Source organism: Lissotriton helveticus, chromosome 5_1, assembly GCF_964261635.1.
Source record: "Lissotriton helveticus chromosome 5_1, aLisHel1.1, whole genome shotgun sequence".
Taxonomy (NCBI): domain Eukaryota; kingdom Metazoa; phylum Chordata; class Amphibia; order Caudata; family Salamandridae; genus Lissotriton; species Lissotriton helveticus.
This window is the reverse complement of record NC_136065.1, coordinates 494372695-494516873: the sequence shown is the minus strand read 5'-3', so window position 1 is coordinate 494516873 and position 144179 is coordinate 494372695. Positions and strand designations below refer to the sequence as shown.

The 144179-nt window shown below is 45.4% G+C and overlaps 1 protein-coding gene across 2 annotated transcripts; it reads right to left on the bottom strand.

Annotated features, from left to right (window-relative positions):
- Positions 1-32556: 32556 nt before the first annotated feature.
- On the bottom strand, positions 32557-143761 carry DHRS3 (dehydrogenase/reductase 3). Of its 2 annotated transcripts, none has more exons than XM_078642816.1 (6): positions 142817-143761; positions 87174-87317; positions 76497-76616; positions 58306-58544; positions 56987-57112; positions 32557-34868 (listed from the first exon to the last, which is right to left on the bottom strand). In XM_078642816.1, the coding sequence occupies exons 1-6, from the start codon at positions 143009-143011 to the stop codon at positions 34784-34786; spliced, it is 909 nt and encodes a 302-aa protein (XP_078498942.1). In that variant the 5' UTR covers positions 143012-143761; the 3' UTR covers positions 32557-34783. The 2 variants fall into 2 exon arrangements, with proteins under 2 accessions (XP_078498942.1, XP_078498943.1); XM_078642817.1 differs by lacking the exon at positions 142817-143761 and adding an exon at positions 137457-137598.
- Positions 143762-144179: the final 418 nt, after the last annotated feature.

The window sequence follows — 144179 nt, the reverse complement described above, 5'->3', positions numbered from 1 at the left end:
GGGGGTCTTTTGGCAAACCACCAAAGGTGTCAGGGTCACCATATAGTCCACTGGGGTCCGGAATATAAACTGAGACCAACGCTGGAGCCAGAGAGAAAGGATATTTATTACAATCTCATGAGATGGAGAGGCCTCGACAACAGACACCCATAGCTGTCTGAGGAGGCAGTCTGTTAGAATGGTCTTACTTCACATGTTATATACTCTTTATCCTGCCCCAGGCATGTAAGGGAGTTGTATTACTCATTTTTATTACATTCCTAAACACATAGAAAATCTGGAGAATCAGCAGGTGAGTAGCCTTTGGGAGTTTTAGCAGAATATGGGTAAAACATTATAATTACATAGTACACAGAGGTCATTCTGATTTAAATGGTACTGCAGGGCATAGCATGATTACATGTCAAAGGTTAATCTGATAAGCACAGGTAACAGTGAGGACCCCGCAGGGTGTAGGCGAAAGGCATGTTTATTACAATTGAGTCCATAAATATTTGTTGTTTTGGACTACTGTAGGGCAAAAGGTGAGAGGTATGATTACACAGCAAAACAGAGATAAGTCTGATTAGGACTGTTGAAGGACGCCTGCAGGGCGTAGTGTGCAGGGTGAGGACGATAAACATCGGAGAAACTTCATGTCCGACTGGTTGACCCTAACATCTTCATGACTGTGCAGTTGTGTACCATTTATGCCAATGTTTCCCAAACTGTGAGTCGCGTCCCACTGGTGGGTCGCAAGCTGGTTTCTGTTGGTTAACAAAAGTCCAAGCAAAAAGTGAAGAAGTATTTAAATTTGGTGCCCGCCCACCTCCAAATTTGTCTCTAGTTGCGCCTCTGACTCAGAGTGTCCCACAAAAGGGTATAAAGTGAACGAGAACTAGCCAATGCAAATAAGAGCCACTAATTATTTGGGAGATTCTGCAGGAATTGGTCTTGGAAGAAGAGTCAGCGTTTAAGTTAGTGTTTCACTATCCTGGATATTTATTGCCATCACATAAGCAAAGTAAAAAAAAAGCATTTGTGATGCAATAGGTCTCGCATTTACACGAGTTTCAGCTATTGGTATTATAAATGACTTTGTTTTATTTATGTTTTTTTATTAAAAACATTAAAAAAAGGCATTGTCATTTACAATGCGAGAGTTTAAGCTATTGGCATTGTAAATGACAATGCCATTTATTTATCTGTACACATAGATACAAGGTTTGTCATTTACAATGCCAATAGCTCAGACTTTTGCAAATGCGAGACCTATTGCATTGCAAATGCTTGTTAATGATGCATCTCTCTTTGTGTGGTAGACTTCTCTGACCTCCATTTTCTCTAATAATGTCAAGTCAACCGTCGTTCCATGAATTAGGCAGCTGACAAATTGCGTAAAAGTCAGTTGCTAGTGACACAATCCTTTACACTACTGTGAATTATGTAGTTATGGAAGCCATCTCACATGACAGTTGCTGGTGGTAAAGGTCTTCCTGGATTATGGTCAGAATTGATTCTGCCAGGCAAGTCTCCTCTCTAAGCATGCGCACAATTCAGGGGTTTAGAACAACCAAAGAGGGGAACTTTGAGTGTGGAGGTGTGTAAACGGTCACATCAAATTTCTCCAACAGGGTGATCAAAGTGAGTCTTCTTCCTGCTTGATGGTGTGGGGGAGGATAGGATCATCCTGCAAGAATAATGTAACAAAATGGAAGAAATAGTGTATTTCTCAACACAATTTCCACATGCATTTTCTAAAAAAACAAAAGAGAGACTTGTGAAATTGTACAGTACTTTCATTGTGTGGCCAAGAAAACTGTCCTTCCACATGAATATAGGGAATTCATCCTCCCTAAGATCATGTTGAGAAAATGGTTGAAAAGTAGTGCGGCTTCCAGCACAAATGCCTTACAAATACATTAAAAGGCATATGTGATGAAGGCACTTTAGAAAATGCTATTTCACATAACCTGTTGCCGTAAGCTGAAATTAATGTAAGCACTCATTCCTTCCATCCCTTTGTTTTTTGTTGCAATAGATGTCTTAATGTGACTGGAATGCCCAGACGTGGGCCTTGTGTTCACTTTGTTATAGGACAAGCTGCCCCTCACCAGGGTCTGACAGGGACAGAAAATAGGCCAGGTCACAAAAATAATAGTGGCCCCTTAGGCGAATCAGTTAGATAAAAAAAAAGTGGCCCACATATGCAAATTGGTGCAGTTTTGAACTTGTAAAGAAACACTGTACAGATGTATTGAAAGGCATGGGGCACTACATGCCTTTTTACTTGCAGCTCGCAATGCTTGCGGTAATAATAGGGAACTCAGTAGTAAAAACTGGCCAACATGACCATAAGACAGGCCCACAAACAGCCAAAACAAGACCAATATACTGTCCTGTCAAATCAGCCCTGCTGGCACTGCCAGATTACATTACGGGTCAGCCTGGCCCTGACTAATGAAGCCCAGGTAGGCTGAGATTGGTCTGGGGCTGCTTACGCTCCCATTTATTGAGAACGTGGCACAGCAGTGCAGACTGGATTGTTCCTGTAAGAGTGGGCTCATGAATAATTTGTATATAGCTATTCTCTCTCTAGAGAGGCATAGTAGGTGAACAGCAATGGACTGGAATGCCAGGCCTCAGATTATCCCAAGCATTCCTTCCAACACTATGTTGCATTAGACGCAAAAATGTGCAACAAGTATGCTTAGACATCAGTCCTGTGATCACAGCCATAGAACCCGAGTTATACCTCTCTGGCGAGGTATACGTAGGCCAAACCAATCTGCGGCTACTCGTGTTCCCATTTGGAGGGGACCTGGCCTGATCGTTTGGGCTGGACTGTTAGTATTGGAACAGGGGCAAAGCAGATTTACTTATACCAACTTGCAAACTTATAGTTTTTCTCTCTTTCAAGTGGAATAGTAGCCTTCAGTGATTACCAGTGCTGAGAGGAATTCAAGAATTTCTTCCAACACTTTTCGGTTTGTTGCAATCTTTTTCATTGCATCCAGCTTCACTTCCATATTTGACTTACTTTCAATGTTTCATCCCCATTCATTCACACAGATACTCATTATATATATATATATAAATATATATATATATTTTTTTTTCACTGAAAAAAACCATAGGTTTCAGACATGTTATAGTTAGGAATTAGCATTTCAAAAACCTTAGAAATTCACTGAGAAAACCATAGGTTTCAGGGGTGTTATAGTTAGCTGGACATTTCACTCATACAAAACCATTGAAATTCCTCCGTTATAGTTAGTTGTACTAACTATAACTCCCGCACCCGCATTCCACTGCTGATGATGTCACATATTACATCATTCATGACATGGTCAGCGACATCACTGATGACATCTCAAATGACATCAAACCAGACAATGCATTCCTATGGAAGGAAATACAAGTTACTGGTAAGTACGGTTAGAACTATTTTTCAGGATCAGTACTGGGCTCAAAGATGCAGCACTGAGGTCTCTCCTGATAACAGGTGAGTAAATCGGAATTCGTAGTTCGGCTGATTTTAGAGGAATATTTGTAAGTTCAAAACTCCTCACTAAGAAGAATTTCCAAGTGAAACCAGTCAATGTTAGCCTATGGAAGGACATTCAAGTTACTGGTAAGTACGGTTAGAATTACTTTTTAGGATGAGTGCTGGGCTCAAAGATGCAGCACTTTGCAGAGCAGAGCTGCATTGCAGAGAGGTGTAAAAAGGGGCGTAGCTTATGAACACCTGTCTGCAATGCAGCTCCCTGGTGCATACTGGAGATACCTGTTGGATTATTTGGCCCTCAGAGACTCTCAGCCACGGGGCGCGTTTGCACAGTGGTGAAGGAAGGGGGGTGGCCTGAGGTGACATGTCTGCAAACACGCCCTGTGGCGTGTTTTAAGTTAGAGAATTAATTCCTCCTCAATCCTGTGGGTCCCTGGGGGCCAGCAAGCCCACCAGGTACCTCCAGTATGCACCAGGGAGCTGTGTTGCAGAGAAGTATTCAGAGGCCACGCCCCTTTTTACAACACTCTGCAATGCAGCTCTGTGGCGCTTACTGGAGGTACCTGGTGGGCTAGTTGACCCCCAGGGACCCTCAGGATTGACAAGGAATTAATTCCCATACTTAAACTGCACCACTTTTTCTATTTTTTGGCCCTGGGGACTCCATCCCCCAGGGCCTGCCCCTAATTTAATTTTTTTTCAATGTAAAAAAATATGTGGAAGGGGGCCACGTGGCCCCCCTCCCAAGGCCTTAATTGGCCCCGGGACCCCATCCCCCAGGGCATTGCTTTATCCTTTTTTATTAAAATTTTCTTTTTAACTGTTTGGGAGGGGGGCCGCGGGACCCCCCTCCTGGGCCACTTATGGCCCCAGGGACCCCATCCCCCGGGGCCGTCCTATTTTTTTTTTTTCACTTTTGGGGAGCTGGGCCGCCTGGCCCCCCTCCCGGGCCACTTGTAGCCCCGGGGACCCCATCCCCCAGGGTTGGCCCTCTCCTTTGGGTACCGTGGGGGGTCCCCAATCCCCCCATGGTCCCAGCCGGCTCCCCGCGTCCTGCGGGAGCCGGCATTGCTCTTCCACATGGGGAGCAGCTAACATGCTGCTCCCCATGTGGAAAAGCAATCAGCTTTGCTTCATTGAAGCGAGAGCAGGTTTACCTGCTCTCGCTTCAATGAAGCATACAGTTTGCAATGACAGGGTGGGAGCTGTGAGGCTCCCTCCCTGTCATTGCAAACAGCAGTGTCCAGGGGGTGGGCACCCTGCAACACTGCAGGAGCCGGTCCTGGGGGGTAGCGGTCCAAAGGGCCATTGAGGGATCCAGGAGAGGGCCCGCGCGGCCCCCCTTCCACCTTTTTTTAAGCCCCGGGGGTGGTAGTCCCCCCAATTTGCATCTTTAGTGCCCCAGGGAGGTGGCGGTCCCTGGAGCGTGTGGGGGCTTGAGCCTCCCCACACAGGGTATTTATTTATTAAAAATAAGCCCCGGGGGTGGTGGTTCCCGGGGCTGCGGGGAGAGGCTGTCTGCCCCCCGCAACGTCAATCAAGTTGAGCCCCGGGGGACTGCGTGCCCCCCGCAATTATTGATACTTTGCCCTGGGGGTGGCGGTCCTTAGGGCAGTGTTTGGCCCCCCGACACTTTATTTTCCAAATGCCCGCGGGACTTAGGCCCCCCTCGGGGGCTAATTAGGATCGAAGCGCAGGAGACCGCGCTTAGTTTTTTTTTTTTTGGCGTGGCAGGATCCGCGCACCCTGCGCGGATTTTGCCGAATTCAAAAAAAAAATTGTTTTTGGGGGCCATGGGATTCCTTGTGGGACCCCCTGAGCAGGCCTAGGGGGAAAGGGTGTTTCTGCCCTGCCCCTTTTTTGCGTGTTGCGCACTTTTTTGAAGGGTTTCCTGTGCCTCGGTTCTACCGAGGCACAAGATGGCTGCCAACACATCCTGATTTGGAGTGCTGACAGCCAATTAGCATGCAGCTCATGCTCGGCAGGGTGCGCGGATCCTGCGCGGCCATAGATATATATGTGATTTTAATTGTCATTTTCTCAGGAACTACTGAACGGATTTACACCATTTTAGCAAAAGGCACGACTCTGAACCAAGGTCTACCTCTTTGCCAAATTTGGTTCAATTCCGATCAGCTGTTCGGGCTGTAGCCGCGATGAACGGTTCCTATGGAAAATTGCATGGGGAAAACACGTTTTGGGACCCCCCTTTTTTCTCAGCCCCCACTTGATGGAACACCCCGAGACTTTCAGGATAAGAGCGGACCGGAGCGCCCCACCAGTTTTGAAAATTTCGCAACGATTCGTCAACCGGTGCCAAAGTTATTCCAAATAGAATGTTACGGATTTCCTATGGATAATAGGTCCTAACTATAACTACCTACTGGCGACCGCCAGTAGGTAATATATATATATATATTACTGATAGTCTCATCAGAATGGGGAAGGTTGGAAAAGTAAAATAACATCTACCAATGCCCCATTTCTGACAGTATAGAACACAGAACGAAAGATATTACAGTTCCATACAGAAAAGGTTAAAGAGACTTGTAAACGCTATGGACTAATATCTATCTATGTATATTTTTGGGGAAATGCTATTATTTTGTCACCAAGCATTAGATTGTCAGTTTATGGAAATATTAAAACTTTTCACTCAAATATAAGTATTTAATTTGGGGAAAATGTAAAGCTTCATAGAAATAGTTGAATGCCCTCTTGAGATTGCCCAAGTGCAAAATACAGCAGGGCCGCACAAGCATATGCTACCCCTTCTGTAATACTTAGGACGCACTGTTGAAGCTCACATTTAAAGAGATGCACCGGGCACAAACATGGACAGTGCACTAAACTCATGGCTGCTCTCAGTTTAGCACATTAGTAAAAGGCCAAGTGGGTTTGTGTTTCACAGTGCAGGTGGCACACAGCCTACAGTTTAATGTGAGGGACAGAGATCCCCCCTGCAGGTGGTTGCAGTGAAACACTGCACTGCCTGCAAGCAGATGTTTCTGGGTGGTTCATGGAACTCTCCCTCATTTCAGATGGCACCCTCGAGGGAGACGCAATGGCTATTCACCACTAATAGGTGAGGTGTACTGTCAGTTTGCCTCCAGAGGGATTCTTTGCCTCTGCGCTCAGTTCCATAAAATGACAAGGAAAGTGTTTCCCATCATTTGCATGGGCCTACACCTCTGTGCAAAAAAAGGGAAACACACCCTTGGGATATTGCAGGCGCCATCTGCACAACCGGACCGGGAACAGGAACCAGCCCTGGCAATCTGGTTGACTGCCCCCCCCCCCCCCACCCCCGTAGCTGGGGAGGGGGAAAGGAGGGGGCTGCTGCTAGTGAGCAGCTCTGCTCCTGCTGTAGGGCTCCCGCTTTTATTACAGGGGGTGCTGGATATTGCAGCACTGCTGCAAAATCAGCCCCCAGTAACAAAACCGGCCCCCACGGGTCCAAAACCGTTCCCCACCCTTCTGGACCACCGTGGAAAACACCCGGTGCCCACTACAGCCAGTCCGGCCCTTGCTATCTGTATCACAGAAATGGATGCACAAAAGTCTGTGGCCACTTATGTAATTCTACAGTGCAACAGGGGAGCAAACACAGGCGCAAATGCCCTATGCACTCCCGGGGGCACTGTATGTAATACAGCTCCTGAAGTACGTCTGTAATAAGGTCATAAGAGGCGCAAAAGAGTTTGTGAATCAGGCCGTAAATTTAAATTTCGGATCTGAAAGAAAGAAAAAAAACTGTCAAGCCTTTGCACAAGTTATATATAGTCTATTCCGTGGAAGGAGCTGCTCGATTTGTAAGCCAGTAAGATGTTTACTTGATCGCCTTCTCGTGCTGCTTGGAGTGAGCCAATGCTTCGCTCATTATTCTCGGTTTGCTGCATAACTCTCCCCCACAGTGACTGCTGTTTGACCTGCTGTCCGCTCAGAGACCCAGGGAGGGGGGCGGGAGGCCGAGCTTCAGGCTGGCATGCAGCTCATTTGTATTCATTGGAAAAACATGGCCGGTCCTGGCTGTGCTGTGCAGGGCTGTCAGGGCCCCGCTCCCGCAGAGCCGGGGCAACACATCACCCCTGGCTACAAACAGAGCCATCCAGAACAGCAGGCCTCGACGTGGCCTGGAATTAATCTTTTAGCACTTCTTGCAATGACTTAAGAGTCGGGGGAAACACTGGATGATTCAGAAACGAGAATTTCGCAATACTAATTTCTCCATCTCGCCTCTATTAAACAGATAGTTACTTAATGTATAGCGCGAAGTTCTGATGTTTGCACTAGTGAATGACCTTCTAAACTCACACCCACTAACATAATATTGAAACAAGCATTGGAAATGCAATAGGTCTCGCGTTTTTTAAAGACAGAGCTATTGTTGTAAATCGCAATGTATTTTACCTACCAAGGGAGGAGGGAGGGAGCAGACTGCCAAACTGCTCTCTTGAAAAGTGATTGGCCAAAAGTTAACCAAACACAGAGAAACTTTACGAATTAGGTATGCCTAGGGTGACCAGATCTTGAGAACCAAAAACCGGGACATTTTGCAAAAATAGAAGGACTACAATTTTACTTCCACAGTGCTGCGAAGAATGACAACTCTTATCAGCATAGGCACACAGAAGGAGCACTAAGAAAATAAATAAAAGCCAATTTCTAAAATCAAATTGCTTACTTATAACAGCTGCTAACTAGACTGTTCCTGATGAGGTAGGGGCAAAGCTCAATTGACACAGGTTGGTATCTCTTTGGAGTGGCACAGGGAGTACAAAACTCCTGGCTGAGATGGATTCAATCATTCCAACCACTACTTTTATATTTTTCACAACTTGAGAGAAGCACAACACAGGCACTTGTAGGGAAAGAGGTAAAAGTACTGAACTGTAATTGGTTATGTACATTTAACTGAACATGCACAGCAAACAACAGGGGAAACTTTCAATCACTTCCACATGCCTTAAAACTGCTTTGGTGCATGTATGGGCGTATTAGCTGCAATGGGCTACCCATAGGTGCTTGTAATGCATTTAATTTGTGGATCCACATTGTTCGGTGGATCTAATTTCCCCATTCTAGTAGAGCCCTGACAGAACCTATGTGACTAAGGTGGATTGAGTCCTCAAGAGTAATGTGTCCTGGTGGAATACAGTGAATAGTTCTGAAACGTGAAGGGGTGGCAGCTCACTTAAGTAACATGCTCCTATTCTGGCCATGAAGAGGAATGGCTTCCAGCAGAGAAGATTCATGTCACTGGCAAAGCCATTTGGTTTGGCATGGACAATCAAACGTTGAACCTTTTTTGGCTCTTAATTGTGGTGTGGAGTTGTTCCACAGGAACTGATGTCCAGAAACGTTGCTTCAAATCTTATATTGTGAACGAAGCGGTTTGGAAGCAGAGTAGCATGTTGGATTGATATTTCCTGTAGTATAGAGAAAGAATTACAGGAAACAGATACGATTTGGGAGCAGCTGCTGTTTAAAAGCGTCTGCATCAATTATGGCTTTTTTCGATTTTAAGATAATGGACTGACACCACTGAGTTGTCCCACACGTCACATACATTTGAAGCTTCGATCACAATATAAGATTTGAAGCTACGTTTCTGGACATCAATTCCTGTGGAACAACTCCACACCACAATTAAGAGCCAAAATACCAAGTCCAAGTCCTGAAGAGAATCCCGGATTTGTTAGGGATTCGAAACTCGTTGGCTTTGAGTATGGGGGTCTGTTGATGGGGTGTGTCATAAGGAATGTTAAATAATATTTCCCTCAGCAGCTTCTGACAACACCCACAAGTAGTTAGGTATCCCCATCCTCTCACAGGCAGGACAGGAAACATGTGTTTCGATAATGGCCAACTGTCTGTCTGGTGTTAATATGAAAGTAGGACTGGTTTCATTTCAGGCTGGCACATGAGTTATTGATGTTTATCTTGTGATTATTGATTTGTTGTTATTATTTGTTTACAAAAACCTTCCATATATTATTATTTTTTCTCACAAATTTTTTATGCACTATGTAAATGTTGTATATAGTTCTATTTCAAACGTTTTTGAATTGTGCAATTTACTAATGTGGTGTTCCTTAGAAAATACATGCGCTATTGCTTTATGAATGTCTTTGTTGAAATATCAAAAATAAGTGAAATGAAGCTTGAAAACTTTGGAATTAACGGTCTAAGGTTTATCGCAACTCTAATCAAAATAACCCCCGCAGACATCCTGTTTGCTTATTTCAATATTGAGGTGGTTCAGTCTGGGGAGTTACGGACCTAAGCCTTGCTTGATCACACTAACACCAGCAAAAGGCAGGTGTTAGTTCCCTGCTGCTACCGCGGCTTATCGCCTGTTTTTGGTTCGCATTGCAGATCTAGCAGTTCGTTGTGAAAGTGGTGTTGTAGTTTTTTCATGTGTTTTTGCACGGGAACACCTACTCTGAATCTCATTAGGGTTAGTTGGTGGTGTCCACCGTGGAGATAACATTTGGGGCAGTAATTGAGAGAATACTGGCGATGTCTGCAGTCTGCACCAGCTTGTGAATGGGGTGTTAAATCTATCTCCACTTTTTATGCGTTAAGGTGGAGATAAATCGGAGATAAGTCCTTGTGAATATCCCCCTTAGTTTGTTCTTGGCCTCGTTATTGTTGAGAGATCATCATGCACAACATATTGCCTGCCCATATTCCTAGAGTGCCCAGATCACCACTTTGCCCGCTCCTGTTCCAAGAGTGTGCCGATCACACTACTATATTATCATCCTGAACCATTATTACATCCCTACTCCATTTTACAGCTTCAGCAAAGGAGTAAACATTGCTATTTATTTACGGCCATATTAAATGTCACTGGACCCACTATATACCCTGAAATACTTTACTATTCACTGCATAATATGCTGAAGATGACCAATCACTGATCATCTATGAAAGCTCCCCTCAACCAACCCATTTATGTAATTGTACAAAAAATCTCATTCTGATGTAAACTGAAAAGTAACCCTATGTGGTTCACTTTCGGAAGTGACTTTGAAAACTGAAAGCATTTAGTATTTTCTTTCTAGTGCCGCGCCGAGAAACAGAAGCAGGTTAATTCAGCAAGATCTATCATGCCTAATTCCACTCCAGTCTCTACAATGCGCCACCACAAAATGGAGGAATGTCGTGATAGGGTATTTACTTTCCAGCGCAAAACTTTCTTTGAAAATGAGCCTTGATTTTTAATGCAATCAGTACTTTGCATTAAGAGTGTGTTTCACAGATGGTAGGTTGGTGTTCCAGCACAATCGTCCATGGGTTCTGACGCAAAGCTCTATATACTAAAATGTTTAGGCTGGTATTTATGCCAGTAAATAACACCTACTTGAGGCATATGCAAAGTTGGGGAAATCTTTTTATTTCTTCTACCATTTCAAACATTACAAGTGTGATGCACTGTACAGCACATATCCAATGTGTGAAACGTTTAAACGTTTGTCTAGGCATAGCATTTTCACTGGAAGGGTAATCTTCCAGTACAAAACTTGTGTTACACATCACACAAACAGCTTTGCGCTATAGTGTGCGAGTGGGGTTAGGCAGTCTTAAAAGCTATCAATGCAAGGGAAGAGAGCAGCAGCAAGCCATATTTTGTAAATATGGTTCTAAGCTGCTCTCACCACCAACAAGCGCTAACAGCCTTGGTGGCTGAACTGCGTTGCTGTATGTGTTGTAAATCTGCCCCTTAGTGCTGGAAAACGAAAACCACTACACCAAATCAGTTTTGTCTATATTTGTTGGAGGGTGTGCCTTCAAGACTCATACAAGTATTTAGATTGCTTGGAGAATTTTAAAATTTTATAGAAGTGTGAGAAAATATGATTGTAATTTAGGGGAGCCCCTATGATATAATTATTTATATGGGAGCAGCATTTAAAAGTTTTAAGACTATAGAGTTTCATGATTCCAGCAGCAATATGCTTTAAACTCTTCTTCACCTTGGTTTGAACTCAGTGCAACTGCCTCTGTTGCGAAATAGAATTTCCATCTGTTGAACATAATACGACTATAAAGGCGGTCTGTGGTTTAAATGCAGAAAAAGCCAAATAGTTTAAAAATATCCTTGTTTTTATCAGATTTTATGGGCCAAATCTCGACTTTGTGAAATAACCTACAGTTCCCCTCGCAAGACAGCACTCCTACAGTCAGCCATCAAGGGGTTTGCGGTGTTGAAGACAACCCCCGTACAATTTTAACAATTAGTGGTAAAGCCAATAGGTCTGGCGTGGGCTGCCAGCCTTTTTGCTTTGTCAATGATTGTTCAATGCATGTTTTTTGCGTAACTTTATTTTTGATCAGCTGCTGAGATGTCGGCTCGCCAATAAAAAAATTAACATTGACTAAAGGCAAAAATACTTTTTGGCCTTCCAAAGCAAAAAAATATTACATTACTTACCCTGTAAGCATCTGTTCTTGGCATGTAGTGCTGTAGATTCACAAGCTTCGCATAAGTCGGCCATCTATTGTTGGGCTTAAATGATTGAAAGTTGCTTTTGTTCAAAGAAGTTTTTTCGAGTCAGGAGGGTCCGTGACTTCTTTTGGTGATACTGCGCCTGGGCTTCGACTCCATTGCTAGATTGTTTTGTCGCAAGCAGATGGGACTGGAGTTAGAGTAAGTATCTGTAATGTGATGCCCATGCAAGTAATGTGAATTAAGGAAAAATAAAGGGACATATTATCAAGAAACTGCGTTAAAATTATCGTCGCTTTACCGGCACAAAAAAACTGCAGCTAAAGCGTCGATAATGGGCTTGATAAAACGCCCTTGTGAATTCCCATAGAAGCCAATGTTCTGGTGTGAATATGGGCTTCTATGGGAATTCTCTACGCTGTATTATCAAGCCCATTTGCTGCCGCTAAATCGGCGATAATGTTAACGCCGTGCTTGATATTATGCCCCAAAGTGACCTACACAGGCATCCGGGGTGGAGCATAGGCCCATGTGAATCTACAGCGCTACCTGCCTAGAACAGATGTTTACAGGGTAAGAAATATAATCAGTTCGAGGCATGTGTGGTTGTGGATGCACATGCTTTGCAGACTGCAAAGCAGTCCTTCTCCCAAAGAGGTGGCTAGCCTGTGGGGAATGCAGTTAGAAAGAGAGTACATAGTACTGCTTGTCCACCACAGGATTGTTGACGTGCTAGTACAATCACACCACAACAATGTTTTGTTAAGGTGTGTGGCATGGACCATGTTACTGATTTACAAATGTCAGCATTGGAAATGTTTCCTAAGAACGCCATAGAGGCTCCTATTTTACAAGTCGAGTGAGCCCAAGGCGGAACAGGGTAAAGTCTTCTAGCTTTAGCGTAGCAAATTTGAATGCATTTGACTTTCCGTATCGAAATTCCACTTTTTGAAATTGCATTTCCAATGTGAGTAGGTGAGAAAGCAAAGAATAATTGCTTAGTTTTCTGAAAGTTTTGGTTCTGTTGATATAATACATTAAAGCTCTTTTAACACCCAAAGTATGAAGAGCTCTTTCAGCAACATAATCAGGTTGCATGAAGAAGACAGGTAATTCTATTGATTGGTAATATGGAAAGGTGAGACAATTTTAGGAAGGAACTTTAGGTTTCTAAGGTTAGTGCCTGGAGCTCACGGACACGTCTGAGTAAAGCAATAGCTATTAAAAACGTACTTTCCAAGATGAGTATTGGAGTTGGCAAGAATGTAGTGGCTCGAATGAAGAGGCCCCATTGAAACTTGTTAGTAAAATGTTTACCTTCCATGCTTGTGCTGCTGGAAGTTTAGGAAGAATTACTCTTTTAAGTTCCTCCATAAAAGCTTTAGTGACATGTATTTTGAAAAAAGATACATGTTGTCTGTTTTGCAGATAGGCTTCAATCGCAGCAAGGTGTAAACGTATTTAAGTGTAGGCTAGAACTCAGGTTTGAACATGCAACAAAGAATTGTTTGTATCTGTGCATCTAAAGGGTTTACTTTTGGATTCAGACAATAGGGAACAAATGGTTTCCATTTGGCAGCGTTTCTAGTTGTAGGCCTATGAGCTTCATTAAGAATATCTATGCAATGTTGTGGTAGGTTAAGGTACACAAATTCTAAGACTTCAGGAGCCATATGGAGTAGTTTCTTACCTGTAACCCCAGTTCTGTAGTAGGGGATCTCTGTGTTTAGTCATAATCATGTGAATAGTCCCGCTCATGTACGTGGACCCCGGAGCACTTCAATAGAAATAGTCTCTTAAGTTGTCATCTTCTGGAATCCTGCATAGACACTTAAGAGACAATAAAAGACAAATAATGCAGCCTGAAACCAACAAGGCTACACTGGCCAGTACGTCATCCTGAAGTGAAAGAGATAGCCAGATAACAAGTACATTTGATCATTTTGCTAAGTTTCATACATAGAGAAACTCCCCTTCACAAAGACCTTTTTTTCATGATAGAGATGAAGGGTAGGACAGACAAGCCCCAAAGGCTGCCATTATGTATCTGTAAATGGATACCGCGCCTTGAAGGAACCTTCCAGAGACCCTCGGTATCCCATGATGCACAGCCAAAGGCCAGTTACTTTCAGTTATTTTTTCCGACTCCTGCTAGCAGGACCCTTGAGCATTGAGCTCTACCTTTTGTGGTATATCTTCAAATTATTGAGCTTTATTATTAGTTTAGTGTTTCACTCAACGTCTTTGGCCTTTACCTTCCTTTTGCTGTCTTTTTGGGGCAGTTAGCCCACATTTTTCTTGTCAAAATGCCATCTTTGTTTGACAAGCGCCCAGAATGTGGCAGGGAGAAGGCCAAGTCGGACTCTCACAGAGTTTGTATACTCTGTCTTGCTACATATCATGTTCCCGACTCCTGCACCATCTGTAAATTCTTTTCCAGGAGGACCCTGCATGACAGGGAGAAGATTCGCCTTTAAGGCCTGGAGCAGAGAAGACAACAGGCTGCAGGTGGGACATCTAGGCATGGAGAGAGCCTTTCCTCTTCCACAACCCATGCGTCGGCCTCTGGGGGGCTCCCCAGTCGTAAAAAGGCTCAGAAACTACGCTGGTCCCGGTCGAAGTCGAAACCAGGTATGATGACGATATGCTCCCCGTCGACCCAGGGCTCTGGTTCTAAATGACGTCAAAGATCAGCGTCGAGGGGAAGGACGTCGAGAGCTCGTACGAGGTCGGCGTAGAGGACATCCCAGACGACGTCGACACATCATCGCCGTCGGTCTGGGTCCAGGAGATATCGGCGCTCGCCGTCGAGGGGACACCGCCATTCGCCATCGACGCGCAGGTCGCCGTCGACAAGAAGATCGACGTCGCGCAGAAAGTCGATGTCGAGAAGACAGTTGACGTCGAGGAGAAGTTCGACATCACGTAGAAATTCGACGTTACGTAGAAAGTCGACGCCGAGGAGGTACAATCGGAGCTCGACGTTGAGAGACCTGTCACCCTCTGTGGTCAGCCTCTCCAATTCTGAGATTTCAAGATCGTGACAGCATCGACGTTCGCCATCAAGGGGCACCACTTACAGAGCTTCCTCTTCGAGGCCTGCCCGCAAGCGGAGGAGGGTAATTTCTACCTTGGACTATTCCAGGACCTATTCTCCAACCAGGTCACCGGAACCAGCTCAGCCTGTGGCTCCTCGTCAGTCGCTGCTGCAGCCTAGGACGCCTACTCCTCCTCCGCCTCCTCTACCTCTACCTCCGCCACCACCGCCTCCTCCACCTCAGCCTCTTCCTCGGCCACCGGTGGCTCCACCTGTGCCAGTGGTCCTGGCGGAACCAAGAAGGCCAAGATCTTGATCCCGGCCAAGACATCGCTCTCGCAGCCGGCACCGGTCTTCTACCAGATCGCGCCGTTGTCGTCACGAGAGGTCACGTTCCAGATATACTAGAGACACGGATTCCTCTCGTGGAGGAAGATACTCGCCTACTCTGTCGGATTCTCCACCTCCGAGAGTGTCCACGTTTCAGAAGGTTCTTGTAAGGGGAGTGACAAAACTGGGCATTGCACTGTCCGTGCCTGCTCCTACTACATCGGTGATCTTTGAGACACTGCAGCGGAAGCAAGCTTCTCGTCCTCTGCTACCTTTGGTACCCGGAGTGGAGGAACCGGCGATGGAATTGTTCCTGACGCCTGCCTCAGTGAAATCGGCACCCTCGAGGCTTCAGATGAAATACCTCCCCCTCGGACTCGGACCCTGCATTTCTTCGGGCGGAACCCCGGATTCAGTCATAGTGGTGGCGTCGAGGAGAAGTTCGACATCACGTAGAAATTCGACGTTACGTAGAAAGTCGACGCCGAGGAGGTACAATCGGAGCTCGACGTTGAGAGACCTGTCACCCTCTGTGGTCAGCCTCTCCACTTCTGAGATTTCAAGATCGCGACAGCATCGACGTTCGCCATCAAGGGGCACCACTTACAGAGCTTCCTCTTCAAGGCCTGCCCGCAAGCGGAGGAGGGTAATTTCTACCTCGGACTATTCCAGGACCTATTCTCCAACCAGGTCACCGGAACCAGCTCAGCCTGTGGCTCCTCGTCAGTCGCTGCTGCAGCCTAGGACGCCTACTCCTCCTCCGCCTCCTCTACCTCTACCTCCGCCACCACCGCCTCCTCCACCTCAGCCTCTTCCTCGGCCACCGGTGGCTCCACCTGTGCCAGTGGTCCTGGCGGAACCAAGAAGGCCAAGATCTTGATCCCGGCCAAGACATCGCTCTCGCAGCCGGCACCGGTCTTCTACCAGATCGCGCCGTTGTCGTCACGAGAGGTCACGTTCCAGATATACTAGAGACACGGATTCCTCTTGTGGAGGAAGATACTCGCCTACTCTGTCGGATTCTCCACCTCCGAGAGTGTCCACGTTTCAGGAGGTTCTTGTAAGGGGAGTGACAAAACTGGGCATTGCACTGTCCGTGCCTGCTCCTACTACATCGGTGATCTTTGAGACACTACAGCGGAAGCAAGCTTCTCGTCCTCTGCTTCCTTTGGTACCCGGAGTGGAGGAACCGGCGATGGAATTGTTCCTGACGCCTGCCTCGGTGAAATCGGCACCCTCGAGGCTTCAGATGAAATACCTCCCCCTCGGACTCGGACCCTGCATTTCTTCGGGCGGAACCCCGGATTCAGTCATAGTGGTGGTGTCGAAGAAGCAGCATGCTACGGCCCCTTTGACCACAGTTCCAACGTACAAGGAACGCCGTAGGCTTGATTTTGCGGGGAGGAAAGTCTGCAACACTGCAGCCACTTCGATGAATTTATTTATTATTTATTTTTTAAACTTATATGGCGCAAACAGCTACCCAAGAAGGGTTTCCCGGCGCCTAAGAACACAGCATCATAAATGGAAAGGAAAAAATAGCAGGGGTCGTTCAAGGTTACTGATCGAACAACCAGGTCTTTATCTCTTTACGGAACTTGGGGAGACTTCCCTCCATTCGTATGTGAAGTGGTAATAAGTTCCATATAGTGGGACCGAGGTGGGAAAAAGATCTTCCTCCCATCCTGGAGAGCTCGAATCTAGGTATACAGAACTTTTCAGCTGATTTGGACCTTAGGTTTCTTGTAGGGATATAGGGGTGTGCTAGTGTCTGAAGATATTTAGGAGCAGTACCTGATTTGATTTTAAACATGTAGTTTAAGGCCTTAATTTAGATGAAGGCAGTGAGCACTACTGCCCTCTTGGACCGGTACGAATGGGGAGTCTCTTCAACAGTTCATGGAACTCCTGCCTGAAGAAAAACATGAGGATTTCCAGAAGGTTCTCAATGAGGGTCTGATGGTCTCTAATCAGATTATCAGTGCGGCTGCGGACACCTCTCTCCTTGCAGCCCATGGATATTGTCATGGTGTGACTCTGCGACGCCATTCATGGTTGCGTATCACCTCCTTGAAACCAGAGACCCAGCAGCGCATCGCTAACCTCCCGTTCTCGGGTTCCACCCTCTTTGGTTCCCATGCGGATGAGGAGATGGCTCGGATGAAAGCTGAAGTTGAGACCATCAAGGCTGTTGGCTTGGAAAAGCCTAAGGAGCAGCATAGGAGTTTCTGTCCCCATCAACGGCGTTATTCTTCTCAACGGTTCCAACGTGGACAGGGCCGTTAGGCTGGACAGCAGCAGCAGTTTCAGCGGCAACTTTCAGAGACGTCAAAGAGGCTGGGGTAACTAGCAGTCAACATCGGGGAAAAAGGCCACCGCTGGTTCTAAGCCCTGAGAGGTTACTTCCCCCTCTTCTGTTACCCACTCCGGTGGGGGAAAGCATTCAAAATTATCTGGAAGAGTGGCGAAAGATAACTCAGGCCAATTGGGTGCTGAATATAGTTCGCAATGGATACTGTGTATGTTTCACCAGCCCTCCTCCATCGATTCCACCAATTCGTTCACAATACCTGTTGCTTGAACTTCAAGTGGAGGCCGATACCCTGTTAAGAAAAAGGGCAATAGAACTGGTTCCTCCTGCTCAAAGGGTAAAAGGTCTGTACTCGTATGCAAAAACGAATTCAGACCCATTCTCAATTTACGACAAGCGAACAAATGGATATGCAGAGAAAAGTTTTGCATGCTGTCCCTGTACCATATTTATCCTCAGCTGCATCAGGGGGACTGGCTATGTGCCATAGATCTGCCAGACGCGTACTTCCATATGCCCATTGCAAGGAAGCATTGGAAGTTCCTGCGGTTCCTAGTTGGCACCAATCATTACCAATATACAGTGCTTCCATTCGGCCTGAAGTCTGCGCCCAGGACTTTTTCAAAGTGCATGGCGGTGGTTGCAGCGCACCTGAGGAAGAACAAGCTGTTTGTTTATCCGTACCTGGATGACTGGCTAAACAAAGCCGCCACATTTCTGGAAGCACAGCTACATTTCAACAGGACGGCCCTTCTGTTGAATCTTTTGGGTCTTCACATCAGTCTGTCAAAGTCTGTCCCGAATCCTGTTCAGTGTCTGCAGAACCTGGGAGCCTCCATCGATACACTCAAGGCAAGTGTGTGTCCTTCAGAGGAGCGACGCTTATCAATCTTCGGAAGGCTCAGGCGCTCATGTCCGTTCCCTCGCCGACAGTGAGAACTGTGTCCTCTCTCCTGGGTTCCATGGCCTCTTGTGTCTTTCTCACTCCTCATGCACGCCTCCACATGCGGACTCTGGAGGATCAGTAGGACCAGAAACAAGGGAGTTGGGAGGACAGGATTCAACTGTCGCAACACGCCGTCCAGTCCCTGAAGTGGTGGTGTTCGCCTCACAATCTTCTCAGAGATTCCGTTCCACAAAGAGATACCGACTCAGACCATTGTGACAGATGCTTCTTCCCATGGCTGGGGAGCGCATTCGGACTACCTCCAGATACAAGGCAAGTGGTCTCAGACGGAGACCACATATCGCATCAACTTTCTGGAACTCCGAGCGGTTCATTTAGCGCTGAAAGCCTTCCAGACATCTTTCCGAACCAGTTCCCTGCTTGTACAGACCAACAACACAACAACAGTGTATTACCTCAACAAGCAAGGGGTTCAAGATCGCACAGACTGTCTCTGGAAGCGCAGACGATCTGGAACTGGCTGCTGGCCAGGGACCTGATGATAACGGTGACTCATCTGCCAGGTGTGAAGAATGCTCAGGCAGACACGCTCAGCAGACTCGTTCAAGAAAATCACGAACGGATCTTAAACGACGAGGTGTTAAGAGAAATCTTCACAAGATGGGGCACTTCAGAAATCGATCTGTTTACCACCGCAGAAAACAGCAAATGCCGAGACTTCGCCTCCAGGTTTTACCAACCGGGGACCCTGGGGAATGCACTGTGGATCAACTGGTCGAACAGCTTTCTCTACACTTTTCCACCCATCAAGCTGTCCCAGTCCCGGGCCATGATGATCCTCATTGCTCCGGAATGGCCTCAGCAGTGGTGGTTCACCGACCTCCTACACCGGTCTCTCCTGCTGCATCATCGACTTCCGTGTCGGCCGGACCTTCTCACGAAGTTCGGAGGGCAGATGGTGCATCCTAATCTCTTGTTGAATTTGGCAGCATGGCTCCTGAGCTAGTGCAGTATGGACATTTAAATCTCCCTCAGAACTGCATGGAGTTGTTAAAAGAAGCGAAAAGATTGTCTACAAGGACTTCCTACCCTTACAAATGGAAGAGATTTTGCATTTGGTGCACATCTAAGGATGCAGACCCTACATCCTGCAAGGAGGATGTAATTCTCCTATACTACATTTGGCTCAATCTTGTCTTAATTTTCATTCCATTAAGGTTCACCTAGCAGCTTTAACTGCGTATAGGAAATGCCCTTCACAAACTTCCTTTTTCCAAATCCCAGTCATCAAAGGTTTTCTGGAAGGTTTGAAGAAGGTGTTTCCTCCCATTAGGCGTCCTTCGCCTCTGTGGGAGCTTAATGTGGTGCTGCCTAGACTAATGAGGGAGCCTTTTGAGCCCATTCATAAGGCTTCTCTCCAGCATCTGTCCTGGAAGGCAGCTTTCCTTGTAGTTATAACTTCGGCTCGCAGGGTGAGTGAGAACCAGGCTCTCTGTTGTCAAGAGCCCTATACTGGACTTCATGCATCTAAGGTTGTCATGAGAACTCACCCAAAGTTTCTTCCTAAGGTGGTGTCAGAGTTCCATGTGAATCAAACGATTACTTTGCCCACTTTTTTTCAGCATCCTTCCTCTCCGGCGGAGAGGTCCCTTCATTCCCTCGATGTGAGAAGGGTGTTGAAATTCTACTTAGATAAGACTAAGGAGATTTGTAGATAGGATCAATTATTTGTTAATTATGGATCTGACAGGACTGGTCTTGCTACCTCCAAGCAGTCCATCTCTAGGTGGATTGTGTCCTGTATTCAACTGTGTTATCAGAAAGCTAACAAGACTCTAGTTAGTAAGCATAAGGCTCACTCTACCAGAGGTAAAGCTGCTACAGCAGCTTTAGTCCGCAACATCCGTATTGCAGAAATCTGTAAGACTGCCACTTGGAAGTCAGTCCATACCTTTGCTTAACACTACTGCCTGGACTCTGATGCCACGGCAGATGCTCAGGTTGGGCAGGCTTCTCTGAGGAATCTATTTGCACAGTAGTGGGTTTGTCTGTTTCTTCCACCGCTGGGGTTTGGTTTTTTGTAAGCATGGGCGTAAAATCCGTTACGCTCGCGGATTTTTCGTATTTTCGGGGAATCCGCAATCCGCGAACTCTCGCGGATGCGGCGAGAATACGCAAAATCCGCGCGAAGCGGATTTTTTGTTTGTGTTCGCACTGCTCGCGCTGCTCGCGGTCCGCGGCGCGGGCAGGAACAATCTCGCACTAGCGAAAGTACAAAAATTACTTAGTAAAGGAAGTGGCCCAGTCTCCAACTTCCTGTTCCTGTCCAGCAAGCTCCTCCCATAGGGGTGGGGTGAAGGAAGTGCCCCAGTCTCCAACTTCCTGTTCCTGTCCAGCAAGCTCCTCCATTTCCTGGCCACTTTTCGATCATTCTTGACTGGGAAGGATTACTTTTTGTGGTTGCTGCTGGATATTTGGATTTGAGGCTTTTTGGATTAATTTTGGATTCGAATTTTGATTTCACAAAGAAGTAAGTTGATGTTGTTTGTTTGTGGTGATTTTTGTGTGTGTTTTTTTTTTCGACTTTTTGGGGGGAAAATCTGCAAGTTCGCGAGCTGAGGATGTTTTTGCTTGTGTTCGCACTGCTCGTGTCCCGCGCAGCAACAATCTCGCACTCGCGAAATTGTAAAAATTACAATTCTGCTGCACATGAATTGAAAACCACCAGGCTTATTTATGGGTGCATGGATGATACAACTGTTTTGTTGAAATTATTTTTGTTAACATGATTCTGTGCTCTGATGTCATCCATTATGCCCAGGGGGGCCCAGAATCGGTCTGTTCGCGGATTTTGTGGGTTTTTGCCACGTTCGCGCCGTGAAGCAACAATCTCGCACTCGCGAAATTGTAAAAAATGCAATTTTGCACCGGAAAACCACCAGCAGGCAGCATAAGCCTTCTGAAAATGGATGGATGGCATTGGATTGTGGTGATTTGATTTGTGTTGTGTGTTTTCACTTTTTGGAGTAGGGGTTGGGTGCTGGCTATGTTGGTGGTGGCCATTTTGAGGCATGGTCCTGGCCATGTGGATGGGGGGGTCAAGCGGCCATTTTGAAGGCAGGCAGTGAGCTATGAGACATAGGCCTACACCCATTGTGCCTTGCTTTCACCCATGGTGCCCAGGCGGAGTCAGGGGTACATGAAAGCACAACCCTCTGTGTGTGTGCTCTCTTGGATCATTGTTAAATTCCTGTTTCCCAAAAATTTAGCAATTCCTAATTATGAAAATTCCATATTGTGTGGTGTGCACGTGTGTATTCATAAATGCCTACTTGCTAACTGTTTATTCAAGCGCTAGATATGCAACATTTATATTTACTGATGTTCCTCTGTCTTCATTTGCGTTTAGGTGCACAAAACTACGCATCATCATTGAGCATCAGTGCCAGGAAGAAGTGCTGCTGCGGCCTGTTGTTAAGACATCTGAAGAAGATGGCTCCAAAAAGAGGTGCCCGTAGGTCCTCTTCCAAGAAAGATGTCTCTACTAAGGAGAAGAAGAAGCAAGTGGCACCACTTACCAAGGCGACTGGTTGCTCAACCAAGACATTTTTTGGGCAACAACAACCAAAAAAACAAAGGCCCACCATGAGTGCTGCACAGGTAGCCTGTTTAGTTGTTGAATCACCAACGACCAGTGATGTTGGATCATCGCAAGAAAGTAGCAGCACGCCATCAACACAGGTTTTAACTCATCTCACAAGTACTATTCAACAACCAAAGCCGCAACAACAACTGCATGGGCTACTAGTACAAGCAGAAGTACATGCGCAAGGAGCTGTCCGAGAAGGAGCTGTCCGAGAAGGAGAAGGCCGAGAAGGAGAAGGCCGAGAAGGAGAAGGCCGAGAAGGAGAAGGCCGAGAAGGAGAAGGCCGAGAAGGAGAAGGCCGAGAAGGAGAAGGCCGAGAAGGAGAAGGCCGAGAAGGAGAAGGCCGAGAAGGAGAAGGCCGAGAAGGAGAAGGCCGAGAAGGAGAGGTCCATGGAGACTTGCAAGTAGAGGTCAGTGAAGATGGCCATGGAGCGGTGCAAGTTCCCACAATGGTTGTTCTTCCAGAAGTAGGGGCACAGGAGGAAATTGACTTTGGAGCCGGGGTATCATGTCAGGAAGACGAAGCCACTCCTCCTGATGATTCATTTTCTCCCAGCTCCCCAGCAAGGAAAAGATCAAGGAGGATGTGTAGAAGTTCCTCTTCAAGCCCCGCTCCATCAGACGATGATCTGGATCTGGATTGGCAACCATCTCCGATGTCTGAGAGGGAGGCACACCATGAGCTGCGAAAGGTATCAAATGTTAAAAGGAAGGGCCCCGGAAAGCTTATACTTATGGATCCGAACGTCGGACTTGATGAAGTGGTGCATTCTGATGTTGTTGAAGAGGATGACAGCAATGACCTAGTCATCACACATGTCAGTCCAGCCACACCGGCCATGCAGCAGACAGACATTTACACCCTATCCCGACGTCATGCTGAGCGTGACCCTGGCGACGTGCCACTGGTAGCACCACCAACGCAGTCAAGTAGTACCACAAGTTCAACAAAACCTACAGCTCCCATATTTTCTCCCCGGAGGGGGACTCCATCCCGCTCGACTCCCTCAAGTAAGGTTGCTGCAATAATTGCACAACCCAGTAGATGTCTGCAAGGCTCATCCACCACTGCTTCATCTGGCATTGGCAGCAGTATCACCTCGTGCGGCAAAACCAGAAGTTTCCAGTCCCCAGTTTGGAACTTTTTTAGTGTCCATGAAAAATATGATAACATAGCCGTTTGTTGCATTTGTAAGACTAGAGTTAGCCGTGGTAAGACTGGTACCAACTATGGAACCGGAGGCCAGATAGGTCATCTTGAAAGAAAGCACGCTGTCGAATGGTTTCCGCACCTAGCAAAAGTCAAGGGAAAGCGATCCCAAAGGGCAAGTGGCCAAAATATACCCATAGTAGGTGTTTCATCTGAAGATGATGGGGAGGTAGAAGAAGCGTCAGACATGTGTCCGGTTGCACCCAGTACCCCTTGCAGCATCACACCCTCCGTAACACATAGCAGGCACACTGAGAGTCTGGGAGACACACCAATGCGGAAAATGTCAACACTGATCAGAAGTGGGTCGAAGAAGGCATCCGCATCATCCCGTAAATTTGTCCAGCGCACCATTTCAGGCATGTTCTCCTCAGATGCGCAATTTCAACGCAACCACCCAACTGTACGCCTCTATAACACTAAGCTGGCAAAAATGCTAGCGGTGGACCTTCTCCCTTTTTCGTTTGTCGAATGTGTGGGTTTCCTTGAACTCGTGGCAACATTGGCCCCTAAATGGAAGGTTCCTAGCCGGTACTATTTTGCCAGGGTTGCTGTTCCAGCACTACACAAAGAGGTGCTTGAGTTGGTGGGGGCAGCTTTGCAGAAGAGTGCTGTTCACACTATACACCTGACAACAGACATGTGGACCAGTTGCCAAGCCCTTGATTACATGTGCATCACTGCACACTGGGTCTCTTTTTCAGGGGTTATTAAACAGATAAATGCAGGTGGTGATTTGGTCGAGATTTTTAAGGGTGCTCGTAAACATGCAACATTAGCCATGTTTGGCATGGAGAAAAGTCATACTGCAGTCAACATTTTGGCTGACTTTAACAAAAAGGTCTTGAAATGGCTGCGCCCAAGAAATTGCAAGGTTGGTTATGTTTCTACAGATAATGGCAGGAATGTAGTTAAGGCCATGGAGGACGGTTTCTATATCAGAGTGCCGTGTTTGGCGCACTGTATCAACCTTGTTGTGCAAAATTTTTGGAAAAAAGAACTTGCAGTCGACAAAACACTGACCATCTGCAGAAGAATATGCACACATTTCAACCATTCTTTTAAGGCCCGGAAGGAGCTGAGGCGCAAGCAAAATGAACGTAGAATGCCAGTGAAAGCACTTATCCAGGAGGTAGCAACACGTTGGAACTCAACCTTCTACATGCTTGAGCGTCTGCATGAGCTGTTTCCAGTAGTCAATGAGTATTTCTACAACCTGGGTGGTGATACGACAGGAATGATGCTAGCGGTGGAGCAATGGCAGCTAGTTAAAAGCCTGACAGACATGCTTCGGCCTTTTGAGGTCTTCACGCGTGACGTGAGCAGGGAGGACTGTTCTTTGAGCAAAGCTATCCCACTGTTGCTGAAGCTCGAGCACCAAGTCAAGGTGGTGTCTTCACAATTAAAGGACGTTGGAAAGAACGAAGCACATGAGTTGGCGCAGAGATTATTACAACGCCTAGTTAGCAATGAACGGCTTGTAAATATCAAGAAACAACAGCACTACATTTGTGCTACTATTCTGGATCCACGTTACAAAAAGCCATTGTTTGGCAAAGTAATAATTCCTTTTGAAACATCGGATGTTACAGAGTACAAAGGTTGGCTAGCTCAGTCAGCCATTCGTTTTGAAATAGAACGGAAGGAAACTGTAGGAGAAGACACTACTACTAGTCAATCAGCAGGCGATCAGGCGTCCCAAAAAAGCACTTCACCATCTGTGCCTGTGGCAGAAGTGAGTGACTTTCCCTCTGAGCCGTTAACCACACCAGCAACCGTATCATCTGCACCAGGCACATGCGATATGTCTGAAGCGAGTTGGCTAACTCAGCTAGGGTTTCCTGGTCCTAGAAAGGACACAGAAGTGCAAAGTACAGGAATCCGGGAGGACATTCTTTCAATGGTGCAGGCCTATCTGGATGACTCAACAGAGGTCAATATTACTGAGGACCCATTGGCGTATTGGCATGGGAAAAGAAAAATATGGCGAGAGCTCACCAACCTGGCTATCAATTACTTGTCTTGCCCACTCGCAAGCGTGTCTTCAGAACGTGTTTTTAGTTCTGCTGGTGGCATTGTGACTTCCAAAAGGTCCCGCCTCTTGCCCGCAAATGTGGAGCGGCTCACCTTGATAAAGATGAACCAGCACTTCATACCACCAGATTACAGAGTACGAGAATGCACGCAGGAAGAAGAGGACACCGCCCTACCCGAGGAAAGTTCTCCTCAGTTACCAGAAGTAACCCCGACTGATGATTTAGCAGAGTATGAGGACGAGTTCTGCTTCCCTGACAGCGAGTTCTGAAAATGACTCAATCAATCATTCATTAATTGTAAATAGTCCTCCTTATTCACTTTTATTCCTGTATGTCTGTCTTTCTTTAGCAAGTGCTTCATCACATTCCCAACAAAACTGTAATCACCCAATCAAACAACAAGCACATCAGCAGAACTGTCTTGATTTTGATGCAGCAGCATTCCACCGGTTCACAACAGTTAGTTGACAAGAACTCAGTCCTGGTCGTCTATCCTGAGTCCTCCTCCTCCAGACTCACCCTATCCATTACCCATAATGCTGATGCCTGGATTCTGCACAATGAAGAAATGAAGAAATGAAGGAGCCAGCCCTCAAACACAAATTACAGGTAAGATAAGCTTTTGGATGGGAGGTAGTATAAAGGAGTATTCGGAGAGGCGAGAGAGTGACAGTGGTACTAGCAGCAAAGTCCTAGGGCTCTTGAATTAACAAAGTCTGTGACAGGCATTTACTTAGGAAAAAATGTGGCCTATTGCACGTGAACGTGTAGGCGTTCTATTGCTCGCTTGCCTGTCTCAGGGGTGCTGTCTCTGGGGTTTCTAGGTTTTAGGGTTGTGTCAGCACCGCTACCACATTTCTAATGTTGATTGCTTTTGATTTGCAGAAAATCCACGCCGGGAAACTCCAGTTGTGGCCCTGCTGCAGAACGCGTTAGGACTCTGTGAATTCCAGGTGGAGCCAGCCCTCAAACACAAATTACAGGTAAGATAAGCTTTTGGATGGGAGGTAGTATAATGGAGTATTCGGAGAGGCGAGAGAGTGACAGTGGTACTAGCAGCAAAGTCCTAGGGCTCTTGAATTGACAAAGTCTGTGACAGGCATTTACTTAGGAAAACATTTGGCCTATTGCACGTGAACCAACACGATGACAGTGTTCTGTTAAATGAAATTACTGCAAAACCACCACCCACCCAGCTCAAAAGTAGTAAAAAAACAGGTATGCTCAGATAAAGTTTGAAAAAGTATATTTATATCCCTAACAAAATAATCTCCCGCAAGACCCTCCCTAACCCCAACAAATAGTCCTCAAAAGTCCCCAAAAAACCCAACTCCCAATTCCCACCCCCCAACAGTCTCAAAAAAAGGGGCAAGGGACACTCTATGGATGCAAGCTGGTAAGTTTGGCCTCCAGGGCATCATGCTTTAGGGCCAGGGCATCATATTTTTCCTGGAGGATGGCTTGCTCTAGGCGGAGGCCCTCCACCACATTTTGAAATTTGTGCCATTTCTGGACCTCCGCCTCTAGGTCTGACACTCTGCGGAGTGCACGGCGCAAGCGACCTTTAACAGTGCTGCGAGGTGCAGCTTTTGCTGCTCGGCGGTGGCGTCTTCCGGCACGGCTCCGGTTCGCTGGAGCACTGTGCTTACCGGCAGAACGTGGGGTAACAGAGGAGGATGTAGACGATGTTAAGTTGGATGCACTGGAGTGCGTGTCATCCCCCTCGAGTTCCACCAGTCGCCGATATTCCGCAACAGTTGCTTCCAGCCTCCGTTGCCGGGCCAGTACAGCCAGCATACTCCTCGTTGGTTTGGAGGTTTTAGTATTGCCAACTATATGAAGAAAGAAAGACATAATCTGTAAGCAATGCTCTTTAGGAATATGATTAACACAAAATGATTCAGCAGGAAGTTGTGTCACAGTACAACTAGCAACTAGCCAGGGCAGTACAAAACTATTCAGGCCAGTATCATGGGCGTCCGCAGGGAGGGGCGCTTGAATCACCATTTCCCTTCCCACAACTCTCTTGTATCCTTGGTTTGGTGCTCTTTCATATGAAAGAGATCTGGCAGAAGTGAGTGATTTTTCCTCTGAGCCGTTAACCACACCAGCAACCGTATCATCTGCACCAGGCCCAGGCGATATGTCTGTTTCCCTCCCTCTCTCTCTCTCTCTCTCTCTCTCTGTCTCACTCTTTCTGTCTCCCTTTGTCTCCCTCTACCTCGCTGTCTCTCTCTCTCTGTCTCCCTCCCTCACCCTCCCTCTGGCTCCCTCCCTCTCTATCTCTCCTTCTGTCTTCCTCTCTCTCTGTCTCTGCCTCTATCTGTCTTTCGGTCCCAGCCTGCTGTAATTACCATATTGTAATTTGTCACTGGGCCACCACTGGATACACATCATATCCTATCTAAGAGTCAGATAGTACCATGATCCAGCTTACCTGTACTCGCCACCGCCACTGTCTCCTGCCTCACAGTCTGTACTTGTTCTTGGTCCGACTCCTCCCCAGATTGACCCTCGGACTCCGAGTCAATGATGACCACATCCGAGCTGGCCCCGCCACCAGATGTTCCACCTACAAAATAGATTTAAGAATGTTAGATTACACCACTCCACTAGTATTTGGACTATGAATGAAAAAATGTGAAAACAACTGAAAAAGTAATTGACTGTCTACTGTAGTCTAAAGTAAATGTCCCTCCTTCCAGGGAAAGCTGTTGTCTTGCTTAATTTTTTTGTCACAATTGTTGAATGCTTGCTTAATTTTTTAACACACATTATTTTTCTCTGAACAGACAGAAACTGGACTTCTAATGACAAGAGAGGAACATCAACTTGAAACCAGGTGAAAGCTCGGCTCGACCACAAGAAATGTGTACCATTCCAGAACTCATCAAATCAGCACCAAGCACTTTTCCATTTCCAACTAACTTTATTTTAATATATGTGTTTACTTAAACTTTTAATAAAGCTTTTAAACTTGAATTGACTCTGTAGTTTTTCCTCTAGAGAGTCCGGACTAGAGTGACTGAGCGAAAAGTTTTGCAATTTTTGGAAGGAGGAATCTGTGCTGCTGACACTACCAGGTTTATTTATACAGTGTGCCAAACACGCCCCTCTGAAATATTATTACTCTGGTCTTTGGTGTCCATAGTTCGGTTTGTGGAGAATTGTCCCTGCAACAGTAGGATTATTGATTTTGCTCCTATCTAAACACTATTTCAAAACAATTAAATTAGGAATGCTTGGACAACAATAGGTCCTCTATATTTAAAAGAAAACTTACTGGGGCCAGCAAAGGAGCACTCGCCGCCCTGGCCTGCATCCTCCTCCTTTGGAGCCACTGCTGCAGCAGATTTGCCCCTGGGCGGACCTAACGTACAACATGAAAGAAATAACAGAAAACATTGATGATTGCTGCTTGCCGATGTCCTTGTCAACCAAATCAAACATTTAGAAAGAACAAGAACCTACTATTTCATCCAAAAAGAGGGCTACAAAGGAAGGACTGCACCTGAGCCTCTACTCTAGGGGCAGATTTACAAGCCCCTTGCAGCTCTTCTGCTCCATTCTTGCGTCAATTTTGTGACGCAGCGCCACAAGAGAGGCGCCATGGTGTGGCGTATATTAACACCCACCCCCCACTCCCCCCCTGCGTGGGAACGCACCCATTGAGGCGCAGGCCCAGGCATTCACGTGGCGCATCTCCTTAGATGCATCACGTTGTGCATGACTCGCAGGGATGCGCCACGTTTACGTCGCTGTGCATCAGGTAAGGCAGTGTAAACGTGGAACAAGGGGCTTGTAAATCTGCCCCTTTGTGTCTAGCATTACGCAGTTCTGTAACATACACTCATACTCAGCCCAATTAAATGAACACAAAATAGATAACAAATAAGCAGTGGCACCGGCACAGAGAAGGAGAACAGTGCACATGAAATGCACAGAAGATTTTGAAATATTAATGAAAAAATTGCTACTACTACTCACCAAGACCGGGGACCTCCACTCCCAGCACGTCTAGCAGGTCACGCTCTCGGTCAAGGATGTCGGTCCAGCGGTGGGTGACCTGATTGTAGGTGCGCTGGACCCCCGTGATCTTAAAAAGGGCCCGGCACACCTGCGCCCACCGCTTCCGTCGCTCCTGGCTGTTGGTGTAACCAGCAGCAATCCTGCCGCCTGCCGCGATGGTCCTGGGGAGACGGCGCTGCACGTAAAAAACAAGTGCGCCCACCTCCTCAGGGCTGAAAATCTCCCGAGGCACCACCATTTCCGCCCTCAATCGACCACACGGGAGCCGGGCACGGGCTGCGGTGCCCGTCTTGGGCAGCTTCACAGCTGTCTTGACCATGTTCTTGTTCTGGGCAGGTGTGAGCAGTAAAGAAGAGACAAAATGAAAAAAAATAAGAGTAGGGAAGAAGGAAAGTAAAAGTTTAAAAAAGTAGTTCAAAAGTAAACAAAAATAGCCTAAAACACAAAAATATAGATCTAGAAAAATACAGGGATAGAAAATAAGTTAAATAGATCAAAAAAATAGTAAAACAAGCAAAGGATGGCAGAGATATAGAGAGGATAGAAACACCATACCCAGACACATAGGAATGAATGAAAAACAAGATGGCGGCCCGATCACGCGCGAGTAAGTAAGTTCGCACGCGATTTCTCTCGCGAACTCGTGCGAACTTGTATTCGCAAGGCGCGAGTCGGGCGAGATTACACTTAGCGGGCGGAAACGGAAATACGTCACGCAAACAAAATGGCGGCGCCCATACTCAACCTTGAGGTAACTCGCACGAGTTCGCGGCTTCCACGGGCGAGTTCGCACTACGACGCGCCCCGCGAATAGGGCGAAATTACCGAAAAACGAGTTTTGCAAAAGCAAAACGAACGAGCAGGTGCAAAAGTTCGAGCTATTCATTTGTAACCATTTACCTGTAGTGCTTCCTGAAGGGGCCCTCCAGAATCCGGTTGCCTACTTGCAACTATTGTGTGACCCTGCTCTATCAGTCACAGAATAGTTACAAGTATGCCATTGCATCCTGTTAAAAAAAATTATTTACTTTGCATTTGCAACAAAAAGGAAAGGGAGCAGACAAGCAGGTGCCAGCCTTCATTAATGTCAGTTGGGGCAGGGCAGGTGTTGTTGTTTGCAAAACTTAAGGCACTTAGCAGGTGTTTGTTCACTCAGTGGTCAATCAGAGGGTGTTGTGATGACACTGAGGGTGGCATGGGTGTGCCAGCCAGAGGGTGGCATGGGTGAACCAGAGTGCCAGTGTTGACAGAGGATGGCAGTGCTTTGCTTTGCCCCAATAATGTACACTGGTGAACTAGAGGGTGATGTGATGACACAGAGGGTGACATGGGTGAGCCAGAGGGTGGCATGGGTGACCAAAGAGAGTGCCAGTGGTGACAGAGAGTGGCAGTGATGAAGAAAGCTTAGCAAACAGACTGGGCACGTACAAACAACAAGTTCGCTAAACTGGCGACCCGACAAGTAAGTTCGCAATTTGCGAAATAGTACAAAACCCTCGCGAACTTGCAGAAACCCGTGCGAACACACACACCCCCAAAAAATCCGCTAATCCGCGAGAATTCGCGGATTTCGCGTATTTTCGCAATCCGCGAATACGCAAATCCGCAAATTCGCGGATCGCGAATCCGCAAAATCCGCCCATGGGATGGGCTTGACATTATATTCACATGATTATGACTATACACAGAGATCCCCTATTACAGAAGGAGTAGTTTCTTACCTGTAACTCCAGTTCTGTAGTAGGGGTAACTCTGTGATGGTCATAAGCAACTCGCCCTCTTCCCCGGTGGATGACACAGTACTATCCTGAATGCAGCAGGCCTGGCTTTATACACCTTCAAAAAGAACTGAAAGTAACTGGCTTTGACTGTGCATCGTGGGATACAGGTGGTCTCTGGAAGGTTCCTTAAAGGCACGGTATCCATTTACAGACACATAATGGCAGCCTATGGGGCTTGTCTGTCCAACCCTTCATCTCTATCATGAAAAAAGGGTCTTTGTGAAGGGGAGTTTCTCTATGTGTGAAACTTCGCAAAATGAATAAATGTAATTGTTATCTGGCTATCTTTTTCACTTCAGGATGAAGTACTGGCCAGTGTATCCTTGTTGGTTTCAGGCTGCATTATTTGTCTTTTATTTTCTCTTAAGTGTCTATGCAGGATTGCAGAAGAGGACAACTTAAGAGACTATTTCCATTGAAGTGCTCTGGGGTCCACGCACATGGGCGGGACTATTCACATGATTATGACTATCACAGAGATACCCCCTACTACAGAACTGGAGTTACAGGTAAGAAACTACTCCTTCCACACTTTGTCTCCGTTACATTATGGTTACATTATGGATTATCATTGCCCATTCAGGGCTTGATTGTGGAACAGAGTGGGACAATTTGAACATTTTGTATCTATACGAATTGATGTAATTCATGGGAGGGAAACATTTATTACATTTGATCAATCATGATGTGATTCCTTTTTTGTCCCCATGTGTTATTATTCCCACCCTTTACGGTTTATCTATTGATTTCAATATTGTTTTTTAACACACATCACAACTACATGTTTGGTTCTTTTGAATGTTATAAGATGGCTGCCGTTATAACTAGTGAATGATAAACACTTGTAGGCCTTCTTTTCTTTTGATAAATTTATGTTTTGGATTATAAAATGGTTGAAAAAAAGATGCAAACTGACATTGAGAAAGGCGTTGTGCCGCAACGAGTCTGTCAGTGCTTTTAAGGCCCGCACATTAAAGGACTTTGCAACCTATTACTCGTGAGTGCACTCGTTCTTGGCCGGACACTTATTGGTTTGACGGAGTGAATGAATTTGTAGTGGCTCACCACTGCTGGAGTTTTGTACCCGGGATGCGAGGTGCGGCAAAGGGTGACGTATGTGCCTTGGAGATATAAATATATATAAATATATATATACGCACACACACACATATATCTTCGAGGTATGGAGATGTTGAGTTGAGAATAATACATTTATATTTCTCTATATACACTTACATTTTGGAAATTTTTCTCCTTGATATTCTGATCCCACTGTATTTTCGTTGTCGATGTTTACACATACAATCAAAGCAAACAAGTAGCAAAATATGCACACAAAACAAAAACCTGTTTATTTTTATTTTTGATGTATTGGTTAGCGATGTCCGTCACCCTGTGATCTCTTTAGATTGCCAACCAAGTCCTAATTGTGGCCAACCATAATCAAGAGCTCACACTTTTTAAAAATGTTACGTTCATGAAAAAAACTCAGATAATTTGCATAGACTTGCTTAGCACAACTGATATGCAATTAACAAGCTTTCATTGAATTTCTCAGCAAAGAATGAGCACCAAGCCCAGATCAGAGTTTTGAGAAGCCTAGATTGTAAATGTTTTCATTGTGGAAGTTTGGTTGAAGTGGAAGAAGGTGCTTTACGCATCTCCTACTGCAATGTGCAGCACCTTGTAGCCTGGAGGTTCTCTATGCACACCTGCACCATGAGTGTGCGTTTCTGTTTCTGCAAAGGTATTTACTGCCCACAGTAGTTTTCGTTTGGTTCTGAAGTTAACTCCTGACCTGTAACCATTTTAACTGCTCCTGCTGGTGCAGATGATGCATAGATCATGGCACCTTGCAATGTACTCCTGAATTTTGTTCCTAAGAGCTGCCCAGTCTGTGATCAGAGAAGCTGTCCCACTTAATGGTGCAAATCAAACATTGTATCCACTGCTTCATGCTCAAAATCCAATGTGAAATAACGTAATGCACGAGAAATGTATAAGAGTTGGAAATGTTTATTTCCATTTTTATGCTACAAACTTAAAATCAATGCTCCTTTATTTTAGTCATATGGTACATCATTCTCCATCCAGAGAAATAACTACCCATCATGCTGCAGTCCATTTATTAGTCTTGGGCTGTTTATGGCATGTTTTTTATTGTCGCAGGCCAGCAGGTCCTTGGCTAAAGGCGAACTAAGAAATTATGTTTCTTGGTACAATAGCCCTTCTTGTGGCATAATTTTAGGTCTCGTGACCTGATACACTAGCAAAAGGCCCTTCGCTTGTGGATAACAAGCCGCTCCTTGCTTGGTACAATAATAGCATACCCATGACTTGTGGCACACTTGCCGGTTCTGGTCATAAGATACCCTAGCAGTTCTTGAGCTGTGGTACATAACAGGCCCTTTGCTTGTGGAACACAAGCGGGCCATCTTTTCATGGAACAATAGCAGGACCCAGTCCTGTGTATCTTGTCATGTGTTAGACTATCAGCAGTTCCTTGGCATGTACTACACTTGTAGGGTCTTATATCTTCTTATATTAACAGGACCTCAACTTGCAGTATACTGCAAGGCTCTGGTCACGTGGTATACTAGCAAATTTACATGTGTGTGGTACACAATTGCCCACCTCATAGAACGTTAGCCAAGTGTATTCTTGGGGTACATCACCAGGTTCTTACCACATACTACGTTAGTGGGTCCTTGGATCTTGGTACACTAACAAATTCATGACTATGTTACACTAGCAGGTCCTTGTCTCGTCTAGGAGGTCCTCGTTCTACAGTTCACTAGGAATTTCTCACCTCATGGAATATTAGCCGAGTGTAGTCTTTTGGTCCATTGTCAGGGCCTCTTTCTATAGTTCACTACAAGGTACTCATCTTATAGTACATTAGTTGCTCCTCGAGGAAACCTAGCAGATGCAGGTCTTGTGGCACACTAGCAGCGCCTCATTTTGTGCTAATCTAGTAGCTGATGCTAGTGTTGGTGATCTCATGCCCAGGTAATCATAGAGAGATGGTCATTGTCTAGTGAATATTAGTAAACTGTACTTCTCTGAAACTGGATCCAGCAGAGCGTTGTCAATACATGGGCTTCTTACAGCCTTATAACCTGGCCAGCAAGTTTTAAAAGTCACTCTTTAATTTCTTTCATTCTTCTACGAACTGGTACGTGTTCAAGTTTACGTCAAACTTTGTGCTACAGTGCAAGTGTTAAAATGAAACAGAACATAAAAGCTCTTGCCAATAGTCTATAGATGTTTTGGAAACATTCTTGCTAAGAGCAGATTCAACAATAAAACCCTAAAAGAATAAAAGAAAAACTGTACAAAGCGGCCCCTTGTCTTCCTTCCAAGCATTGACAGCCACAGCTGTTGGGGCTGCACGAAAAGGTCTTGGCTCCACAGACATGACCTTGGAGAACCTTCTGCCTCTGAACAGCACTAGTCCTGTGACGGCAATACGACGCAGGCCAGGAGAGCTGTCCATCAGCCTCCCCAAAAGTTCTCCTCTTGTAACTGCACAAATCAGTCGCTCATCTCGGGGTCTATGTCCGTCCTTTGAAAGTGTTCATACAGGTGTAGGATCCTGAGAATCTGTGGATTTCTTCAAGGGCTGCTGTAGGCAGGATGCTGCAGAGGGAAGGAGGGAAACCAACACAATGAGAAGGCATGCCAACCCCAGGGTGTCCTTGCAACGGATGTATGACGTTACAACTCACACTTTTACAACGCATACCTTTACAACGCATTTTTTGCAACGCAACATCCATTACAGCGCATTCCATTACAACGCATGCCATTACAACAAATTTTTAAAAACTACATTTACAACGCATTCCATTACAACGCATAATACCTTTACAACGCATACCATTACAACGCACAGCATTACATTGCATTTTTGGTAAGTATTGGATAGTGTAGGGGTAAAAATTACTATTCTAACTCCAGGAGGTGCAACAGTAGGGTAAGTGTTGGATAGTGAAGGGGGTAAAAATTACTATTCTAACTCCAGGGGGTGCAACAGTAGGGTAAGTGTTGGATAGTGTAGGGGTAAAAATTACTATTCTAATTCCAGGGGGTGCAACAGTAGGGTAAGTGTTGGATGGTAATGTTATGCGTTGTAATGGTATGCGTTGTAATGACTGCGTTGTAATGACATGCGTTGTAGTGGTATGCGTTGTAGTGTCATGCGTTGTAATCGTTGTGTTGTAATGGCATGCGTTGTAATGGATGTTGCGTTGTAAAAGTTTTGTTGTAATGGTAGTACGTTGTAAAAGTTGCGTTGTAAAGGTTGTTTCCCTCTTGCAACACTAGACAAGGTTATCAATTTGGCCACAGACACCCTTTTTAACCATCAGTGACAATCTCATGCCTCCCACTTCTGATATTTATTTATTTTTATTTATTCAAAGTTTTATATAGCGCGAACAAGATCTTTACAGATATCAGAGCGCTTCACAGAGACAGGGGTAGGGGCAACAGGACTAAACAGAACTAGTGGGAACAGTATAATAGTCAATAACATAATAGGATAGCAGTAATGTACAGAAAACATAACATTATTCAATCAGGTAGCCAGTGATGTAAGACGGCGCAAAGTCATTGATCCCGCTACAATAGAGTTCAGGAGAACTTTGGGTGTAGGGATGGCTTATATCATTATCTTAGGAAAGGGAGAACAAGGGGTGGGGGCATCAAGAGGGTGGTTAACAAACTAAAGTGTACCCTATAGTGGTCGGTAGTAGGCGAATAGCATAATAGTGTCGCAATCAAGTAAGAATATAATGCCAAGTGACAATCAGGTAATCAAAAATACAAAGCAATGCAAGGTCTCTGATCCAACACCCATAAAGTTCAGGTGAACTTGGCCATAAGGATGGTTTTCACCTCTTTCTTGAAGAATGCAGTGGAGGAGATAAGCCTGGTTTCAGGAGGGAGTGCATTCCAGATCCTGGGAGCCATTCCTGAGAAGGAGCGTCTGTATGTTTTTTCCTTCCGGAATCTACGAGGCTTCAGGAGTAGACTTTTTGTGCTTCTGTTGGCTCTCGAGCCTCCTGATAAAGACAACTTTTGAGCGAGGTAGTTGGGTGCCTTGTGGTGCACGGCCGAGTGTGTCATAACGGCAATTTTTAGCTGTATTCTGGCTTCAAAAGGCAGCCATTTCAGGGATTTTAAGTCTGGGGATATATGCGAGTGTTTTCTTGAGCCAGTAATGAGTCTCGCAGCAGCGTTCAGGGAGGCTTTTAGGGGTGCTGTTGTGGATAGCGGGAGTCCGCTGAGGGCCACAATTCCATAGTCTATGCGCGGGATGACTAAAGCTTGTACAGCAGTTTGGAAGTCCTTGGCTGGGAGGAAGGGTTTAAGTTTCCTCAGTGTGTTGATTTGGAAATTAGCTCCTTTTGTTGCTTTGCTAACGTGCTGTTGCATGTTGAGCTTGGCGTCGAGTGTGATGCCTAGGGATTTCGCAGAATCCACGATGGTAGGTTGGACACTGAGTGCTGTTAGGTTATTAAGCCAGATTTGGGTGGTGGTAATTTTCGCAGGAGGTGAGATGAGTAGGAACTCAGTTTTCAGAGCATTTAGTTTGAGGTGATTATCGGCCAACCAAGATTGAGTGTTACTAAGTGTGGAATTCAGAATTTTGATATCTTCCGGGGATCGTAGCTTTAAGTAAAGTTGTGTGTCATCAGCGTACATATGGAATTGTACATTGGATGCATGGAGCAAGGTGGCGAGAGGTTCCATGACGAGGTTGAACAGTGTGGGGGAGAGGGAAGATCCTTGTGGGACACCTAGATCTACTGGCACAGGTGTGGACAGCACATTGTCAATCTTGAACTTCTGAGACCGGTTATGAAGGAAGGAAGTAAACCAATTGAGAACAGTTCCCGATAGACCCATTCTAGTACTTAGCAGCTCCAGTAGTTTCTCGTGTTTGACCGTGTCAAATGCTGAGGAGAGGTCAAGAAGGATGAGGAGGCAGGAATCATTGCGATCAAGGATTTGGAGGGCGTCATCAATTATGTGCGTCATAGCCGTTTCCGTGCTATGTTTCGCTCGGAAGCCTGATTGATGAGGGTTGAGGAGGTCAAACTGGTCAATGTGTTTTGTTAGTTGGAGTTGTACACATTTTTCCAGCAGTTTGGCCAGTGTGGGGATATTGGTGATAGGGCGGTAATTGTTCAGGTCAGACGGGTCAGCTGTAGGTTTCTTGAGTATAGGCGTGACTTGCCCCACCTTGAGGGAGTCTGGGATGAGACCTTGTTGAAGGGAGCTGTTGATGATTTTGGTCCAAAGCGGGAGAAGCAGGGGGATGAAGTCTTTTACAGCATTAGCAGGTAGGGGGTATATGAGGTGATTAGAGGGCTTCAAGGTGCCGAGCAATTTGTGTATTGCTTCTTCAGAGTAGGTGTCGAAGGACAACCATGATGCATTATTTTTAGGTTGAGTGTTAGACATTCTGGTGTGGCTGGGGTATCGCCTTACATCCATGATGAGGTCACTTCTTATGTTGTCGGTCTTTAGCTTAAAGAAGGCAGAAAAGTCTTCACAGTGTGGGGTATCGCTTGTTGTGCTGTTTGATTGTGAGGGTTGTGTCTTTGTTTGAGTTTTGATTAGTTCGAATAGTTTTTTTGGCCTGTTTTTTGCTTGGTCCAGCTGGCGGCTAAAGAAGTGAGACTTTGCGTGCTTTATTTTCCTAAAGTAGGCATTTCTCTTGTTCTTAAGCGTTTTGAGATGCAGTGATGAGCGGTCAGATCTCCAGGTGCGCTCTGCCATTCGCATAGCACGCCTTTCATCATTGAGTCTGCCGTCATACCAAGGCTTAGAGATCTTGGTGGAGACTCTCTTCAATTGCAATGGGGCGGCTTCGTTGACTATTGAGTTCATAGAGTCAAGGTAGTGATCGGTCAGTGATTGAACATCCGAGGCGCCCGAGGGGGGAAGGAGGAGACTGCGGATGTGGGGAGGCAGGGAATTGGGGTTAAGATTCTTCATGTCCCTTTTCCAGATCTTGGATTTGGTAGGTTGAGCCGGGTTAAGTTTAACTTTTTCGTTGATAAAGAAGGTGATAATGTGGTCCAGTCACAGGGTTGGATCGCCTGCAGTTGGGTGGAATCCTCTTTGGCGATGATGAGATCGAGTATCGAACATTTGTCGTGTGTTGGTCTATCGCATATTTGGGTGAGGTCAAGCGCATTGAGGAAAGTTTTGAGACTATTCACCACTGCGTCTTTCTGATCGTTCCAGTGGAGATTAAAGTCACCCAGGTAGACTTGAGTGGTCTGCCGACCGGCATTGGATGTGATCATGTCCATGAGTTGTTGAGTGAAAGTGAGGTTGTCACCAGGCGGGTGATAGATGAGATGTAAAGCACAGACTTGTTTGCCCTTGCTGGTGATATCGAGGCAGAGGAGTTCACAGGAAGTAAGGGAGGGGGAGGTGGCTTTAGTAACGGAGAGGTTGCTCCTAAAGATGCATGCAATTCCCCCGCCCGTCTTGCCGGGCCTGTCAAGTCTAATGATGTGATAATTGGGGGGGACTAGTATGTCCATTATCGGTGTAGAAGCTTCAGTTAGCCACGTTTCAGTCAGAATGGCTAGGTCCAGATCCATTGTTGCGACGAGATCCGCGATGTCGGAGGAGTGTCGCTGGGCCGATCTGCAGTTGAGTAGGATGCATTTGAGTCTGGGAGTGAGAAGGGAGGTCGAGCCTTCTAGAGAGAGGGGGATTTTTCTGAGGTTGTTAGGGACGGAACCTCTGTTGCTTAGGGTTGGGGGCCTAAGGGTATTTGTGAGAATTGTGGGTATGGGGAGGTGTGTGATGGATATGCGTTTTACAGGACCTGGGCCAAAAGAGCGAAGGAGGGAGCATAAGTCGCGGTCCGACAGGGTGTTGAGGGCACAACGGGGGCGGTGGGAGTTATTGCGCGCGGGGATAGTCGGCCAGCGCGGGGAGCGTTGGAAGCGAGGGTATGAAGGGAGGGTGGGACGTTTGTAGGGTAGCGGAATGGTGGGACTGGGCTGTGAGAAGAGAAGATCTTTGAAGGCGTGGAGATCTTCTTTGACTTGTAGGAGATCCTCCTTGACTTGTTGGAGGGTGGATAAGATCAGGTCCAGAGGTGGATTGGGGATGGTGTTGGTGATGGGATCCGTTGGCGAGTGGTTGAGTAGTGGGCTGGAAAGCGAGCAGAGTACCGAGGGGGGGGATATGCTGGCGTTATTGGAGGGTTCTGCGGTAATATTGAGTGGGGTGGCATTCGATGCGAGGGAGAATTTGTGGGCGAGGGGTGTTAGTGAGGTAGGGGGAGGGTGGGCGGCATAGGTAGAGACGTCGGTGGGAGGCGGTGCCGGAGAATTGAAGAGTGAGTGAAGGCTGAAGACAATGGGGGTGGCCGGATGGAAGTGGGGGCTGAGAATGGGAGGGGAGAGAGGGGGGGATGCTAAGGTAAGGGAGGTGGTATGTTCTGTGGATCTAGTTGGGAGGGTGGGGAGGTGGGGAGTGAGAGTGGGGGGGGCGGCTTGGGAGGGAGATGGATCTGCCGCGGGGAGGGGGGAGGGAGATAAGCTCCGGACAGTGGTGCGTTCGGAGGTATTCGTGGGGGGTGTAAGGTGGGGGGAAGGGAGGGTGGGGGTATGGTGGGGGTATGGAGGATGGATGAGGGGGAGTGTTCTCCGACAGTAGATGTGGGGTGAGGAGGTGTTAGGACAGGTGTGCGATTGACTATAGCGCTGGGGGGATGGGAGAGGTGGGTGTCAATCCGCTGTTGAGATGGGTAAGGCAAGTTAGCTAGAGTATTGGCGTTGGAGGGTGTTGTGTAGCTTGAAGTGTTCGGAGTGGAGGTCCGCCGTTTGGCGATGTGATCTAAGAAGGTAGGGAACAGGTTGTCGAGACGATCGAGGTTCCTATCAGTGGCTTGTAATAGTATGGTCCCGTTGTTGTAGATGGTGATGGTGGCTTTGCCTGGTAAAACTTGTGATGACGTAATAGACAGCGTTAGGCCATGAGCGGATTTACTGGTGGAGGAGCTAGTGAGAATGGAGAGGAGCGCTTTCCTCCACTGTGCTCTATGCAGTGTGTAGAAGATGATATCGGTGCTTGTGGCTCCATTGGTCAGTGAGAAGTAGGTGTCCACAAACGGTGTTTCAGGGTGTGCTTTCAGGAAGTTGTGTTTGTAGCGTTTGGCGTTTTTCTTGGACAGTTCGGGTGGGTAATTTATTTTGTATGTGTGTTCACCCATGCGTTCCATAGTGGAAGAAGCGTAGGTAGGAGAGGGGGGTGCACGTGGGTGAGTGTGTGAGATTGCAGAGCTGTAGACCCACTTAGACTTACGTATGGGCAGTTGGTAGGGATGACTAGTCTAAGATGGCCACCCCAATGAGGGACTAGTCAAAGATGGCCGCCAGAATAGCATAGGTGGAAACAAGAGTAATAGTCCTTTCTCTGTTGTTGGTGTGCCTTAGAGAGACAGTTTCCCTTTCTGCTTAGGGGCAGGTCGCGTTAGTCCATCTTCTGTGTTGTTAGGTGGGAGGAGAGAGATTAGCTTCCCAGTTGCTTGGAGGCGAGGAGAGAGTCTTATCTCTGTTTTGTTGACCTGTGACCACGTTGGTATGTAGCCTCATGGTCATCTGGTGGGCAGTGGAGGCGATTTATGGCTCCGGTATATGGCCCCAGCCATTTTAGGAATGGAGAGTGAAAGGAATGAGAAATCCGCCCTGTCGCGAGGAAAGTTTGCAGGCAGATAGACTTTATAGGATTCAGGATTCAGGGCAGGGGAAAGTTTGCAGGCAGATAGACTTTATAGGATTCAGGATTCAGGGCAGGGGATGCAAAGCCGGCATGATCCTGCTGAAAATAGCAGAATGTGTGCAAATACCTTCAGGACATCACCATAGTTAGGCTGCACTGAAACTGTTCAAATCTGATGCAGAGAGTAGACTTGTGCAGTTAAGTGTTGAAGGTGCTGGCCGGTGTTCGCAATGTCAGTATTCTTTCCATATGTTCAGTGTATTTCCTGGGCATTTCCCTGGGGGGGCGGGGCTATTAGGCGCCTTCTCTCCGTGTGTGCGGGGCCTGTTTTGGAACCGCCGACCCACCGGCCCACTCTCCCGCCAGCACCGCAGTCCAAACGCCGCTGAGCGGCCACCCCTCTGCACCCCACCTCCACAGTTCCTACCGTTCAGCCGGCGAGAGGGGAGAGAGGCCAGGCGCCCCCGCCACGAACCGCGCAGACCGGAGCCCGAAGCTCCGGCTCAGGGACCAGTCCTCCAGCGCCTCCGCAGCGCCCTCCGTCGTCCTCGCCTTCTCTCCGCCCTGCTGCTGCGTCCCCCAAACAGACCACGGACCGCACGGCAGTGAGCTGCAGCCTCAGCGCCTCGACCACAGCTCCTTCCCAGTGCCCTTCAATGATTGCCGCTCCAGCCTTTCTGCTTAAAACAGGGCTCTATTTAAACTGCTAACACTAGTGATCGAGACATAGTTGGGGGCTGCTTCCATTTACTTGCCCCATATGCTCTCTTGCAATACTCTAACGTGAAACTCCCAATTGATGACCAAATTACAACCTGCTAAGCATCCCTTGATGATCCTGCACAACATGCAGTTTATAGTTGTGTAGCCTCAAGCGTCCCTGCACTGGCCGTCGCTCAAAGCTGAGCTACAACCAGTCAACACTCGCCCGAAAACAGACCACCTTCTAATGGAGAACCATCCACATTTTGTGCAGACCCACCTCCATCTACGTGACACACAACTAGTAAAAATGTGCATCCATCCCCATCCACGTGAGTCCTCCTTTTAAGGGTGAAGCACAACTAAATATGTGCAGCCTGACCTTCCGCAAAACCACTAAGTTCCGACCACGTGAACCGTAACTGAATATGGCCATCAACTCCATGTGCAGACCCACCTCTGTCCAAAGGTATTGAACCTGCTCTATATTATGTACTTTTCTACTGTCATTTTTGTAACTTTCTATATGTACGTCCGTAATTTACCCCTAAGTCAACCTTAATTGTAATCTTGTACTTACTCTCTGATAGAAATGCTTGTGCTTGTTTCAATAATCTTCACAGATTTGCAGGGTGACTTAAGACACCGATTGGGGGACTGCTAGCCTGCTGAGGCAGCAGAGACCATGGACTCTGCACCACTGGTGGAAGGCAGCTCCAACATTATGAGATCAGTACCAGCTAAGTGGGGATCTCCCTGCCTTCAGCGCAAAATATGGGGCGGCATTTGCATAAAGAAGGAACAATATTCCCACTGGGCGCCCTAATTCATTTGGTCCCGCTCAGCATACTATTTTGTATTTCTGAAACAAACTTTAAAAGTGGGAGTTTGTTTTAGGAAATAAATCACTGACCCTGGCATGCATGGAGCTTTGCCTATCTATGTCAAGGCATGTGTGTTTTTCCTGCCCTGGAGTATAATGCCACGTGTGGCATTTCCTAGTAGGGTGATCTAGTAATTGTTGCACCTAACTTAATAGCGTATGCCAGCTCCACCGTGACTGTAGACTGGCCTTCAAGACAAGGGCTTCCAGTGGCGAAGCCAGCTGATGCTCTGCCAGTGGAAATCTGACAATTCCCCATCTCTAAATAGGGTGGGGAAATCACGAGGTTGAGTGGCTGGGCGTCGCGGCCTGCACCCACCAACTTTAAATGACCTTAATGTCATCAAACCCACAACTTTTACAGTCACTCGCTTTTCAGTTACTAAACATGGGCCTCGTCTACTGAAAAATGACTCAGAACGGCGCTGCAAGCCATTTAGCTGCGTCGTGCTGCATCATTTGCAAATCACAGGGATGCGTTGTATTAACAACAATATGACATATCCGTGTGCTTTGCCCTGCGCTGGTGCACAATTGGCTGCCATGCGCCAGAGCAGGTATCCTTGCGTCATTTTACATGGGTGCCTGCACTGAGGGGGACCCTCCTGCACAAAATCAATCATTGATGGCATTTTCCTCTTTCTATGCATGCTGCAAAATGCAGTAATCACAGAAAGATGAAAACGCGAGGAGAAATAAAAGTATTTCTGCTTACGCCTCCCCTGGTGAGGCGTAGAATTCTGACGCATTCCCAGTTTTACTAAATGTAAATCTGGGAATGTGTCAAGTTCCATGGCTGTTGTGTGGGAACACCCACAGCAACACCCACGCAGAGTAATGCATGAAAGGGGCTCATATTTACAAGGCCATGAAAAGTCATGCAGGGTGACTTTACGTGGCCGTGTAAATATGGGCCAGCACACAGCACCACCGGTGAGTCTCAAAAAGTGGCACACTGGCAGCGCAATGGACTCGTAAAAAAGCCCATATCTCTTTGGGTCTTTTGAGTCAATTGCCTTGAATGATGTGAACCAAGACCACAACTTCCAGCATGCACTGAGTTGTTGATTAAGCCCCACACTTCGGACCACAAAGGACCACACTTCCCCTAGTGACAAAGATTATTTTGGTGACCTCAAGCAAACACGCGAGAAACTTGAAGGGCTGAATGAAGCAAGGAAAGGAACTTGTGGAACAATTTTGTGCTCACAAGTGCAAAGCGAGGAAGTGGTACCAGCATCCTGCAAATGCGAATGTGTTTTGATCCAGTTAATCACTAAGAGGAACGACAGCCTCACTTCCTCTACTTGTAACTACTTGTTTTTCTATAGTTTCGCAACTTGTCTTTCAAACTAGGCGGTTTGGTTGGTTCATTTATGTGGTTTATGAAGTTAAACCCTCAATTTACTGCATTGAACTATTAACCATGAACACCAAGCCCAAGAACTTGACACAAATCTGAGTGCTTCGTGGCCTCTTCAAGAGGGGGAAGTGCTATAACACAGCACACTACAATATTTCCCGTCTTTCTTCACTCTGAAGCTGTACTGTATTTTCGATTTGCTATGAACGATCTATTTGAACTGCCAAACAAATCAACCAAAAAGTGATCTCCCCTTTGTTTACATTTTGTCTAGGGTCACTTTGTGTGATTTCTATCATACCTTCAAGTTCTGAAGCATATCTTGGTGCACCTGAGTAGGCCGGGCTTCATACCCAGCATTGCTGACATATCCTGAGCAGCACAGTTCAAGGCTACTTCTGACAAGAGGAATCATTTAAATAGGAACTTTGGCAGAACAAAATCAGTACAGCCCGAGGCAGACAAACAGGCTGCATCATGTGAAGCAGTTTGAGTCACTGCGTGGAAACGTAAATAGGAAGCATGGAGCTGAACACAGGATATGAATCAGGAACCAGGCCGGGGGCAGGACTCGAGGCTGAGCCAGATATTATTGCTGGGTAGAAGCTTCTAATTCCATCCCGGCGAGCCCTGTGATCTGACAAGTGCCTTGAACCACATGTGACCATTTCGACCGATCTACAATTGTGGAAATTATTTGTTTTATGGATCTCTAGACATACACGGGGCTGTAGGTTTATGCTAGGAAAGCAGAAAGACAATTAAAAATTTTGTAGTCTGGAATATCGAGTACGGTATGTCGGTATACCATAATATTGTAGCCTAAATAACAAAGATAAAAATATCGAGAGGGTTTCATTATTCTTAACTTCACATTTACGTACCTTGGAAAAATAAAAAAAAATAAAAAAAAAAAAATATATATATATATATATATAGAGAGAGAGAGAGAGATAAATAATCAAGGTACATATACTTTCTTTTGACTTTGACCTGAGAGGAGGAGCAGTTGACCGGACTCACCGCCTGCTTTGTCTACAGCTCGCCGGACCCGCTTCGCGGGTCCCGCATCGCAGTCCCAGGCCAGGAACAGACTCTGCATTCGGTGTAGCGCTTGAGGCGCTGTGGCCGGGGAGAGGTGAGGGCTAATCTGCAGCAGGGCTGCGAGCGCTGTCGCAGGGACTCCGTCTCCCAGGAGCCTCTGCACGACCAATACACACCACCTGATCCGCTCTCCCTGCCTGCCCCGCCCCCTGACCACGAAGTACAAGATCAGCAGTGTTTGGCATTATCGTGGGATACTTTCTTTTGACTTTGCCCTGAGAGGAGGAGCAGTTGACCGGACTCACCGCCTGCTTTGTCTACAGCTCGCCGGACCCGCTTCGCGGGTCCCGCTTCGCGTTCCCAGGCCAGGAACAGACTCTGCATTCGGTGTAGCGCTTGAGGCGCTGTGGCCGGGGAGAGGTGAGGGCTAATCTGCAGCAGGGCAGCGAGCGCTGTCGCAGGGACTCCGTCTCCCATGAGCCCCTGCACGACCAATACACACCACCTGGTCCGCTCTCCCTGCCTGCCCCGCCCCCTGACCACTTTTCCACCCCTTATAGCAGGCATAGCATACCGCTGCGCGGGAGCGTCCCGGGAGAAGCCCGGGACAAGGGCGGGCCGTCTGTGCCGTGAGGGGCTGCAGGAGGCTGGGCTGGGCCTATCCTCTTTCATCTGGCTCAGAACTACTGGACACTGTCATGTCTTTGTTATAGTGAGTGGTTACCCTTTTGAGAACTGCAACTGTTAGTACTAAAAGTAAATTATATTGATGTAACTCCCTGCGCTGTGGTATATTGCGATTACGACTGACTCCACCATAGCTAGCTGGCTTGATCATGTCCACGTGTTCACCAAATCCCTTACCCCCCACGGTAGGGGTTTCAATATTAGGTCCACTAGACAAATATTTTCTCAGGGCTACCCGTGAGATAGACAGAGAAATTGCCCTAGCTGAGAGACGTGCTGAGCGCCGGCTATCCGTTGAACTTCTCAAACATCCCTTAGAGAAGCGGCCGCCCCTGGGTTTCCCGGCGCCGGCTCTCTCTCTAGCACGGGCAGTTGATCCTGTACTGAATGTCTGTCCACCCCTGGATAAGCCATTAGCAGCTGCCTTGACGCTTAGCTTTGATAGGTTGGAGCGTACAATAGACGTAGTTCCACCTAGTGAAGAAGAAGCTTTGGCCTTGAGCCCTAGCAAGGTACTAGCCCCCATCCCTGCCTCCAACACCCTTTCGAGTCATGGGGAACTCCCTCCTTCGCCTGTGTTGTTACCGCGGCCAGTAACCAGACCTGTCCACATTAAAAGAAAAAGAATTGCTAGTCCGCGTAAAGGTTGTCACCCCAAACCCTATAGGAAAATAAGGAAACTTGGCACTAGGGTGGGAGTGATCCAAAAGACCACAGGGGTGGGTGTAGGTCGTCCTCAGGGGGACACGGGGGGGGGAGGTTTCCCTCGGCAAGTTACCAGCAAAAGCAAAACCATGCGCTGTTCTGACTACGGACTCTGCCGAGCCCACACCCCTCGAGATCCCCCTGATTGCTCAGATAGAGAAAATGATGAAATCTCTATTGACTCCGGTCCTAGAGAGAGTCAAAAGGCTGGCGGAGCGGCTGGACATCTTCGAGCAAGCAACATTGGATAACTTCTTCTCCACCAAATCTCTCATCAAACTACACTCCAGGTCTAGGGATGATGATTCAGGGGGGGATTTTGCTGGCAGGGCGACCCTTGCTACCCCACATGTTATATCTAATGTAAACGGAATGGGCAAAGGGGTGCCAGCGGTAGAGGCTCAAGCCGTATTTACTGTCACCCCCAATGGGGGCGACCGGAACCCTGGGCAGGCCTCAAAGAATACTACTAAACACCCAAATCCCCAAGGGCTCCCAATACCCATGTTAAGAAGTCCGTGCGTCCCGAGGCTACTGGCAAAAATGGCTCTGCTCATTCAAGAAACTCCGGCACTGGTAAAGGTCCTGAGCTAGTCCAATCTAGAAGAACTAGCTCCATTCCTCCTCTTATTATCCAGCCCGATGTACTTCCCCCCAAAGAGGCCCCTAGAATACCACCTATGAATTTGCCCCCGGACTGTCACCCTTATGTTGCTATTCTCACTAATGTACCACCCCTGATGGCTGGGCAGCTAGAATCCTACCAGATGCTTAAAAACAAAACCATACACTGGTTAAGGATAAAGAGACCCCTGCCCAGGGAATTAGATGGCTTGATCCTGGGTGTAAGAAGGGTAGGGTGGGTGGGTCATGGGCATAAGCATCTTGAGGGTGACTGTGTGGTGGTTAACTTTAAGGATGTTAGGGTTCCCCAGATAATTTGCAACCAGAATTTGGGGAATGGAGGTGCTGGCATTGGAGTAGTAGATTTGACCTACTTCTACCCGAGATCTGCTGGTAATCATTGTGGTATTAATTGGGATGGAAGAGGGAGGCGCAATTTTACCCTCCCCGGGAATGACTTCTTCCCTATGCCCTACCAGCCAGCTGTATGGCGGGGGTCATATGGGAGGATGCCAGGATATTGAAACAATACTTTCCCCGGGGTGGTTCCCTCGTCCCCGTGTTTGGGACTTTGGCAGGAGACTTATGTCCTTGAGACTATTAATACCAGTCCGACACCCTCTCTAGTTGTATTTAGTCCCCCAGCACAGGTTCCTAATCTGGGTGTTGGGACCAAGCAAGGAGTAAGTGCACCTCGGATACCCCCTGAGAGGGAGCGGGTCCCAAACCTTGTACCTTGCTGCGAGCCTGCTGTGGCGGATCCAGATGTAAGGATTCTCAGCTGGAACGTTGCGGGTATTTTGAGGAAGCTGGCTGTACCGGAATGGAACGCCCTTGTGGAAGGCTACTCTATTTGCATTTTCCAAGAAACCTGGAGTAGGGAGCCTTGCCACAAGGTAGGTTACTCATCCTTTTTCTTGCCAGCAGTGCCACCCCTTTTTGGGAAGGGCCGCCCCTCAGGAGGCCTTCTCATATGGGTCGCCATCTCACTTGGTTGCCAAGTTACCCAGCAAGTGTCAAATTCACTTGATCTTCTGAGTATATCACTTAAGGGACCCAGGAGAGGGCTGTCCCTAGACATTTTTAATATCTATGCCAGGGGTATGAAGGGAGGTTCGCACTCACCCATAGTAGCAGAGTTGGAATCTCTGCTTAGGCAGGGCACTAATAGTTCGCATGTCCTGGTTGCAGGGGACTTCAACTGCACGTTTGAGCCCCTTGGAATGGAGGACATATTGGGGACAGCGGATGAAGATACTAGGAGAGGAATACCAGCTTTAACTATACCTCCAATTAGAAGGTGGTCTCAAGTGGCGGTCCAAATTTACTCCCTAAATATGGAATTTGGCCTTAGGGCTGTGAATGGAAAGACGACCTCGGATCCATCTGGACCCCACACTTATAACAGGGTGGACCATACGTCCAGGATAGATTATATCCTCCTCGACGTAAAACTCTAGGGATTCCTGCAGGACATGGAGGTACTCCTCTCAGTCGAGAGTGACCATAATCCCCTTTCTCTTGCCCTTCGTCCTCTGTGGACCGGGAACTCGGGGGCGCTTACGTCCCATTTGGCGCCTGCCCATCAGGAAGTATATCCTTCCAACTGTGGTAGACGTCTAAAATGGAGTAAACTAATTTTGGACTAAAAGAGAGTGTTAGCTATCGCGGCATTCTTAGATACTGTTCAGTCCAAACTGGATTTGATGATTCCCCAGTCCGAGGAAGTCTCAGCACTTTTCTGTGATACCACCAAGGCTCTGAGTGAACTCTTCCTTCTCCCATGTAAGGCCTCTCTAATCGACAAGAGTAAGAACTTGTCGAATTCAGATGGATGGTACACTAAGAAATGTAGGGAGAAGAAAAATTCTCTGATTGGCGCGGTTATAAGTAAATCCTTGGCTGCCATAAAACTGGCAAGGAAAGAGTACTCCCAGACTACGTCTGCAGCTAAAAGAGAATGGGAGGACAGGTTCTGGGTAGATCTCATGAAAGCAAGCACGGATAGGGATGCTAGAAGCTTCTGGAACCTCATAAGATTTAGGGAGAGGCCAGTTAGCACCATGATGACGTGTAACATCCCTGCCCAGAGCTGGTTCAACCATTTCTCGTCCCTCTATACCTCTACTGAGTCGATCACCTACACCACTCTCTCTCTGTCTGTTTGTCCAGGGGGATTTGAGTATGTTCCCTTTACTGCTAGAGAGGTGGAGGAAGTAATTAAAACTTTGGTGCCTTTGAAAGCAGCAGGGCCTGATGGGATACCGGGCGACCTACTACGGGCAAAGCCCAAGGAGTGGGGAAAACTAGTTTCATCACTGTTAAATGCCATTAGTGAAGGTGCGCCCGTACCCGAATCTTGGAAGGGGGCAGAGGTTGTCCCGATATTTAAAAAGGGGTGTCGGGACAACCCTGCCAACTACAGGCCAATAAGTCTTATTGACTCTTCCCAAAAAGTGGCAGGGAAGACGAATCTGGGAAGGGTGCTCCAGTGGGTGGACGACAAAAACATCCTGTTGAACCTCCAAGCCGGATTCCGCTCTGGCACTGGGACCATTGAACAGGCCTTCAGACTGGCCCTCTTATATTGGAAGGTGGTGGTGCTGGGCAAAGGCAGTCTGTATTTGGCCTTTATAGACCTTAAGACAGCCTTTGACCTGGTGCCTATGGAGGAGCTGTGGAAGGTTCTGTTAGATCTGGGGTTGCCTGCGTATATTCTTTCTCTCTTGATAAAACTACATGCTGGCAATTTTGCGCAGGTCCGTTGGGGTACGAAGGGAGAAAAAAACGAGAGGATCCCCTTGGGGAGAGGTGTCCGCCAGGGATGCGTGTTAGCCCCCACCCTGTTTTCTCTTTATGTAAACGGTGTGGTTGAGCATCTGCTAAGAATCACCTCGGACGCTCCATCCCTGGCGGGCAAACGGATCCCAACACTGCTTTTTGCAGACGATACTCTTCTTATTTCAAAGTTTCCTATGGGTCTGCAGAGCCTTCTGAATGGTTTCCAGGAGTTCTGTTTGTTGAGGGGGTTGGTAATCAACACCGACAAAACCAAGTTTTTGGTTATGAATCCCCCCAAGAAACTTGGGCGACCACCGGCTTTGAATTCCGTTCCACTGGAGAGGGTTTCTGAGTTTGACTACCTGGGTACCCGCCATAATGATTCTCTTTCCTGGAAGCCGCACATCCAAAAAATTCTCCTCGGTCACAAAAGGGTGGGAGGCACTTTACTCAAGGAACAACGCTCCTCCACACGTAAACCCATAGCACCAGTCGTGGAAATATACAAAGCCAGAGGGGTTAGCGCCGCCCTATATGGGGCTGAGCTGTGGGGCACCTGCAACCTGGACACACTAGCCAAATCGGAGAGCAAATTTTTGAAAGACCTGATGGCTCTCCCGTGGAGTACACCAACTGTACCAGTGCTGTTGGATCTAGGTTGCAGATCTATTAAGGATCAAGCACAACTTCGCCCCCTACTTCTTTGGGCCTGGCTGTGGTGGGTGCCCGAACTAGCCCCTTATGCGGAAGCACTAGCAGAGGTTATGGCCATGGTAGGCTGGTCCAGGATTAAATGGCTGAGGGATGTCAATTGGCTATTAGCGGAGATAGGGTTAGCAGACGCATGGGCATTGAGAACCGCCCCACCCAAAGCTATGATTAAAAAGATGTACTGGAATTGGGTCTCCTCCAAACTACATTCAGATTCACGACATTGTAACTCCACTGTAGCTTTTGTGAGGATTAAAGATGTGGTGGCTTATGAACCTTATCTAGACATCATTTCCACCCCTTCTGACCGTACCCTGTACTTTAAGTTTAGAGTGGGGATCCTCCCATTAGGTGAGGTCGTTGCCCGCTGGAAACCGCCTTACCAATCGTCCCCGTTCTGCGCGCACTGTCCCACCCGAGTAGAGTCGGTATCCAAAATTCTTTTTGAATGTCCGGATTACCGTGCACCCAGGAGCTGCTGGTTAAAACCCCTATGTAGACTCTTAGGCACCCGCCAGCACAAAGTGGCGCTGCGTATTTTTTATCGTCTGATACATCCACTGTGATTGTTTGTGCTGTATCAAAAATTTTTAAATGGGCTTGGTTGATTCGTGCAAGAAGGCTTTCAGTGTCAATTTAATTCGGTCTTAACTGTTTTAAATATTTTTCCTTTGTTTTAATCTTTTGTGTAAACTGAATGCGATTGTTATTTATGTTGTATGTTGTATTTGTTGTACAAGCTTTTAAGGTATTTTTATATCGAAATAAAGCCTATCAATCAATATATGTACATTGAATAAAATATTAAAGGGAAATAATAAATGTGATGTTTTTGCACATGAAAAAAAGTGGAGCATTAAGCTTCAGTATAGTGCAGACATGTCTAACTGAGTCACAGATAAACGTATGCATGTATAGGTCAGAAACGTGTCGCTTTTTCTCCTACAATGTTTGCAACAGAAGAAAACAGAAATTGGTAAAGATCGGTCGGTAAATCAATCTGCAAGAGATCTATGCAGATAACCTGTGCCATGCGTCTACTGAATAGAGAAAAGGTCTCAAATGCACACGCAATTGTGGTTACTGAACAATGCACTCAAGAGTGGAAAAGATGAACATGTTGAATGGATTAATGGATGATGGTTTATTTCCTTGTTTAATCTTATCTTGTGGCAAATACTCTGTGGTGTGTCGGAGATGGCTCAGTTGCCGTTAGAATGTCTCGGTGATAGTAAAATAAGTGCTAATAAATTGAATAATTGGGACCTCTGTTATTTACAAGGCTTAAAAATGGCAGCTGTTCAGTATGAAGTGCTATGCAAAACAGATTATTATAATTATGGGCTCATTTTTAGGTTAAAGACTACAAGACACTGCAGATGTCTGATTTGCCAACGACATCTTGGGGACATTGGAAAGCTTCCTTGGGAATGAATTCCACTCATTGCTTACGTTTGGTCTTGTGGTTTGTACTTCACATTTGCTTGCTTTCTGTTTGCTGGCTGTTTGTTTTAAGCTGTCCAGCTTGAGTTTGTCCCTTCCCTTGCCCAAACCTTATTTAATGAATTTTTCCACCAGAACTCGATTTCTGTAAACAGGCTTTTAAATCTTTCTCTTGTCACATTTGCTGGGCATTCAAAGACAGACATTGCATGTCAGGTTCTGTCTTTCAGGGAGTTTGGTGTTTACTTTTCTTCCTCTGACTTCAAAGTGGGAGGATTTATGGGACATTCATGCTGGCTACTGGGGTAGTGCTTGAGGAAGGCTATACAATGTTATTTTTTTCCAGCACACAACAAAATTTAACTGCCTGTAAACAAATTGTGCAGATATTCCAGAATACCTCAGAAATAGAAAAGCACAAATGGAGCACATTTTATGGTAACTCTGAAGTGTGGTGGAAACAAATATTTTAATATGATCAAAGCAAATCAATACTCTAGGTGATGACATTCCCACACACTATCGTTTATGACCTGTATACTTTTATCAGTAAAACTATGTATATCTGTGCAAAATGCAATGGTCATTTCCATTGAAAATGTGTTGCCTGTAATGGTAGTGGTATCAAACCATGCATATTCCATTCTATGCCCTTCCACTGCACTCTGCACCACTCCAAACTACGCCACTCCACTTCACAAGGCGTCTTTGCACCCCACTCTATGCCACTTCACTCTACGCCGCTCTACTCTACCGTATACCACTCTACTCTGCTCTTGACCCTTGTCCTTTCTCAGTCCTTCTACCAGTGATGGACTCTATCATTCCAGTTATTACACAAGTTTGTAATTCCATACTGAGCTCTGGTGTATATCCTAACCCTCTAAAAAACACGTTGCTGAAACCTTTATTAAAAAAACCAAGCCTGGACAAAAATGAATTAAAAAACTACAGGCCTATAGCAAGTCTCCCTTTTATAGCCAAAGTGGCCGAAGAGGCCATGAACTTACAATTATCGGAGTACATTGAGAAATACGGACTGCTGGACGATACCCAATTCGGTTTCCGAAAGTATCATGGGACCGAAACTGCCCTGATCAAAGCTGCAGATGACGTCAGAGCAATTCGGGACCATGGTTGGACAGCAGTTTTGGTACTGCTTGATTTATCAGCAGCCTTCGACACGGTCGACCATAAGATCTTGGTCGACCGTGTCGGAAAGATGGGTATTTGTCACACTGCCAGAGATCTGCTCGCATCTTTTCTGGCTGATAGAACACAGGCTGTCACCTTAGGACCTTACCAATCTGCAAAGCTCTCGCTGCCGTGTGGGGTTCCTTAAGGCTCATCCCTCAGTCCGACCCTATTTAATATCTACGTGTCGGACCTTGCTAATGTTATCAAAGCACATGGGATGAGCCTAACCTCCTACGCGGACGACACGCAATTGGTATTGGCCATTAAAGGTGACGGAGGCGAGGTGGCACAACGCTTCCAAAATGGAATGCTGGAAATCAGAGAGTGGATGGCAATAAACTGCCTCAAGCTCAATTCTGAAAAATCTGAGGTAGTTATTTTTGGTCCCCTCTCACCAGCTTGGTCATCATCCTGGTGGCCACCAGCCTTTGGAGTACCCCCGAGTCCGACGGATAAGGTCAGGAACTTGGGTGTCATTTTTGATGAGGGTCTCAATTTCATGGATCACGCAAACAAAGTAGCAACTATAGCACACTACAAACTAAGAATGATTAGGAAAATCAGCCCGTTCTTGCCAGAGGCAGCCACTAAAATATTGGTTAGCTCCCTGGTCTTATCGTCCCTTGACTATTGTAACGGCCTATTCCTAAACGCTCAGGTTAGGGTCACGACGAAGCTACAGGCAATACAGAATGCCGCAGCACGTCTGCTTTCAGGAACACCTAAATTTGCGGCCATATCAGAAACCATTAAAAAATACCACTGGCTGACGATCCGGAATAGGATTAAGTTTAAATCACTGTGTATAGTGTACAAGGCATTCAACGATCAAGGACCGCATTTTCTCAAGGACCAGCTGACTCCCTATATACCTTGTAGACAGCTTCGCTCCACCACCCTTAACCAGCTAGTGATCTCACGTTCCAAAACAGTGTCCTGGGGCGACCGCCGCTTTTTAGTTGCGGCACCCAAATTATGGAACTCCTTGCCTCAAAACATCAGTTCCAAAACAGTGTCCTGGGGCGACCGCCGCTTTTTAGTTGCGGCACCCAAATTATGGAACTCCTTGCCTCAAAACATCAGACTAAGCCCCTCACTTCTCCATTTCCGTAAGAGTTTAAAAACATGGCTTTTTAATCAATAACATCCACCACATTCCTTTGAAGTAGTTAATATCAAGCTGAAGTTACGTGAATTGTTTAGCGCCGAGACGCCTGCGGGTATTCGTTCGCGCTTTATAAATGGCAAAAATAAAATAAATAATACTCTGTGCCAATGCACTCTAACCCACACTACTCTACTATGCACCACTGCATTCCACACCACTTCACTCTACTCTGCACTCTATGCCAATTTATCCTACTCTGTACAACTCCACTCTACACTGGTGTATTCTATACCAATCCACTCTAAAACACTGTAATCTACTCTGCACCCAAAGCCATTGTACTCTGCTATGCACCACTCCACTCTAAACAATCTTCTCTACGCCATTGCACTCAGCGCCACTCCACTGTGCGTCACTGCACTTTACACTACTTTACTCAAAACCAGTGCATTCTACGCAATGCACTCTAGGCCAATCTACTCTGCACCACTGCACTTAGGCCACTATACTCTGCAACACTTTACACCACTGCACTCCACACCATTTTACTATAAGTCACTGCACTCTATTCTACTCTGCACTACTGTACTCTATACCACTGCATTCCACGCCAATTTACTCTGCCCCACTCTACTATACACCACTGCACTCTGATAGTCTACTTTGCAACACTGCACTTTTTGCCACTGAACTCTAACAAACTGCACTCTTCACTGCGCCACTCTACTCTAAACAACTGTACTCTATGCCAATGCTCGAAACACCAATTTACTCAAAGCCAATGCACTCTTCCCCTCTGCACTCGTATGTCAACTAATCTGCACCACTGCAATCTATGCCAATATACTCTACAACACTCTTCGCCTCTGCACACTACACCACTGCACGCTAAGCCACTCTATCCTACTCTGCACCACTATACTTTGTGCCACTCTACTCTACACCACTCTACTCTTTGCCATAGTGCTCTCCGCCACTGCACTTTACTCTGCACCACTCAACTCTATGCCACACTCCTGCACTGTACGCTACTACATTCTGCATCACTCCATGCCACTCTAATCTGTTCTGTACCACTGCACGCCTGTCTACAACACTACTCCACTCTTTCACGCTCTATGCAACTCCGTCTATACCACTTTACTCCACTCTCTGACACACTACTCCACGTCATTCCGCTCCATTCTATGCCAGTCCAATCTATAACACTTTATGCCACTCCACCCTAAGCCAATCAGCTCTACAACACTCTATGCCATTCCAAACTCCTACACTACTCCACTGTACACCACTCTATGACATTCTACTCCGTTCCATGCCTCTCTACTCTACAACACACAACTCTACTTTACAATAGCCTTTATGCCACTCCACTCTTCTCTACACCACTCCACTGTCCGCCACTCAACTCTACTCCATGCTACACTCTTCGACTCTGCGCCACTCTAATCCCTCCAAGCCTCCCCACAACACTCCATGCTACTCCATGACACCCCACTTCACTCCATTCCACGCCACTTAACTCTACCCCCTTCCACGCCACTCCACTCAGCTCCACTTTACGGCTCTTCTCAAATCACTCTTTTTTACCCCACTAACATTTAGCCATGCTGAACAGCAACCACTCAACTCTGCTCAACTTTATTGCACATCTGTCCACGTCACTCTCTTTACCCCACTAACATTTAGCCATGCTGAACAGCAGCCACGCTGGTGTACAAAAAAAGGCTAAAGCATATTGGCAAAACCATTAGCTCTTGCATAGGAGAGACCTTTTAAACTGTGTTATTATCTGTATGGGCTGGCAAAGAAATATGTTTTCTACAGTTGCAAAACGTTATCCTGCAACTAGGATTCCTTTAAAATGTGCTACTCCAAGATTCCATAAGGATTTTTTAAGTCTAGGTTAGCTGGTTCTTAGCAAAGCATATTTATTGTGGGTGGTAGGTTTCAGCTGTAAGCATTAAGAATGATTGCTACTGTAATGTTGTGGTTGTAATTTTAAGGGCCAGCAAGTTATGAGTGGCTCCCTTTCCCGTTTTTGTGGTAGTGATAGATGAAAACGACTGGCACGTTGATTTTATGACATATCTACCAAGTTTTGCACACAGCATCTAATGTAATAGTAAAAGAATTTTAAAGTCCAATAGACGGCTTTGATGACAGTCGCTTACATTTTATAATAGTGCAGATCCCTAACATCCCAGACGTGTGAGATTCTCATGGCATCCTCATAATGCTTTTGTGAAACCTGTGGGAATTTTCTTTGAATGTAAGAATGTACTGATTTGCTCTCCTACACTTTTTATGTCAATGCACTATTTGACGTCCGTTATAACTATAATATGCTCAAGTCGTGCCATAAGGTGCTCCTAAGCCGAACTAAATAAATGTGGTATAGTACTGTTTATTCTGAGAGTACGAGGCAACAGTAACAACCACCACTAGATGCTTTTTTACTTCTTCTGAAAATGTGGTGCTGATGAAGCCTGGGCATACTTTGCACTATATAAAATCATCGAGGAGAAACAGGTAAAAATTGCTATTTGTCACTTTACTAACCCAAAGGGAGCCTCCCATAAATACCATAATTATTGTGCAAAATCCTGCCTGTTTAACGTTCCTGCTGTTGCAAAGAGGGTGGGCTCTTAGAAGCTGATTTGCCATGCTGTTTGAAAAGCCTTCGGAAGACAGGAGACTGGATCATTGCCATTTATCCTTTGTGTATTATATTTGGGGAGGATATTTACCTTTTCAAGATAACGAGTAGATGCATGGTCCAAGGAAGGAGTAGAATGGCTTGGTTCAATTTAACTGCTTCCACAGTCTTCCGGGCCACGGTCTCTGGTTTCAGGGATGGAAAAAGGTTGGGAAACCTAAAGAAAAAAGTCACACATTGTTTTAGAAACTCCAGTTGTGAGCAATATTGATTTAACTGTCTATCAATTTTTGGGATTCTTATAACTGATATAAGGAATTTCAAACACAGACATGAACTAGGGACCATTTTATTCTGCATCAGTTTTTACAAGTCATGTTTTTGTGAACTGTCACAGCAAGTCAAGTCCTTTCACACAAGTCAGTTGAACTCATGATTAGAGACTCTTTGTTCACATCCAAATACCATATCTGCAGCCTACTGTACTCCGGTGGCAGAAGGGAAAAAAACTTGAGACACACATTTACCAAGTCAAATCTTTTTCATCACTCCACGTCTCCATCACTCTCTCTCCTCACCAAGCCTAATACTACTCTGTACCGAGTGGAGGTGATCAGGCCGTGACTACACTATTGGGACAAAAAAGAACTATGCCTTTCTGCACCTTTGTCACACGAATTTCCTGCCTGCCAGGGCTTGGTTATCTTATCGCATTCAAAATTGCCCAGAAGCAGGGAAAATGTTCTAAGCGGGGTTTTTTCAAAGCATTCAGCGTATTACATAAATGCATTAATTTAAACATCCCCCAACTACAAAAACTGCGTGCTTTTGTAAAGGCCACACTAGCACACGCTCAAACTGGCAGAAATCATACATTTTTTATATAATACATATATTAAAGCCATGCTTGTGGTTCTTTTTAAGCACGGGACCAGTCGGTGTTATAAACTCACAGCTCTGTTGGATACGCCTCCTTCCTGGAAGAAGGATCTTGGAAGGTGCAATGATTTTAGGTGCCCTAGATCAGTTTCTATTTTATCACTCCTCTGTCTCTAATAAAAGGGCTATTGTTTTTACTTCAGTTGGCAATTTGGGCCACCGATGCTGGCGGCAGAGTAAGCCCGGGCTAGGTTTGCCTTATCATAGCATTAATCCTGGCAAGAAGTGGAAAAACTCTGGCATTTTTTAATAGAAAAGTTTTTATTCCCTTTCAATACGCTGGTGTTTCTAGACACGTATGACTGAAGTTCCAGATAATCAGGCTTGAGAAAAAGTAGGTGAGAAAAATAAATAGTGATTTCTGGAAGTCCAGGTTGAGCGGATTACTTCACAACAGAGTAAGAGAATCAGAGGTGGGATGAATTATGTTGCTTACTGGATGTTGGACCACTGGGCATAGCTCGCACTTACCTCACTTTCATGCCTTGAAACATCTCTGTGCTGGTGTGGAATGGTAAGACTGTGGTGGCATGGACCCCGGGGCAGTCCAACAGCCCTAAAGTCAAGCTCTCCATAAACGCAAAGGAGGAGGCCTTTGAGGTGCAGTAATCGATGGCACCAGGAATGGAAGATAGGGACAGGATGGAGTTCAAACACACGATGTGGCCATTTTGTAGCTCCATCATTCGTGGGAGGAAAGCTTTTGTGGTCTAAAAAAAGCAGAAAAATATTGAATGAGCTGCAAGAATAACAATTGTGTCACAACAAGTTAAACAAAGCCTGGATCTCTGGGAGTTCCAGTGACATCTGATGTCATCATCTGCTCTGTAAACTGAGTTACGATAACAAAAATGTCCTTTCATTGTACTTTAGTTCAAGTCCGCTTTACCCTCAATGTGCCCTTAGAGGTGGATCTTAATAGTTGATCTGAACTGAAACCTGCGCTCTCTTCCCAATGCTTAATGTCTTAAAAAAAGCAAAAGTTGTCTAAGTGACCAGCTATCTGTTCTTCTCACATAATGGGGTACCCAGGCAATTTCTGCCTGTCATGGATTCTTCTTCTTTAAATCAATCCCCTTATTGCTCTGGGCTCTCTGGCCTTGTGCTTGGGATGTGGACGTACAACACGGAATGACTGGAGACAATGAAGGGATAAAGTGAACTGGCACAGAAAGAGCCTGAAAAGTTGATATACCTTTATTCTTTTGGTCTGCTCTTTCGAGCTATAATGGTACATATTTTATCTTTTACTGAATGCTAACGGCAACTTTGTTACAGTTTTCTGATCTTCTCCTAAATCTGTGCTTCCTAACAGTGTACCTCCTGTTCTGCCTTGTTCTTAGTTGTCTAAGATGCGAAAATCAGATTGTATTAACCAGGGCTTTAAGTGTGATGAAAAAACTAGGGGGGTATTTTAGAGAGGCGTGGCCGATGTAACTAAGGGCGTGGCTTAAAACATGTAAGCTAAAACTCTGTACTTAGCATAGTGTGCTGCCCCACTGGTATTTTGCTGCTTCTGTCCATACATCCAGATATTTAACACAACAAGTAACATTACACCTACAACAAGCCAGGACTATTAGCTTTTTTAAATGGGTGTAAGTTGCATAAGATAAATAAAAATCAACTACTTAGTTGTGTATAATATAGAAAAAAACATCAGTTCTTGAGCGCGAGGTTGTCGCGTAAGGTTAGAGGTGCCGACTTTGGAACTGAGAAAGCAGATTTCAGCCTGATATCCGTTCTACATCCTGTAATTCTAAAAAATAATGTGTCCTTGTTTAATGTAACTGGTGCGCATGTACAGCGATCCAACACCTTCAGCCGAGTTTGTGCTACATAAAACTGAAGAAAAAAACGAGTCTCTTTTAAGTTACATCAAAAGCAGTGACTGGTGATACTACTGCAGAGTTAGGTTTTGTTTTTTATTAGAGTTGGGTTTTTTTCCACCCTGAGAGTGAGGGAAAATGGAGATTCCGATAGGGACCGGTCTCAGCATCTACCTTTAAGAACTGCCAGTGCTGTGCACCGACAGGACCCCGTGCACTTCAAGCTATGGTATTAACTGCTAGTAAAGTCAATAGTCATGGTTTTATCATCAGGTCACAAGTTCCTACAATCTAAGAATCCACTTAAAGTGTGTCATGTTTAATTGCAAAATGCTAAATACATTTTTTTTCAATCTGCTTACATGAAAGGGAGCTATTCATTAGCAGCATACCATGAGTGGAGAAGTGTGGCTCACTGGTTAAAGCTCTTGTAAACAAGTGGGAGAGAAAGGGTGGTTTGACCCTAGGGGTCTAGTGGGAACTCCTGGTCCCCTTGGATTCAATAAATAAACAAATGAAGGAGTAACCACTGAGGGTACTAAATACCTGTACACATTAGTATGGTATTGGGGTGCAAGCCCTGCCACCCAGACCGGGACAATCCTTTATTCTTAGAAGACCCCTCACTCACCAACCTGGTTGGTGACATGCTTCATCATCGGGGTCCCACCCGGATAGCCGAATGCCATCCAGGTGGCTGCGACACCTGATTACAGTGGAGCTGGTTATTTTGATTTATATGTGATATAAATAGGGAGGTGTGATTAAAAGTTGTCTCAACACTACCCACTCGAAGACTTTATTCTGGAGTGGTTGGACAACCAGTAAAAAAATTACATGAGGCACCTATTGCCTGGTTAGGTAGGCTGTGGTGTCAGAAATTAGACGTAGAAAATGTTTAAAAGGGTAGGTTTACATGTTTCAACCTTCATGTGATTGTAGAGGTTTTCTTCAGGACCAGTGTAACTTAGGCTGGGTGGTCTACACACGCTAAGGTGTATCCTGCCCTCGCCTAGTAATGTAAAGTGAAATCACAAAACGGCGATTTCGTAAAAAGTGTTCTTCTCCGTGTAGTTTTGGTTAAAAACTCGAAGCGCGCTCATTCAGGGCTTCATGAGCTCCCCCGACCCTGCTTTACCGTGCAACGTGAGCTCCTAACCGAACCGCTGCTAGGCTAATCAGCCTGACTTCCCGATGCCACAAATGGTGGTTGCACGGTAAAGCAGGGTCGGGGGAGCTCATGAAGCCCTGAATGAGCGCGCTTCGAGTTTTTAACCAAAGCTACACGGAGAAGAACACTTTTTACGAAATCGCCGTTTTGTGATTTCACTTTACATTACTAGGCGAGGGCAGGATACACCTTAGCGTGTGTAGACCACCCAGCCTAAGTTACACTGGTCCTGAAGAAAACCTCTACAATCACATGAAGGTTGAAACATGTAAACCTACCCTTTTAAACATTTTCTACGTCTAATTTCTGACACCACAGCCTACCTAACCAGGCAATAGGTGCCTCATGTAATTTTTTTACTGGTTGTCCAACCACTCCAGAATAAAGTCTTCGAGTGGGTAGTGTTGAGACAACTTTTAATCACACCTCCCTATTCATATCACATATAAATCAAAATAACCAGCTCCACTGTAATCAGGTGTCGCAGCACACCTGGATGGCATTCGGCTATCCGGGTGGGACCCCGATGATGAAGCATGTCACCAACCAGGTTGGTGAGTGAGGGGTCTTCTAAGGACAAAGGATTGTCCCAGTCTGGGTGGCAGGGCTTGCACCCCAATACCATACTAATGTGTACAGGTATTTAGTACCCTCAGTGGTTACTCCTTCATTTGTTTATTCACTGGTTAGAGCGGCAGACTCTGAAGCAGAGATCAGGCCCGGGACCAGCGTTCAAGTCCCGACGTGGCAGGGTCTTGAGCTCAATGGCCGCAGACTAAATAATTCTCGCCTCGGCGCCTACTCTAATCATGGGTCCCACGCTGCAATTCTGGGCAATAGCTTGCTTAATCTCCACAACGGCCCCTACAACACTGGGATGCCTAGCTTCACCTTGGGGGTGCCCAGGAGGGGCTTCTCACAGGGAGAGCCAGGAAGGGTTCCACAGCGTTATACAGCGCCGGGACGCCCCGTTGGGGCAGCTGTGCGCTTTACAAAATACACTACATTTACATGATCAACAGTATCATCAACAGATTCTGCACTACCAATGTGTGTCAATGGATATGTGCCAATGGGCAGGATTCAGGCCTCTCCTGGGACAAAATCTGAAGAAGTTCCAAGATAATGGGAGCTGGACCTCATTTGAAATTACCTTGCTTTGCTTAGAGCAGCTAGTCTATTGGCAAGCTTCTGCTTTTCTTTTTGTCTTTGAAAAGGGGCTTTGCTTGCCATTGTCGAGCTAAATTTTTTTAAATGTTGTTTTAATTTAAAAAGATTGAACCTTTCGAGGCTATGGACATGTAGCAGAATGCACTGGAACCATTCATTTAAACCACGATAGATCAGATAAAAACCACTTCACAAGTAGATGTCACGAGTTAAAATGATTAGTACACAGACTGAAGTCTAGGAGTAGCATAATTATTTAACAGTTGGTCGTTCTTTTTAACATGTTGAAGCGATTATGCAGCAACATTCTGAATCAAGCCTTTGTGCATTCCTAGCACATTCAAATACAGGGAACGAAAGCCAAGTTTAAGTCTGTGCATCGGTGCTTCTGAGGGATCCGACTCCATATGCTACTTCGCTTAGCTGTGCAATGGAAAACACACCGACCGCAGGCGGCATATTTTATTTCATAGGCTGCATTACTTGTCAGCTAACGCTCTCAACATGGGCTCCCTCCTTTCACTATGTAATGGACATAGAATGCCGGGTGGTGACATACCGCTGCGTTTGGCGTCACTGGGTCGCCTGTCTGACGCTGCCCAATGCCGAGCAGGCCGTGGCACCAGCCACGCGCAAGTAACGCCATTTTATGCTGGCGGTGAAGGAAGCCCCTGTGTTCCGTTGCGCGAAAATAATTTTGACTGAAACTTGGTGCAGGCCACTGAAACCCATCGCATGTCTTTTAAAAATCCCTGCACTTATTTCCCAATTTACTGAATTACTAAAGGCTCATACAGCATGAACACGGATAATTCATTACTGAATCAAATTCAAGGAATTTTGATTGGGTGGCAGAGTCCGAGTGAGAAAGATGCATTTTCTGGGCCCGTACCACACTTATTCCACCTTAACAGACATTTCGTAGAACAAATCAGCTCCAAATCCTTCATGAAGCGCTCACTGGCATACGCATAAAACAAAGAACTTATTCTCTCTTAAATTAACGACAATGGCTGTCAGCTTGGACGGGTGCAATCTGACAGTAGAGAAATAAAGCAATTACGCTGGTGTCTCTTAACTTTAAATATGAAAACCATGCTAACGAGTGCCCGTGATTGGTTGACTGAAATGTCAAATTAAAGAGGTTGATTAACAATCTCTCGAACTTCATATTAAAATAAATAAGTAATTAATTCTCGTCACTTATGTGTAAACATCTTTTATGACTATTTTACTTTCTTCCTTCTTTTTTTGCGAAGCTTAGAGACCATGAATTCATGTTTTTTCTAAATGTCTGAAATGTCAAATTAAAGAGGTTGATTAACAACCTCTCGAACTTCATATTAAAATAAGTAAGTTAATAATTCTCTTCACTTATGTGTAAACATCCTTTATGACTATTTTACTTTCTTCCTTCTTTTTTTGCGAGGCTGAGAGACCATTAATTCATGTTTTTTCTAAATGTATCATTACGGTATGCGGCCTTATAAATAGAATATCATTTTCTGAGATGTTTGCCTGCGCAGTCAGTGGCAGCTTCAAAGCATCTGCTTCGACGTGCAGTCAGGGGAGGTTGGTGCTAGAGTTCAGAAGGACTCCAGATGACTAGAGGTGACATTAGGGCCAATTGTGTGTGCTGGATGCTTGAGTTGTACTGTGCTCAAAGGTTATTTAGAGTGGCCTGTGTAGAGCAGAACCAAAGTACTGTGTTGGACATATCAGCACCCAGTGACACTGCTGTAGCAAACACAGGCCGTGGGCAGGAGCGTACAGAAGCAGTGCTACTGTGGTGGGGGGGGGGGAGAGTTGTCAAATGGCCTAACCCACCTTATCTGTCCTAGACTGTTGTGCCACCCCATACCTTTCTGCCCCTGGCCTTGTAGTGTAGCTCCTATTTTCCCAATAGGCTCTGCGCATTGGAATAGTACCTACAGCAGTAAAGGCCTAGGCCAGACGTTAACTAGGTCTACTACTGTCGATACTAGACTTAATTTTTGGGTTTGCCAGCTAAGCTCAGAGTTCGCTAGAAACTTTCTCGAATGTTCAAGGAAGGATTAACTTCCCTGATTAGACAAGAAGGGATTTAGTTTCTGACAACCATAGAACATGACAACTTTGCTCTCCCCTAATCAAGAGTCAATCTCAAGAGTCGTGTGAGCACAAGGCAATTATTTTACTCAGTCAGTACGTGCATTCTTAGTCTCATCAGAATGTAGAGAAAAGGAAGAGACGGGCGTATTCAATAAAAGATGTTATTTATTGATCAGTCTCTTTTCTCGTACAAGAGAAATGGATCGATATTATTGCGATACTTATTGTTAAGTAAAGTGCATACATTAGAAGCAATAGTATAAAATAATACTGTAAAAACATTGATATGGTTTCTGAGCCATATGATGTTTAAAATGATTAAAATATATTTACATACACATATACATTTGACTAAACGTACTCAACTGGTGTTTCTAAATACGCCTACCCCGTGTACCTGACCTAAGTCTAATGCGTGGGCGGGAATAGAAAGTTACAGTTTAAGTTAAGTTTGTTTTTGCCAAGTGAATAACTAAAGAATTCTCTAGGAGGGGTTATTCAGTTCTGTACCTGGAATTTAGGATGAATGAGGAATGGTATCTCTTTCTCTGCTCTCGATATTCCAGGCTGCCTGCGAGGGCTACCCGGAAGCGCCGGTGCTGGGTCTCTCGGCTTGAGATAGCAGCGCGTCTCTCAGCGCGTCAGGAAGGCGGGGCTGCTGCCTGAGGGGTCTGCTTCTGCTCTCTGCTTCGGCAAGTATGGCTGCTCCGTCTTGTCACCACGCGTGTGTTTTGCATAGGGCAAGGTCGGCAATATTTATACCTTAAAGGTGCCGGGATTGACGTAAGGATGGACATAGGTACGTCAATAAAGATGTCATACGACTTGCTCGTTAGCACATTCTTTACTAAAGTTCTCTGTGAAATCAAAACAATGGCCGCACGGATTATCCAGGTTGTCATAGGTTTGATTTGTTATGAGAACGTCGTATGCCTTATCAGGGGCTGGAGGAATGTCGCTTGTCTAATTAGATCTCAAGCGTTATGACCTAATCAGATAACACGTTCCTGTGCCGTAGTGTGACTGCGTCAGATAACGGTATCTGCATCATGGGGGTTTTCTTGCCTCATGGGCTGACTGTTAGTTAACTAGCTAGTAAGTTTAACCAGAATAGGGTCAGGAATAGGGGGATCGATTCAGAACCTATAGAAATACACGACACCCACTCCACGCTAACTATGGTCATATCTACTAATCTATGCATAGTATAACATAGTACAACATACTATAGAGTATAGTGTATACCTTACCACCCCAAAATACATAAATGCATTTCGAAATTTTCAAATATACTGAAAAATTGCAGTCATATATATCGTATGCACTTAAGCTATGAATTAAATGCAAAAGTAAACACGCATTGTTATGCATTATTGCTTGTTGGTATATGAGAAATACACATGAAATGGCTCTTAATATGGCTATACAGAAAAAAAGTCGAAACCATTTCATCACATAATATATTTTGTGAACATACCAGCGGGCAGCTAAAGTCTATATAAAGTCTATAAAGTATCTAAAAAAATAGAAATCTTAGTTCTCTAGGAATAGTTTCTTACTTTAAGCAGAAGATCAGTGTCCCGGGAAAAAATATATAGAAAAATATTTTTAGGGGCTTGCTGAAAAAAGTTGCTGTCCGTGAACTGGATTGTAATTGTTCATGTGACTTTATTTTTAAAGTTGAAGGCCGAATTCAGGGAACGCCGTGTGCGAGTTTACTCAAAAGTCTCTATTTCTGTTCCGGAGAGAACATCATATCATTCAGGCTTTCGAAAAAACTGTCAACAGCTTCATGGGAAAGTTCCTCTAAGTCGGAAATAGGGGTAACCATGCATTCGTGCGCATGATTGTCTCCATTGACATTCTGATTTGCATTGCTGACAGAAGGTCGTACCTGTTCGATGCTGCTTTCATCTTGAACTTCACTACTCTTCAATCGCAGTGGTGAAGATTCCAGGAATGCCGTCATCAGAATTGGCAGCCTTTGAGGGCAGCACAGTGCGTGAACCTTGGTAGGAACCAACAGTGTATCTGCATCCACCGGCGCATCCGATTGTAGCGTCAGACAGGTGTCTAACACGCATTCTTCTCCGCATAGCAGACACCTTAGTACAGGTAAAACACACCTTTGCCACATTGGTCGAAATGATAGAAACCAAGTCATGTTTAGGTCTCTAAGCCGGGAGAGTCCCAGGATTTTTGATATCCGGTCCCGGTATCCAATGGCTAGGATCGTATCTTCCATTGTCGAGAGAGTTTGTTCTGTGACATGGGTTGCCATAACGAAAAATAAGGACTAGGAATAGGATTCCTGCAATTAGTCCCAGGATCAAGGGAAGTCCGCCAAAAATCGAATGGACGAAATCTGGAAAAATACCCAGTATGGCTTTGAATGGTGTTAATGCCATCGAAAATACTGTCTTAAATACCTTTGAGACCCCAGTGGTATCAGAAATATTTAAGATTTCGCTCAGGATTTCTGCGAAATGTACGGGGGAATTAGTTGATAATAATGTATGTATCTCTGCAGTCGTCCTTGCGACTTGTAGATCATACGTTTCTTTAGATGACGTGAGCCTTGTAGGCGTCTGAAGAAGCACTGTTTTCATTCTGCTTAAAGTGTCTATTCGAATAGAAGTAATTTTCAAACCGGGCCATGCCCTTGCCTCCCTGTCTGGAAAGGAGCTGGGGAACAAAGAACGTCCACAGCACTTGACCTTCGCCGTCGTAGTGACGAGATAAGGAGTCCCGGGCATAAGACTACAACATCTGCGGTCTACAATAAGAATGTAACTCCCATTATAGAGTCTTTGAAAGAATGGTTCTATTTCAGTTGCAGGTGCGCCTTGCTGGTGACATGAAAGGTTGTATGAATTCCCTTCACAGGCTCCGTGCAAACTAATACCGTTACACAGAAGCGTGCCGCTTAGTGACATAGCACAATTGTTGCCACTAAGAAACACTTTCTGTCCTTTGTTACTGACACATGCATGTGAATAGGGCAGGTTCCAAGTTGTTTTAAGGTACCCCTTTCCCAATTTCTCGTACATGCCAGCCTGTATATATTTTTGGCAGTATTGAAACCTGAAGGTTGAGATTGGAATATTTATGATTCCGTGGATTATCCATTCACTGACAGGTCGTTCTGACATTGTCAACGGTAATCTTTCTAGTTTTTCAATGCTCAAGATTGTATAATCAGCACCCTTCTGCGCCATACCGATTTGTCTATCAGTAAGGTTAAAGATTTGGAATAGTGACGTTGTGTTGATTAAACGCCAAGGCACATAGCCAGAACGCAGATTTTGTAACGTCCAGCCAAGCTGTACAATAGAACGCAATTGTGACTGACCATGTTGTAATAACAGTAAGTCTTGCGATAATATATCGATTGCTGAAGACACAATGCTGTCCAATGAAAAAATTCTGGAGGACAGAGTCATTAACCCATTGTCCACTACAGAAAGTGATTTTTCCAAATTAATACGGTCAATTTCCCGTATTCTTTCTGCTGTTTCAATTTGAGTAACCTTCCAGGCCTCATTGTATGCTGCATATACAGAGGCTGCTATGAAACGCTTATGACGCTGTTTGCGTGGTCCCAGTATGAAATCACGCAAGTCAGCACCATCAGTAAGTAAAGTTAGGTGTTGCTTAATTTCAGGCAGTGTGGAAGTTTGTAGCCATTGAAGGCATAATTTGCCCACACTGTAGGTTGTTATTATCCCTGGGTGATGTCTTTGGGGATATCTAGGGTCTGGCCTGGTCATTTTGAAACCCTGTGTTTTATTCAGGAATCTATCTTGACAGTTATTTGTATCTGTGGGCCAGATCAACCATTGTTTCCAATCAGGATGTGTTCTGTTTTGGTTAAGTATATGGTTTATGTCTATTTCTTCATCTGTATCAGAGTTATTGCTAAACATTGTTGGCTTTGGAATAGACGGGTTATTTAAATCTTTAATTTTGGCTAAGCCAAGACAGGTGGTTTGTTGAACAGTGTCATTTAAAAAAATCATTTGTTCTGGGATCATGCAGGCTCTAAACAAAGCTTCTATACCCTGTACTTGCCATTCTTTTGTACCCCAAACACTTTTCAAATCAACATTTTTGTCCCAATAATTAAATCCAAAAGTATTCATTTGTTCAAAGAATAAGTCAGAATAAATCAATTTTGTGTTGGTTATCATGGTTTTGGTCCCTGTCTTGTTTGACAATTTAAAATAAAATGTTTCCGCATTACTTGTGTTAAAACCTGAAAAATATGAATATTTGCCATACACGGTTCTTGAGCTCCCTTTTGGAGGTGTAGCACAATGTTCCCATTGATTAAAATTTAAAACATTTCTAGGTTGTGCAGATTTATGCAAGAAATGGTTACCATAATGGTTATAGCAGTACATGCTGTCATAATTTGTAGAACCCTGCAAATAATCATGTTTTGTAAATTTAGCAGACATGACTAAGTCAGACATCATATTGTTAATACTTTCAAAGTCCCAATCATCAGCAAATGAGTTTGGTTTTGCAAAGTCACTCAAGGAGATCTTGATTTGGTGTGGATATTTCAGGATCTCGACCGGACCATAAATTTCATAGTCAGTGTTGTCCCAGGCTACCCCACCAGGTATTGGAATTGCTGTGAAGTTGGCTGAAGAAAGTTCTGAAGAAAGTTCTCGTTTCTCGACGTGTGAAGATGTGTGTGGTTTGAGGACCAAGTTGATGTTCTGACTTGCTGTGTCCATTTTAGCATATTTTCCCTCAATGAAGCGTCCCAAGGTAAATACCATGATGAGCCAAAGTATGAGGATAAATGCACCAAAACCCACCCAAAATTCAATCCATGGAGAAATCAGATATGTTTCTTTTAGTTGTTTCAAAAGTTCCTTCGCTTTGTCTTTAAAGGATTTTGATGATGGCTGTGTCTTTTGTTCGCTGAAACCGTCAGAGGAATCATCGAAGTTGATGAAGTATCCGGATGCAGTTCTGTCAATTGTTCCAATTGGTTCAGGATTTTTGTTTCTTGCATTTTCACTTGGTACTTCTGTGTAGATTGGTGTGTCTCTGCTAAATGTCTTTATTTGGGTTTTCAGAGGTCTTAGTTCTATTGCATTGTTGCATAGTCCTTGTTGTTCTTCTGTAGGCGTTTCGAATGTGATGAGCCTCTTTGATAGGACCTCTGTACTGGTAGCAAACCTTGGTGTTCTGCTACTTATTGGGAGTCCACTTGGCCTACCGTTGGTTATCGGCCACATGTTGTGGTTTTACCAGGTCGATGGATACAACTCGGTTCTCCTTTTTTCCAGCAAGTGGCGGTAGTACAACTGATCTTGTCCCGTTGACAGACAATACAGGAACTGCTTTTCTGTAAGAAGGCCCAAATTCCTTCTTTACCGCGATCTTCTCTCTGACTAGATCCCCGACTTTTGGAATCCAGACAGGTCTTGCTGGGACAGGTGGTGAATCTTCAGTGGTCGTTGGCTGTTCTTTCAACTCTATGTTGCTCAGGTCTTTTCTTGTTTTGTTTAAGTCCTGCAAAATAGCCAAACGGTCTTTGACATCAAAGCTTTTTTCTGTTACCACTGAAGTCTGACTATCAAGGTCAGAGATCAACATCCTAGTTCCGAATAATAATTCGTACGGACTGAATCCCTTCAGAGAATTTCTTGGCAAGTTATTTAGACTACGTTGGACACTTATTAGATGTTTGACCCACCCAGCTCCCGAACCTAATACCTTTGCCGTTATAGATTGCTTTATGTCACGGTTTTTTCTTTCAACAATTCCGTTCCCCTCAGGGTGAAATGGACAAGAGTACCGCAATTGCACGCCCATGCTGACCATGGCCTCCTTATAAGCCCGAGAGCTAAAAGCAGGACCATTGTCCGAATGCAGAATGCCAATTGCGTATGTGCCGATAAAGACCCGCAAATCTTTTATAACAGTTCTGGCGTCAGCCGTTCGCTGGGGCCACATCTATATGAATCTCGTGCATGAGTCCACTGCGACCAAGATATATTTATAGTTACCGTCCCTTTGTAAGGGACCACAGTGGTCTAGATAAACACAGGCTAATGGTTTATCCGAGATTAGAAGGGGCGTCTGTGCTGGACGTCTCACAGTTGATACTTTCATTTTTTGACATATTTCACATGCTAGAACATAGTTCCTTGTTTGTCTTCTCATTTGCGGCCACCAGTATCTCTGTTTTAATAATGATACTGTGGCTGAGACGCCAGCATGGGTAGAAGCAAGCCCTTCGTGTGCCGCTATTATTAGTCCTAATCTGTGTTCCATGTTTGGAATTGCCCTACCCCCCACTCCAGGGATTTGAGCAAAAGGAACATTGTTTTCATCTGTTATGTATGAGTACTTTAATGGAAAGCCTTTAGGGAGTGGTTCTATCGAATCCTTTTCAGAAGCGCTGACAGCTTGTAATATTTCGCTGTCTATTTTTGTTTTTGACCGGGTGATGGCAGCTACGGAAGCCGTTTGCACAGCTGCCTTCGCGGCCTCATCAGCCAATGAATTCCCTGCAACGTGAACGCCATCACGTTGATGACTCAGTGTATGTATCACGTGAGTCTTTGGTAGTTCTTTTTGTAAAAGAGCTACTTGTTCCCATAGCATTTTATGCTTGATTGTGCCTCCTTTCGCATCCTTGAAACCATTTTGAAGCCAGATCTGCAAGTATTCATTATAAGATTGAACGCAATAATACGAATCGCACACTATGAGTGTGGGGAATTCTCGATCGGTATTTTCAAGCGCCATCTTGAATGCTAGTAATTCAGCTCGCTGAGCTGTGCAATCTCCTAGAGATTGGGTCTTAGTTAGGGTTGGTTTAAAATTCCCTTCGTGCCAACGACCTTTAACAATCGCGCACGCAGCACTGTAAGCTTGTTTACCCCCTACTGCGGGTTGTGCTGATCCGTCTGTATATATTATACAGCCGTATTGGTCTAGAGGCAGAATTTCGGTTGGCAGAGGACATTCGAATTCATATTGTAGAAATTCTTGTGTTTTTAAGTAAGGATCAAATTCGTACACCACGTCTGTTGCAGCAAGAGAGTTAGCCCATTGTATCCATCTCGGATGGAGTGCTTTCGCATTTGGAATGCTTGCCTTTGTTACCGCCTCTAAGGCTGGTATTGGTGTCACGATTATTATTCGTTTACCTTGTGCCAGGGCTCGTTCTTTTGCTATAGCTGTCTGTGTTGCTGTAAGAATTTTTTCCGTTGGGCTAAATTTCATTTCAGCCTTAGTGTACAAGTGCGATTTAAATGCAATTGGTACCTTATCTCCCTCATTAGAGGTTAGGTATGTGAATCCGCATCTCCCTGGGATGACTCGGATCACAAGGTTGCGTGTATTATCACGGGTTTCTAATTTTGTTTTAATTAGCATGTCTGTTTGTAAGGATCTCAAAATTTCTGTGTGCGCTTGAGTCCAACTGGATCTTTTAAAGTCTGGTTTAATTAGATCATAAAGGGGTTTGACCCTTTCTGCGTAATTTGCAATATATGTTCTTCCGAAATTTAGGAAGCCTAGAATTGACTGTAGGTTTTTTAGTGTTTTAGGAGCTTGGATTACGGCACATTTCTCTAGGAAATTGTCTGCCAGGCTTTTGCCTTCACTTGATAACTCATATCCTAAGAATAGGACCGTCAGATGGGCAATTCTGGACTTTTTGAAGTTGAATTTGTAACCCTCTGCAGCGAAACCAAGTATTATGGTGTTCACTCTTTTCAAGTGAGTCTCCAAGTCATCATCTGTTAAGTAAATGTCATCGACATAAGATAATGCTTCATCATCATATAGTTGTAGTAATTCTGTTACTCTCGCTGAGAATACCCCCGGGCTGTTCTTGTACCCCTGGGCTAACCGACAGAATTGTTTTTGAGTGCCATTTACTGAGAATGCAGTTAAATATCTGCCCTCTGGTGCTATGTTTTGACAAAAGAATCCGTTGGAGATGTCCAAGGTTGTTTTGTATTTTTTGCGCACTATGTTATTCATTAGTGCAGCACTGTGTGAGTTTTGCACTGCAAAAGTTTTGCAACATGTGTTAAGGTGTCGGTAATCCAAAACTAGACGGTACGAATTGTCTGGTTTGGAGACCGGAAACAAAGGATTGTTCATTTGTGAGGTGCAAGTTTCAATCACCCCCTGGTATTCTAGCTGATCTAGTATTTCATTTACTTGTTTTTTAGCTTCTTGCTTAATTGGGTACTGCCTTTGTGCAGTAGGTTGTGATTTTAACTGGATTTTGTGAGGAGGAGAATCCTCATCCCATCCTACATGATTTTTATATAAAGCAGGTGCTAAGGCCACTGCCCACTTTCTAGCAAGTGTATATTTTTTATGAATCGGTATTTGATTCGAGAAGGCAGGCATAATTACTTCTTCGCCATGAGGGCACTCCCTGACAAACTCTGGTGGCCAGTCTTTTTCAGCTAGAAGGATGTCATAGCCTTTGGATAGGTTATCCCAAAATAGTCCCCTTATTTTCCTAGTCTTATCTCCCTCTATACGTAATGTTATCTCGTATATTTTGTGGGGCTTGCTAACTCTGGTATCTGCAGTTTCCACTTGAAGGTATTCATTCGTGTCCACTGTCTCCAGATGATCCATAAGGACTTTGCGAGCTATGCTCACCTCTGCTGCGCTGTCTAGCATTGTCTGAGCCCATTCTCCGTTTTTCAGTTGTGTCCTCAGTATTCTCGGCATTGTTAACTACCTTGATACTGGCTACCTTCTTTTTTGGAAATTGTGATTTCTTTTTCAGTTGAGCATGTTCCTTGTCTTTGGACTTGGCGTGCTCTTCTGATCGTCCTCTTCTTTCCGATTTCTGCGAGGAATTCTGAAAAGATTGAGAGGGACGTGTATCAATGTCTTGATATCTATCAGGTTTTTTAATATTATCCCTATTTCTAAGGTTATATCTATTCCCAGAGGGTTCACTCTGAGGTGACCTTTGTCTTGGGTTTGGAGATTTCTCTCTTCGCCTAGGAGACCTTCCTCTGGACTGGAATTTCTTTTCTTTTGGATTGGATTGTTTGTTTCCATCCCAGTTCTTTTTTGGTGAATTATTATTATTATTAAAAAACATTTTTTCTGGACTTGTAGTCAGTTGCGGTTTTACTGGTATTCCACCTAGACTATCTCTGCCTAGTTCTTCATAGGATTTTTCTATGATTCTGGCAATTTCAGCTGGTTGGTCTGCTATATCTGTCTCTTTTAACCTCTGGCGGATCGCCACGTTTGCTGCTTCACCCTTTATGTTGGCTAGTAATATAGCCGAGACCTGTTTGAAGTCTTTTAGTAATTTCATACCAAGAGTTAAAGCAGGTTCTGGACCGTATTCATCTTGAATTTGTTTTAGCACATCTGGTATTACCGAAATGGATGGAACACCGTGCGTTTTTGTGTAGATGGAAGCAAAGACTGTACCCCAAGTGTCACAGTCCTCAATGTGTGGTGCGATTCCCATTGGGAGACATATAGTCAGAATTCTGTGTTTTTCTAATGGGGTGGTGTCAGGAAACACCGCCTCTATTTGGGTAATTTTCTGTGCCAACCAGAATGGTATCTGTTCCCGTTTAGCTGGAACTTTACCTAGGCAGGATTGGATGTTCTGTGGTGTAATTTTATTTGTGTTCCCCTGGTGAGGGGTCAGCTGTGGAAGTTTAATCGCTGGCTGAATTGTTGAAGTCCGCATTACATACTGAACTAATTGTCTGTGAATTTTTAGTAGTTGTTTTAGCTGTATTAACAGCTCTGCTGCAGGCATTCTTTCGATGTCTGGATATGGTGTGTATCCGGCTAAGACCGGCCACGTTGCTCCTGGTCTTCCTAAAGGACCGAGCCTTGTAATGTGATTATTATGTTTTAGGGCGCCATCAAATAAGAGCAAATGCTCTTGGAATTTGAGTGGTACTTCCACCTCCTCGAAAGGAGTGTACTCATTAGGAGGTTCCTCTACTTTGTAATAGTGGAAGTACTTTGTTATAGTATTAGCTGCTGGAAAATGTATCCATGTATAGTATACCTCTGTCTGCCGATATTCGTGTGCCTCGATTACGAATATGACTGTGCCACCTCTAGGTGTCAGTCCATTTTCTATAAGTTTTAAGGTTATAGATCTCCTTTTGGCGACCGGAATGAGTATTATATCCGCGTCTGCTGCTTGCATGGTAGCATCAGCATCTGCTATTTCAGTAGCTAATCTAGTAACCTCTCGTTCTTCATCGCTGTCCATTTTGCTGACAGGATGGTATTATGTTTATTTGCAGATCAGGTTTCTTTATGGAAACAGAGATTAGATGCACAATATTTTGGAACTGTTTTATCCTTCAACGTTGACTAGACCAAGAACCATACATAGGAGTTCCCTCCTGCGAGGTTTTGGAGGATATTATAACCTTTCACCCACTCCAGACGTCTTTGGAGTATTTGGGAAAAGGGGTCTGAGTGAGAAAGCACGACTGAGTTACTCTAAATGTCTTACGTTAGTTTTATCGCCCTTTCCAAACGCGTTGGGCGCCATGTAGTGTAGCTCCTATTTTCCCAATAGGCTCTGCACATTGGAATAGTACCTACAGCAGTAAAGGCCTAGGCCAGACGTTAACTAGGTCTACTACTGTCGATACTAGACTTAATTTTTGGGTTTGCCAGCTAAGCTCAGAGTTCGCTAGAAACTTTCTCGAATGTTCAAGGAAGGATTAACTTCCCTGATTAGACAAGAAGGGATTTAGTTTCTGACAACCATAGAACATGACAACTTTGCTCTCCCCTAATCAAGAGTCAATCTCAAGAGTCGTGTGAGCACAAGGCAATTATTTTACTCAGTCAGTACGTGCATTCTTAGTCTCATCAGAATGTAGAGAAAAGGAAGAGACGGGCGTATTCAATAAAAGATGTTATTTATTGATCAGTCTCTTTTCTCGTACAAGAGAAATGGATCGATATTATTGCGATACTTATTGTTAAGTAAAGTGCATACATTAGAAGCAATAGTATAAAATAATACTGTAAAAACATTGATATGGTTTCTGAGCCATATGATGTTTAAAATGATTAAAATATATTTACATACACATATACATTTGACTAAACGTACTCAACTGGTGTTTCTAAATACGCCTACCCCGTGTACCTGACCTAAGTCTAATGCGTGGGCGGGAATAGAAAGTTACAGTTTAAGTTAAGTTTGTTTTTGCCAAGTGAATAACTAAAGAATTCTCTAGGAGGGGTTATTCAGTTCTGTACCTGGAATTTAGGATGAATGAGGAATGGTATCTCTTTCTCTGCTCTCGATATTCCAGGCTGCCTGCGAGGGCTACCCGGAAGCGCCGGTGCTGGGTCTCTCGGCTTGAGATAGCAGCGCGTCTCTCAGCGCGTCAGGAAGGCGGGGCTGCTGCCTGAGGGGTCTGCTTCTGCTCTCTGCTTCGGCAAGTATGGCTGCTCCGTCTTGTCACCACGCGTGTGTTTTGCATAGGGCAAGGTCGGCAATATTTATACCTTAAAGGTGCCGGGATTGACGTAAGGATGGACATAGGTACGTCAATAAAGATGTCATACGACTTGCTCGTTAGCACATTCTTTACTAAAGTTCTCTGTGAAATCAAAACAATGGCCGCACGGATTATCCAGGTTGTCATAGGTTTGATTTGTTATGAGAACGTCGTATGCCTTATCAGGGGCTGGAGGAATGTCGCTTGTCTAATTAGATCTCAAGCGTTATGACCTAATCAGATAACACGTTCCTGTGCCGTAGTGTGACTGCGTCAGATAACGGTATCTGCATCATGGGGGTTTTCTTGCCTCATGGGCTGACTGTTAGTTAACTAGCTAGTAAGTTTAACCAGAATAGGGTCAGGAATAGGGGGATCGATTCAGAACCTATAGAAATACACGACAGCCTCCACTGGGCCTCTCGCTGGCATCTTCCACCTGCTCTCAACAGTCAGAAAATGTCAACAGATTTCTCCCCAGAACTGGTGAAAATCCACCAGAAAAGGTCCTAGTATTACGACACTTTCTCAACATTCCGACTCAAAACTTGCAAGTGTCCTATTTTGGTACTTGGATTGAAACTGGAGATTACACCCACTCCCATATCCTTGTACCAAATGTGGCAAAAATGTAATAAGATCATTAGTCTCATGCTCTGTCATGCATTTGCTCAAGCACAGTTTAACTTCAGCACATTATTCGTACTTGCTGGATGTTCTCTCTAATATATGCAAGCACTAAAAGAGTTACTTCCACAGTTGTGGCTTTATTCTGCTTTGAGTGAGTTACAGGAGTCATCCCTGGGGAAATGATTAAATGAACTACCTAAAAGGCTCCATTGCAACGTACCAACAGTATGCTAATATCACTACTGATCTTCTTACCCAAAATTGACCTAGCGTGTTAACATGTTGGGATTTAAGAAGTGCATCATCGTCACTGTCCATCAGGCTCTTCCCATGAACCACTGCTGCATTGTTCACCAAGATGGTAACATCACCCACCTGCCAAAAAGAATAATACGGATTGGTAAAAAAGCTGCTAATTTGCCAATCTTGCAGCATCCTCCAACATGGGGTTGTTTTATATTCTAGATATAACAACGGTTATCTTTGTTTGAACCTCTGAAGGAAAATGCTACTTACCAGTATGCATCTGTTCTTGGCATGTAGGGCTGCAGAGCCACACACTACTGCATTAGATCACCATCTGGTGGTGGGCCCGGATGATTACACTTTGTTGTTGTCTTGGAAGAGTCTTTGTCTGTTGGATGACTCCTCCCTTAGATCGTAGTGTGCATGGGCATCGACTCCATCTTCAGATTGTTTTCACCATTGAGCAAATGATGGAGTTGTAGGAGTACAGATAAAGATGGCCATGTGTTGTGTATCTAAATAAGATAATACTGGAACAGATACAGGTAGTCGGGGAGGTGGGGGGGCGTGTGTGGTTCTGCAGGCCTACATGCCAAGAACAGATGCATACTGGTAAGTAGCATTTTCTGTTCGAGGCATAGGGGTGCACACCATACACTATTGCATAGATTGCACAGCAATTTATCTCTTAGCGGCGACCACCCGCATCTGTCGCAGTAGTTTGAAATAATGTTTTGAGTACAGCCTGGCCCACACTTGCTTGTTGTTTTGCCTGCACATCTACACAGTAGTGTTTTGTAAATGTGTGCGGAGTAGACCATGTAGCTGCTTTACAGATGTCAGCTAATGGTATATTTCCTAGGAATGCCATAGATGTCCCTAACTTACAGGTAGAATGAGCCCTAGGGGGAATGGATAGAGTGCGTTTTGCTTTTTGGTAACAAATTTGAATGCACTTAACAATCCATCTTGCAATGCCTGATTTTGAAATAGGATTGCCCTTATGTGGAGGAGAAAAGGACACAGACAGTTGTTTAGTTTTACAAAATGGTTTTGTCCTATCAATGTAGTAGAGAAGCGCTCTTTTTACATCTAATGTATGTAGAGCTCTTTCCGCAACTGTTTGCGGTTGGGGAAAAAATACTGGCAACTCAATAGATTGGTTGAGATGGAACGGTGAAATGACCTTTGGCAGAAACTTTGGATTTGTTTTAAGAACCACTTTATTGTGATGAAGTTGTATAAATGTTTCTTGAATTGTTAATGCCTGGATCTCACTCACTCTTCGGAGTGATGTAACAGCTACTAAAGAAGCAACTTTCCATGTAAGGAACTGTAATTCACACTTATGTAATGGTTCAAAAGAAGGACCTATAAGTCTGGTGAGAACAATATTTAAATTCCATACTGGAGAGGGTGGTATCCTGGGAGGAATTATTCTTTTAAGTCCTTCCATAAAGGCTTTGATTGCAGGTACTCTAAACAATGACAAATGTTGTCTGTTTTGAAGATATGCTGCTATAGCAGCAAGATGTAACCTGATTGAGGAATACGCTAAGTTACATTTTTGCAGATGTAACAGGTAGCATATGATGTTTTGTATGGAAACATCTAAAGGGTTGATGTTGTTATTTGTGCAATATACAACAAACCTTTTCTACTTTGCTGCGTAGCATGCTCTAGTGGTAGGGCGTCTTGCTTCTTTTATGACATTCATGCAATCAGGTGGTAAATTTAAATATCCAAATTCTAAGACCTCAGGAGCCAAATCGCTAGATTGAGCTGCATTGGGTCTGGATGCATAATCTCTCCATGGTTCCGTGTTAGTAGATGTGGGGAGAGTTTTAATTTGTGATGTGGTACTACTGAGAGCTCTAGTAGCGTGGTGTACCAGGGTTGTCTTGCCCACGTTGGTGCTATGAGAATCAATGTGAGAGAATGTTGCTGTAGCTTGCGTACCACTAATGGAATTAGTGGGAGAAGTGGAAAAGCGTACGCAAATTTGTTTGACCAGTTCATCCATACTGCATTGCCTTTAGATAATGGGTGTGTGTATCTGGCGGCGAAGCTTGGGCATTTGGAGTTGTGGTGTGTAGCAAACAAATCTATCTCTGGTTAACCCCACTTTTGAAAAAATGGCTGAAGAACTTCATGATGAAGTTCCCATTTGTGTATCTGTAGTCTTTGACGACTTAACAGATCTGCAACTTGATTGTGAACTCCTGGTAGATGTTCTGCTAACAGAAAAATGTTCTGAGGAATGGCCCACCTCCATATGCTCTGCGCCAGCCGGGAGAGCTGTATGGAGTGTGTTCCTCCTTGTTTTTGAATGTAGTACATTGCTGTCATATTGTCCGTCCGGACTAGTACAGCTTTGTTTGATAGGTAATGCTGAAACGATTTTAGAGATAGAAAAATCGCTAATAACTCCAGATGATTTATGTGGAGCAGTTTTTGTTGCATTGTCCATGTACCCTGTACTGTGTGTCTTTGTAAATGCGCTCCCCATCCTGTGAGAGATGCGTCTGTGGTTAGTATTATTTGTGGAACAGGTTCTATAAACGGCCGGCCCTTGGAAAGGTTTTTGGTGTTCCACCATTGCAGAGAGCGATATGTCCGGTCGTCTACCACCACCAGATCTGTTATTTGTTGCTGAGCCTGATTCCACTGACTTGCTAAGCACTCTTGTATGGGGCGCATTGTTTTGGGACTGGTTCTATTGCATTCTTTTGCAGTAGAGATGCCCCTTCCTGTCTTAGTAGTATGAGGTGTTCCTGTGACAAGGGACGCTGTCTGGGTGGTATTGTTGGAGGAGTGGAAGTGAGCTCCAGGCAATAACCTGACTGAATTATTTGCTTACCCACCTGTCTGTAGTGATGGAGTTCCGGACAGGTAGAAACTGTTGTAATCTCCCCCCGACAGGAGTGGAATGGTCTGGGGGGATGGAAGGGACGTCACTGTTTGGGAGTAGAGGCTTGCGATTATTGTTGCCTCTACCTCTGCCCGTATTGTTGTTTCCTCTACACCCTCCTCTATAATATCCCTTACTGGGCGAGGTTTGATTGGGCGCTTTGTAAGAAGAGGAGGTATTGTCAGTTTAAAGTAAAGTAAAGTCCACATTTGTAAAGCGCACAATCACCCGTAAGGGTCTCTAGGCGCTGGGGGCCGTCGGGAAGATTAAGCGAGCTATTGCCCAGAGTCACATGGTGCTGGGCTAACCTGCCGCCGGAGCCGGGGATCGAACCGTGGTCCCCAGATTCCAGCGTCAGTCGCCCTGGCCGCGGCGCCACACCTTGGAAACCCCTAGAGGCGCCCCTATATGATGAGCGACGAAAGTAAGGTCTATGTGCTTGCGTTTATAAAGCTCCTATGGATTTTGCCGTATCTGCATCTTTTTTCATTTTTTCTAGTGCATTATCGACTGCTGGACCGAAAAGGTGTTGCTGGTCAAATGGTTGGTTTAAGATACTGGCTTGTACTTCTGGTTTGAACCCAGAGATAGGTAGCCATGCATGTCTACGCAACAGTACCGCTGTATTTATTGATCTAGAGGCTGTGTCTGCAGTGTCTAGTGCACATCATATGGAGGTTTTTGTAATAACCTTACCTTCCTGTAATAGGTCAGAAGCCCTAGTATTATATTGTTCTGACAAGTGTTGCATGAGTGACTCTAACTCTTCATAATGGGTTCTGTCATATCTTGCTCACAAAGCCTGCGTGTTAGCAATTCTCCAGACATTGGCTGCTTGTGAAATGGTGCGCTTTCCTGAAGCATCCAAAAGCTTAGACTTTTTGTCAGGTGGTGGAGCATCCCCTGTTGTCTGCGAGTTAGCTCTTTTCCTCACATTTGACACTACTAATGAGTCCAATGGCAACTGTCCTTTAATATATGCTGGATCAGTTGAAGCCGCTTTGTACTTTTTTTCTAGTCTGGGATTAATTACCCTGGCTCTGACGGGGTCTTTAAATATTTCAGGTGCATGTCTTACCACTCCACTAAGTATTGGTAGTATGGTTGAGGTCTTATGTGACGACAGTAGTGTGTCCATGAGGAAGTCTTCTTCCACTGAATCTGTGTGCAGGTCTACTCCATGGAAAGTGGCTGTCTATGAATGATCTGCTTAAACCCAGTAGTATCATCTGCGGGAGACTGTCTAGATGGGTATACATCATCTTGTGGCAGATCTGGTGCATTATAATCATCCCATGGGTCACCTGATGGCCCAGGAATATCGTCTGGGTCGACTGGAGGCTTTTTTATATTCTTCGCTGCCGAGCCAGAAGGCGGGGGGGGGAGGGGTCGGAAGGTTTTGGTCGGTGTGCACCTGGACCCGAAGGTGGAGGTGGAACCGAAGCCTGTCCCGGTATGGTGGGGTGAACAGGGTCGACGCTTGTACTCACGACCTGTTGACCAGCTGGAAGATCGTCATCTTCGGATTGATCCTCTGCTCCGGAAGCTGAATCCTCTGCTTCGGAAGCGATGTCTTCGTGCTGCTGTTCTTCGGCGTCTGTCTACCTCTATCGGAGCCTCGTCTATGATGAGGTCTGGTGTCAATGAAGATGACTGCGCCATTACTCTTCAAGCTCGCTGGTCTCAGATGGTTTTTTTGGACCGGAATGAAGCGCAGGCCTCACAGTCTCGACTCTCGATCTTTGGAGATAAGCACAGATTGCAAACCTCATGAAGATCGGTGGGAGGGAATTTGCGTCCACACCGAGAGCACTTCTTGAAGGGTGTTCTTTCCATGAGCCAAAGGCCCAATGGCGCAGTTGGGCCCGACGGTCCCGACGAACGCTGGAATCGAGAACTGGAGCCTTTCTTCGACCCGGGTAACCGGAATCACTGTCGAAGACGATGCAGATGGTATTATGATTGTTTATGAATTCGAAAAGAGATCGGTAACGGGACCGAACGATGAACACATCCGAGCCCGATGGTGGAAAAAAACAATCTGACGATGGAGTCGATGCCCATGCGCACTACGATCTAAGGGAGGAGTCATCCAACAGACAAAGACTCTTCCAAGACAACAACAAAGTGTAATCATCCGGGCCCACCACCAGATGGTGATCTAATGAAATAGTGTGTTGTCTGCAGCTCATATGCCTCGAACATGTATTTTTGTTTTTAAACAGCACTTGCTGTGTCAAATGTACCTATTTTTTTCACCTAAGGATTCTCCATGGTAAGATTTGCTTTTAAACAGCATCATTGCTTTTTCTTTTGCCAAGTCAGAAAGTCTACATGATTTAAAAAAAGACAACATACATGAGAAATTCCTCAGTACAAAAGTATGATATTTATAACAGGAAATAAATGGAAAAGAGATGGGGCCTTATCACTGGCTAGTTTACAATATCAGAGTCAATTATCAACTATGTATTCGTTTCTGTACTATTATACATCCAGCACTACGTACCCTCTAAATTAACACAACACTGTGAATCAAACAATTTACAATGTAACCTTTAAATATACAAACAAAAAGCAAACCTGGAAATAGCAGTAAGTTGAGTTTGTCTTCGTTACATGGACAGCACAAATTTTTGAGGCCTTTCTTGGAGGGGACATGTAGTTTAATTTTAGTAAGATTTGGGGTTTATCTTGTTCCTAGCCCAGCATATTTAGCGGCATTGATCTACATGTCTTGCAATGCTTTTCCTAGCCTGGGCCACGCTTATTTTAAACTTCGATAACTAAGATTTATCCCAAGAAGCACTTTTATTAGATTGATTTTAAAATCTGACAGACTTTGTTCAATAGACAGACACAGTATTGAGATTTTTTGAGGCATGCTTCAGACTTTAAATGAGTTTAATCACTCAGATTTTCTGGACTTGAAAGTTAAACTATAAGCTGATAGAGGTATAAAAGGAAGGGATATTATTTGATATTTTCCATATTTACCATCAGGAGTTTTAAACTGAAATGTAAGTGCAAAAGCGGTGTTTGCACAAGTTATTAAAATACGAGCTACCACCTCTACCCCTTACAGACCCCTTATAGAATGGCTCCCTTATATAAGTCCAGTCCCTAAACTGTCCAGACTCTATTATACTGTCATTTGTGGTCGCATATGTCCTGAGTTAATCTACTTTGTGCAGTTTAAAATGATGCCCTGTGTCATGTTTGCATTGTTTTGCCGGGGTTCCAGTTTCTCACAAACGCAGGTACCTTGGACTTATCCGATGTTCAACATGTTTACAGCGGGCAATGGCCCATTATGTACCTTGAAAACCTAATAAAATATGTTTTAAAAAAAGAAACACTAAAATCAATAAGATGAGTACATAGAGACAAATGCAGATCAATTAAAAAAGCACAGAACTCCCAAAACACTTGCCCATCACATTTGATACTTGGTGTCAGAAGTGACCTTGACAGATAACCATAAAATAATTAAGTCCTTCCTTAATGAAAAAGGTACTGGGAAAGATGGGACAGCAATCAGAGCTCAGGGGTAATATCACAATTATAAAGAATAAAGGTAAAGACAAGCTATGCAGTGAATTATATCAGCGTATTTCACTGAGAAATGTCCATGATACGATGTATCCTTTGGTCAGTGTCAATAGGCTCACCGGGCACATAGCTTAATTGGTAAATGCTCATCAACATTACATGTGCAGGGAAAAACAGTATGATTGTTATGTGGAATGTCTAGTAGGTTGCATAGCTGGGAATTCAGTTGATATACATCCCAATAAAAAAGTTTATGTATTTGTATAGTTTTACATGCCAGTAGTGTTGCTTCTAAGCGCCGTGAGAAAATAGAGAAGATGACTTTCCAAGTAAGAGTGCGAAGCAGGGGCAAAACTAAGGCTCCTGCAGCCACTGGGGACCCCAACCCTTTAAGAGAGTCTCCAACACTTCAGGATGCCCCCATTCAGCGGCTCAAGGCCAGTAAATATGTGTGAGATATACGAGACCCCATCATATTCTGCAAGGGATCATCCTTTTGCATTATGGAAGTAATCATAATGCATCTTTTCTATAATGCTGTAGCAGGATACAAGGTGATAATGGCACAGTTAAAAGGCTATCGGTTGGATTAACAGCCATCACCGCTTGCTGAAAAAGTCACTTTTGAGGTTGCTCTTGAAATAGATGAATTGTGAAAAAAGGTTAGATTTGAAGGCAAACCATTCCATGCTTGCACTTCAATGTAGCCTACTGAGAAGTTTTTGGGAATCGACAGAAGAACTTAGGGGCATATTTACAAGGGAAGTGGCGGAGTGAGGCGTTAGCCTTCCTGGCTTAACGCCTCACTCCGCCACTTCAGAAACGCAGGGCTGCACCATATGTACAAGAATATGGTGCAGCCCTGGTTTTCCCCCTGCGTTGACGCTACACTTAGCAGCCTAGCCTCAACACAGGCACCGTTGCACCATAGTGCAAGGGTGTCTGCGTGAATCTAAAGATTGTTTATGTGAAGGAAGGTCCCCCTTCCTGCACATAAACAATCTTTAAATACCCTTTTGTAACTTCTATGTGTGTGCTGCTTAATGCAGCACACACAGAAGTTGCAAAACAGCATTTTTTTAAAAAATGATTGTTTATATGCAGGAAGGGGGACCTTCCTGTAAATAAATAGTCACTGGCCTTTTGCTGTTTTCATGTTTGCTGCACAATGCAGCACACACGAAAACAGCAAAAACGAGGAGAAATTGAACATTTCTCCTTGTTGCACCAGGGTAAGACCAGGTTTTCCCTGGCCTTAATTCTGGTGCTGCCTCCTATTTACGCCTCCCTTGTAAATAGGGGGCAGCGTCAGAATCAATGGATGTTGCTGTGCAACGCCCACAGCAACACCGATTTTCTTCCCCTTTCATGCTAAGCATTGTGTGAACGCGGCCTTATTTACAAGGCAGTGTTTACGTTAAGTGGCTTAACGCTGCATTGTAAATAATGCGAAGCCTCCATCACCACAGGAACGGCCTAAAAATCGAATGACGTCCCCGTGGCGATAGGGGATTGTAAATATGCCCCTGAGTATCCTACTCTGAGAGGTTTTGTTGATTTATGATGAGAAATTGTATATAATGCATGGATTCCACTCCTGCATTACAGGACTACCAGTAGAAGAGGATTTGTAATTTGTCATTTGTAAAGGGTATTTATAAAGCGCTAACTGCCGCTCCGGAAGGAGCATCCTGGCGCTGCCGGGCATCTGAGACAACAAACCGTGAGAGTTAGATAGCGTTCATTACATATGCATCAGAAAGATTGAAAATTCAAGTTTTTAATTGTTTCCTAAAAGAACTCTCTGAGTTGAGAAGCCTGATTTCTATAGGCATGGCAGTCCAAGCTTTGGTGGCCAAGACCGTGAGGGATTTCCCCCCTTGGTTTTGTAGCGAAACCTGGGAATGGTAATCAAGTTGCCACCTGCTGATCTCAAGACTCTGGATGGCTTGTAACAAGTAAATCTTCTTGAGAGATACCTAGGGCCGAAGTTGTTGAGAGCTTGAAATGTAGTTAGAAGGATTTTAAACAAGATCCTTTTATGCAAGGGTAACCAGTGCAGAATTTTTAGGGTCGTGGATGCAGAGGACGTTCTGGGTAATTTAAGGACAAGTCTTGTGGCTGCATGTTGAACACTCTGTAACTTTTTCAGAGTGGCCTTTTTAACCCCTGCCATAAGACCGTTACAGTAGTCCAAACGGGAAAGTATGAGGGCCACTGCAACCGCCTTTCTAGAATCGATAGGAAGGAAATCAAAACATTTCTTTAGAGATTTAATAATATTAAAGCAACTACCAGCCACATTCCTAACATGACGGTCGAACGACAGGGAGGAGTCAAAAAAGACCCCTAAGTTTCTGGCTGCTTCTACCGAATTGGGCGGTGCAGTGGAACCTTCTGGCCACCATTTATTTGGGTTAAAGTTGACATGTTTCCCCATAGGCAATATCTCCGTCTTATTTGCGTTACATTTAAGATGGTTATCGTCCATCCACCCAAAGACGTCCGTCAGACAATTCTGAAAATTCTGTTCTGCACTGATGGAGTTTTTATCTAGTGATACAATCATTTGTGTATCATCGGCGTACGAAGTCACAAATATCCCATACGATTCGATTAGGGTGATGAGAGGCACCATATAGATATTAAATAATAGTGGACTCAAAATGGAGCCTTGTGGAACTCCAGATGTTGCCTTTTTTTCCTTCGAGAGGAAGGGACCTAATGAGATGGTTTGTGTTCTCTGGGATAAGAAAGAGTTTAACCAATCAAGGGCGGCCTCAGTAATGCCATTTGTTCTCAGCCTATCAATCAGAATTTTATGTGAGATGGTATCGAACGCCGCCGATAGGTCTAATAAAATCAAGACAGGGCTTTTCCCTTCATCCTGTAAAAATTTGATGGAGTCGGAGAGTTCAATTAGGGCCGTTTCAGTGGAATGCCTAGGACGGAAACCCGACTGCTGAGGATGTAGAATATTATGCGTTTCCACAAAATTCTTCAGTTCTTGATGGACCAAGTATTCTGTTATCTTCCCAAGAACTGGAAGAAGTGATAGGGGACGCAAATTGGAAAGATCAGTAGTACTTTTATTCTGTTTCTTCATAAGCGGTTTAACTATTGCTTTTTTCCAATCCAGCGGGACGGTGCCTGAACTGAGTGAGGAGTTGACTATACCATTTATGATGGGGTTGACAACATCGATTATTTGATGGAGTATCAGCGGGGGACAGGAGTCAGAAGGCGCTCCTGATTTACAAACCATGATCTGTGTCTTAAATATTATTTAACTTGTTATAGACTCTGGCAATAGAATACTGTAGTCTAAATATTGTCTGACAAAAATATTGTGCACTACATATCATTCATCATTGTAGTTAATACAAATCCTACACTCAATGTAGCAATATTTTTTTCTAAACAATACAAGTCCACAATGTCTATGTCAGAAATATTTTTGTTATTGATATTCTGACATCCAATCATTTTCATGGGTAATTGAAATAAGTATTTTAGTCGATATTTGAGAAGTCCTTGATTATTAAATTAAACAACGACCATAGCAGCCTGCATTTTTTTTATCTTATTTTATGGGTAGTCGTATTAGCATGTATGGAAAGTTATTTGGAGCCCACTTTTGAAAAAGAATATGTGCTGTTTTCAAGCAATGGAATGGTTTCCCCTATGTTTCTGATTGATGGATCAAATTGTGTCTTTCGTCTATGACTTTTATTGGCTGTATTTCAAAACAATGCCTTGTATCAAGACAATGTAGATATGTTTGCACCTTTCCTAAGGTTTTAATACATACCTCAGAGTAGTGTTAATTTTTGCAACATGGAGGGAAAACTTTATATTTTATAACTGGCTGGAGTTTAGATCAAGATAACTGTTTGACAGAAATCATTCTTCTGGTTTCACGTGTTCATATTAGGATTGATTTTTCCATATTCACATATGGATTGATTAAATAGGTGGATTCAAAGCACCCTCCAGGGTTGGGAAACAATTTGTGGTAAATCAACTATTACCAAAGATTTTAGATATTCATTTATTGACTTATTGGAGTTACAGTAATTCAAATGTTAGGCAAATTCTTTGTCTTTCTATTCTTGCTCTCTTTAGAGCAGCCAATTTAGTTAAGATCTGGTTAGAACCTTCACTATTACCCTCAGTAGTCATACTTTTACTATAAATAGATTGAGTGTGCTGCATATACTAACCTTCTCCCGAACAGCCTTCGCCTGTCTGTAAACCTCCTCTCGGTTGCCCACATCGCAAATGAAGTAGTGACATTCTGTGCCCATCATCTTCACTTCCTCACAGGTTTCTTTCAGGCACTTCTCTGTCCGGCCCCATAAAATAATCTGGCGTAATAGAAACAATGGTGTGACACAGTCAGCGCAAGTGTACATGGGTAAGGTTTCTTGTTGCATGAAGGAACAACATTGTAAACAAGCTGAGCTCCAAGTTGCAAATGATGCAGTGGCGTGCTTGCACAAATTAGCACATTTCTCATTGTGAACCTGCACAATATTGTTTTTAATTTTATCACATAAGCTTCCAAGAATATTTTTTTTAATAAAATATAGAATATAAAAACTTTCGAGTAAACATTACAATATATACATCAATAACAGTGATTCTGAATATCACAAAATAAACACCCACAGATCACCATAGGCCTCTCAATCTTTTTGCGTTAGGTCTAGAATTAGCCAATACCTTTGATTTTAGTAAAATTACATACATCATATAACATGCTAACTTACAGGAACTTTCGGTCAGCCCTCTTCATTGATTGGTTAATTGCTGTGTCATTCACATGTGTCTTCCGGCCACTACAGCATTTTTGCTTTTAGCTAATGTTTATTATTTTAGTGAGGACCTGGGAGCTCCTTCCATAATATAGCTCCAAAACAACATTAACAAAATTGTCAAACGTTGATAAAGCCAAAAGGCAGCAGTCAATGCCAGACATATCTATCAGCTTTGCCAATACTTGTTTTGCTCTTGTTGGTGTCAGTGCGGTTTCAGTGAGTTCCAATGGCAATTAGGCAGCAGGACTGCAGTCATGGTTTTAGGTCTCGCCTGCGCAGCTCTGCGAGACATTTAGTAAGTGGGTTTTCAAAGTGCTACCAAAGGCTTTGGCTGGCCTCAAGCTTGCGGTTACGAGCGCCATCCGCCATCTGCCTTTCTTTCATGGCTCATTAAGCCTTACAGCACGTGAATCCTCCACCCCTAGCTCTCTGCTCTCACTACCCCCTCCCACGTGCTCATTGGAGAAGTGGGCGGAGTAGAGCAGGGGCCACTCTACGCGCTTGTTCAGATCGGGGTTTGTTTCCTTTGCTCTCCAAGATCATATTTGCCTAATCTGCTGTGACCTCCTCCGCCGCGTGCCTGCAGAGGTACTTAATCTTCCTGTGCCGAACCACTCCTCCCTCCCAACCCTGCTTTTCCCATTTTCTAAGTAAGCGCTGTCGCTTCAGATAGTCACTACCCCTACCCTCTGCCTCAATTACATGCAGACACCTATCCCTGGAGTGACTTCGGGCACTCTGGTCACAGGAACCTCAACTACCAAAGAGCACTTGTGGTTTAGCGCTTGTCTTAACATTGTCATCATCATAACCACTTTATTCGATTTTTCAAAAAATCATAAAAGTATGCTATACACAATAAAAACATTTCAACAATTCATAAAATGCATACAGTACATTCAAGTATAATATAATAACAATAAAAACATATAAAAAATTTCCTCATTTAAAAACCATAATTCATAGTCAATATAATACAGCTATCCTGAAAACCCCCATGACTACAATGCAAGTCTCTTCTTCCTACTTCGAAAGGATGCAACAAGAAAACTTGGCACACTATACATTGTTACATGTGATTCCAATAGTAGCAAAAAAAGTAAAGCAGGTTTAGCCTGTATAAATGCTTTCTCTTTCAACAGGGGAACAATAAACTTCCTTCTGGCATCGTGATAGAAAGTGCAAAACAGCATGAAGTGCATAGTGTCTTGTGATGAAAAATCATCACATTTACATACGGCCGCATCTTCAGGCCTGGTCCACCCAGTTTGTTCGCTTAGGACCGTATGGATCTGATTAAACTGGAGCTTTGTTAAGAGCCATCTATGGAATGGATTAGTGACGACTGCTAAGTATGGTTGAACGGATAGGCAGGAAATTAACATATAGTGGGCCCTGACAGTGGGTTTACTTAGTTGTTTCTCCTCCCGCTCAAGTTCCTTGTATTTAGGGAAGTTAATTTTAACCCAAGTCAGGTCTGCCTTTTTCAGTCCAGAAGGATTGAAAAAGATCTCTGGACGCCCCAGTTCTATTACTGTCCGCTTGATGTATGCTAACCATTGAATGTCCTTAGCCTTATCTAGGTTTAAGCAGTCCTTAAGTATTTTATGGTTCAAGGTAAGATTAGTGTTAATCCAAACTCTGATCCAGAGTAGGATGGGTGCCATTGCTATAGTGTCGCTGATATATCCCATCCCCAGCTCCTGGTGGACCGAAAAGGAAGCGGTCGATTGGGGGAGACCCAAGAGGGAACGAAGAAATTTATTTTCCTCCCTTTGGATAATATCTCCTTTTACATATCCCCAAAGGCCCGCACCATACCTAGCTATTGAAAGTGTCTTTGCCTTGTAAATAGCTATCGAGACTTCACATGGTTTCCCCCCTAGTCTTCTCACGAAGCTTAGGATTGCATTAGCGGAGCTTCTAACCGCTTTTCTCTTTGATGTAAGTTGCGGGGACCAGTGTCCCTTGTTGTCAAATACCACCCCAAGGTATGTGAAAACCTTTACACTTGAAATGACTTCCTTGTTGCAATAGAAAGTTTTGGTGGCATTTTTGCTGGCCCCAATAGCCTTTATATGGGATTTGGAGTTATTCACTACTAGATCAAGCGGATTCATGAAGGCCCCAAAGGAGTCAAGCAATCTTTGCAACCCGAGAGGTGTACGTGCTACCAGATCAGCGTCATCCGCGTATAAGAGTACAGGTGTATGAGTACCTCCCATACGCGGAATGTCGAGGGACGCAGTTAGCAACCTCTCCTCCAGGGAATTTATGTACAACGTAAAGAGCATGGGGGCCAAGAAGCAACCCTGGCGTACACCTCTCCCAGATTTAAACCACGCCGCACATTTGCCCTCCTGTGTCATCCTAATGGTAGCCTTCTTAACATTGTCAGTGTGGGTTCAACCTCTACACACATCTATTTGTGTGCTGGGGATTCCTAGCGCCATTTTCACTACGACAGCGCTTGGTACACTTTGTTTACATTTGGCTATCCGCATCTCATTTCATTGACTGTTGAAGTTTTATTGACACACAGTCATGTTGGTGGCAGACACTTTTTTGTTGCCCCATACATCGTCTTATCACGTGTCTCACTGCCGTTTCTGTTCACATTAGCCCATTCGTGACCCCTTTTTTGCCGCACAGGGGCCTTACGCTAGCTGAGACTCTATTATATGGATCCCACGCAGGATGAAAAGTAGAGAGCAGATACATCCCGGTCTCCATGAGCCACTGCACACCCCGGTCCATCTTTCTTCCATCTCTATACTTCGCTTCCCGTGTTGCATGTTAGTACAAATAGGATGCTCCGCAGTCATTTGGCTGGTCCTGACCTTGGATCCAGGTCCTAGACGTTGATGAACTTCGCTTAAGGTATTTATCCCGATACGCCCTGCACGGGTCCTATCAGAGGCCCATTGCCCTTTGTCGTCCACATGTACGATCCTGCATTTACATCTGCCATTGCATTGCTTTATGGCCGAACACCTTTTTAACAGTTCTTCTCTGTTTCTGGTTCCTATTTCCTGGTTACAATATATTTTTACATTTTATTGGTCTTACCTGCTGGCACGTTATTTATATGCCGAGCACATACGCCCTTGGTTGGTTTTTATCCACACTAAGCGCCGCGCATCCACTGTTTGTAACCTATGCATCAAGGAGGAGTATTGCCTGCCTGCATGGTTAAGCTTTGCTTTACGTTTCTTTGCTTTCTGTGTATTCACTTTTTCATACCGGGTGAGCGCCCCGCGTATATGGTTTGTAACCCATATGTCAAGGAGGTCCATTGCCTGCCTGCACGGTTAAAGCTGTCGTCTCCACTCCCTTTGCCCTTCTGTTTCTTTACTTTCTACACTTTGTTGGTGCCCCGCTTCTACTGTCGGTCACCTACTTGTCAAGGAGGACAAATGTCTGCCTGCACGTTTTTACTTTCTTTTTCTCTCTTTGTCTCTGCCCGGGGTTCATTCACCTTTACCTTTTGCACCCTGGTTGCGTCACACTCGCCTCGGATAACCTGTACCCTTGACCAAGTCCTCCCTAAGATACCCCTCGACCTAATAAAAAGATCTAAAGTTGCCCCCTGGTACTCCCCTGCTCTTAGGCTCATGAAGCAATCCTGTCGTAAATTGGAGAGAGCTTGGAGAAGTGATCACTCACTCTCAAAAAAAGCCGATTATAGAGCCGCTATAAAGCTCTATAAACTTGAAATGAAATCTTCTACCTCTCAAAAATTAATCTAGCCGCTAACTCTCCCAAAGAAATCTTCAAAATAGCCAAATCTCTAATCACTCCCGCCCCTGAGCGCCTGTCTCCCGCGGTCGCCCAATCCCGCTGTGATGATTTGGCTTCTTACTTTTTTCAGAAGATTCAAACTATCTATTCTGCATTTTCTGGGGTTAATGAGGCTGGGGGATCTTCCGCCCCCGCGGAGACTGTTTCCACTGCTCTTTGCACGCTGGACAAATTCCCTTTGTTAGATTCCATTACACTCGATCAAATCATCCCTAAAGTCACCTCGGGATCTCCTAACGACCCAGCACCTCCGCGGATTCTCACCAAGGCCTGGGACGCCATACGCCCGACCATTCTGAATGCCCTTAATGCCTCCATTACCACCAATTCCGTCCCTGCTGCCTGGAAGTGTGCGATGGTCAGGGCTCTAATAAAAAAGCCCTCCTTGGACCAGAACAACTTGGCCAACTTCCGCCCAATCTCCTTACTCCCCTGGATGAGTAAATTGCTTGAGAGGGACATTAACACCATCCTAGTAGACTACCTGGAATCAGCGGGTCTGCTCTGTGCCTCTCAGACAGGGTTCCGCCCCCAGCACGGGACCGAAACTGCTCTCATTGCGGTGACGGAGGAAACCCGAGCCGTGCTGGACCGGGGAGGAAAGGCAGCCATTATTTTACTCGATCTCAGCGCCGCGTTCGACACTGTCAACCACACCATTTTATTACATCGCTTAATGGGTTTGGGTGTGTCAGGCGCGGCACTGGAATGGCTGTCCTCCTTCCTGGATGAGCGCTTCTTCCAGGTGTTTGAGGATGAGGTAACTTCCTTCAAACATCCACTTAGCTGCGGGGTGCCTCAGGGCTCCTCCCTGAGCCCCACGCTCTTTAACGTTTACATGCAACCTCTAGCGGGGATAGTCCAACCCTTTGGTGTGCGTATTGTCACCTACGCGGACGATACCAAACTAGTGGTCTCTCTTGACCACACGGAAGGGTCGTCCAACACCTTAGGTCCCTGTCTGGAGGCTGTTGCTAGGTGGATTCAACTCTCCTGCCTCAAACTCAACGGAGAGAAGACGGAGGTTATGCTACTGGGCAACTCTCCATTGACTTCTTTGGCCTCTATTTGGCCCCCCTGCCTCGGCGCCCCTCCCCCACCCAAACCCCAGATAAAGAGCCTGGGCATTTGGCTCGATAAGTCGCTTGACTTCTCGGTTCAAGCGACTAAGACAGTGGCTACATGCGTGGGGCTTATGAAGATGCTTCGTAAAGTGCTCCCTCTGCTCCCTCTCCAGGCGAGGAGAATCATGGTCCAGGCCCTGATCCTCTCTCGCCTGGATTATGGAAACGCGTTGTACCTAGGAGCCCCGGTAGCGGTGACCCACAGGCTCCAGGTCACACAAAACTGTGCCGCTCGCCTCCTGTACAACATCCCTCGTTGGCAGTCAGCCAAGCACGCCCTAAAAGATCTTCACTGGCTTCCAGTTGCCGCCAGAGCTCAGTTCAAGGCCATGTGCATTGTGCACAAATCCTTTCACCGAACGGGCCCTGCTATTTTGCACCCCTTAGTCTTGCCCTATGTTCCCCCCAGAGCCCTCCGCTCCGGATCACTGCATCTGGCGACTATAACAACAATCAACAAAGCCAGATGGGGTGGCCGCTCTTTTTCCCAAACGGCTGCCAGGCTCTCGAATTCCCTTCCCCTCGCCCTTAGAGGGAACCCAAACAGGATGGCTTTCAGGAAAGCGCTGAAAACACACTTGTTCACTAAAACCCGTTAACCTCCCAGGCAGCCCACTTTAGCAATCAATATAAGCGCTGCGAGGCCTCCGGGTAGTTTTGGCGCTATATAAATATAATTTTTCATTTCATTTCATTTCACTCGCGCATTCACTTTTTTCACGAATCCATGAAGGCCCCACTCACTCGGCCAGTATGTCTTCTGTCCTACCAAAGTCCTGGGCACCCAACGTTTCACTACATAGTTTCCATACTCCAATTTCTGATCATTGCTTTACTCGCATGCCCTCTGCATACTCCCCGCTGACCACACATCGTGTTTAGCATTCGCCTTTATATGTCAGGCTGCCATACTGCATGTTTTTCCTGTCACACATGTATTGTCAACCCATCTTTTAGCACAGGTTCGTTTACCAGGCCCTTATCAGGAAGGCCGATACAGGAAGCATCGCCACGACCTATCTAATATCCACTCTTACCCACAATTACATGAAATACGTTGCATCTGGCATTGCGCCACTTATTGGAGAACCTGGTAATTACTGACTTTATCTGTTGTTTGTCATTCAAGTAGAAGTACTCCTTTTTATTAGGTCTGCATAGGAGACCTTTAGCCGTTAGATTTGTTTTTTGTTTATGGTGTGCCTTAAGACCCAGAATAGACGTATTAATTGAAAACAATAACAATATCAACGTGCTTAAGCTCAGCCTATCCCATACAGTGCAGCCTGGGAATAAAATTGATTATCTTTTTTTGCATTTTTGAGTATTTTTAATTCATATCAGATTACAAACACTTTGCTCCTGCGCTCTTTTAAAAATAGGCTGGGGCTGGAACAGGCTGTCGTGAATATGTGGCAATGTTTTTTTAAAAAACATGTGTCTGTGCCAAACACAAACAAACACCTGCACAAATTAAGCACTGGTAATCGGCCACAGACAACTCTACAGCATCTCAGAATGCAAACATATTACCACCCTCAATCTCTCTTCACACGTGTTTCTGCCCACAACATATCTCTCAACGACTTAAGGTTTCGCTCCTCTTATATTAAATGCTTATTCATTCCCTTGTGCCTTGAAGGATAATTTGGAGGGTGAAGGCATGACATTATCAAAGTGTTGTACATGTTAAGCTACATATTTTAACGATGTAAATATGTATATAATGTGTGTATCCATGCATACATGTAGATTTATATAGTGCAAACTTAACCACAAAACAACAGACCGCTGTAATCATACAGAGGAGACTTATTCATGTGAATACACTTATTTTTGTATGTTTAAAGCAATGAGTGAACTTACAAACACTAGCATACTGTATGAATATTTAAAAAAAATACTCATATAGGCTAACTTTATAAGTGCATGTACATTGGCATGCTGAAACACAAATGAAGGCATGCTTAAGCTGCTTAGGAGGTCGTCTATCTTACCGCCCCAGGTACATCTCGTAGAGTGTTATATTAAAGGCGTGCTCCTTACACCGTTATGTGCAGTGGGAAGATGCGTTCCTGTCTCGCTGCTCACCAAACGCTGCCCCCTAGAGGCCAGTTATCAGCGGTTTCACTTCCACTTTGCCACCAATGAAGACATTTTATCAACGGACACCGAGTCCTGTCAAAATCACTGAATAATGTCAAACTATGGCTGAAAGGAACAAGCATTGGCATAGCCAATAGGTCTTGCCTTTGGGACCTTATAAGTGTTTAGCCATGCAACAGTTGATGTTGTTGCACGAAGGATATTGTGCTGCATAACTAAATACTTATAAGGTCTCAAAAGCGAGACCTATAGGCTATGGAAATGCTTGTTGGTACTTGACACAACACGAACATTGTGCTCTCTGGAGGAGGCTCTAACTGAAAAAAAAATGTGACAACTGGGCTCCGACTTGAGACTGGCTCTAGAAATCAGAATGCGATGTAGGAGCACGTAGCTGGACCAATACACAATAACACATTGTACTGTGTAATATTTTTCCATTCCACATAGCTACATAACGTTTACAGGTGAAGGCACGAGGAGAGGACTGGTTCATCAAGATAAAATGCAGATGTGCCAATTGCCAGGGCCTGGATTAGAACCCAAGTCGTCCAGGTGCAACTGCAGTAACTTAGAACCTCTGCCACTTATATTCCCAGTTGCCACCTGCAAGAAAGCACATGCACACAAGTGTGCGTGCACTCACACATTTATTAATAAACGTGCACACTCCAGCTATACTGTAAAAAAAAGTAAGTTAACAAGTCGGATTCTATCCTTTTCTCAGCTCCTGACATTGATTCAAGGAATTCACACGTTCCCCCTTAAACTAGGTTTGACTTTGTAATTTTTGGGGCAGGAGGTGGGCCCATAGCACTTTTGATATATTGCAAAGCGCAAAATAAAAAACATTTTTGATTTTTATTTAAAAAAGAATATGCTTTAATGAACCAAATATCTTGAAGTTTCAAAAAGTGTGTGGATAAAATTCTGTCTCTCTTACGTTAAACAGAGATTACATTTACAAACGGAGATTACCTTTGCAAACCTGTCATGTCAGGATGACCTTACAAGCGCTGAATACATTTTGCAAGTTTGAGGGTGCCGAGCCTTTCCTGAACAAACAGCTTCTCTAAGGAGCCTGATATGAAGACGAGCCACAGTTCAACAAACACCTTCTCGTGTAACCTTAAAGCGTCTGCCTCTGTAAGGCCTGCCAGTTATTTTACTCGTATTCAGGTGAATACCAACACAATATCGTGACTAAAACTATCTCTGCCTAGGACTATGCACAGGCTGCATCCTAAAAAGCTTGTGCCTCAATGTAAAGGAAACAGCAAAATCCAAAATACCAGCATAATCAGCAAAATATAGGATGGGACGCACAGCAGCCTTCATGTGTGCAGGACCCTTGAATGAAGCGCTTTCCCCGTGACCGGTGGAGTACATGTGATTGGTATACCCAATCCTAAAGGTGCTTGGTTTGGTTTTTGTAAGATATCACCCTTCCCCCTCGTTGTGCATGCAGGGCCTAGACCTTTTTTGCCAGACACACCCCAGACAGAAAGAAGAAGGTAACACACACACCCGGTGACTCTTCCAAGTCACCTATATGTATTTGCCTGTGTGTGCTCCGAAGCATTGGCCCACGTGGTGCATTTATTTTTCTAGGTGCCCTTTCAGCCGTCAGTGGCTCTGCCAAGTGCCACAACACATGCTAGCCAGGTTTTGCAACATTGCCCACACCAAGGATGGAAACATGCCAACTTGAACTCAGGCCATCCTAGACAAGTGCCAAACTATACATGTGAAGGTTCTCACATCTCTGTATCCGGAAGTTGACTTGGATAAAGTGGATAAAGGTAAGGGTGTCACTCGAGTGCTCTATTTACTGACGCATCCATGGCATGTAGAGCCTTCTACTGTCCTTGTTTCAGTCGTCTGCTTGTGTGGCTTGTTACAGAGAGGAAGGCGGACCAGTTGAGCAACTGCCAGGTTTCATGACAAGACAAACCACTGCTTCCTACACGTAGGCTTCACGCATACCCTCTCTGCTTTGGCCACTATAGTATTCTGCCACTAAAACTGTACCAAAGTTTGTGGTCCAACAAACTTCTATAAAGATGTCTCAAGATATGCTTTTTAAAGGTTCTGTTTTGCACTTTTCCCTTTTGCTCAATGCAGCTGCTGCAATTACTCTATTTTCTATCAATTTTTTGTGTGCAGTATTTTCTTTTTGTGTCTATTTTGAGATTTTATTAAATCTTTCATTAAATCAATAAAAAACATTATTCTGTGATTTACTTTCTCACATGTCATCTTTTACCTTCTGCAGCACAGTAAATCTGACACAAGCAACAGTACAGGTGAAGCACTGATGACTTATGCTTGCTATTAGGCTACCTTTGAAGATACAAGTTATCTGTTGTTACTCGTCTGGTCAATTTTCTTCAAGGTAGGGTCATAGTGCCAGAAGTCTGTACATGCATAGAACCCCCCCCCCCTCCCATTTCTGAGTGCTCCGGTACAATCTGAAGGCTATGGCAGCGACTATTGCAAAACATCAAAAGAATAGCAAACTAAACAGCGAGCCTTCAGAAGTATGGCTGGACAGGCTTGTCACTGTGATGTGCTGAGTCCCTCCTAGAGACCTGGAGGAAAACAACTAGATATTGACACAGATACTACACACATACATATGGAACGAGGTGAGACTGGAAATGCTACAATAAGCCAGGTATCACAGCCAGGGGGAAAAAGTGCAACAACGGTCCTCACCCACGCTCCCCGACCTGGCAAAACTGGGTAAAGGACTATGAGATTCCAGTATCTCAGATGCAGAAATGCCTAACGCCCAAAGGCTGACTTTGTCTGAATGGGCCACTGATTAGTGATTTCCTTGTGCAGCAAGACTACAAGGGACAACTGGGTACATCCCTGACCAAACCTTCCCCCGCCTCTAGTCCAAAACTGTAATAGACCGATAAGAGAGAGAATGTGAGATTTCAAATCAAAAGTACAGTGCTAGGGATAACAGGGGAGTAGATGTGAGCAGTTCTAGGAGAACTAAGGATAACTGAAGTCATTTAAGCAGTGCTTCATATGTGAAAATATATACATATATGTTAGCAAAGTGCCCAAAGATTTTTTTAAGGCCCACTGCCAGTGTTGCTTGGCAGAGAAGACTTCCACTGCACTACACTTCCTGTCTCCTTATCTCACTTGTCTCCTCATTCTGATCCATGCTTTCTTCTTTTGTCACTGTTTTTCTATCGTTTACTTCCTCCTGCCTGTTCGCTTTTCCATCTTTACCCCTTTTGCCTCGGAACAAAGTATGACGATGAAAAACAAGTGTCAGGCCTAAAAAAAGAGTTATTGTGGCAACCACGTGCAAACACAGATACAAATCTTGAATTGCATTTGAGAGATTTTGGGCTCTCACATATCCTTGATTGAGTTTTGAGAGTCAGTCTCAAGATCCGGGACATTTCTAACCACAGTGTGGTGTATGCCATATAGGATCCCACATACTGCAGATAGCAAAACTGGGTAAATCTAACAGCCTGCACAGTCACCCTTGCCTGACCTTCCCCATACTCCACCCACTCACCCACCGCAGCACACTACTCTTTGAAGACCTCCGAGCTCCTGCCCTTAGGGGAGTTAAGTGTTGAAAGAAGCCGTACAATGGGGACAGAAGCTCCATTACACACAAGTCCTTGTAACTCAATCTTTCAGTCAAACCAGGAACAGCAGCAGCGGGAACAGCCGAGCCAGACAGGGCCATTCATCACCGACTGACAGATCTGCAGGCCAGGCAGCCCCCCAAGGAGAAACCAGCAGACAGCTCACCAGCCTGGAGAGCGTTGCAGATTCACAGGAACACACCCAAGTCTAGAGAGAGCCAACTCCTGGCTTGTCTCTTGAATAAATCGCCTGTGCTTTACCAAAACTGAATTTAAGTGTAGAGATTTTTCTGAAGTATTTATTTTTGCGCCTCAGTCCGCCTTCCATGCTAAAATGTAATAACATCTGGCAAGATACGCAAGTTTTTTGTGTAGCATAAATTCCATTCAGAAATTGTTTTAAAAAAGAAAATGCTGGGGGGTTATTCATAATGCCAAGTGATTGTGATTCCATCGCAGTGGCCTAATTTAAGCCCCACTGTTCTGCTTATTGTTAAATACCTTCGCTTGTAACTAGTGCACACGAAAGAACAGCCTGGCTTAAATTATACACGATACACTGAGTGTAAGAAGCCACTTATTGGCCCAGTTGCTCGCCACACTTAACTCTGGTAATAAATAGGATATTACATTGTGCATATCAGCACATACACTATATAACTATATTGGAAACCAGTTAAACTCCTGGCAGGTCAGTTGCCCCTGGCAATCTGAAGAAGGGGGGTGAGCGTTGACACGTGGCTCCTAAAAAACACAATCAACACAGCTATAAACCAATTGGAATGGACGTGGACACGTGCACAAAATCTTATGTTAAGGTACACACGTACCCGACAATATTTACTGTGTGGTACGTTCACTTTTAAAAATCCTATCATTGATAACAAGCCCGTTTGTCACTCCGAGGCGATGAGTGAGGCACTCTGACAGTCTGGAACCCATCCAAACCCCTGTCTCCCGTCACCTTCCGCTGCCCACACGCTGCTCTTTTGAAAAATGTAGTGACCAGAAAATTGGCAGGGGCAGCAACCTAGTGATGCGAATAACCCCTGCTGAGGTAGGGCTGCTCCTGCAAGCTTCCTGCCCTGCGCTTCTGCCCAGGCGACCCTGGCGACAGAGCGCATGTGCAGAGGCATGGCTCGTGCCTAAAATGCTGCACGACCGTTATCAGGCGGAACTTGAGGGATTGTAGGAAACTGACATGCATCCGGAAGCCGGAAATACTTATTCTCATCTGGGTAGATCGAGATTGTCCGCCCACTGCCAAAGCACAAACACATGCTGTTTGTTTAATAAATCAGAAATGTTGAACTATGCTGTGTAGCTTGTTCCTAGCTTTCCTTTCGTACGACCAGTAAACAGTTTATGTTTGTTTGTATCAGTTCACATATTGTAGTCAATAAGAGCCATTGGTATGGTGTATGTGATTACTACTAACATAGTCGGTTGTCCATGCTGCCCATCAATGATTTGGAGGTGGCAATGGACTGAAAATAATGCCCCAAATGGTGCAGAGAGAGCGCGTGGGAGGGGGGGGGGGGGGGGGGTGGACGGGGAGCGTACTATTTTCCTGGCCAGGGTGCAGGTTAAGGGTTTGTTATTCGCTCCTCTTATCTGTCCATACTTCGCCATGATGAGTTGGAAAGAAGGGCTGCGTTAGTTAAGCACTCTACATAGTTACTTACAAAGTCAAAAATGTGCTGATTTAAGATATCCGCTGCAGGTGCATTAACCCACGAGATATATTACAAGGCAATTTAATGCAGGAAATCAGTCAACTGTTAAGCTACTGTCCTGTATGGTCTGAAATAATATTAATAGTGATCAATGGACTACTACCTATAGTCAGAACTTCATTTAGTAAGCACTTCTATAATGTTGGGTGCCAACTAGTTCCTGTGTCATCAAGGGAAGGAATCCTCAACCTCAAAAGTCCCCAAACGGCAGTTATGATATAAACAGACAAAAATCGAGAGGCGAGAACAGGGGGCACATCAAACCTCCCGATATGAGAAATTGGGGTGAACCACACTTCTTCACAACACTATGTAGTAAATCAATCTGTGGGTACTGGTTTTATGTAATTGCAACAACTTTTCTGTGACAAAATGTATTGCACACCACAGCTGCTGTGCACCTTTAACAAGTGTGTGTGTGTGTGTGGGGGGGGGGGGGGTAGAGTTAACCTGACTATCATGTAGGCCTCTCAAGAAGACTTTGGGGGAATGCTTTCTCAAAAACACAAAAAAATCATGTTATTTAAATGTATGACATCTTCAGTTACCAACTATTAATATTAAATAAACTGATTTTAAGTAGCAAATTAATTGATCATGATTGTTGGGGGTGGGGGGTGGGGTATGTGCTCATTAAGCTCCCCTACCTCCCCTGTTGTGTTTGAGTTAAGCTACTCCAGGGACTCAAGCAGAAGCAACAAGGTTTGATGCCCTAGGCCTAGGCACATGCTTTTAAATGTATGAAGTTACTTATTTGCATGGGTAGGGCGCTTTGCTTTTGAAAGTGGTTATTCTTATGTCTGCCCCGATCTCATATCCGACTGCGGAGCCTCCATGCCTTTCACCACAGACTCCCGTGACGTGACCTTCCAATACAGATGCTGAGAACACGTGCGCTCTCAGGGGCGGGTCAGCGCACAGAGCTGGGCTGCGCTCAGAATAGCGCAGAGTGGGGTGGGTAAACGAAAGGTCAAGTGGGAGTCAGGCCATTGCACTCCGATGAACCCAAAAACGGGGTCACGCAGAGTGCACTCGGCAAACAACAGCTCCTTACGCTTATCTCCCCTCCTGCAGTTTTGTGATCTAGTTTGTGGGATTATACAGCGCAACAGTGCAACTTCAGTCACTTCTAGGCTCTTTGACTCGACTTTAAACCCAGATACTCCCCACCGAGGACAAGGGGTAGTAGCCGAGGTGGGGGATGGTGCCGAGTGCTGGATTTAGGCCTTAACAGTGGCTTAGCTGGGGTGACATGCACAGAAAATGGTCCTTCTGGCTCTGGACCGATTTGGGAGGAAAATGCAGCCCTAATTGGGGTGCATTGGGACCTTCACCACATTGAGGTCTGGTGCACTGCACCACCTGCACTATTGATACTTATGCCATGAATGTAAGCAGCCTGCATACATTAACAACTTTCACAGAACTCGTAGAATTTTAAAAGTATCTGGAACCTTTACATGGTGTAGATTTCCAGGAGTAAACAGGTGTGACCATTTACGCACGAAGTTGAAAAAGTAATGACATATATGGGAACAGTGAGTCTACAGTTAATTTGCACTACGTGACTATTTTTTGCTTGTTTTCGCTAAAAAGTGAACATATTTTTCTTTGTGGAGAAACCAATTCCCACATACCCTTCTCTGTTTTTGCGCTGTTGCCTCTCCCTGTCCTTCAAGAAACGGATTTCTTCTTGCCCATGGGACGAGTAAATCTCTGAAAAATTTTATTGTGAGGAAGAATAAGCAACAGGTTTATTAATGAGAGTTTTTGGTGTTCATCAACTTTTGCCGGCGGGCCCATCTTGCAAATACCCACAAATCCACTGCGATATGCAGATTCTCTCCCAGAAAAACGGTGCTATCTGGGCGTAATTTGGGTTTAACGTTTTGAAGGATCTTACGCTGATACGTGATGTTATTTTCGCTGTCAAGTCCACTTAGGTATGGAAATAGCTTTTTAAATTGGGCTCATATTATTTCAGCTTATCTAAAGTAAACAGCTTACACTAGTGGCTTTTTGGCGCTATGCCAAAAGTAAAGCGGTGTCTCTCTACCAGCTATAATTTAGGATGCGCATTATTGTACAGGAAAGCATTTCACAATCGAAGGCAGTTACATGTTTTTAAATCAGGTCTTAGCCACTCTATGAAATTGATCTGAGGAATGGACAGCGAGAGGCAGTGTTCCAAATTATAGTGGTGCACGAGGAGAAAGTCTGTCCTTGCTGTAACATTCCTAAATTTGGGAACCACCAAGTGCCAGCCAGCCTGACTCTGACAAAAGATTATGTTGGGGATGTAGTCAATTTTGCGACAAGTTAAATTAGTCTATTCCAATGGTAGTCTGGGTGGATTACGACACGAGCACCAGGATAGTCTAGGAAAAAGTAGAACTGCTTGTAAAATGTGTGCTTTATGGCTAAGTCCAGTAAGCATATGTGTGGTTGCTTGTGTTCTCGAGCAATTAGGGGCAGAGGTAATGCACAGATGGTTATGCTAAGGAGCGTGGATAGCAGGGGTAGCACATACTAGCCCTTTATTCCCCTTTTCTTTTTACTACTGACACTGCTCTTGCCACATCCTGGTCTGAGGGGTTACATATGAAAGTGTTTCTAGTTTCCACTTCTTGCCCGTCCCCTAAACCTTCAGCAGCCACCGGGAGGCTCTTTAGTAACTACGAGTGGGACAGTGGGTTGTTCAGGAATGTAAATCAGAGGTCAGCCCAAGGGTGTGTGATCTCACTTCTGCTTCCACTGCCATTTTGGTGAATGGACATCTATGCTAAGGAATGACTGCTGTCATAGTAGTTAATCTGGACTGCTTTCCATTGCTATCTTCTCATGTTCTTGGGAGAAAATGAATTCTCCATGTATGAAATGTCAGTTCAAAAGGCCATATTTAGTGGTAAAGTCAGATAGTGACACAGCGCCTTTTAAATATCCACACAACAAAGAACCATACAGCAGTGTCTTATAAAAAGAGGGTTCTAGTACCACTAACCGCTTGCTGCATGTCCAAATGTTGCATTCAATGTAGAGAAAGAAAACACATTTACCACCATTTAACTTCTTTTACATGCCTAGTACTATTAACTTCCCACATAACTCTAGCCTTACTCATCTTCCATCTCTATATGTGACCTTAACAGCCACCTTGAACATTGGCGATATATTCTTTGAACTTTCACTGCTTTGCTACTTAGACCAGCTCTCTATGGCAAATGTCTATGACAAGTAGTGCTTGCTCAATTGACTTTCAATACGTTCACTGTGATTAGCTTATGGCTGTGTTACATGTTCAAGCAAGTGGTTCACCTCATTGTCCCTCTACATTGTAAAACACTCCTGACATCGACTTGATGCAGTCCACACTATACAAAGTCTCAAACTAATAAATAAAATTCATGAAAATCTAGCCTACCAACTAAACTACATGCCTGTTAAACTCTTGAATCAAAAATAATGTGAAACCAGCCTTCAAGCGGGTGATCCCACTAAGGCATATGGAGCATGAACATTTTTGAAATGTGATATAAGTTTGAAAAGTCGGGTCACCCCTACTAAAGTTTATGGGGAATTTTTAGGTCAGAAGGGTGAATGAGTGAAAAGGTGACACAATCATGCATGCGAGTTGACAGGCATTAATTTAAGAGCTATGTGTGGGCAGAGTATGAAGAGCAGACTTTTGGATCGGATCCTCACCATGGCAAAGTTTCTAACCGCTATGCCCGTTTCCAGCCCTCGGAAAGGAGGTTTACTAGAGCGTACAAATTTAAATTATCCTGGTAGCCGTACTATGACAGGGAAAGAATTAACCAATTAGAAGACACGTTGTTTAGCTGCACATACGTCGCGCGCCACGCATTGCTTTTCATGGAAATAGAAGTGTGGATACTCACTACTCCAGAGTACCCGCTTGCCTCTGATAAGTGCTGGTACTCATTAAAAATATTGCGCTAGTGCTGAGAAGTGCAGGTACTCTCCCTTTCAAATGAACGAAGTGCAGGGACTCAGTACCTTAATGCACCTGCCCATATAAAGTACTGCCCCCTCGGCCACTGCTGCTAGACCGAGGAGTTCGGCACCCCATTCGGACACTACACTTTTCAGCGGCCTTACAAAGTTTCACTCGTCAAACACTTGTTCTGCTGCCGTCCACAGCTTGGCTAACGAACTAGTTGATGTGACCTTTGTACAGCATTTCTGTTGTCGATGCTATGCAAATAAATACGCAGTAATCAAATACAGGGCAGCTTGCTTCTTTGCAAAAAAGTAAAGTCACGGATTTACTCTAAGGCGGAAGAGACTCGATGATAAGAGGTTTCAGGCGGCATCTGATCCTTCAGAGCTGCAGGGTAAAGTGACATGCTAAGTGGACCCGGCCCTCCCCCGTTCCCTCGAGCCCAGAGCGCCACTTCCCCTCCGCGACTGGTAAACAAGGGTAATGATGTCATTAGGAGCTGGCTGACCTGCCTGTGAACTCTGGGCTGTAAACGAGATGCACGGGACAACGCCCCTCGCCCCGCCTTCTCCCGCCCCAGACAGGCAACCAGTGTCCCCTGCGAGTGCGCTGCAACTAAGCCTTCATTTGTTGAAGCCCCTCTGCCCTCGTGCACCCGAACACAGCTGAACTCGTGCAGCTGAGACGTCACTCAAGTGCAGGTGCTTCAAATGCCATTATTTACTAAGGAGCTAAATGCAGCATCAACTTACAACAAAAAGCAACTTAATCACAACCCCTCCTCAACCCTTCTCAATCCAAATAACTGACTAACATATATCCACCACTAAAATTACTTTCATGTTTCACCATACTAATTCAACACTAATCCTTGTGGGTTCCAAAGTAGCGTGCTACTTGCGCTTCAAAACCCCATCAGGGGTAGCAAGCGCTATATAAATACAAACCCCTTTCCCTCTTTTATCCCGCCACCTACCCTTCCTTACCCGTATAACTGAATAACATATCCACTACTCAAATTACTTCATATTTCACTATACTAATTTTCAACACTAATCCTTCAAGGGTAGCGTGCTACTCGCCAGAAAAGCGCTTCAACACCCTTCAGGGGTAACAAGTGCTATATGAATGAAACCTTTCTTCCCGTTATATCCCTTCGCTATCCTTTTCACTCTGAATAAATGACTAATATCCACCACTGAAACTACTTTCATATTTCACCATATTAATTCACCACTAATCCTTAATGGGCTTCCGGAGGAGCGTGCTTCAACACCCATCAGGGGTAACACGCGCTATATAAATACAAACCTTTTTTCCTCCTTTATCCTTCTGCTTTCATTCCATATCCAAATAACTGAATAACCTATCCACCACTTAAAATGTACTTGCATGTTTCACTATACTAATTCAACACTAATCCTCTATGGGTCCCAGAGTAGCGTACTACTCGCCGAAAAAGCGATTTGACGCCTCGTATGGGGTAGTAAGCACTATGTAAATGCAATTACAATACAATACATAGACGAAACCTAGTGCATTTACCAGTGCTTGTATGTTGTGTCGTTGGCTTTATATAGCGCTCCACACACCAACGAGGTTCCCAGGGATATTTGTAGCTGCTTAACTAGCTACTCCCTGGAAGCGCTATGGTTGGGATAGTGTGTCCAGTGTGGCCTAAATGGGCAGGATTTTGAGGTAGTGCGTCAGCAAACGCGCCGGGCAGCAGAGAGGGGGTATGGATACGAGGCTTAACATTAAAGCAGGTGACGAATGGTTACGGAGTACGTGTGGGCAATATGGCCCTGGTGAAATGGTTCCTGGTGAGCAGAGAGGGCTCAGAGTGCAGAGAGGGCTCAGTCCACGTCGCTACAAGCGGGACGTTGTTCATTCAGACATGTTTTAAGCACCGCGAGAATAGAGTAGGCCATGCGAGCATGCAGTTACCAGGTATGGCAAATACTAGCACCTATTATTTATGATCAACTAATTTAGGCTAAGACTTGGCATCGTATATTTGAAAGGTGCTGCAAAGGAAACACTTCATGGGGAGACAGAATACTTCACTGTTCTGATCGTGTTTTGTAACTACCAAAGTCCGACCAGCAGCCCTTCCTTCTCCAGCGCCTTGTGACCCTCACAGATGGGTAGCCGCGCTATACAAGACCCTGATTGAATTATTACCCAAGAGTGAATTTGAAGCGAAAAAAAGTGAGAGATAGGATACTTAAGCATTATACACTAGCGCATAGATGGAAACAAGTGGGCATGTGTAGTATGGTATTTGTATCAGTTTTGGCATGTCGTGCATGTATGACAGAGACTTTTGGTAAAACTGGAATAGACAAGTGTGTAGCTGTGCCTTCGGAAGGGTCTAGGAGCAAACTGTGAAGACAAACACGGTTATGCATGTGAATACCTAGCATCTGTGGTGTGGTCTGTATATACTGTTTAAACAATAAGGCATATGGGCGTAAGAAAGTTCCAAGAGGTGAAAGCGACCATTTTAGGGAGGTGGCTTAAGGTGGCCTATCAATTATAGAGGAGGGTGAGCCAAAAAAATTATGAGGGAGAGCTGAGCCAAGTCAATGGTTTACCTTGCCTCGAAGAGCCCTTGCACGAGTTGAGCCCTGGATACGTTTGCCATGCAAATCATGCAACAAATATGACGTAAAATATGATAAAGTCTCTTAAAAAGTAAAAAGTTCAATTCTTTAACGTCGCAACTTTTACATAAATATGTCACATAGGTTTATTGAGAGGTAATGGAGAAAAAAGCATACTGGTGAAACTATATATTTGACTAAGATCATAACGTTTGGTTATGTGGGGAATCCGGGATTATCTCAGGTTACTAGTTTCACTTTGTGAAAATCAGCTACCAAATGAGTAAATGTGCGACTCCACCGCAATGGTGGAGGAGTGTCACCCCACAGCCCGTGCCAGCAGTAAATAAATAAAATGATAATAACGCAATGCTATTTTCATTTTTTTATGCTGTCTGAGCCCTGTAATACAAAAGTATAGGGCGAGGCCGGGCAGGGAGGAGTAGCATGCCCTCATAAGTGCGCATGTGTGTTTGGCCTGGCCGTCCGAGGCCGGTTAGTGCACTTATGTTTCTCCAACCTGGTTGTGTTACACAGCCGGGCTGAAGAAACAGCACAGACTCCAATGCACCGCACCCCCAGGTGTGGGGGGGAGAGGGGGGAGGGTGCGGAGCCTGTGCCCTGAGGGCCCATCCCTTTCTGGCAGTCGGCCGACGAGAGGAACAGCGAGGCAGGCGTCAGCAGAGCAACAGGTAAGTGTTTGTAATACTTATATTTTATACCTCCCTCCCTCCTCCCTCCCCAACCCGCTTCCCTCTCCACCTGCGGCCGCCCTACCACTTTAGGTAGGCACCCGCCGCCACTGAATGGGTAGCTATTTGTATCTCCTTTTTACCTTAAAATGTAATGCTTTGTTTTTAACTTTGCGATACCAAAGGGGATGATGGATGGAGCGTTTGAGCAAATCAAACACTCACCCCCCAGTCAACTGATCTGGGTTTAATTCATCATCATTTTTTAGCTCACTCCACCACCCCAGTTCAGTTTGTTTTTAACTTTGAGCATAAGGGTAGAGCGGGAGTGGCAGACAGAAGCCACATAAAAGCTCAGGCCTTGTTTTGGGCTCGAGGTTCCACGAGAATCTCAAGCTGAGCCAGAGCCCATCATCTGGCTCGAGCTTTGAGTGGTTCGGCCACCTTCAATTAGTAGAGAGTCAACAGAGGAGGCATTGTACAACCAGCTGTAGAGCATACTCAGGCGGGGCCAGCGAGAAGTGACAAAGTGAGAGGTGCTCATTTGCACATGTGACACGATCTGTAATGTTCTTGGCTGCTTTATTCACACACCCCCACATGTGTAGTGTCAAAAAGAGGTAGAATTATTCAGCTGGTAAACTGAGTACCATTACATTGTACAATAGTAAGAGCTGAATTATTATGTACAGCTTAATAACAGAATCGCCTAAGGAAGTGCTACATAAAACAAAGTATTATTATTGCATGTCGCGCTTTTTTCCCCCTTAGCTGGATGCCCTTCTAAGGCCCAAGCATGTCAGGTGTTTTTAAGGAGCACCTGCAGGCCATTCTTGGCACCTGTATGTTTTTCATCAAGTCAATGAATAGGGTGCAAGGACACAGTTCTTGTCATGCTCCAGAGCACCCGCAGAATACAAAGAGACCTCTGTGCGCCTCCTTGGCGAACAGAAGGCTCCTTATTCTGTGCGTGTCCTGAACTCTGGGCCTGACAGGAAAAGTTTTCTTGAGCGCCTCGGTACCCTATTATAGTTCCATAAAAAAGCTACTGGGGCTTGCAACTTCCCCCAGCCACCTAGCGCACCCCCAACCCAGCACCCACCTCCCTCGCTTTAACAATATTTACAATATCCTCTCATTTTGGTTTCCTTCGCTCATGCAGTGTACCGACAGGTGAGAGTTTTTTTGTAGATTGTTTATGCTCCCTCTTGTATCTACCCTATTTTGCTACTCATTTACTACCTTCAACTATCCTTCGCTCAAAAGCTTGTTAATTGCTCTCTTGTTTCTCCTACCCCTTGTTGTAAAGCGCTCTGATATCTGCAAAGATCTTGTTCGCGCTATATAAAACTCTCAAAATAAATAAATACATAAATAAATAGAGGTTGATGCCGCTTATCCGGGTATGTTGGTGATGCCTAGCACCCACAGTGCTTTGATATTCCGGGAGGGGGTTTTGATGCGCTCTCTTCATTCAAGACCGAAGATGCCAATCTTTCGCAGTGAGGTGGAAAGCTTACTTATGCCTTTGAAAACAGATGGCATGCCACCAGCCCCCTAACACTCTTACACCCAAGCACACTCCTACGGTGCAGCGTCCGTTAATGCTCTTCGGCGCCTCGTCAGGGGCACGAAGCGCTAAGGCAACTACAAACCAATAAACACAGCGTGCAGCTTTGAAATTCTGTGGCTGCATCCACGACAAAGCACCCAGCCAACTGTGACCAGCGATTAAGGATCACTTTAATCTGTGCGGGTCAAAGGTCAGGTTGCACAGAGATGGGCCTCTCTGCTCTGCTGGCGTCAGTGCTACCTGCCTCCACCATCCAAGCTCTGTTCCCCGAAGATGGCACTGGGGGTATCCGAGGATGTGAGGCCCTCGAAGAGCCGGCAGCAGCTCACACTGAGGGCTGAGGTGGCCTGCAACTCCTGACACTCACAGGGCCTGCGCCCACTGCCCTGCAGGGCACGGTTCCCTGCGCGACTATACATGGGAGTATACTCCCACTGCTACTGACCTGACGTAAACATGCACGTGACAGCATTGTGGCCGCGGAGTGGCTCAACAATAACTGATTGAATGGGGCATGTGCAGGGCATTTACCGCGTGCCAGGCCCCAGCATCTCTCTACACACAGACTGAGCCTGTGATGCACAGTACATTTGAAGAGGATGCAGAAATCCGTGACTGGGCCTTAGATGTACACTACATTTCCAGTCTGTCCCCACAGCCCTGCCCTCCACTACACACCGGCAGAACCTGCAATGCGCGGGACAATCTACAAGTATTCCCCTACAGCAACTGAACCCGAATCCTGTACATTTGCAGTGTAAGAAAAACTCTTTGCCCAGCTAGATACTGACTGAAAACGAGATGAGCCCCGAGTTTACAGTGCATGTGCACGTAGTGTCTGTCCTTACACACTCGGGAAGGACAGGGCCTTTACCGCTTGCGCTTGGGGCAAAGTTGTGGAGGGATATTATTGCTTTTGTAGCACCATTCACACTGGCAGCACCTGAGGCACAGGACATTTACAGTGCGTGGACTGAACCCTATACCCCTTAAACTCAGCCTTGACTGATTAAAAGTGCAGGGCACTCACATCGTTTGGACTGAACCATGTATGTTCAACACTCAGACTTGGTCTGATTCAAATGTGATGAACATAGAATTGTTTCTGTATCCCACACATCCATCCATCTAAGATTAAGTCTGATTTACTAAGGCTACCGTTCACTATTTTTTTGTCATCGCCCTCATCTTGCCTATAATTTCCTCTTTTATTCAGTATCTTCTTTTTCTTTTCCTGTCTCTTTCTCTTTGCTATCCTTATTCTTTCCAATTTGTCCCCCCTTTCTTTTTATAAATAAAATTCACTAATATATTATACTCTCCCCTAATTTCTACCAGAACACAGTATTTTAATACAAAGTCCAGTTTTATCATTATTATGTTTTCTTTATCTAGCAGTTTTAGGAGTTTTAATACAATTATATGCAATCTTTTGATTCCATATATATATCTCTTACTTTTAATAGATTGTATTATTGTACAATATTTGTGTATGCTTCTCTTCTGAGCGCAATATTGTATTTGTATTTCTGTGTTCTTTCTATTAAATAAAAAAAATATTTAACTAAAAAAAAGACTTGGCCTGATTCAAATAACTGCAGGGCATTCACAGTAAGGGACTGAATCCTGTATCCCGTACACACAGACTTTACCTGATCCAAAGATCTACACAGAATTTACTGTGTGTGGCCTGAGTCCGGTACCTATTACACACTGACTTGAATATGGCCTAAAGATGCACAGCACTCTCGCTCACTGCTTACACTGATTTCAAGATGTGCAGTGCATTAAATGGTGTGCATGGAGCCTTGCACCTCTGCACTCTAAATGAACCATGGCGACACATGATAGAATAAAAGACTTCCCTAGATCTCTCTAATGTGAGTCACAGCACACTCTAGGGCAGTGTTGTATCCAGAGACAACGCACACTACTCTCAGGAAAGAAGTAATTTTTTCCATTATGGCAAATTTTCAAAGGTTGCGTACCAGTTCAAGAGCAGCCAACCCTGGGAGGTTTGAACATGCGCCAGTCAGACACTTTCCACCAGGATTTCATGACTCTAAAATTTGGGATCTTTTCAAAAAAGTAAATCCGCCCAACCCCCAGAGGCCTGGTCAGAGTAGGAAGTCACACATTGTAAGGCATTTCTAATTTTGTTTATTCGCCATTAGAGAGAAATTTGGCTAATTTGGCAAAAACTGATTTCCAGTCAGGCTTTCACTGAACCAGGCTCTGTAATTCACTTGGGAGTGAGGCAGGCCTGGTTCAGGATACTCATGCTGTCTCCATGAAGAACAGGCAAGATAAAGTTTCCTCAAACAAGGTTCACACGTGTACCCATAAATCTATTTCACCATGAGGTCATGCTACGAGGTCTTGCACAGAGGGAATAGCCTATGCAATCCAACGCCCAAGGGAAAGGTGTGGCGCAGCGGCCAGAGCGACTGACTCTAGAGCGTGGGGCTCACGGTTCGCTGCAGACGTCCGCTCAGCTCACCATAATGTGACTCTGGGCAGTAGCTCACTTAAGCTCCCTGACAGCCCCCAGCACCTTGAAACCTTAAGGGGTGATAAGTTCATGCTTTACAAATATGGATCATTATTAATACCTTCCAGTGATCATACAAATCTCAGCCTTAGTACACTTGAATATGTCCACTCTCCAGTGGGACTTTTTGCTTATGGTTAAGAGCATGAGCGTGACTTTTTTGCAGTGTTTCAACTTTTAATGTTCTGTAGAAAACATATATTGTTCATGATAAACACTGTTTCCATGGGGCACAGATTTCTGCCCATGAACAAGTTTAATGCTAAAATGTTTTTAAAAAAACTTTTTGGGTGTTCTCAGGTGTCCTTTTTTCTGAATTTGAGCGCAGTTCACAGACCGGAGGCGAGGCAGAGTTGCTGCCAGGTAGAGTAATGTATACATGGTGCAGATACTCTGGAGGTGTCTCCTGGTTTCAAAAGGATAGCTTGTTTACACTGGTGTGAAACCCCAGGTAAGCCGGCTAGAATGGCGGGGCGACGCCTAAGGGGCTAACTTACACTACAAAGTAAAACACTTGATAACACATAAAAGAAAGAAATGGACAGCTTGAGCCCGACTGATTGTTGTGTTTGAGAATGAAAAGTTCTCAGGATATATTTATAACGCATCAAAGGATAAAATATAAATGTTTTGTTCAGAGTTACAAAATATATCCCAAAACTTTCTTACATGTTTTGTTTGATAATAATAAAGACATTGAATCTTCTAACTAAGATTTTCTTGGAGTCCTGATTAATCACCTAGCTGGCCTTTGCAGCACCAGTTAATTGGCTTGTGTGCCAGTGAACCAAAGGAGCGCCCACCGGTATCTTTTCACAGGACGAACTCACGTACAAGGGAGTCCTGACTAACATTAAGCTGAACCAGGAAATAACCATAACAGAGTCAACCCATAAGAGGGATCCTCCAGCCATCCATTGGGGTTTGGGCCTGGATAACCAAGTCATAGTTTGGTCCCCTGGCACAAGCACTAAATCCCCAGCAGCCCCAAAGGGCTATCAACAGCAGCTACAGCCCCAGTCTCTTGCCCAGACTGAACACCATAGTACCACTGCCCTTGCCTGGAGAAAAATTTGAAGTCAAGTCAATCCAACATTTCCTGGACTTTTTGACACCTGATAATACTGATCCTGCTGCTGCAAAAAATGACAAAACATCCAAACCAGCAACCACAATCAAGAATGTGGAAGTATGCAGCCAAGAATAATGAGACAAGAAAAATCGAACTGAACCAAAACAAAAAAAACTCCCACTTAGCTCCCCATGTTACATGTTATTAGGGATAAGTGTGTGGGTAAAACCAGGAACATGAGTGTCAGGATACAGCGAGCACATTGATGGGCTGCAGGGGCACCAGAAGGAAACATTAAGGCCTGCATCTGGCCTAAACCAACTGAAATGCTGGTTGACATGGCTCCTGCGCCATTGGTTTAGGTCTTTGGCCTGGTTGCCTGGAGACATCCCCTGTAACAGGTGTCAAGGAACACTATGGTGTGCTCTGGCATGGTGAGAAGGTCATTGTAATTTCTGGACTCCATCTCCTGCTAGGCGAGTTAGAATTCAAGGGCGGGTTTCACCCTTATTGGAGAAATGGCTGGATTTTACTCTTTCACGTGATGCAGTGTCTGATGAGCATGAAGGCAGAGAGCCTAGAGTCTACAAAGAAGTGAATTAGTTGTTCCATTGCATGGCATCTGTTAAAATGTGTATTTTTTCCCTTTTCTCTGCAAGATATTTTATCTGGGGTTTTTTGGAATTAACTAGGACCTGTGACTTTCTTTCTCTCATCACAACAGAATGTTTGGTCTCGGGTTATTTGTATTTGCGTCAGAGACAGCTTCTGAGCAGGGTCTGCTCCATCTCTGTTCACTGCTGTCAGGAGACATTTCTGCTCTCCTGTCACTGGATTCTGTTAATGACACAGTGGCAGAGTGCACCTCCTGCCATGACATCATTTTCCAAGGAGTTTATGTGTGGGAGCAGACGTGCATCTGTGTGCTTACTCTTAAAGACACATGTTGAAATGTGTGCCCTGTTAATGTGCAACAGAAGTTAAAAAAGCCAAATACAGCACAAACAAACAGTAATTATATTAAAATTGAAACAACTATCAGTAAGTACATCATCAAAGAGCACAAGCATCTATAAGAGAGTAAAACCCACATGCAAGCCTATGTAAGGTAAAATGCAAGGCAAACCTATTAGAATGTCATAATAAATAAAAAAGTGAAACCCATTTAAAATGAACAATAAAAACCAAGAGCAACACCATACCAATGTAAATCATATGCACGGTCGGACTAGTCTATTGGGGAATGTGGCAGGGCTTGAAGGACTGGTCTGGTAGGTCAGTCAGTGTGTGAATTGTTTTTTGGCTGTTTGCGAGCCTGTTATATGTTGTGGTGAGTGGGTTTTTACTTTTGATTTCTCAGCTTGTTTCACAAGCATTGCTTTCAGCCGGCACAAATGCATGCAGTCTCCTATACCTTGCAAAACACCTGTACTGCTTGTCGGCCCAGGTTCAAAACTGCACCAATTTGTAAACATGGGACACTGTTACACTTTTTTTTAAAAACTATCCGATTTGCTAATGGGGCACACTTTTGTATTGATGCCCTGGCCTATTTTATATCCGAGTTCGACCCGGATTATATGTTGGTGCAAGTAGAATAAATGCACAAATTCCTCCAGTCCAGTTCTGCCCTAGAATCTTGAAAGGGTCCAGCCCAGACTACTCTTCAGTCATGCACCTTGCACCAACAGCAGCACCACCTATGCCCTGCATGGGATCACAATCCTGACTAGTTGTTAATGGAAACTGCTATTACCATAATCAAGACAGTGAAAAGACGATGTCTAGAAGGGGGACGCTGTTTCCTATGGAACAGAGAAAGAGGATTTATCAGGAGTTAATCATTGGAGGATTCATCCATAATGTTTTTCTCAGTTCCTACAGTTTTATAATATTGGTGACGAACTAAAGAGGCAAATTACAGAATACAGGACAGAGATCCATCAAAACTATAAAACAGAGACACTGCGCCAAGGGAGCACCTCACAGCTGAGGTATGGTTTGGCACCCCTTTCCAAAGCACTCCCTCTCCCCTTTTTGGGGTAGGATCCAGTATGTAGGCCTTGGAGTCTCAGAGACCCCTCTGAGAGAGTCCACTGCGTAAAGAGAGCCTCCTGCAACTGAGATAGGGAAGTGATACCACTTCCCCTGGGATCACTGCTTACTGGACTTTGGACGTTGCTTTGACTCGTCTACCGGTTTGTGTCCCCGTCGCCCTTCCCCTCCTCTTTCCATGTGGTGTCCTTCACCCTCCCCTCCTTTTTCCCGCCTTCATTACCTGTCTACTTCCCCAGCTCCTTCCCCCTCCCCTGAATTTTTCCCCCTGCCTGCTTTTCCCCTTCGTATTTGTGCTTATTGTTTATCTTGACCTTACAAGTAACTATGTTGCCATGCTCTAATAACTGTGTAACCTTTGTAACAATGTAACCTGTAACTATGATCTGATGCTCATGTAAAGCGCTCGGATATCTCCGGGTCTAGCCAGCTCTATATAAAACCTTTAACACCTTCGCTGCGGCGGCTATTCCGCCACAGCGCTAAGGGGGCGGGGCCGCCGCGCGGCGTGCCCATGCTGGTGACGGAACCGCTCCGTCACCAGCCTCGGTTGAGCTGTGCTCATGACGGAGCGGTTCCGTCATGGCCCCGCCCGCTCAATGGAATGCCCAGCGCAGGCGCGGCGAGCGGGCCATGATGGAACCGCTCCGTCATCAGCACAGCGCCACCGCAGCTGATGACGGAGCGGTTCCGTCATCAGCATCGAAGGAGTTAAAATAAAATAAAATAAAATACATTCTGAGTGTGCGGATATCACTTCCGGGGTGGGGCAGCATCCAAGCAGAGGACCTTTGAGGAGAGACATTTTCAACTTCTGAAGGCAGGAGTTAACAGTACATTCTGAAAGGGATTTAACTTTATAGTTTATAGCCTGCGCAACTCCAGAGTCAAACAGTGTGTCCATTATATTTTGCCTCATATTTAAGTCCCTCAAAGGTTGGTTGCCCATATGGGGAACTTTAAGGGGTTTGAATAGATGAGCGGCAAAAACATCTATTATATCTTGCAAGATATTTGAGAAAACTCAGCCGTCCAAGCGCTAGCCCCGCGGATATGAGGAGTTTTCGGCCTCACGATATATCTAAGTAAAATTCGCAAGGCAAGGACCGTGAGGCTGCCGAGCGTCTTTCTCTCCCCCACTCTCCGCCTTTGCTCCTGACGGTCTTTCGCACATTTCCTCTTTTTATTCCCATCTATATAAATCGCTATTTTCTCATCACCATGCTCCTCGGTGCCAGGGCTGGCCGACGACCAGGATGTCCATCAGTCCCTTCCACATTACCAGGGTCAAAGGAGGTCTTCCAGCACCACCGGCCAAGCCTTGTGTCAATCATCACACATCCTCCAAGGCGCCTTGAAGTGCACCAGCCAAGTCACGGCCACCGGGGTTAATTGGGCACTACATGAAGGAAGCCGGAGGAGGGGTAAGGCTAGGCCCAAAGGGTGAGAAGCAAAGTGCGCTCAGGACTGGGGCATCTAGGTGTTAGAGGAGATTAAATAAGCACCTGCTAAAATGGCAAATCACAAAACTTCACTTCGGTGTCATTGGCCTCCTCTCCTCCTGCTAGTGGAAAAGCTGCAGTCATACTATTAAAATATAGACCTACTTACTCTGTAGACAGGGACAGCAGGGCAACCAGGTTTTTCAAGAGGTGAGGCCAATGCTTAATTTGAGCCAGTGGTTGCAAGTGGGGCCCACCGGCACTCATTTTTGGGGACCTGCATTTATTTTCCCTCCTCAGACTTTGATCAAAAGCAAGATAGTAAGAAACACAAAAGGGGAAAAGAAGGAGGCATAGAAAGATGAAAAACAGTGGTAAAGAAGAAAGCAAGGATGAAAAAGAGCAGGGAAGAATGAGATAAGGAATCAGGGAGAGTGGCGGTGAGTGAAAGGACATTAGGTGGGAATCAAGATTATGTAACTTTGGTATTTGGCAACCCCGACATTCAATAGCACCAGCTGGGGGCTTCTGCTGAAAACTTTGGGGCATATTTACAAGCCCCTATCGCCACAGGAACATCATTGTTTGCGACGTTCCTGTGGCGATTGGGCTTTGCCTTATTTACAAGGCTGCGTTAAGCCACTTAACATGGCTTATGCAGCCTTGTGAATAAGGCCCCCTTCACGCTATGCTTAGCGTGAAAGGGGAGGGCAATGGGTGTTGCAGTGGGCATTCCAACGCAACACCCAGTATTTCTGACGCTGCCCCCTATTTACAAGGGAGTCTTAAATAGGAGGCAGCGTCAGAATTAAGACAAGGGAAAACCTGGTCTCGCTCCACACTTGCTCCCTGCATCAGTGTACTCATTGTGCCTTATTGTAAGTGTTGCATCTGTACCTTATTTTCTCCAGTTACCTTATTTGCGCCTTATTTGTCTCCAGTTGTGCTCATTGTGCCATTGTAACACCTCCTTGTATTTTTGTTTTTTCGCCGCCCTTTCTCACAGCTGACCCCCTGCGATCCCTCCCCTGCTAACGCCCTCTCCCGCCTCCCAGCTGCGCTTCCCTCCCCCTTCCCTATTTAATGGCGGCTGCTGTGCGGCCGACCAAGGGGTCGCGCCGCTGGCGTGCCGAAGGTGCGCCAAAGGCAAGCCTGTCTGCGCCCGTTCGCTACCCGCCTGTGACCAGTACCAGGAACCCAGGATCTCCGACCTTCCACCGATACGACTCCGCCACCCTCCTCACATTGAACCCCAGAAGGAATAACAACTGCCAGTGGTTGACGCCGATCATGGCCAGTTCTCCCTACACTGCCAACAATCCTTCACCATCCGCAGCACCCCCCAGGACCGCCTCACCCACGCTGGACGTCCGTACCACCGAACCCCTCAAGTGCATCCTCCTCAACGTGCGCTCCCTACACAGACATGCCGTAGAGATCTAGGAACTCCTCAACACCCTCTTGCCAGACGTTGCCTTCTTCACGAAAACTTGGAAACACGCCGCCTGCGCCCCAACATCGCCACCGCCATTCCAGATGGATACAAGATCCAGAGGAAGGACCGCCTCCACAAGTGCTCCCTCCAGCTGCAGCTCGAGCGACTCCCTCTCCCACACGAACACCTCCACTTCCAGATCCAAACCAGCTCCAGAACCACACTTCGCGGCACCCTCGCTTCCAGACCCCCAGGGCCTTGTGTCTCTTTCGCCACCTCCATCGCCGACCTCATCGCACCTCACGCCATCGCCTCCACGGACTACATACTCATTGGAGACCTGAACTTCCGCCTCGACAACAACAGTGACCCTGACTCCACAGGCCTGCTAGACAACCTTGCAAACCTCGGACTGAAGCAGCTTGTCACCACCCCCACCCATAAAGCCAGACACATCCTCGACCCCATCTTCACAGGAGGGACCAAAGTCCACTTCTGCCACACCTCGAAGCCCCTCTAGACAGACCACCACTATGTACACTTCTACTTCAACACCACCACCGCACACAAGCCTGCCCCGCACCCGCCACGAAGAAACTGGAGCAAGGTAACAGAGGAGCACTTCAACTCCACCCTCATCCACAACCCCCCTCCGCCACGACCGATGCCAACTCCGCAGCCAAGGAACTACACCACTGGATCTCCAGGTGCGCAGACAAGCTCGCACCCCTCCGCCACACCGACAGACAACGCACGGAAGGCCGCCTGGTTCACCACCGACCTCCAAGAAGCCAGACGCTCCTGCAGACGCCTCTAAAAACGCTGGAGAAGCAGCAAAACCTCCAAGGACCAGAACACATACAAGAACGCCACAACAGATTACCATCAACTCATCAGAGCTACCAGGAGGACCTCCATCCAAAACAAAATCCTCACCAACGCCAGCAACTTAAAGGAACTATTCAACTTCATCCAGCAGTTCACCAAACTCCCAGAGAAGCCGCGGACATCACTCCATCCCAGGACCTCTGCAACAAGCTTAGCTCCAACATCCACCTGAAAATCAAGGCCCTCTACGACAATTTTAGCGAACAGACTCCAGATACCCCCCTCTCCCCCTGCATTGACAGCCAGCCCACCATCTCCACCTGAACACCTGTCACCACCGAAGACACGACCATGAAGAGCACACACTTACGAGCACCCACGGACCCCTGCCCGCCGCACATCTTTCACAGAGCCGCCGCCACCATCAACGTCTCCTTGGAATCCGGCATCTTCCCCGACAATTGGAAGCGGGCAGAGGTCAAGCCCCTCCTCAAGAAACCCTCGGCTGACCCGACAGACCTGAAAAACTACCGACCCATCTCTATCCTTCCCTTCACAGCCATAGTCACCGAAAAATTTGTCAACGCCCAGCTGACCACCTTCATCGAAGAGAACACCATACTCAACTCCTCCCAGTCCTGGTTCCGCAGTAACCACAGCACCGAAACTGCCCTCCTCGCCGCCACAGACGACATCCGCGTGCTATTCAACCAGGGCCACACCGCGGACCTCATCTTGGTACACCTCTCTGCAGCCTTCGACACCATCTCCCACTGCACTGTTGCAGCCAGACTCCATGACGGCGGCATACAGGGAACTGTCCTTGACTGGCTTCGCTCCTTCCTCGCCGGCAGAACCCAAAGGATCAGACTCCCACCCTTCCTCTCCGAACCCACAGAGATAAAATGCGTAGTACCCCATGGATCCTCACGCAGCCCCACACTCTTCAACATCTACATAACCCCCCTCGCCGCCATCGTCAGACAGCATGAGCTCAGTATAGTATCCTACGCCGACGACTCCCAGCTTATCCTCTCCCTCACGAAGAACCCCGAAGACACCAGGCTCAGTTTCCAGGAAGAAATGAAAGACGTTGCAGCCTGGATGAGCAACAGCTGCCTAAAGCTCAAATTGGAGAAGACAGAGGTCCTCATCCTCGGACCCTCCCCCACTGCCTGGGACAACACCTGGTGGCCCTCGGAAACCAACCCACCCACCCCGACAGGCCACGCCCGGATCCCGGCATCATTCTAGACTCCTCCGTCACCATGACTTGCCAAATCAGCGCCGTCGCCTCCACCTGCTTCAACTCCCTCCGCAAGACCTTCAAGTGGATCCCCCCGAAGTAGGAAAGACTGTCACCCACGCACTCATAACCAGCAGATTGGACTACGGGAACGCCCTCTATAACGGTAGCAACAAATTCCTGCTACACATACTCCAGACCATACAGAACACCGCAGCCAGACTCATCCTTGGAACTCCATGACATGAACACATAACCCAGCGAGACCTCCACTGGCTCCCAGTCGCGAAGTGAGTGATTTTCAAGCTGCTCACTCATGCATAAAAATCCCTCCACAACATCGGACCCAAATACCTCGACGAACGAGTCTCATTCTACGTCCCCAAAAGAAACCTACGCTCCGCCGGTCTCGCCCTTGGAGATACCCCGCGCATCTGCAGAACCAGACGGAAGAGCTTTCTCCAACGTCGCGACCAAGGCCTGGAACGAGCTACCAGTCAAAATCAGACGCTCCTCTACCCTGCACACCTTCAGGAAGAGCCTCAAGACCTGGCTTTTTGGCTGAGCCGGAGCTGCCCCCCACCCCCAGTGCCTTGAGACCCTCACAGGTGAGTAGTGCGCTTAAAAGAAACCCTGATTGATTGATTGGTTGATTTCATGTTCATTGCTGAAACAAAGGCAAATCTGTTCTAAGAAATTAAACACACTAAAAAGCAGTTAGTAATTTTGCAAACAGATATTAGAATCAGTTTACAGTAGCCCAGGTTAAGAAATGCTGTGGCACAGATTGTATAGAAACATGCAGAAACTGTAGACCTCCGGTGCTGACCTAAAGCGTACAAAAATATGAACATATGGCCCGAAATATCTTCTTTCTGCTGATCATTTTTTCTTTTCTATAAATATATAACAGAAAAAGGAAAAGTTTTTTTTTTTCTGCTGCTTAAGCTGCATCTGTAGTTATGCTCCCTGACCCGCCTTTCACCCTGGCTGTTGGACTTTTATACAGGGTTTGCACAATCCCATGTATTATTTTCCAATTTGCTTGCAAGACGCCAACTGTCTGAAAGAAACTCAACTGTTATTGTATCCCGCTGATCATAAAGCCATTCACTAATTTAAGATAATCAAATCCTTCTCACCAATAGTTTTTGCACCACTGAATGGCAGATTTAAAACAGTCTTTGTTCCACAGGTGTAAAGGCTACTGAGTAAAACCAATGGTGGAAAAACAAACCTAGAGTTAGATACCCCGAGGAGGGAAGACAAGTAGCATGCCTTCAAATACAGAAGAGGTGCCACATCTGTTCCAGCATATTGCTCAGTCAGCAAAACATATGATTCCCAGAAATCAATCTGACAAACGCAACAAAGATTGCAGTGCCTGAGAACCTTCCAGAAATTAGAGACAAAGGGGGTCTGTGCTATTCAGATCCTACCAGAATTCTCTGAAGCTTTCAATACAATGGACCGTAAAATGGTGTCAATGCCAATGTCTCAAAAGAAACTCATAGATGGGTCATTAGATTTCATCTAAGAAGGCCTTTTGGGATAGTTATTCACACACAAGAGCAACTAGGCGAAATAGAAAAAGAAGATATGGACCCAGTCCGAAAGGGATGCCACTTCCTAGGACCGCCCGGGTATCAAAGATATTAGAGTAGACGGCTCACTCACTTTATCGTGACATGCTTCATCATTGGCGCCTATTCACACTGTGGTTGGGTTGTACCACCAGGGCAGACTCGACCTAAAGAATGGGAGTTCCTAGATAAAATCAGACTGGATAAGCAGGGATCCAGAAAGAGGGTGAAAGGTTAAAAATACCTACAGGTATGCTCAAAAGGTTCTTTTATTTGTAGGGTTCCCGGGCTATAAATAAAACGTTTTTTAGGCTTTATGTTGAACTGATTGTTCAATTAACCCTAATACGTAAAAGCCGACATGTTTTGGCAAGCACTAAAACCTGTCTGGGGCCGTCATCAGGGCTGAATAGTGTATCCCTGCCTTGCTAAGCACAATGCTGTGTGTTTTGTTTTAATAATGTTTGTAATAAAATACGCTGGGGTTTAGGACCCCTAATCCAAATAATTTATACATTTATGTTTACAAGGGGAGGAGAAGGAACGGATGTGGTTAGTTGTAGCTTCGGAGCGGAAGGCCTCGGCGATGTCAGCCTTCCGTCCTTGGGATATACCTAAGAGACAAAAGGCGTGTCCGCGAGGAAGAAGACAAATCCAAATGTACAGTTTGTTATACATGAGCATAGCTTGTTGTTCCATTCAGAATTTCATGGGAACATAACGGAAACGGAGTCAGGATAGGATCACCCCTGATTAAGGTCGCCATCCCTAAATTAAAATAGTGAAAACGGTCAAAAGGTGCTAAGCGATGGTCTAGAAGCAAATTAATTGTTCATACAATGCCATCTTTCAAGCGAAATACATGCTTGGTAATCAATTGTTACGTAAACTAATCATGCACACATTCTGCTTACCCTTATGAGTTTTTTATGGATCGGCGTGTCTTAGCGTAGTGTCGTTCTATAGTCACACTCTTGCCAAAAGGAGTAACGTCATGGAATTAGATATGCAAAAAGGTACATTTTCCTATTCTATGGATACACTGTGGACCCCTGTAGACTCCTAGCCCTGTTGTATTTTTCTTGTAGTTGCCTAAATGAAATCAATTCAAAGGCACAAGGATCATCATTGTTAAATCTGGCTAGGAAATGTTGGCGATTAGGCTGGATAAATATTAGTCTTGTTTTTTACTACAGTGGTGGCGGAGTCATGCCTGCAATAGGTATTGTTTGCATACATATTCCATTTAGGTGCTCCATTCAGAACCACTGAGTATAATTGGCTACATGTTACAGCCCCTATTATAGGACTCATTACACGTTCCTATGCGTGCTCCGTGAATGAAGTAGCCATACTTATTGGTGATTGTATGGTGGTATGTAAAGCTCCTGCCAAGGGATAAAGAGAGCGAGGCATCTGCTTCAATAACTTTTGATACTTGGGCGGTCCTAGGAAGTGGCATTCCTTTGGGACTGGGTTCATATCTTTTCTTTTTCTATTTCCCCTCCTATGTGCGAATAGTCACTTTGGGAGAACGCAACTGGGCATGTAGTCTCTCGCTCTCCCTTTTGTGAGGATATTTAGGGATAGTTACCAGAGAATGAGGTGTCACAAAAGCCCGTTCACTTACATTAGTCCCTCTGGACTACAATACTCTCTCCTTCTCTGGCCACAACATTGAGCAAAGACGATCCCTCATCCTGGTGCCTAGCCACTACTCTAACTTTACTTACTCTGGACTCCGCAATAAAGTCAGTGCTAGAAGCTGACGTTTCAAATCATTGGTGGAACAGTGTCACCACACCTGCTGACGCAGTGGTAAACACAGAATACTAAAATGTTCTTTACCATTTTATTATGCTGTGTGCTGCTGGCCTGCGTGGATGGAGTGTGAGGGTGCAGGATGTCTCCCAGGGTTCAGTGCACATGTGAGATTGGTCGGCTGTCTACAGCCGGCCTATTAGACATGCACACTTCAGACCCAGCAATCTCTGGGCTGTGAAACAGCTGGGGGATTGCTGACGCAGGCCCCAGCCTCAAAATGAGCCCGGGGTTAGCCTGCTCCAAGCAATCCTGGACCTGGATTGGTTGGATTCGCGCTGCACTTAGAAGGAAGTCCTTCCTTTTCCCTCCTGCTCCTCATCAATCTAAAGATTGGCACGGGGAGAGGAGCACCGGACGGAGGGCCTGGTGCCTCACCATTTATTAATGTTGCCAGCTGCCACTGAGTGCCAGGCTCTAAAGACTTCACAACCTGCAAACAGACTTTGTCATATTCACCGCAAGCTGGACCACACCAAACCCACCCATAATAAAGCTTCCAGTATCGTCCCCAGGATAACATTTTAGTCCTTGTGCACCGAACCTTAAGCATACTAGAGCAAAGACCTGCAAAATTGGCTACAGAGCTCTTCACTCAATGTCATTCCATCAACTCAACCTCAATCTTTCTTCCAGGATCAAACCTAAAGTAAGGGCATTTGGCGTAAAAGGAGCGAGACTCTAGAATTCCGTCAGTCTGAATATTGAGATCGAAGTTCAACCACATTTAGTTGGGGAAAATTCACTAAACTGTACAAACCTGACTCTAAGCTTCTTATCCTGTCATCCTTTAGTATTATTTGTCCCTTTGTCAAACCCTCTAAACTCACTATGAGGAGACTTACGGGGCTTTACAATCTGTATACTAAATATCAGTGTGCATATGAGACCAGTAGGTGACCGACCTCTTTAAATCTATCTTCATCACGACCTCCAACGGGAGGGAGTTAAGGGAGAATATGCACAAACAAGGCTTCTTTATTTGTCTAGATGCTAGAGAGGAACACCTCATAGCAGTAGTAGGGGGAGCTTGTGAGCTGGACTATCTTCTTTACTCCAAAACCGAACTACTTACAGATTATGCCTCAAGCCAGTTGTAAAACGAACAAAAAATAAGGCCAATGACCGGAATTCTGTTGGGTTCTGACTCATACGTAGTTGTTTCACTGGCTATAATTGGTAGTGCTCGAATACAATAGAGTATATCACTTTAAATTCGAGAATTCAAGAAAAAATGTATTAGTAAATAATTTTCTGCATGGTTGTCCTAAACATTATTATTTTGAAGTTATGAGTTTGGTTTGACTTTAAAGAAGAAAATGTTTAGATCTTGATATAAAAAAATCCGAAACTCCTTAAGTATAATTCTTTCAAATAACCTTTTAGTCCTAAATACGATAAAATACATGTATAAAGGTAAAATCGGACGATTCCCTGTGTTTCTTAAGTCTGACATTAGCCAGGACAGTTTGAATTCACTAAAATTGTAATTATAATATACTTCTAAGGGCATTCAGCTGCGCTTTTCACCCACCAGTCTTTCATTGCATTGTTCTCATTTTATTGGCCGCCTGATACTGCACAGATCATAGGACAAGGGGCCATCCCTCTACAGCCATTGGCTCAGCACTCTGAGGTGGTGATCTTCTCGAGCACAATGTGCATGTACATTCAAAAAGCTACCCCCTTGCACAGTTTTACAAAAAAGATTCCCAAACATTGGCAAAGCCAAAATGGGGCAGCCAACGCCAGTCCAATTGACTTTGCCAATGCTTGCTAAGCACTGTTTTTGCTTATTCGCTTGCAAGGAAAGTTGTGTGAAAGTCAGTGGATCTTACTTACAGCTGCTGCACACGTTCTGAAGCGGAGGGCCTGTGTGTTTTGCCAGAATTAAATTCAAGTCACACTGGATTGAATTAAGAGTTTATTAACGCCATTAGTTTAACACAGCTTTTATTTTGATAACATATCAAGCGCCCCATGGGCAGCCATGATATTTAAAGCTCTGCTCTGGCAGCACGCGCGGTGCTTTAATGTGAGCGTGCCAATGAGTGGCGTCAGTGACTCATGTGCCATTAGCACGTTGCAAAAGCCAGAGAAATATCAACAGTATCCGTTTCAAAACAAAATGTTTTCAGCATGTATGAGACAGCGCGAACAAAAATAGCCGCCTCGGTCACACATGCCCTTGTCAAGATAACGCACAAGGGTCAGATGTTATTGGATTATCAAACGGGGGACCACTGCTGGGGAGAGTCTTGCTAGGTTATACAGCACAACGTTCAGACATTCCTTTTCATTTTGGCCTTATTGGGAAACTGTGGAGAGAGTCACCTGCTGGTTTTTGATTTCCATTATGCAGCTGTTTTTTTTCCCATAGTGCAGCAGTTTCTACCTGCCCCATGCCTTTATCAACTGCAGTTTGCAGGTTTACCACAACAGGGAGCTCCTTGGTGGTGTCTTGTACGCTGCTTCCAAATTATAAGGTAGTAAAAAACAACAGGAGTGTGACCCATAGACCGGATAGATATCATGGGTGAGTATACGTTTTAAGCAACAATGTCTCAACCGGATTTAATGAAAAGACAGATACCCAGGTATGTACGAGACATTACAAGGTAGCAAAGAAAGGAGAGACTTGGAGTGATGAAGAGTTGTTTCCGGAATGAATCAAGAAGCCGCTGGAATACTGCCGTACGGTCCTAGTAGCCGCAGGGGGTTGCGGACTGGCCCGGCGAGTAGATTCCACCTGTCACTCGCGCCGTCACTCTTTGATTCACGAGCACTACGTGCACAAAGCCCCCTTGGGTTGTCTTCGCATTTCATGCTAACAGTGCTGTTATAACTGTCCTGAGTGACCTGTGAAAAATAATTTTTAATACATGATGCCATGAGCACTTTTGAAAAATACCGGGAGTCTCTCCTTTCTTTGCTACTAATGTCTCATACATACCTGTTTATCTGTCTTTTCATTAAATCCAGTTGAGACATTGTTGCTTAAAACGTCCAAATTATAAGGGCCTCTTGAATTATGTAATGACATAGAGGAACCCCCTTAAAGAATGATTTTAAAGGTCTGGGAGAAGGGGGCAAAAGCCAACAATATCAACTGCGAAAACACTCCCACTCGACCTATATCCTATATTATAAAATGTTGAATCACGCACAAAGTGTATTGTATATATAGTACAAAATAAATGTTTTATATAAAAAATCTTTTTACTCTTTCAAAAAAATGAAGATAATAAACAAGAATGTAAATGAATAAAACATTGTTGCATCTACTGAATTCCGATAGCAAAGGGTAGCCCAGTGAGCTATTAGTAGCCATTGTTAAATTGATATAGGTCGAGAGGGAGTGTTTTCGCAGTTTATATTGTTGTCCAATGGAATTATGTGGCAGGGTAGCACCAAATTCTGCGGGAGCTTTGACTAAATTGTGGCGCAAGAATAGGCAAATTATGCGGCATAATGCAGCCCATTTTTGATACTATTACTTCCTTATTCTGTAAATTATACACATGTATACTGTCTGGGCAAATAGTTCACCTCATTAGTACCAGTTTAACAACCAAATACAGAAATAACCCAAAAGATGACCAGTTAACCTTTGCAATGGGCCTTCCACTGCACGCAAACCAACGTCGCCACTTTTTCAGTAACTTTTGATTCGTTTGAGCTAGAAACACAACTTGTTTTTGTTAAAATCTGTAGATTGTGTATGTAGCAGATGAATGATGGGGTGGTGAATGCGGCAAATCCATAATTATCCAGAAAAAAAGCCACAGTGGGACATGTGTCTCAGATGCAGTGGTGGTTGAGTGTGATTCCGGATGTTGGCTCTTTTACTATTTTCTGTTGCGGTGGCAGTACTGGGTTGAGGTTGAGGTCGAAAGAAGTTCAGTATTTCGTAATGGACAAATTCAAAGTCAAGCTTTCAGCTACAACAAGAAATCTGTCTGCAAAATAACTCTTCTTTCTTCCACCTGTTGATCAATGTTTGTGTTGATGACAAACACTGGTCATGTGTCTTCACTGGGCAAAGACGTAAAAAGAGACGTGAAATTCTGTCAGCAACTAATTTCTATACCTGATTTAAACATGGTCAGTAAACCGAATGAATACATGTCGGAGCAAAACAATCAAAAAATAAAATAAGAAATTCAACCAAATCTTTCCGGCACTGTTCACAAAACAGTAAAAACTTTGAAAAACATGATACATTCCGTGACTTTGACTGAGCTAATATTTACATTTATTCCTGGGATTAGTAGCCCACACCTGATGGACTGAATGGTCTCCAGATGCAATCCCCTTTCTGAGTGATGCAGCCATGACCAAACTGTGGAAGTGCTTTCTAAGTGACATCAGAAGGTGAAAACCTAGAATTGGAAGAAGTGGCTTCCAAAACTTCACTGCCTGAATGAAGAAATAATGATGGCGGTGTCCCACAAATATGGAGGTGGTGTTAAATGGGTGGTAAACAAAAAGTTTGGGTGTTTATGAAAAGTTCCAGTAAGCCATATCTAAGGTGAATTTATTGAGAAGATTTTGGGGACCTGGGGAGTTCTTAACTGACACATATTTCTAGATCATCAAACAGGATTTATGAATTTGATATGTAATCACAGATGGAGCTGGTGAAGACAGATTTAGCATGAAAATGAGTCTCAATTTTTGAACCAGAGATAATAAAATTCGATTTTAGACATCTTCGAAGTAGTACTTGTGTAAGCGAGTTCAGGCGAGACTGGTATACTCCAAGCTCAGAGTTAATGAGGGTGACACCTATAAAACTGTGCAGCCTTGGTGAGATAAACTACAGGATGCTTCTGAGCTGGGAGAACTGGAAATATCCTCAACTGACACCCGCGTACATTTTAGAGATTATGTGTTAGACGAAGACAGGAGCAGTAACATTTTTTAAGATCATTAGTCGCGCCATTTCAATTTATACCAGTAAGGAATTTGCTATTGCTGCTGCTTTCCACTTCCCTCAACGTTCATATTCTTCACCAATCATCTTGCTGGTAAGGATGCTCCAAATATTGCATCAACTGGGACACATGTATCTGGAATATGCCCATACTATCCCGAGTTTGAATTGGGCGGTAATGAAAAACTCCACACATTTCTGGGGCAAATGACGAAACTGGAGGAAAATCAATGGATTCTCAATTAACTTTAGCATTCTTTCAGGAATTGGAGGGTTGTCAATTACAACCCAACTTCAATCAGAGTTAGTCTTTGTGCCGATGATTTGAAAACTGGAAATGAAACCCAAATGAAGTCTCGAAGGAAAAGCACATGGTACAAACAGAGCTTAATTAGAACGAGGGTGGGAGCACACTGTCTCACATCCCAGCACCCAATTTGCGCCAATGCATCATGGTAAGTGTAGTGGATACCACTAACTTCAGTAGCAGTTTTTTAATTTCTCACCCATGTGGGTGCAGCTTGCGCTGTGCAACTTTAGGCACCTGTTTCTCGATTAATTTCTTCATCAGTGGAGAGCAACAAGTCGGTTTGGGGTGCAGGGAATGCTGCCCAAAGTTTTCTCAGGCCTCGGGTACCAATCACTGGCCCAGGTGCATCAACCCAAGCTCGTCAGCTCAGTGGCTCATGGGAGCCTTTTCAAACAGAAGGAGGGTGGGAGCACACTGCCCCACATTCCAGGACTCAATTTGTCTCAATGCATAATGATAAACGCAGTGCACTTCAGTAGTAGTCTCAAATTATTTTTTAAAAAGCTTAACTTTAGTTTTGCTGTTAATATACAGCTCTTTATTCATAACAAATCCTTCCACCTCAAAATTTAAGAGTCAATATCAAAACATTCAGTTAGAATAGGTCTAGCGTCTTAACATCTAATATACCAGGGGCAAACTAGTCACCTTTTTCGTTGATTGAAGAGAGTCTAAAATATTTATGCTCTCAGATTTACAATGGGAATTCTACTAGCATAAATTAAAATTCTGAACCACTGTTTACTTTGGAAAGCTCTATGCACCAATGGCCAAAGTCTACCTTGACCAAGTACCACACTGTCAATGCCTCCTTTAACTTCTGACCCTCAACTACTTAACTCCTTTGATCCTTTTAATAACGCTGTAGTTCTGCCATCCTCTGCACCCTTTAAATCAGTATGGATGCTCTGCTCTGGACATAAAGAACTGAACCCATACAATCCCTGCAGTATCAAACCTTTCGCTTGCTGTCCTCACATCAGCGCGGGTCCAGACAAAATCCACCTAATTTCATTCACTGTACTACTGCCACAGCTATTGAGAACACAATCTTACCTTCATGTACCTTATTCACACAGAACATATGCATAAGTATTAACTTCACATCCTCCATAAAAAAACACTCAAACTGTTTGACCCATACCATCTTTTTTGGAATGCCTACATAGTCGTCCAACCTCATCACAAACCACTGCCTCAGAATATTTTGCACACGATTGATTTAAAAAACTTTCTGTTGCGCCCAAGCCACAAAATGCCTTTTAGATCGATGCGTTTTTTTGTGCTCAAAAATCCACATTTCTCTTTACTCCTCCTTCACCCACTGACCCTGGCGGCTAAATTATACTTTTGGAAAAGCTGACATATTCTATCTTTTGCAACCCACCTAATGATCATTTAAGTGTGTCACTTCTCACTTCTCAAGGAAATAACCATTCCTCCTTAGCCAGAAGCTCTGGGTTCTTCTTCGAGAATCATATGCAGGTCTGTTCCACCATTTATACAGCTCATCACCTTCACCAGCTTCTAGTCGAGAAGATTAACAACTTATAAGCACACGTGAATCCATTATGCTAGTCTATTGCCCATAATTTTGTCATTTCTTCCCCTTTTATCAGTCATGGCAATCGTGACCCAGTTGTCCGGGACCGGCATTTGCCACTCAACAGAATCAATTTTCTCAGAAGCAACTTTAAAGTGGTGCTAGTACTTATGTAAAGTAAACAAAAAAACTCTCCAAACATGTTTGTGTGTACAGGTGCAGATTGTCCAGATGAGCTTCACATCCAATGAATAATAGAAAATGCACATGCCCATGCATCAAAATAGCTACCTGTAGGAAATTTGGCTGCAAATGTAAGCTCTCCCGAAACAGTTGCACATCATGGTAGAGGTAGCTGAGTCACGATATTCAATCATTTTTTTATAGCTCTTCTTTTCTGAGCTGGACGCGGCGACCAAGACTAAGTAGCATGTATATTATGTCTTAAAACAGCATACCGCAGTCAGAATATTATCGAACATAATTATCATGTCTTAAATATTGTTTACAAAGATATTGGCATTAACAATAGAACATTAAAACCCATTGAGATGATATTTTGAAAGTGAAATTTAGGACAGAATATTTCAGACAGATGCAGTTTTGTATAAATATTCCGACATACAGCCATCCCACCCCACGTCCTTTACTGGAGGGGTTAGGTGCTGCGCTATTGGCTTGTGATAGTAAAGCCACAAGAGTCGGTGTTGAAATCTGCTGTTTTGAAACATGTTCAAAATCTTCTGCTGGATTCTGTGATCCTGGAAGTTAGGCAGGAGTTGGGGCTTACACCTTGGTATATTATTGTGGATATGTGACTATTAACTTTTGGTCACTCTTGAGTGTTGTGGAAGAAAACAAATATTTCAGATTTATTGTGGAAGGAGATATTAAGCACCGGATAAGCTGGGACAAAGAAGACCGTAAGAAGGATTTGTTCTGTTAAAGATTTGCACAGAAAGCTTGGTTTCATAGACAAGAGGAAGGTTTCCCCCTCTGAACAATTTTTGAGACAATCTGATTTTCTGTTGTCCCAAAGGGATTGAATTTACTTGGAAGGAAAATCCTTAATTGTGCTAATAACACATTAATTGGTACCCCCCACTGACCAGCAGCAGAGGGCAAAGATTGTATAAAATAGGATTGAGTATTATCCCCTTGCGTTCTGTTCCTAGGGTGACTGATCTAGATGTTAGCACTGATGGGAGAGTTATTTGCTTTTTACATTGTAAACGCAACTGCTGTGGCGCCTTGCTGGATTTGTTTTTTATCTTTACATAAACATAATTTAAAAACTCTATCTATAACATCTTTTTCATTGATTCGCTAATTTGCCAGAAATATTTTTGAGCAAAAATGTCTCTATAAGATGTAGCATCTGGCCGTAGGCGCTTCTTATTTTCACTTTTTAGTTGCCAGTGAAATTGTAACTTGTGAATTCTGGTGACCTAAGGTTGCATTTTTTCGTTCTTGTCTATGTGATTGTTTGAAAGGGAATTTTGTCTACATAAACAGAAAATGAAATTGAAATGGAAAGGTCACATATTGCACTTTTTTCTGTTTCTCATTTGTTGTTCCTAAACTAAGAATTAACTAATTTATGTAAGATCCATTGAACGAGGATATAGTGTTGAGAAGATGTGGGGCTTTGATGTAAAGAATAAAACATAATACTATCAGCATTTACCAATGCAATATAAGTCTGCATATGTCATTCTGATGTGAGAACACTGGACCATGAAGCCCCACCCACCCCTCCTACACACACTGAGATGTAAAAGTGCAATACACAATGCCCACATAGTGAACATATGGAATGCATATTGGAAAATTAATCCATCATTTCCCGAAGGCACATATGTGCTGTAAATTGGTTGTACATTTGAGATATGTATTAGGGCAATTTATACTTATAGTAATTCTGCGATCATAATAAAGCAATTTAGCACCTAGTTTTTAAGTGAGGATTCCTGATAAAATTTGACATAGCGATTCTCAAAGCAAACTTTGATGCCTCACCTACTGGGATAATCTGCAACATGTCCGAGTTGTTGAGGTTGCACAGGTTTGGGATCTGGGTGTTCTGCAAATCATGTGCAATTGTTGTCATTTATGTTGGATGCAGTGCAGTGGTTCCATAAGTGGAGTTAAGGCGTGCTGCTCACAACCAATTTGCTTCACAATGCCTACCATTATTTAAGATGGACACCAGAATAATTGCCAGCACATAGGAATACTGCCATGAGTCTTTTGGCATGTCGCCGACATTCCTGCTGGCAGGTGTGCCTGCTGGTACAACCCAGACACACCCAAAATGACAGCTCTGGCACCAAAACAACGCAGGCACTCCACCTAGTTTCCATCAGATTAAGAAAGAGCCTTGGGGAACGCAGGAAAGGACAGCACAACATTATCTGTTGTTTGATAGTGAATATATTGGTCTGGTTGTTGCACTCTAAGCCCGTGTTTATCATAAACAGGTTCTTGTGGGGTAGTGTGTTGTTTAAAAAGGTCTGGAAGAGTGAATCTCTTGTCATATAAAGTTGCTAGGGCTTTAAGGCATGCATGTTTTGTTTCATATCCCTGGCAAGATGGGTCCTCAGCGAAGCGCGTGGTTAGACAAGCATCTTGCTGATCAACCAGCCTTTTCCTGCAAAGAAAGGAGATTTCAATTTAGTTGGAAAAGGTGTCACCACTTAACTGGAAGTTTGACTACAGGTGGAGAACAACATCATTGAAGTACAGGGGTCAAGACCCTGTGTCATCATAAACCCCAAGGAATATTTGAGGAACTGAGACCCAAAAGGTGAAGAAAATTGCTCCCCATTTACATAACAAATGAAAACGGCAGACTTGGGGGCCGTGCGGTCATTCTGCTGCCATCACTTGGCACATTTTGCCTACAGAGAATGGAGGCAGCCCCAGGCAGATTCTAGGGTGTCCAGGAAATCGTCGGGAATAAATCAGTGCACCAGATGGGTGCCAGTTTATTACCCATTAATAAGAGCTGTAAAACTACTGTGCTTTTACTCCCTATGTATTTGACTCACGAACAGCAAGGATTCTGTGAGCTTTTATGCAAGAAAATGGGGGCCGACATGGGGTGCACTATGCCCTTTAAACCATCCGGCCCCTATGTCAGTGAACCTAATTATTAATGATAGCTACACCCATGCTTAACGCTTCTGTAAGTGGCAAAGGTTTTCCATAGGGGTTTTAGACAGGACTACTTCCCGGAACGCTGTCAGAATTACACCAAATTTGGCAGAAAGCTAGATCTTGGTCCAAAAAGAGCCCTCTTTGTAATTTGTCGTACATCTGTTCAGTAGTTTTGGAGTCAATAAAAAAATGTATGTATATATCTAGGGATGTGAAGGGTCCGCAAATCCGCCAAATCCCAAACTGAGATCTGATTGGCTGCCAGCACTACAACCAGGCGTTGGTGGCGGCCATCTTGGTACTCAAACTCGGCTGAATCCCAGCAAAAAAATATTTTTAAGAAAATCAAGCCCACAGGGATTAAAACAGGGATCCGGGGTCAAAAACATTGTTTTTAATTTAGCTGTGAATCCAGAGGATCCGGGGGGAAATGATTTTAAAAAAAACAAGTGCGGTTTCCTGCACTTGTTTTTACTAGCCCCATGGGTGGACCAGGTCCCGGTCGGGATCAGTTATTGTTGTATATCGCGGCTGCTTTCGATCCCAAGGACCCATTCCCTGGGGCTCAGCTGAAAGGAAGAAGGGGGGGGGGGCAACCCCCCTCCCCAGGCCGATTTAATTCCCGGGGACCCCATCAACCAGGGCCTGGGCTTTGAAGTAAATTGGGAGCATTTACAAGAGGCTTCTTTAGACAAGGCAACAGCAAAAACTGCTTACAGAATTACAGAAAATTTGACAGAAAGCTAGATCTTGGTCTGCAGATTGTGCTTTTTATGATTTGGTGTTAATCCTTTCAGTTATTTTTGAGAAATTAAGGGACAAAAATAATTGTATATCTGGACAGTTGGGTCCGCAGGAGCCTCAAGAGACTCTAGCGGAAGCACCAATTTAAAAATAGAGCATTCTAATTGTCCCAGGGAGCTTTATTTCCCTTGAACCATCTCGCAGGAGTCTGAGTGACCGGGCTGATTGGCCGCCAGCAACATGAGAATCGTGTTGCTGGCAGTCATTACAGGATTCGGGGACTTAGTCCCCTATCCAGAAGTTAAGAAAAAAATATATATAAGGGGGCAGGGTAGGGATACCTTGACTCCCTAGGCCCCATCGAGGGACCCATACCCCTGGGGCCAAAAAGGAAAAAAAATCGCAGTGGCACCCCTCCAGAGCTGACAGAGGCCCCAGGAAGCCCACCCTGGGGGCCAAAATAGTTTATAGGAAGAGAAGGCTGCTAGACCGTGTCCCTGGGCCTCCAGTGGTCCCTGGGAGCCCATCCTTAGCACCAAAATTACTTTTTATGGGGAGGTGGGCAGTATGCCCCCATCCCCAAGGCTCTAGAGGCCCCAAGAAGGCGCCCTGCAGAATGTGATGAGGGACCACTAAGTCTACCATTTCTCACAGCTATTCATTAGCCTTCAGCTGAATGGGGCCTCCTGAAGGGTTTAGGGGCCTCCTGTTCCATAAGGGCTACAGTGGCCTGTGTTACGTTTCTGCCCCATACCATATCGTCTGCTGGGCTTGTAAACTGCAAATATGCCTGACATTTAGCTAATCAGACCCACCAGGATATTGCAGCATGGATTACCAAATTTTGTGGCACAAAAACACACATTTTGTGGCACAAATACACAAACTTTGCAGCATTTTTGTCGCACTTAATTGTGCTATTTGGGCAAAAAAATGAATGCCCCCGGCCTACTACCCAAGTGGGCGGCCGGCCCTAACCCATTTAAAATAATTAATACCCCCAGGGCCTGTCCCGAGCCCAGTGGGTGACGGGCCCTAATAAAAAAGAAGTATTGCCCAGAGAGCACACAGCGTGCCGTGTGGGCAGCGGGTCCTAATTCAAAAGAAATTGCCCACAGCATACCCCGTGGGTGGCGGGCCCTCATTTAAAAAAAATGAATTCTCCCGAGGCCCGCCGCTTGCCCCATAGGTGGCTGGCCCTAAACACTTAAATCAGCTAATGCCCACAGGGCTATCTGTGTGCAAAATGGGCGCCGGGCCCAACCCCCACCGCCCCCGGGTGATGGTTGGATGTCAAGCCCAGGTGGCATTCATTTTTATTACGTTTTGGGCATACCGCCCATGGGGCACGTGGCATGGCCAGGGGGCATTTTTTTTCATGATTATGGCATGCCCTGTGTGCTGTGGGCCCCAATCATTTAAAACAATTAATGCCCCCAGGCCCTGCCGTGAGCCCCGTGGCACCACAACTTGATAAAAACAAATGCCTCCCGGTGACCCGTGGGTGGCGGGGTCCAAGGGGGTATTAAATGTTATCAAGTTTTTGGCCCGCCACCCATGGGCACAGGGCCGACCCATGGGGCATTTATTTTTCCAAATGATTAGGGCCTGCAGGATGGGAGGCGGGCCATAATAATTTTTAAAAAATGAATGCCTTCTGTGCCCACTATGTGCCCTGTGGGTAACAAGCTTAAAACATGATAAAAAATGATGCCCCCCTCCCGCCCACCAGGGGGACAGTAGTTTGATCACTTTGTGGGCCCACAGTACATGTGGCGGGTCATGGGGGCATACATTTTTTTATGACTACGACTGCTGCCCATGGGGATTGCAGATCTGAGGGCATTTATTGTTTATCAAAATAGCACAATAAAGAGCCACAAAAAATACGCAAAATGTGTGTATTTGTGCCGCAAAAATTTAGTAATCCATGCCGCAATATCCTGGTGGGGGGCAGGCCAAGGGGTTATTTATTTTTTATCATGTTTGGGGCCCACTGCTGAGCAAGAAAGTTGATAAAGATAAATGTCCCCTCGGCTTGCGAAGTGCCCTGTGGGCAGCGGGCCCAAAACTTGATAAAAACTAACGTCCCCGTGCGCGGGTAGGATTCATTTTTATCAGGGTTTAGGCTCACGGGCCCAGGAGGCATTTCTCTTTTTTACCGGATTTTCCCTGGCACTTTTGGTAAAAAAACACGTTTTTTTCAAAGTTGCTGAGATTTTTTTTGCAAATCGCGAAATCCTGGAGGGTCTGGCTAATGGCTTTGATGGAGCTGACCGAAAAGCCCTCTTCCTGGTTCACCAACTCGAGTGCTACTCACACATATCTCTTTCTCATTTGAGCTGAAGGTGATGCTTCAATCTTTACAATACTTAAAATATCAGTGCTCCATGATTCTATGGCTGATGTTGGGAGAAAATCTTACCCTTAGAAATAACGGAAAACACACCTGTTCCTCTCCTTGTGTCGCCTCAGCCAGGAAGCGTTGGGGTTCAGTGTGGAGACTGCATTTGGTTGTTGAAGGTTCGTCCAAAATTGGAAATGGTTTCCCTTAATAACAGAGCACTTTGTGAATCATGCTTAAGCAGACACTTGCTGATGGTCAGGGGAGGCTCCTCCGCAATGGCAGAGGAGCGTTGCCACACTGACTCAGATCCAGCAGCAAATATATAGAATTATAATTCATTATTGTTTTATTTTTAAGCAGCTGGTTCAGCCAGCGTATGAGGGAGGGTCGGGACCCGGGGCATGGGTAGGGTGAGGAGGAGTGCTATGTGCACTCATTATGGGACTCATTAGGATCGCGGATTTCCCGCATCCTCCGGGCTGGCGGAAGCCACCGCCGGCCCGGAGGATGCGGGGAAACCGCCGCGTATGCTTTAAAGACCCACCGCCAAATTAGGATGGCTGGTGGGTCTTTGAATCTGTCTGCCGCTTTTCCGCCGCGGTCGCCTTCCGACCGCGGCGGAAAAGCATTAACATGGCTGGCGGTGTCTGTCAGACACCGCCAGCCATATTATGATGGAGTAGAAAGTATGCTTTTCCACGGCGGCTTTTCCACCGTGGAAAAGCATACGGACCTTCACTTCGGGGGCCCGTTGCGGGCCCCCTGGGTGAAGGGGGGGTGGGGGTGCACATGGGGGTACCTATGGTGCCCCCCTGCATTTGGGTGAACAAAGCGGCACGCACCGTGCGGTGCCTGCCGCTTTGTGCACGCAAATGCCGTGCATGCATTTTTAACATTGCGGCGGGTGCAGCTTGAAGCTGCACCCGCCGCAATGTTAAAAATAGAGGATGCCACCCTGGCGGTCACATCCTAATCTGCATGGAGGGACCGCCGCTGCCCCTGCGGACGGTCCCTCCTACTCTATTATGGTGGCGGACGGACTCAGGTCCGTCCGCCATCATAATCGACCCCTAAGTGTGGATGTGTGTTTGGCCGGCCGTCTCAGGCCGACCAAAACACACATGGGCACTTAGGTGTATTGAACAGCCAGGTTAGAGAAACCCCACAGACTACCTGAGCGGAGTGTCTTTTCAGCCTGCTTAGGCCAATACCATCGCTGGATTGGACAGGGAGTCTGTGACGTAGTCCCAGTGTCTGCTGAGACACAGAAGACCAAGCACCGGGACACGAAGCAGGAGTCGGTCGACAGCAGGAAAGTTTAACTTTTTTTTACATTTTTATTATCATTAAAGTCCCTTGCGCCCCCACACTCCCTCCTCCCCGTCCCACCAGTTTTTGAATGTGGTGGCAGCCACTGCTAATAGGTTCAGCGTCCTGCACAGTGTGCACTCTTTTCTCCAGAGGGCAGGGCTGGGAGTGACTGCTGATATTTGCAGATAACTGCTATGAAGACGAAGAGCAAGCAGCAACTGCACACAAAGGCTGATGTTTGTTGTGGTAGATGGAGAACCAGGCGGGGCACACAGCAGAGTTATGGGAACAGTAGCTGGTGTTTACAACCAGTTCTCCGAGAGGTTTTGCAGGCACACAAGCAGGAAAGAATACGGAATATCTGGCTCGTCTGTTTCTTTCCATGGTAATAAAATGTGACTTAGCTAAATATTTAACATTGCATCAAATAATTACCTCACTACCTCCTCCCGGTTACATTGGCGACTTCAAACTACAGGAAACAAATTCATTTGCAACTGACGTTCTCCGTTAAACGGTGCCTAAATATAGATACTGACCTAATTCTTCCAAACCACAAGAAAATAACGTGAAAATGTCACATCAAACTTTATAAAAAAAATCCCCAAGATAAAAGAGGCATTCATGGTTTCGGCTGGCAAAACGAAGAAAATCTTGCACGCCCTCCACTGGTCAGTCTAGGAAAAACAAGTTTTCAATTATTTGGCATTCCCCCCCATGAAGTGTTCCACCTCATCCTTTGAAAAGATATGTACAATAAGCTAATTAGTAATAACTTCAAATGTGTGATTTAATGTTGAGTTTATTTGAATTTGAATCAAAATGCCCCTAAAATATTGTAAATCGCGTGTTTTCACAGCCAAGGGCCCCAAATGGAAGTACCAAAATGAATTAATCTAGTGAAGAATATTAGAATGCTGTCAAAGGTAGGCTGCTGCGAGGCGAAGTAACATTGAGGGTAGAACAATATTAGCAATCCAGTTTAGGTGGTATCAAGGAAGCTGAGCTCCCTTGTTGCCTTCGCTACCAAATTAGAGACAAAAAAATGTTGGATCCTCCAATTTACACTGTGCTGCAACCCGACTCTCAAAAACAGTAATATGATGTTGGACTAACAATAAACAAAGTTCAATGACCACCTCTGCTTTTAGGAAAACTCTGCTCCATTTGTCAGACCTCACCTTGCATAGATCCATCGTGCCAAAGGCGATTACTTTCTATGGACCTTTTAGGTCTATTGATCCATCAATTTACAGATCTATCAAGTGACTGACTCATTAATCTACAGAGCTCTGTTCCATTTACAGATTCTTCACTTCCATGGATCCATGGATCGCTCTCTTTTATGCATCTATCAGCCTATGGATCTACCTACCAAACTACAGTTTCCTCGATTTATTCCCCCCTTTTACAGACCCATTCCAACTGAGGAACAATGGATCAATTCATTAGGTGAAATAACCCACTCTCTCAAAATCCCCACCCACTACAGATTCATCAATCTACAGATCTGTTTCTTTTATGGGCCTGACTCCTGTGCTCCTTCAATGGATCTTCGATGTAGTAGTAGTAAAATCAAAGTTTATTTAGACCATGGATCTTCGATGGATCTGACCCTTCTATGGGACTGTTACTACTATTAATCTGTCCACTACACGGATCCACCTCATCTAGAGAGCTGCACTTTCTGTAGAACTTCTCTTCTAACATCTCATCCGGTCCTTTCTGTGGATCTCTTCTTTATGCAGATTCACCCCTTCTAGGTATGTGTCTATTCTAGGGATCCATCCCATTTTGGGAGCAATTTCTTCTACAGATCAGCTCATCTTAGGGATCTTTCTCTTTTGGAGATGCCTCTTTTTCAGAGGATCTGTCCCCTTTGAACTACGGCAATCTATTGATCTACCTCCTTCCTAAGTTAAGTAAAGTTATAGTCCTTTACTTCCAATGATCATTTCACCTATGGACGTTATCTGTAGAATGGACCTGTTTGGTCCAACCCATACAATTTTGGTTAGATCAATAAGAGATCACTGCCACATGGATTAAACTCTTGCACTAGAAAGACCACTCGGAACCTGTAGAAGGAATGTGTAATAAGGATTTCTCGTTCATGAAGAGTGTGACTGATAAAAGTCTGTAAGCAAAAGGACAGGGGTTGAGGGGTGAAGTAGGAGAGTGCCCAATGGCAATCAGACCATGGGCATCGGCTGTTTTTTAAACCATTGATGCAAGCCAGACCTATCATTTATTTTATTTACTGAGTTGAGACATTGTACTTTGACCGAGTTAAAATAACATGCTCAGTTCTCCAACTTCCAAGTATTTATCTTGTTTGTTTGGTCGGGAACAGGCAGTCCGTGATCAGGCAGATCATGTTAAAGAAAAATGAACGCCTAACGAACATGTTTTGTTTATCTTGGCACATGCCTCTTGTTACCAACATTCCCACCAATTTCACAGCTATGTATTCCACTCTGGCTGTTTTTGTTCTTTTACCTAGCCCTAGGATACTGACTTCGAGTCATTGATGGGGAAAACTGTGAAATGATCATGGAGACTTGTTCGGGTTCAGGTAGGCTTTGGTAGTCCTGAGCCCTTCAGGACATGCAGGCAAAGACAGGAAAGAAACCTGCCAAGGCAGTTTTTGACAAAACTAGTGCTCTTGTCTTTAGATCTATAAAGACCAACTGGCCAAGATGAGGAAGGTCAAGTGGTCACAAGCGTTGCTTGTGCCACTTTGCAAAGTCCTCACACCCCTTACAGTTGCACATCACAGGTTAATGAGTGTGACTTCCTTTCCAGGCCACGTAGTACTGCCCTGCACTGCATGAACAACATACCCACAGCTGCCAACCGGTCCAGTGGACTTAAGAGTTTCACATGTTCCGCCCAAGTATGTACCAACAAATTCCATCACATAATGAGCCTGGCTACAAAGTAGGGGCAAGCTAACAGTGAGCCCCAGTAACATGGCACTGCCACGCAGCCTACAACCACAGTGCACAGGAAGATGGCAGCTATGGGCCGCGCCAAGGCAAGCGCCCTTCCTCTACAGCTGATAGTGTGCTTTGTATGTTACTACAGAAGTTACGGTGGGAGACCAAGAACCCTCTGTTCTGCCTGCGCTCCTAAACCAGGCCTCCCCCCACACCCTACCCGGTGTGAAAAATTGGGATCCTGTTTAGAGCGTTCTCAGTGTTTTAAGGCCAACCTATGATGTGCTCTTTCACATCCCTGCGGGACACAAAGAGTTAATAAAAGCACTGAGTTGTCTGTCCAAAGTTCACCGCGCTAACGTCACTCATTTGCTTGTGTCTGGATACCTGTCGCTCGTCACAGGGTCCTTCCTCATATTATCAGTGCGCGTCACCGCCAGCGTGTTCACGCTTCGCACGTTTAACGGTTGGGACCTGTTTAACGGTTGGGACCTGTGAGCAGAGATGTGGAGGGGGGAGGGGGGGCTGGGGGTGCGTTGGATAAGATGTCAATCGTGGCGAGGATGTGATTCGAGGGAAGATTTGGCTTAGGATGGAACAGTGGGAGTAGGTGTGCTGGACATGTTGGTGCCCTCTAGTGCTTGACTTGCTACCTGTGGACCCGGCTCCCTGTGCTGCAATCTTAACACCCTCAATCTGATGGGTATTGGGGGAGTCCGTGCACCTCCGAGCGCTTCATTCACTCCAGCAGCCTTATAGAAAGTGCCAGCCTATTTGGCATTATTTAGATCACCAGGCGGGCACACTTCATCCTCAGCCTGCTGCCAGCGGAACCGCGGGCAAGGTGTGCCCGGCCAACAAATGGCAAGAAAACATTTTCACCTGGCACACCAGTGCCCCCACCCTGAAGAAACCGGGGGCACCACAAGCAGTGAGTGGGAAGTACTGGACTGTGAACCGAATCTGGGGTGCACATCACCCAGCACCCCCTACAGAAGCAACCAGCGAGCGATCTGCTTCAACCCTGACAGCAACAAAAACAAAAATATGAACGCGTTTCCTTTAAATCCAACAAGTTCACGAGCACAGCACTTCTGGCGGGGGGTCTGGCGCTGCGGAGAGGCGGATTTGGAAATTACCATTGAGTGCATAATAATAGCCTGTTCAGACTCTTCCTCTGAATCCCCAATGCGCCCCTCTCCTCCAGTCACAGAAGCCTCTCACCCTGTAGAAGCCGTACAAACCAGCAACAGTAAACCGTGTGCTGAAGGAATGAGTGAAATCCACGTGTGAGAAGGAAAACAAAGTACTGAGTGAGCTCGGGTGCCGTGCAGGCGAGGCGGTTTGTGGAGTGTGTTGTGTGTGAAGTGGGAGTGCAATACATGCTGCTCTCCGGAGGTGCTGTGTGAGAGATGGGGGGTGCAGTGGGTCCTCTCTGGTGGATCTGTGTGAGGTGGGCATACAATGGAGGAAACTGGTGGTGTGTGTGGTGGGGAAAAACGCGGGCTGCTCTGTGGGGGACAGCGCTGTGACTGCAACGCATGCTCCACCCGAGACACAGTGTGACAACAATGCAGGTGGTGCGTGTGAAGGCAGAACCCTCCACCACCGTGGGGGCTCGGTGCGGGAAAGCGGTAGTGCGAACATTGGGGCAGCATGCAGGGTGGTTGCTCTGTGCCGTTGAAGGCAGTGCCGCCTCCCCTTTGGGTGCTCATCAGGGTGCGCTGGAGGTATACTCGGTCAAGAGGGTGTGCAGTGCATGCTGCTCTGTGGTGCTCTCTCCATGCCGTGGATGCACAGCGCAAGCCCGGCTCTGGTGGCTGTTGTGTGTGAGGTAGGTGGAACTGTGGGTGCTCTGTACGCGTGTTGCGTGGTGGGAGTCTTGCACGTGCTGCGTGGTGGGAGTCTTGCACGTGCTGCGTGGTGGGAGTCTTGCACGTGCCGCCATATGTGGTTGCTGTCTGATATGAGAATAACTGCCGAGGCTGGTCCATGTGGCACTGTGTATGTGCTGAATATGTACTTAGTGTGAATGTGGTACAGGTGGCTTACACCCTTGCACTGCGTTGTTTTCGGACAGCTACACAGCAGGCTGTTCTGTACGGGGCTGTGCGTGATGTAGATACACAGCAAAGTCAGTTCTGCTTGGCGATGTGTCGGGGACTCTAGTGCAGGTCTCTCTGCGCTGGGTGCTCCTGGGGTTGGGGACGGCGAATACAGTGCTGGCTGCTCTGTGGATGGCACGGGGCAGGTTGTTCTGTGTGGATGGTGCATGTGAGGTACATTATACATTACATATAAACTAAGTCCGCACCTTGGAGAGCTGTGTGGGTGGCTCTAGCGCAGGGTACTCTGTGGAGAGTTATTGTGGCTGGCCACACTGGTCTAAGTGGGTGGTGTCTGCAAGGTTGGCAGTGCCAAGTCTACCGTGTGCGGCGCGGTGTGGGGTCCGAATGCAAGGGTGTTGCGAGACCCAGCGCCCATTCCTTGACCTCTTACCTTCTTAGCCCTCTGCTTGGCGAACTCGTGGGCCAGGTGGCGCCCGATGCCACGGCCCCCGCCCGTGATGAGGACCGTCTCCCCACTCAGGTCCCGGGGCCGGGGCGGCCGCACCAGGCGCACCGCCGCCTTCAGCACCAGGTAAAGCATGTGCAGGGGGAAGAGCAGGAGGCTGCCCAGCGCCCGGCACTCCATCCTCGGTGCCCTCGGAACAAGGTCCAACTGTCAGGGTGAAGCCACCCAGGAAAAAGTCCGGCTCCACAGGGAGGGCACTGCCACGCAACGTGCAACTCTCACGGAGGGACAGCACCAAAGTACCTCCAAAAATATCACGTTTCAAGTGTCCAAAAAACAGATCTCCGGGAATGTAAATGCCGAGGGCTGCGGTTCAGTGCAGTCTTGAAAACCCTTCTCCAGGGGCCGGTCGGGTAGGGGTGCAGGACCCTCTGGGGGCAGCGAGCAGCGGAGTCCCACCCGGGAGAGGTGACTGCTCGGCCTCCCGCCTCCTCTGGCAGCCCGTGTGCACAGAGCTCCCTCAGTCCTCCGTGCGCGCCGCTCACTATTCTTAGAGCCAGGAAATGGTTCAGAGACACCCGGGTGCGCAGTTTAAAGAGAGAGGCAGTTCACTCTGATGCCCCGGGCCAGGGAGGGGGCCCAGTAACTGCTGCCTGTCTGGTGGGGGCGTACAGAGAAGGCTGCTGCCTCCACCCCCTCCCAGCACAGCCAAGTTCAGATTTCAGGATTTGAAGAAAATAAGTGTGCCACCGTCTCATTCATTGCATTCCCCACGCTCTGTAGCCGCCGCTCTCTTATAGTTTTCTTTATTTTCCTCCCTTTTTCTAGATCGTTCTCTCCTCTTCTTTTTTCTTCCTCGCTGCGTGCTTGTCTCTCCCTTTCCTTCTTACACCCTCTCTCGCTCAGCCTGTGTTCTCTCTCGGTGGCTCTGTACTTGGAGTTTTATACCCCATTAAGTCTGATTGACAGTTAAAGTGTTAAGGATATTTCACTACTGTTTCTGTGAGTGGCTGCTGCCTTCTGCTGGCTCCCTCCCCCGCCCTCCCTCCAGCACTATCTCTGCTGCACACACTGAAGAGGGTGGGGTGTGAGGGGCACAGGAGCCGCAAGCCCTTCAGAGCACACACCGTGCCCCCCCCCCCCGCAATGGCCTGGGGCTGCCCTCCTCATCCAGAGTGGGCACGAGCCTGTCCGCTGGTCCGGGGTCGGGGCTGCAGCTGGTACAGTGCACAAGACATAATGTGTCAGACGCAACACTCGTGCCAGCGACGCCGCGAATCATATCCATTTAATATATTTATTGTTTTTAATACAAATCGGACAGAATAATAACACAGAGGGCGCCCCT

What these genes read in the sequence shown, in the direction of transcription:
- DHRS3 (XM_078642816.1), bottom strand. Translation starts at nt 143,011, where the DNA reads ATGGAGTGCCGGGCGCTGGGCAGCCTCCTGCTCTTCCCCCTGCACATG. An exon ending in CCAAGCAGAGGGCTAAGAAG is followed by an intron (nt 87,318 to 142,816) that starts GTAAGAGGTCAA and finishes CTATTACGCCAG; the next exon opens with ATTATTTTATGGGGCCGGAC. An exon ending in ACACGCTAGGTCAATTTTGG is followed by an intron (nt 58,545 to 76,496) that starts GTAAGAAGATCA and finishes TGCTTTTTTTAG; the next exon opens with ACCACAAAAGCTTTCCTCCC.